This window comes from Staurois parvus, unplaced genomic scaffold (genome assembly GCF_062004578.1).
Source record: "Staurois parvus isolate SC_StPar_1 unplaced genomic scaffold, SC_StPar_1.0 ptg000096l, whole genome shotgun sequence".
Lineage (NCBI taxonomy): Eukaryota > Metazoa > Chordata > Amphibia > Anura > Ranidae > Staurois > Staurois parvus.
In genome coordinates, this window is record NW_028317892.1 from 3380071 (window position 1) to 3514722 (window position 134652).

General features: G+C 42.0%; 1 protein-coding gene across 6 annotated transcripts; it reads left to right on the forward strand.

Annotated features, from left to right (window-relative positions):
• The first annotated feature begins 7302 nt into the window (after positions 1-7302).
• On the forward strand, positions 7303-119659 carry GATAD2A (GATA zinc finger domain containing 2A). 6 transcript variants are annotated; one of them, XM_089670832.1, is made up of 11 exons: positions 7303-7533; positions 93018-93265; positions 107921-108059; positions 108905-109045; positions 109174-109290; positions 111313-111501; positions 113453-113717; positions 115020-115309; positions 115970-116153; positions 116760-116828; positions 118593-119659. In XM_089670832.1, the coding sequence occupies exons 2-11, from the start codon at positions 93027-93029 to the stop codon at positions 118718-118720; spliced, it is 1761 nt and encodes a 586-aa protein (XP_089526958.1). In that variant the 5' UTR covers positions 7303-7533; positions 93018-93026; the 3' UTR covers positions 118721-119659. The 6 variants fall into 6 exon arrangements, with proteins under 6 accessions (XP_089526958.1, XP_089526960.1, XP_089526957.1 ...); XM_089670834.1 differs by lacking the exon at positions 7303-7533 and adding an exon at positions 31823-31893; XM_089670831.1 differs by lacking the exon at positions 7303-7533 and adding an exon at positions 32312-32449.
• Positions 119660-134652: the final 14993 nt, after the last annotated feature.

Below are 134652 nucleotides of genomic sequence, written 5' to 3' on the forward strand. Positions count from 1 at the left end.
GATTTCACGTACTGGTCTGTGCCATCACCATGAGGGTCCTTGACCAGCTGCACTTTACATGGATGGAAATGATCATTTCTAATAATTTGATATCTATTGATCCACACTTTTGGAACACCTGTATATTGTTGGCAGTTTTCGTGCAGTAGTTTACTTACATTGCACCTTTAAGATACGCTGTAAACAAAACCTAAAGCTATGTTCACACTTGTGCATTTTTTTTATGTGTTTTCAGAAGCACAGGAATGTGTAGCAATCAATGAAACATGGTTTCCTATGTGTCCCTCTCACATATATGTAGTTTTCTGCAATGCATTTTGGAAGTGGTGAAGGGACTTTTTCTCCATGCAGGACGGTGTGCTTTTGGGTTCATAAACTTTAATGGAATTGCATCAAAAAAGGCATGTACATGTGTCTATGGGAGGGTTTTGTGTTCACCACTAGAGCTGGGCTTGATATTCAAGTCGAACATAAGTTTGACTCGAACATCAGCCATTCATGTGTTTGGTAAACACATGAACAGTAAGGGTGTTCGCTCACCGCACCCCAAAATGCACTATAACCTAACAGTGCATTGTGAATGGCCAAAGCAATGCACCTGACCAGAGGTCAGGTGAAATGCTTTGGCCAATCACAGCACATAATGACATCACTGGGTGGCCCACTTCCCCTTAAATATTTAAGAACTGTCTTCTGCATGAAAGCTGCGCATGGGACTCTCCTGGACTTTCCAGCATGACAATGACCCTAAGCACAAGGCCAAGTAGACCATCCAGTGGTTACAGCAGAAAATGGTGAAGGTTCTGGAGTGGCCATCACAGTCTCCTGAACTTAATATAATCAAGCCACCCTGGGGAGATGTTTTGCCTCAAAACAAAGTGTTTTTAACACTACTACAATCGCTCACTAATACACAAATTAGGCTTAATATATATTAAAGCAAAACATGATTTATTGAAAAAGTTCTGTTGGTATAATAACATAAGAATTGTCAGAATTGCAAATCATATTTAGATCATAATATAGCAAGAATAAAGTATCAATACATCACCGGATATTGTAGCATCACCCGTTGCCCAACGATTGGGGGACTCAGCAATCAGCAAAGGGGAATCCGGGAAATCACCGCAAGGCACGTCTGCCGCATCTTCAATGAGTCCCGAATTCCCCTAGAATCCCCTGTCTTTTATATACATAATTTGCAGTGTCCTTGTTTACTGCCATGCGCAGTAGACTCTGTGTATACAGTTGTGTTGAAAATAATAGCAGTCAGACATCACTAACCTGATCAATCACTGTTTTTGGTGTAAATGATATTTCTACATGGCAAATAATTTACTAGCAGGTGTAGTAGAGTAATAGAAATCCAACAGACCCAACAGTCATGACATGCATGCTGCTGATTCTGTGTAATTGAATCACTAAATGAAAGGGGCATGTTCAAAATAATAGCAGTGTGGAGTTCTATTAGTGAGGTCATTCATTCTTTGAGAAACAGGTGGCAACTATTGCCCTTATTTAAGGAAGGAAGGCAGCAAATGTTGTACATGCTGGTTACAGTGCATTTCTCTCTGAAATTCTGAGGAAAATTTGGTCGTTCCAGACATTGTTCAGAAGAACAGCGTACCTTGATTAAAAAGTTGATTGGAGAGGGGAAAACATATAAAGAAGTGCAGAAAATGATAGGCTGCTCAGCTAAAATGATCGCAAATGCTTTAAGATGGCAACCAAAACCTAAAAGACATTGAAGAAAGTGGATAGAAGAAAAGCCAAAAAGGCAAGGACTCAGCCAACAATCAGCTCCAGGAAGATCAAAGAAGGTGTAAAGTTACCTGTGAGTGCTGTTACAATTAGAAGACGCCTATGTGAAGCCAAGCTATCTGCAAGAAGCCCCCACAAAGTCCCACTGTTGAAAAAAAAAAAAAAAAAAAAGACGTACTGAAGAGGTTACAATTTGTCAAAGGGCACATTGACTGGCCTAAAGAGAAATGGCGCAACATTTTGTGGACTGATGAAAGTAAGATTGTTCTTTTTGGGTCTAGTGGCCGGAGACAGTTTGTCAGACGACCCCCAAACACTGAATTCAAGCCACAGTACACTGTGAAGACAGTGAAGCATGGTTGCACAAGCATCATGATATGGGGATGTTTCTCATACTACGGTGTTGGGCCTATTTATCGCATACCAGGGATCCTGGATCAGTTTGAATATATCAAAATACTTGAAGAGGTCATGCTGCCTTATACTGAAGAGGAAATGCCCTTGAAATGGGTGTTCCAACAAGACAACGACCCCAAACACACCAGTAAACGTGCAACATCTTGGTTCCAGACTAACAAAATTGACGTTATGGAGTGGCCAGCCCAATCCCCGGATCTTAATCCAATAGAAAACTTGTGGGGCGACATCAAAAATGCAGTTTCTAAGGCAAAACCAAGAAATAGAGAAGAACTGTGGAATGTAGTCTAATCATCCTGGGCTGGAATACCTGTTCACAGGTGCCAGAAGTTGGTTGACTCCATGCAACACAGATGTACAGCAGTTCTCAGAAACAGTGCTTATACAACTAAATATTAATTAAGTGATTCAAAGGAAAGCAAAATCTTCAAACATTTTTCAGTTTATATAGTGAATGTTTGAGTTTGTAAAGAAGAATACAAACTGCTATTTTTTTTGAACAGTCTAATATTCACTTTTCTTCAATTTTTTTTAGAGGAACAACACAAATTTGATCTATTTTTCTTCATGTTTTGATTTGGAATAGAAAGTGTAGTGTTCCCAATGCATTTGTGTATATGGAAATAAAAGCTATTAGAAGGATTTTGAGCTTTATTCACTTTTTTCAACACACTGCTATTATTTTGAACACAACTGTATATCTTACTAAAATTATGACAATTGAGTGTCAATCATCCTTCACACATTCTATACACCCATGTCACATATGTATCACAGGAGATCTCAAACGTGCCGTTCATGCAAGATGACCAAAAACTCTGCATGGCCTGGAGGCATTTTGCCAAGATGAATGGGCAGCTATACCACCTGCAAGAATTTGGGGCCTTATAGACAACTATTACAATAGACTGCACGCTGTCATTCATGCTAAAAGGGGCAATGGGAATGCAGACTTTTGAACAGGGGTCATTTAATTTATTTGTTGCCATGTTTTGTTCTATGAATGCACCATTCTGTATGACCTACAGTTGAATATGAATCTCATAAAAAATAAAAGAAATGTGTCTTGCCTGCTCACTGATGTTTTCTTTAAAAAATGGTACATAATGTATACAATCCTCCAAGGGTATGCAAACATTTGAGCACAACTGTAATATACACTGGTTCGGATTATTTTTTTTACCAAAGAAATGTAGCAGAATACATTATAGCTAAAAGTTATGAAAAAGATTGTTTCTGTTATTTAATTTATTTCAGGTAATTATCTAGCGCTGTCAATTTACGCAGCGCTTTACATACATATATTGTACATTCATATCAGTCCCTAATCCTCAAGGGGTGTAGAATCTAAGGTCCCCAACTCACATTCATACATACACATACTAGGGACAATTTATACAGGATCCAATTAACCTACCAGCATGTCTTTGGAGAGTGGATGGAAACCGGAGTACCCGGAGGAAACCCACAAGGACACAGGGAGAACATGCAAACTCCAGGCAGGTTGTGCCATGGTTGGGAGTTGAACCAGCGACCTTAGTACTGCCAGGCAGAAGTGCTAACCATTTAGCCACTGTGCTGCCCTGTTATAAAATTTTGCAAGTAAATAAAGAAAAATGTTTGTTTATACAGCAAGAAATAAAAAATGCAGCGATGATTAAATACCACCAAAAGAAAGCTCTGTCTAAAAAAATGATAAGAAGTGTTACAGCACTAAAAGCTTGAAATTGGCCTGGGCAAGAAGGAGGTGAAAGTGTATAGTATTGAAGTGGTTAACAAAAAAACAAAACAAAACACAGAAAGCATTAAAATGTATCAACAACATGCTTAAAAGCACAGAAAAATGCATGAAAAGCACATGCACAGGTGTGAATCTAGCCTAATGCAGGCCATAGATGGGTCGAAAACCGGCCGTTAAAAAAAAAAATAAAAGAAAAAAAATGAAAAATCGGTCGTTCAATAAGCTGACGTTACCACCAAGGGTGAAAAAACAAAACGAAAAACAAGCAAAAAAAAAAAAAAAAAACAAAAAAAAAACGGCCGATTTTTGTCCCGTCTACGGCCGGCATTTAATTACTTCTGTCCCTGCAGAGAGCTCCGCTATTATATTTGACATGAAAAAGTATTGCGGTTGCAACATTGTATCTATTTGTATCCATTTCGGATACAGATTTTACAGATGTTTTTATTCGGATACAAATAGATACATTGTTGCAACCGCAATACTTTTTCATGTCAAATATAATAGCGGACTGGAATTCTTCTTTTTCTTGCAGGTCACGGCTCATGCGCAGATTTTTTATCAGTAAAAAGATTGGCCCATCATTGCTGCGAAAATCGGCCGATCGGCAAAATCGGATGATTTCCAACTTTACCGATAAAAAAAATACCAAAATCCAGAAAAACGGCCGACCAATTAACCCACTAACGGTTGCGAAAATCGGCCGATTTTTTTTTCACCCGAAGAATCGGCCGATTTTCGACCCATCTATGGCCTGCATAAGGGCTGCTTCACACCAGATGCTTCCAAGTGTGTTTTTAACCACTTTAATACGAGTAACTTTCAGCCCCTTCCCACCCTGGCAAACTTTCAGCACTGTTGCACTTTGAATGACCATTGCGCAGTTATACAACACTGTACCGATATGAAATTTCTAGAATTTTTTTGAAACAGAACGTTTTTTGGTGGTATGTAGTCACCACTGGGTTTTTTTATTTTTTTGCTAAGCAAACAAAAAATTACCATAAATTTTGAAAAAAAAACCCAAAAAACATTTTCTTCATTTCTATTATAAAATTTTGCAAATACGTAATTTTTCTTCTTCACTGATGTGTGCTTATGAGGCTGCGGAAAGAAGCATAGATAAGGTGCATTGATGGGCACTGATAAGCTGCACTGATGGCCACTGTTTGGGCTGCACTGATCATCAGGGCACTGATGATCATTGCCAATTGGTGTAAATGAACACGGACAACCTTGCCAGGTATCGGCTGTCTCTTCCTCACACAGACACAGAATGAGGAAAAGACTGCTGATAATCTGTTTAACAGTGATCATCTGTGATTGGATACAGTTGATCATATGGTAAAGGGACGCTGTAATAGGCCCTTTACAGCCTGGTCACATCAAGCCTGACTTTGAACTTACAGTGAAGTCGCAGGATTTCAAAGTCGGGGGACATGCTGATTTCAGGTGCGATTTGTCAGAGATCTGACACAGTTGTCTTTACAAATCGCACCAAAAGTAGTACATGTACTACTTTAGAAATCCAAGACCAAGTTGGAACCGCACCGATTTGACCGCTGTAATTGCGGACAATAGGGCATGACTTGGCATACGATTTGTAAGTTGCATGGCATGCAAATCGCATGCCAAGTCGCACCTGATGTGACTGGGGCGGACTGACAACTCATAGGGCACCCGGGCAATAGGGGATCATGGGGCCCGTGTCCTTGCCCAAACTCAAAAAAGCCTAGGAAAAAGGTACCAGGGGAATCTCATGGGGCCCCCTACTGACCCCGGGCCCTCGGGCAGCGCCCAAGTTTCCAAACGGTCAGTCCGCCCCTGGACCGGGGTGTTACTGCGATCTGTGATCAGCTATGTCCAAAGTACACAGCAGTCACAGAGTGTGTCCGATGTGTGTCTCAGGGGGTCCGTTCTGGGAGGATGTCTATAGATGGCCTCCCACAACAAGAGAACCGCACTGTAGCCATCTTTCAGCTATAGAGCAGTATTAAAATGGTTAAACAGCATCCAGACTGCATGCACATTGTTTGCCATGTATTCCATTGGCCCTACTTCACACCAGTGCGGTCAGTTCCAGTGCTTTCAGGAAAAGTACAACCTGTTGCAGTTTTTTTATCCAGAATGTATCTAAATAAGTGTAAATACATTGAAATGCACACTATCCTAATGAAAAGAATTTTTTTACAAGGGTCAAAATAAAGATTGAAAAAAAAAAAACAAAAAACAAAAAAAAAAACGCACTGGAATGCATCAATAACCTAAAAATACATGTACAAATATGAAAAAAAATGCCTCCAGAACACAGACTCTATAATGTGAACAAGCCCATAGGCCTCATTCACACCAATGCAGTTTGCTTTTGATCCATTTCGCTTTGCGTTTTTACACACACGTGTTTTTTTTTTTTTTTTAAATGGAAATGTTTTTGTTGCTGGGCAGAATAAAAACTCATAACGCAACAAAAACGCACATGCATTTCAGCAGCATCTCCATTGTCACAGCGCTGAGCAAACTGTTGGCGCTATATAAATCCTGTATAATAATAATTGTAACAAAAGAACTGCTTTCCAAAAACGCAGGGGCTGAAAAACACATAGATGTGAACGTGTCCCATAGCAAACCATATTAAATGAGCTGTAGTGCATTTCTGCAAAAAAGCAATAAAAAAAAGGATTGGTGTGAACCAGGCCTGAATGCAGAGAATTTCCAAACGTGTCATACTCCATTAATAGCTTCCACAGAAAAGAATGTTGTTGCTCAGCATTATGATGCACTAAACAATATCCCAATTAGGCACCACCTCTGCTGGCTACGTGACGAATACGTCCGTTGTTTTTACTATGCCTTTCCAGCATCGTCCTGATCACGTCACGGCCCTTCGGGGTGCATTATGGGACATCCCCCGTTTGCCACTTTAAGAATCCCTCGCTCATCACAGGCAACTTCAGCCTGACGTCACGGCTGAGGGAAGAGTCGTTATCTTATGATTGTCACCATTCTCTTCACGCCCACTAACCGGAGCATAGGCGAGGTAACAGCACAAACTTCATTGTGATTGGCTAGGGCCGTTTCTTGCTATTTTTCTTATTGGCGGATGCGCAAAGACCGTTGTAGCACCGCCCTCCACATGGTGCCAGAATCCCTTTCTGGAGAGCGCCGGCGAGGCGTGGAGTCTGATGTCTGGGGACGTCACAATGAGACAATTCAGTCAGGAACATTCGAACGTAATCGGAGATGGCGCCGTGTAGGCTGACTAAGCTCCGCCCAGTGTGTTCTCCCGTGTTCCATGTCCTAGCTCCATGGCCTGGAGTGCTCCCAGCTTCCTGTGGTTGGCCTAGTCGTCTGTCCATCACGCAGTAGATACACGGAAGCGTGGCGCCGGTGCGGTTTTCTGCCTAGCAACCGTGAAGCCGGCTTTAAAGCGGTAATTTCGGCTCCGCTGGAGCCTTGCTCTGTGCTCGCCTGCTAAAGTTCCGTTCGAAATTCCGCGCCCCCCGGAGAGGCTGCAGCTGCCGGTTCGTAAGGTGGCTGAGTGGAGCCCGGACACAGGCACGGAGTCGTCCTTGCTGCGGCCGGACTTGGGGGAGGAGTCTGGTCCCCCTGCTGAGGTGAGGGCTCCATCTCGAAGAGGGGTGAGCGGCCTGGCCGAAGGGTTCAGCTGGCCCGTACTGCTCTTCTATCACGGGGAGACCCCGTGTTCGGCCCCCGGGCCACAAGGCTCAGCTGCTGGGCCGTGCACCTAGGTCATTGTTTAATTAATGAACGCTAAGCTATGGCTGTTCGCCTGTAGGTCGTGTGTAGAGCAGTGAACAATGGCTGCTAATAGGCGCCCTGTTATTGTGCTAGGGGCAGGCCTCCACTACTTGGACTGGTAACCTGACACACTTTGTGAAGTCTTCATTGTCCACACACTCCAAGCAGACCTTCACCTTACACTACATCCCCCCACCCCCTCTTCCTTTCTCTATTATCAATGGAACACTTTTTTTTTCTTTAATATACTTTATTTGTTTTGCAAAGCAACACTTCCACTATTCTTGCCTAGGTGAGACGTTCTCTCTGCGTGCACAGGTACTCAGAGTTCAGTGGTACATTTGCGCACACGCAAAGATTGGCAATAAGGAAGTCCAAAACCTTCCCTGTGTCTGCACACGCATGCAAACCCCCCTTACGCATGCGCTGACAGGCTGTGCCAGGACCCCAAGGCCAGGAAGAACCCTGTGGACTCATTTGTGCATGCAGTGCCAGAGCTGACTGAAGTCAGGGTCAGTTCACACTGGATGCAGTCCAATGTGGTTTTTTTTTTCTGCATCAAAAATGCATGGATAGTAGACTTTTATTATTATTATACAGGAATTATATAGCACCAACAGTTTGCTCAGCGCTTTACAATATAACAGGAGACAATACAGTTCAATACAAGAGGGATAGGAGGGCCCTGCTCCTTGGAGCTTACAATTTAAGAGGGAGGGGCTAGTGGTACAAAAGGTAGTAACTGTGGGGGATGGACTGGTAAGAGTAGAAGTTTCCATTATTAGCTGAGGGCAGGATAGGCTTCCCTGAAGATATGTTTTCAGAGATCACCTAAAAGTGAGCAGAGTAGGCGATAGTTTGATAAATTGGGGTAGAGCGTTTCAGAGGACGGGGGAAGCTCTGGAGAAGTCCTGGAGACGAGCATGGGAGGAGTAGGCGATAGTTTGATAAATTGGGGTAGAGAGTTCCAGAGGATGGGGGAAGTTCTGGAGAAGTCCTGGAGACGAGCATGGGAGGAGGAGACGACAAGGAAGCTAGATAGCAGGAGGTCGTGCGAGGAGTGGAGAGTAAGGTTTGGGTGATATCTGGAAAAAAGATTGGTGATGTAATTTGGGGCAGTTTATAAATGGCTTTTGGATTCACCCCGGTGTGGTCAGTTCCAGTGTAGAAAAACACATAGCACATGCTGCATTTTTTTCTATTTATTTCACGTACTTCTATAGCGCCGTCAATTTACGCGGTGTTTTACATATATATTGTACATTCACATCAGTCCCTAACCCTCAAGGGGTGTACAATCTAAGGTCCCTAACTTACATTCATACTTATACTAGGGCCAATTTAGACAGGAGCCAATTACCTACCATGTTTTTGGAGTGTGGGAGGAAACCGGAGTACCCGGAGGAAACCCACACAGGCCCAGGGAGAACATGCAAACTCTAAGCAGGTGGAGCTGTGTTTGGGATTCGAACCAACAACCCTTGTACTGCCAGGCAGAAGTGCTAACTATTTAGCCACTGTGCGTTTCTGCACTGAAATGTACTGGAACGTGGCAAAACACATAAAAAAATGCACCGGAATGCACATGTCCCTATTTAGGGCCGGTTCACATCACATGCAGTCCAGTGCCTCTTTTTATGCATCAAAAACGCATGGACAGTAGATTAGATGGGTTCCAACGGCCTAGTTCACACTAGTGCAGTCAGTTCCAGTGCGGGAAAAAAAGTAGAACACGCTGCATTTTTTTTTCTGTACTGAACTGTACTGCAAAACACATTAAAAAACATGCTGGGACACACCAGAAAGCACATGTCCCAATTTAGGGCTGGCTCACACCACATGCAGTCCACTGTGTTTTCTTTCTGCATCAAAAACACACAGAAGGTAGGTTATATGGTTTTCAATGGCATAGTTCACACCAGTGCAGTCAGTTCCTGTGTGTTCCAGAAAATAAAAGAACATGTTGCATTTTTTCTGCACTGGAACATACATGTCCTTATTTAAGGTGAAGAAAGCGAGGGGGGAAATGCATCAGCATGCATTAAAAAAACGCACATGCAGAAAAACATCCAGAATTCATCTGGACAGCTTTTCTATGGTGTGGCCCCTTGAATGAAGAAAAAAAGGGGGGGGGGAATGTACCAGAATGCATCAAAAACACATCTGGACTGCGTTTCTATGGTGTGAACTGGGCCTCAATGGCCATTTCACACAGTTTCTGCTTGTGTTTTTATGCATTCTGAGTGTTTTTTCCCCAAACTCAATTTAGGACGTGAACTCCAGTGCTTTTTCCATGTGTTTTTATGGGTTCAGGCTGCAAACCATAGAGTCTACTTTTGACTGCATAGGAACACACTGCACTTGTGTGAACTTAGGCCATTAAAATACATGGAAACACTGCATGTGTTTTTGATGCAGATTAAAAACACACTGGACTTCATCTGGTGGGAACCAACTCTAAATTATATCTAAAGACCATTTTAAAATGGAGTGGTAAATGGTTAAACCTCTTTTTTTTTTTTTTTTTTGTCTGTGTTACATTAACCACTTGCCTAATAAATAAATAAAGTTTCTTTGTTTCTATTATAAAATTTTTCAAACAGGTAATTTTTCTCCTTCACTGATGTGCGTTGATGAGGCAGCACTGATGGGCACTGATAGGCGGCACTGATAGGCAGCACTAAAGGGCACTGATAGGCAGTACTAATGAGGTGTCACGGATAGGCGGCACTAATATGCAGCATTGATAGGCGGCACTGATAGGTGACACTGATGATGGGTACTGATAGACGGCACTGACTAGCATCACTGCTGGGCACTGACTGGCACAACCGCTGGGCACTGACTGGCAGCACTGGTGGGTGGGCACTGCTGGGCACAGGTGGGTGGCAATGCTGGGCACAGGTGTGTGACACTGCAGAGTGGCACAGGTGGGTGCACTGCTGGGCACAGGTGGGCGGAGTTAGTGGGTGCACTGCAGAGTGGCACAGGTGGGTGCACTGCAGAGTGGCACAGGTGGGTGCACTGCAGAGTGGCACAGGTGGGTGCACTGCAGAGTGGCACAGGTGGGTGGAGCTAGTGGGCGCACTGCTGGGCACAGGTGGGCGGAACTTGCGGGTGGCACTGCTGGGCACTGATCATCAGGGCACTGATCATCAATCGGTGCCGATCCCCGCTCTGACAACTGCCGGTTCTCGGCAGTACTTTCCTCACGATCTGACAGCGTGAGGAAAGTGCAGCCGAGAACCGGCACTTGCATTTCCCTCTGATCAGCGTGTCATTGGACACCGCTGATCACGTGGTAAAAGGCCACTGTGATTGGCCTTTTACCACATCACGTGATCAGCTGTGTCCGTAGGACACAGCGATCACGGAGATCGCCGGGTGCGCGCCCCCTGTGGCGCGCAGGAGAGCGCGTTCTGGGAGGACGTCATATGACGTCCACTCAGAACTGGCCGGCCGCAGTGCAGCCGTCATTCGGCTATCTGCGGTCGGCAACTAGTTAAGGACTGTTTTCTTTACTTCCTGTGCCATATACGCAACAAGAAGTCAGGACAGCATTTTGATGGGCATCATTGGAGAGAATTTGCTATTCTTGCCAGCTGAGAAACTAGCCCCAGCACACCGTATGTGTGAACAGGTGAAAGGTGATTGTACAGTCAGATTTTATCATGTACTGCCATCTCTGGTTGTCCTCACTGAAAGATTTTTACATTTTTAACAATATTGAATTCCTCTCACTTTCCCTAATGGTCACCAGCATAAACTAAGTGTCAAAATCTACCTAATGGGGACACAAAAATAACAAAATGGACAGAGGGTCTTAACCCTTCCATAAAAAAACATATCAAAAACTAAAAAATGTTTTGCTTACAGATACAATTAGCTTTTTTTGCATACAGTTAGCTTCCTAAATGGATTATTTTACTTGAATGAAACTGTTCAGTGGGTCTAGTTTTGCCTATACATTTTTCCTGCTCTGTCAGGTAAGTGAATAAGTACCTAGATGTTTATAAGCTGATGATAGAAAATCAAGTGTTTTCATTTTGGGCGGAGTGGTATTTTTGGCTGTGTTCCACGGGGGGGGGGGGGGGGGGGGGGGATTTTTCCTCACTTTCTGACCCCTTGGGAAGATTTCCACTTACCTCACGTTTGGGTGACAACGGTAACATTTTGAATTTCACATCACTTTTTGTCTCAGTAGTAATATTCACTAATGCAAATAGACTGACTCTTTCCAGCAGGGATTCAGACAGCAAAAAGAAAAGGGTGCTCACCTACTATATTCAAAATTTAAAAAAAATTTTTTGTACATACACTTTAGGATATGCATGCACTAGTACTGGCCTTAGTTTACATTAAAACAAAAATGAGTTATGATTGTTCTTAGACTTGGCTATACATACACTGTAGGTACAGTAGTATTACCTCTGGCAATAGTAAGTAATCCACTATCCAACAACAACAAAAAATTATATCTATCTAGTAAACATGAAGGTAATGGTCCTCAATGGTATTTGAAAAAATATAAATAATCCAAGGATTTTTTCAGCAACATTTTAGTGGGTCAAAGTCCATCCTTATCGAGGCTAAAATTTACATTCACAATATGTATGGACCTTTAGGTCCTGTCATTGTAAGACATGGTTTTCTATTAGGTGTAAATGGTTTGGTAACAAGCAGACAAGAAAGTTTTGTCCCTAAAGACCAGCCTATTGGGATATAATGTTTGGTCACACAGTCCTACATGTTAGTCTAATCATAACTTATTCTGTTGCTATAAATTGTTCTATTTGACCATTAGGTAATCTTAAAATGGTTCCCTGCATTAAGCTAAATAAAAAATGTTTAGGTATCAGTATTGCCCTCTTACCCCCCCCCCCAGTTCATACTTACCTGAGTCCTCACTTGTTCCAGTGCTGTGCCCGCCTGTAGCAGCTCTATTTTCTCTCCCTGCTTTCACATGCTTTCCTGAGTCGTTGGGAGTCATTGGCCCCTACTGCTGTTGGTCAGATTCTGTGATGAGGAAGCGGAGGGCAGGGCCGCACTGTCTGTGTCTATGGATGCCAGCAGTGTGGCTCAGGATTGACCATTGCCCCAATATGAAGTGGCTTGCTATGGGGGCATTCTCAGAAGAGGAGGAGCCAGGACGCTGGTAGGGGACCCAAGAGGAGGAGGTTGAGGGCCGCTCTGTTGCAAAGAGCAGGTAAGTATACAATGTTTGCTATTTAAAGAAAAAAAATCCTTTACAAGCTGCCTTTTGATTTGATGCACACAGCCCCATCAAGTGGAGTAGTGATAGGATGAAATGGAAAGTTTCTTGGTTTAGCTGACTGAATACAGGGTATACTACTGAAATTTTTCATTCAGTATATTTTTAAAAATATATTGTCAAAAAGCTTCATATGTGGTGGTATAATCGTGTGAGAAAATTACAATCGTTTGGAGGAAAAGAAATTTAATCTCCAAACAAGGAAAGGTTTCTTCACAGTAAGAGCTGAAAATGTGGAATACACTACCTTAGGAGTTGGTTCTGGCCAGCTCAGTGGATTGCTTTAAAAAAAGGCCTGGATTCTTTCCTAGATACACAGAATATAACTGGTTATTATTTATAGGTAAAGTTGATCCAGGGAATATCCAATTGCCTCTCGGTGGAATTTTGTCCCCTGCAGGAGCAAATTGGATCATGCTTTGCTGTTTTTTTGCCTTCCTCTGGATCAACTGTGGGTGTAGGATTATAACTTTTTTTTTTTTTTTTTTCGTTATGGTTGAACTGGATGGACTTTTGTCTTTTTCAGCCATAGTCAGAAAAATTGTGGCTAGTTTAAGTAGTTATGGGATACAGATAACAAATTATTAGGAGCAAAAAAAACCTTTTTTTTTCTAAAGAGCAGGACACTTCTGGACTAATGTCCATTTTTCTTTTTTTTTTTTTTTTTTTTTTTTTTGTGAGCAGAGAGATAAGCCCATCACCATGATTAAGTCTATTGGGTGTTTGTGAACTGTATAAAATGGTTGCAATGCACATTAAAGCAGAACTATAGGCAAAACCTTTTTTTCATTTTGGATATAGTAAGGGAGGGTTACAACCCCTGTCAGTTTATTTTTTTGCCATCTGTGTCCCATTGGGGAGATTTACCTTACTTACAGTCCCATTGCCAACACAGGAAATTCCTTCAAATTAGGGGGATTCCTTGGGGACCCTTAGGTCACTAGAACTAGTGTCTCTATTGGAGGATCTCTTCTATTATTTTCTGGGGACAACCCAAAATTTGTGATTTTTTTTTTTTTTTTTTTTTTTTTTACTTTCAATGACAGTGGTAAACAGGACAACTAGAGAGGGTGAATCTCTAACGGACACAGACAACAATAAATATGGACAGGTATTATAATCCATCTCCACTGTCCAAAACTTAAAAAAAAATGTTTTGCCTTTTAGTTATACTTTGATGGGTGGAAGAAAAGAAAATCGCTCGAGTTCCCCCCCCCCCCCCCCTAATCACCACAGTCAGAGTTGATGGAATGCTGCCCGCAGCACTATTTTGTTCTGCTGGTTAGGAGCCTTTTCAGCCTGCAGAATACGATTACTGCTAGCGGATATAGCCAGTAATTGCATGTAAAACAAAATCCATCACGCTGGTTGTGCCCAAGTCGACCGATGGAACAACTTGGGTACAATCAGCCTGACTATAGATGAATCAAATCTTGGCCAGTTCCTGCTGAACCATCTGAATTTCAATCCATGTTTAGATTAGAACTCTGTACAGAAGGCAAGTATCCCAGGGAACAGATATAAACACCCTGGTGTAATTTCCTAGTAGTTGCATGGCTGGATAGTTTTTTGTTGTCCCGCCGCCCTCCCCCTCCCCACCGCAAACAGAAATTCACCTTTCATAAAGTAATGTGTTTTTTTTTTTTTTTCTGATTATGCTGTTCTGTAATTATTTTTATAGCAGACTATCCTGGGTGTGTTATTTGTTGTAATTCAAGGGCCTGGAGTCACACCCTTTGTTGCAGGCTCTGATCTTCAGAACGAGGTCCTATGAATAATGTGTAACTTGACCTGTTTGTTACTAGTTGAGAGGTACCCTCAGACTTTTTTTCTCTTGTTTTCTCTAAGAGCTCTGGAGTGCCTTAGAACTGACACTGGTTCTCTATGTATGATCGTAATCTTTTTAGATTATCTAATTTAACAAAATGTGTTATTCGGGTTGCAGGTACCCTAAATAGTTGCATATTATCGTGCAATTACTTTTCTTGGATAGTGTACATAAGAGTTAAACCCATTGTCATGGTTTTTATTGCTGTGTTTTTCTGCTGTGGAAATTCACCATCCTTGTCAAATTGGGGGAGAATCCAAAAATTTTGAATTGTCACCAATCTAAGAGGTGAGGGAAAATCCTCAAGTGGACGTACCTGCTTCATTATAACAATGTCCAAGGAGTGGTTCTAAAGTCTGGACATTTTTTACTTCCCTGCGCATTAAAGGGTTAGTTCACCTTTACTAAAAAAACTACCATCACAGGAGTGAGTCTTCAAACGCTGTACGCAGAGCTGTTTCATCAGGGGAGAGAGCGCATGTGAAGGGGTTTGAATCAGAGAAAAGCGCACACCCGTGAAGGTGAACAGTAACACTGGGCTTTACTTAACATCCTGGGAGTTTTCAATCAGGCTTCATGAGGTACAGAAATGGCCTACACCTATAGCAAGGGCATTGTTTAAGTTTAGTCAGAGCTGCACAGTTTGTTTTTATCCATAAACAACCCTCTAGACCAGGTTCAATTACATACGATGTCTGTGTGGTGCAATTTGAGCCATACTTTTTGTATGGCTCAAATTGCATCACATTCACACCAAAAAGGTGCAGTTCCCTCACTTTTTTTATTTTTTTATTTTCTTCCTGCACCGGAATCACAATGCTTTTGTGGTTTCACCCATGCGGTACGATTTCTGGTAATCACACTGTTTTGCAATATGTTTCAGGGTGTCATTAATTTAACATTGACACCTGCACCAGATTGCATGAACGCCATGTGATTGCAATGAGGTGCCAGAAACTCACAGGATTTATAGTGTTTCTTGCACCGCATCAGTGTGAACCAGGTTTTATGGTAAAAAATGTCAGTGTTTGTATTGCTCCCTCATACTTCGTTGAGTCCTATCTAAATCCAGCACTGTGCCCGTCTGCAGCAGCTCTCTCCTCTCTTTGCTCATGAAGGCAGAGAATGGATGGAGTGGGGCTGTTCTGAGTTGTGCTGTGTGCGTCAGTAGATGCACACAGCCTGGCTCGGGATTGTGTTGCTTGCTATGGGGGCACACACAGAAGAGGAGCCAAGAGCGCTAGCAGGGGACAAGTTAACAATAACTGCCATCCATTACAGAGACCACAATTGTTCCTTAGCAGTGGTAAAGTTTTGTAATTATAGTGATCAATCAAGAAATTTCCCTTACAGTATAGCCCTTATAACGAAAATTTCAGTTGTTTATTAATGTATCAAAATGTATGTGTAAAATAATGTCATGCTAAAGTAAGTCAAAAAAATGAAACTCCCTTACTTGAGAGTAAAGATGTACCAAGCAAGTCGAGTGCAATAATAAAAAAAAAAAAACATGCTTTAAAGGAAGAGGCTGTGATTAAACATTTTGTAGTATCAAGGTCCATCCTTCAAGGTGAGTGTTTCCACTGGGGAATGGTGACAGCTACACTGAAATAATTATTGTATGTATAAGCTACAAAGTAACCAAAGGGATCAGATAATGTTATTTCAACACAAACTGGGGACTTGTACGTATGTACTTTGTTGTTTTTTTTTTTTTTATTTAAATGTTTATAACTAGAGACAACTTTTTGTGGAGAGAGCTTAGAACCCAAGTAGATTGTCCTGTTTACTGTTATCAAAAGTAAACGGAAATCCCAAATTTTGGGTTGACAGAAGAAAAATAATAGAGGGGAAATCTTCCAATGGTGATATACTCTAGAATTCCTCACTTTCTGTTTTGGTTATTGGACAGGACATGAAGGGAAATCTCCCAAATGGGCCAAAAACTGACAGGTTATAACCCTCTATACAAAATGGTTTGCTTCAGTTCTACTTTAAGCCTAGGTTCATACTAATGCCGTAATCCTTGTGCGTTTCCCGCACTGCCCTTGTGATCTGCAGCGAGTGTCAGTACAAAGTTAAACACCCCAAATGCAAGTCATAAACGCAATGCGTTTGCCTGCAGCAGATCGCATGGTAGAAAAAGACCATGCAATACAAGTGCGGTATGGCTCCAAAAAACGTGCATGCACGTCTTTGGCACAATGCATACGTTGTGATTTGAGCCCATTCAAAATGCATGGGCTCAAATCGCACCGTACTTAATTCTATATAAATTGCATAGAAATGTGGTGCAGTTCCTGTGCAATTTCACATGCAGTGTACAGTGAACTGAGGCTTAGTTTACCACAGGTTTGGTTTCATGAGCCGTGTATTATACACTTTTGCATTACGACATGAATTTATCAGTTTTGGATGCATATTCACCATGCACTATTAATTTAATGTAGTTATTTTAATTTATATTTTCATGTTTATTTAGAAGCATATTTTGTTCGATTTGAGTTATGTTTGGTAAATATTCACTATGAACTAAGGGAGTCTCAATTTTTCATTTGATTCAGCATGGTATGTTATTTTGCACATATACATTCTGATTATTTATATAATTGAGGTGCTAGCAGCTTAATTTTATCTAAGTAGAATTACTGCAAAGTAACGCATTTAAGTTTTTATTACACTTGTGTTGCCCTTTTCAGAAGGCTTTTCACAGGCAGTAAGGAGATTGTTTTAACCCCTTAAACCCTGCACCAGCGTGCCACCACTGGGTGCATTGCATGTGGTAGTGAGGAGCCCCCCCCCCCCCCCCTTTTTTTTTTTTTTTTTTTCTTTTCTTTTTTGTTTTGAATGGGTTGTGTTTAGCGGGTGGTACTGCCTGCTGAACATGGCTGCGGGAATAATTTTTGCATCAGTGCAATTCTTGTGACTTCAGCATATGTACATCTCCCCCACCACCTTTGTATGTTAAGGGGAGCAGGTGGGGGTGGTTAAAAATGCAGCTGAACTGCGTGTTTTTTCCACCCCCAGACCAAAAGTGTGAACAAGACCTGAGAAAATCTACTAAATTGCATCATCTACATGTGAACGTTTGGTAGAATATAGTATTTGGTGTAAAGTTGATTGCTTATTACTGTGGGTGCTGTCCATCTCTTTGCTCTGTATCATATATACATTATTTCCCTTCTATTCCTGCTATGGTGGCAGTTTTTAAATTTTGGATTTACCCTTACTTTCATTTCCTGTGACAATCGTGATCAGCACAGTTGGAGAGAGTGAATCTCCCTAACAGGGACACAGACGGCAATAAAAACAAGACAATGGTTCTAACTGCTCATCTCTTTATCCAAATCTAAAAAAAAAGTTTTTGCCTTTAGTTTTCCTTTAAGAAGGTGCCTTAAACTTCTAAGGTATTGTTGCCTAAAAAGCAAGCATGTACAACCTTAAACAACAGTTTCTGTTTTATTTGCATTCAGCTTGATTCAACCAATGAAGTTTCATTCATGGTTTCTCATTTAAGTTTGAGTTATGTATAGTTCCTCTTTAACTGGCATTGAAGATGTTAAATGGTGTTTGTCACTGCCGGATACTCTCAAAATGGCTGCAGTCTGTGACGTCTGTCAGAAGGGTTAATGTGCTTACTGTACAGCTAGGTGGCTTCTGCACAAATAGTCACAGAGGATGTTCCCTGGCAGCTGAGAGGCAGACTGGGAAAGAAAACAGTGCTTCCTGTAAAATCTAGCTCAGCATGGCCTCTTGTTTCATACAAAGAATGGGAAGCTCCTACTTTTAAATCTTGGAGACCCAGGATTTGTAAAATGTTGAATATTCTTTAAATACCCTTCAGCCTCTTTTATAAAATAACAAAACAAAATTGAGTTCCTTTTATAAATGAGGCATACCATTTTGTATTGGTATACTATTTGTGTCTACTTTTCAAAGCGATTTAAAAAATATATACAGTGTGTGTGTCTATATATTATACTATTTTTTTGTATCTTTATTGATTTCATAGATTAGAGTTTGGGGTGTTTTTAGTGGTCATCAGAATTTTTTTCTTTTACCAAACATAGTAATTCAGTATGTTTTTGTTTTAAATATAGTAGCTTATAGTATCTGTATATTTTATTTAGAAGATTTTCAGATGTTGATGCCAATTCACCAAACTAGAACAACTTGGTTATTTGCCATAAAAATTGGTATTTTCATCCAAGTGACTATTGTTTTGAGCCCTCCTTGAAAATTAATCATTATGACATCTGTGTTTGTTGAAGTGAGGCTTCGGTATATACAGTTGTCATAAAACAGTCAATCCCAGTTTCTTTGACTGTTCAGGCCCATTCACCCTAGTCAGGTCCTGTGCATTGTGGTATGTTTAAAGTAGAATAACTTCCCAGAAATTATGCCATAGCACTTTAAGTTTATTTAAACTGCAGAACATAATTTAAATGTATTGCAGCTTACCTTTACTTAGATGTGATAGCTGATTATCCTGCCATGAACACACTTCCTGTTCTAACGGTCATATAATTCTGACAGCATTACCTAAGCCTCCTGTGCATAGTCCCCTCAGATTTAGTCTCTGCAACAGGTGCCGATCCCCCAAAGGAAAACGTTCTAGTCCATGCATACAATACTATACCTTGCCTGGACCACACACTGTTGAAAGTCAATCATTGTCCCATGGAACATGAGACAATGGCTGACTTTCAGCAGTGTGTGGCCGAAGCGTGGTATAGCATGACCTGTCTTAATTGGTCACAAATTGACTACATTGTTGATGTAGCCCCTCTTATATTGTTTTAATAATTAAGGAGATTCACATGCTGTAACAGAACAACTAAAGTTTTAGGTTGTGAGGAGAGGAACACCAGCTATGATGGTTGCAGGGCTGTGCACTTATTTGTTTGGTAACTTTGTACCAACTGACTCCTTTTTTCTAAATATGACAGATCAGAGGATGGGGACATTTAATGATACCAGTGTTAATTACAGGATTGCTTTTCCACTTGTCCCTAGTTCAGGGTTCTCAAGCATTTCCTCATTTGCCATTAAAACTAGGTACTCTGAATGCTTTGGTAAGCCTTCAGCTTGTAGCTCACCAGCCTGCCAACTAATGAGAGCAAGACTTCAGTACAAACAAATGGAACATTACACATTCAGGTGGTTCAAGTGGTTGTAAAGGCTCAAGGTTTTTTACCTTTGTGCATTCTATGCATGAAGGTGAAAAAACCTTTTCTGGGCAGCATCTCCCTTAGCCCCCCCCCCCCAATACTCACCTAAGTCCCCTCTCAATCCAGCAGCTATCGCAGGACTCCCTCTCCTCATTGGCTGGGACAGCAGCGGAAGCCATTGGCTCCCGCTGCTGTCATTCACAGCCAGTGAGCCAATGAGAAGGGGCGGGGCCTAGCTATGGCTCTGTGTGAATGCGCACACGGAGCAGCGGCTTGGGAACGTGCCTGCTCAGGTGCCCCCATAGCAAGTTGCTTGCTATGGGAGCACCCAATAGGAGGGAGAAGCCAGGAGCAGCGACGGGGGACCCAAGAGGAGAAGGATCGGGGCTGCTCTGTGCAAAACCACTGCACAGAGCAGGTAAGTATAACATTTTTTTTGTTTTTTTTAATTTAAGCCTTTAGTATCACTGTAGCCTCCCTGGCGGTATTCCTGAGTGTAGCTCGGGGTTAAGTTTCAGTACCAAAAGTGGTAACCCTGAGCTACACTCAGTCTTACCATGTGGCGCTGCTCCGGGATCTGTTCTTCACTTACCTTGTCCTGCACTCCCGCGATGTCCCTTCTGCAGTGTCCCCGGCAATGTCCTCCGGCAGATGCCGGCATCTGTCATCTGGGTTCCGTCCCCTGCGACGTCGGGACGTATGGGGACAGAACGGTGGGAAATTTGAAAATGACAAAAAGTGACATTCACTAAAATCACATAGTAAAACATTACTGTATCAAAGCATTTCACATACATTTTGTCCCGAGTGCTTTGTCCTGTGCCCTGCCTGCATTTTTACTGTTCTTTCTTCCTGGAAACTGAGAAATGTCCATGGCGTCCAAAAAGCGTCCCTTTTGGTCAAAAGCGGTTTTAGACCAGCTAGAGAACAGCGATAGTAAATTAGAACCACTTGCAGAATTGAGTGATGATTCGCGGGGAAGTTCGTCATCAGACACTAAAAACGATTTTGCGACAGTGATGTGCGAACTTGGCGCTATATTTCAAATTTCAGTATTTTGGTTTGATTATATTATTGAATTAAATTTATTATAATTTTTTATGATTATTAAATTATAATTTATGATTTCATGTTTCAAATTGTAACATACCCGCGATGTTTACTAGACTCTTGTTCGGACAGATTTCAGTGAGTTATTCCTAAAAATTACAATAAAAAAAATACATATTTCATCCAAAAAAGTACCGCTTTGAGCACAGAAATATGGACATATTCAGACCGCTAGGGAGGTTAACCAAGTGGGTTGTTTGCTGGAATTTTCTGTAGCATGGCCACAACTATAACTGCTGGTTAGTTCAACCATATATGAGGTAAATACCGTATAAAAAAGGAGATAAATCCATTAAAGTCAGTTCACTAAAGAACACACACATTCCTTATTTATCACCTGCCAGCTGGCTGTCTGTATTGTAGCAATGAACAAAATAACAATGAGGGGAACTCTGCACTGACCAGTAAGTTAAAATGTATACAAAGTATCCATGTGGAAATGTTCTGCCCTGAGCTCAGGAATGAAAATAAATTGTAACATTTCACCAGAGGGAGATCATTCTGTGAATGAAAGCATGCTAGAATGTTTTCAGTTTCAGGATATTTCTGTGCATTTATTGAAAGAACTATCTTCCTCTGGTGCAGTGTTGGCATATAAAAAAAAAAAACTGCGAAAAACCAATGCCAAAAATAATGCTAAATATTGCAAAGCATAGATCTTTAACACATTTCATTAATAAAACATGCTGTTTCTTGTGAATTGGCTACTTTTGAGATAAATACTGCATTGGTTATTTTAACTAAAAAAATGTGTGTTATTTATCTTTTTAGTGAATTGACCCCATAGTGCTCTAAATGTGAATACCATTTAGTACAGCGTTCAGTCTCTTCTAGCATGTCTGCCTGCTGTAGACTTTTGCAGGCCATACATGGATCGAATGCCAAACAAATTTTCTTTAGATAATCATAAATTTTGTGTGTTTTGTAATCCGATGGTGCCACCATTGATTTCGAAATTCAACCAAACAAGCCTTCTCATGTTACTACAGAAAAGAATTTTCATGACCAAGAATTTTCTTTTCTTTCCAGGTCACAGATTTATATTTCTCGCACTATTCTCCCATCATTAATTCGAAGTTTGTTTTAAAATAAAATTTCAACTTGCCCATTCGATGGTCACACAAAAATCGTCCATTTCTGTGACCCACTAATGATGCGAAATTCAAACGAAAATTCTTAGAATTTTATTTAAAAATTCTTTTCTATCAGAATTTGACCCATGTATGGCTGGCTTTAGACAGGCGAAGGTATCAGGACTAGATGCTACACCTGTGCTTCATTGGTGTATGCTGGGATTTCACATGCAGTGGCTACATGCCCCTTGTGCAAGGGGCCCTTACAATAATTCACCAACTAATGAAACTAGGATCAGCGCAGCCCTGAAGCTATTAGTTTTATAAATAAATTGCTTAAGCTAGCTTCTATATTTTTGTCTCTGTAAGTTACTAATAATGGAGACAAATAGTACCTTTAGTTCAAATGCAGACAGTCCACTGTTTTAGTCCTCTTGGGGAAACCCAAAATCCTCGGTATGGGAATCACTGGTTAATTCCCACTAACATATCACAAGTTAATTCCCTTACATATACCCTGTAGAAGACCGTAAGTCAACACTACACACTGCTCTTTTCAGTAGATGTCTTCCCCTGAGGTTCACTGGAAAAACAAAACTTTTGGGAGTGTCAATCTCCTGCTTCTTTTGCAGCTTCCCCAGTTTCTCTTGCTGACCTTCACATCATTACAGGCTATAGTAGTGATGTTAAGGTCAGCAGGTGCAACCATTGATAGCTGTGGGCGATGAAGGTCATCGACACTCCCAGAAGTCGTTATTTTTTTTTTTTTTTTATTATTATTATTCCTTTTGAGGAATTTAAAGGGAGATTTCTACTGAACCAAGTGGTGCTCAGTGGTGTGAGCAGCAGGAAAGATGAGTATTTACATTCTTCTTTACAGTGTAATTGTTAGTGAAAGATTTAAATTTAATAACAAGGTTGCTTTTAATACAAGAATCCATAGAGTTGTGCAACTGCAGTACCTATCCAAATGACCTTGGCTTTTGTTCAATAAACAGTTGAGCTTAAAGAGACTGTATAGTGTTTGTAGGGGTTTTGTAACAGTTTAATACATATATATGTAGATATAGATTTATGCATTGGTGGTTTTTTTTTATACTTTATCTATGGGGCAGCTATTTTTGGATATTACATGTAGGTAAGGTATGCCTTATTCTGATGACACAAAGGTGTGTAATATAGTTATTATTCATTGAGATGTTTGTAATATGAAACATTTAGCATTGCTGAAGGATTGGTCAAAGCACTGAAAACTACAGCTTAATGTTTCCACATGCAAAATAAGCACTTGGGGGCAAAAAGAATCCTCGAGTACAGTATTGGGGGTACAGTGTGGTCGATGGCTACAGAAGAGAACTGTTTTGAGAGTACTCATTTAGATGATTGCAAAATGAGCAGTGTGGCCAAGCAGTGGGAAAAGCAAATAGAATTCTGGAGTGCATCACTAGATGGATCATTAGCAAAAGGAAGCAGGATCTAATCCCCCTATACAGATCTTTAGTTAGACCTCATTTAGAACACTGTGTCCCATTTTGGAGACTTCACTTAAAGTGTAATTAAAGGCAAACATTTCTTTTTCCCCCAGCTATTATATAAAAGCAGCACAGTGGTAAAAAAAAGTTCTGCCTATAGTTTTACTTTACTAAAAAGATAATAGAATGAATCCAGAACTTGATATTTATGGCCTCCATGCAAATAGGGACATGCACTGTGGTAATGCACAATTGTTAATTGTTCTCTCCCCCCCCCCCCCCCCCCCCCCCAAGTACATTAAAGGTGTGAATAAGTTTCAGGAGGGCAGTATAGTTTTTTTTTTTTCCAACATATTGAATATGTAACTTTTTTTGATACATTCTTTTATGAAAAAAGCAAGTAGGGATAACATGGCAAAGTACAAAATCTGTACATGTATGTATGGCAGGAGGGTTTCTTCAGTTGGGTAATGCACACTGGGAAAACTCCTCTTTGGCCAGGCTGTGAATAGGAAACAGAATACAGTTCTAAAGTCAGAAAACTCCTATTTACCAAAGTGCTGCTTTTATATAATAGCTGAAAAAAAATCACAAGTGCTAGGTACCCTGTGTGCTTGAAGTAGAATAAGCAAAACTTTTTTTTATCATTTTTGGATAGAGTAAGGGAGGGTTATAACTCCTCCCAGTTTTTGCCATCTGTATCCTATATGGGAGATTTCCCTTCACTTCCTGTCCCATAGTCAAACAGGAAGTGAGAGGAAATCCCTACAAATTAGGGGAATTCCTTGGGGACCCCAGATCACTAAAAATAGTGTCCCTGAAGGAAGATTTCCTCTCCATTACTTTTCTGGGGTCAAGCCAAATTTTGGGATTTTCTTTAACTTTCAATGATGGTAAACGGGACAAATAAGGAGGGGAAATCTCCCTAATGGGAGTACAGACAGCAATAAAAACAGGACAGCTGTTCCAATCCATCCCCACTCTATCCAAAAAAAAAAAAAAAAAGTTTTGCCTGTTAAGTTATACCATAAAAAAACGAGCTCAGGAATATATAAATATCCTCCTCTTGAGCTCCCTTAACCACTTGCCCTCCAGAGGATTTACCCCTTTCCTGACCAGGCCATTTTTTGCGATACGGCGCTGTTACTTTAACTCACAATTGCGCGATTCTGCAACGCTGCACCCAAATGACCGGGGTGTCGGTGAAAGCCTCGAGTCCTGTTCTTTCTGAGAGAACAAAAAGTGTGTTAAAAATATATAAATAAATCCCTAGATCAAGGTTTGATCTAGGTCAGTGCCAGGGTTAGTGTTTGGGTCAAGGTTGGTGTCAAAGGTCATGGTCAGTATTTTAAATTTTTTTTTTAATGTTTAAATTTTATCAGTGTCAGTGGCAGGATTTAAAAAAAAAAAAGCGCAAAATGTGCACTATTGATTCTAGGCTGTACTACGGGTACAAACAACAACTAACATACACACACGTGGTATTGCTGCGATCGTCAGGAGCAGGAGAAATTATTTTGGGTTGCTCTCTGGTGGTTGGTTATGGTAGTTTTTCCTTTTGATGATGATGAAAAAAATCTGGAGATGTCCATTACCATTTACCACCAAATAAAAGCCCAGTTTGTCCTAACAAAAAAAATACAAGGTATAATCCACCTGCATGCACAAAGTAGTTGGGATGATATGTATTAATTTTGCTAACACATCTCAAAGTTGCAAAATTATGCTTAGGCTTTAAGATTTGTTTTACCCTTAGGTGTGAAGGGGTTAAAATAACAAACATGTCTATACTTACCTGCTGTGTGCAGTGGTTTTGCACAGAGCTGCCTAGATCCTCCTCTTCTCAGGTCCCCTGCTGCTGGCTCTCCCTCCTGTCGGGTGCCCCCACAGCAAGCAACTTGCTATGGTGGCACCCGAGCATGCACACTCCCCAGCCGCTGCGCCGTGTGTCCATTCACACAAGGAGCTGCAACTCGGCCCCATTCCCTCTCTTCTCTTTTGGCTCACTGGCTGTGATTGAAAACAGCGGGAACTAATGAGGAGAGGGAGTCCCGGGACAGCTGAGACTCTAGTTCACATCACTGGATCAAGAGGGGGCTTACATGAGTATTGGGAGGGTCTGCTGCACAGTGAAGGTTTTCTACCGTCATGCATAGAATGCATGACGGTAAAAAACTTGGGCCTTTACAACCACTTTAAATGGGACATTGTTGAAGCGGTACAGGTACATCTCAATCAAATCTTTGGTCTGTTGATGAGCAAGCACAGGCAGTCCAGGGTACATTTTTACTGGTTGGGCTGTAAACCGCATGACAGGCTGCATCCATCACAGGAGGTAAAGAACTGAAGAAGGGGGTGGCATAGTTTACTGTATCGAGGTGGCAAGGCAGCAGCTTGTTTAAAGTGAAATTTGCCCTTAACTGGAATTTGTAAAGGTGTGGTTTTTTTTTTTTTCCAAAGGCCTCTACAAAACTGCCTGAAGCTTGCTTAAATGCCTTACAAATGCTTGCTGCAAAGGCAAAAACATTTTGCTTATACAAATTAGCAAAGCTTGGGTGAATAAGACTTTTAGCGCTGGTTTACACCAATAAACAATTGTTAACTATATGCCTTGTTCACACTACACATGTGCAGTGTGTAAAAATGCAGTACAATACATACAAATGTTTCAATAAGTTGTTTGCACAGAGGTGAATAAAGTGTCCATGCAAAATAAAAAAAGAGTGCACAGTTCTGAATGGACCCTAGAGTAGTCGATCCCTTGATGGCACAGAATGCTATACAATATTGCTCTATAGTGAAGAGAATTACATTTTACAGGTCCATAGAAAATGGTAAAGTCTATTGCCAGCAACAGAACTCACCTGTCTGATATTGCCTTTAGTTGCAGGTCAGGTAATTGACAGGACAGCAACTTTCAGGGCCAATTCACACTGACTTGTGCTAAAATGCATGTACATTTCCGTCCATTTTAGGCTACGTTCAAATATGCGCGGGTGGTGCCGCTGCGGATCCACACAAAAATCTGTGCAGCCGCACCACCCACACAGCAGAATGCGGACCCATGGGCGGGTGCTATTAATTCTAATGGCACGCCACCCGCACTGGAAATCACAATCGCACTGGGAACCGAGGTTTCCGTGTGGGCTGCATTTTCAGAAGAAGTGCAGGGACTTGCATGTTCCGGGGCAAGGGAGTCCATTCAAATGAATGGGCTCTCGTGTCCACGCAAAACGCGGCCCGCAGGAACGTGGATATGTGAACCAGGGGTTAGTCACGTTTTAACACACAATAACGTCTGTTGACATACATTTTTGCATTTTGGCACAACACAAAGTGACGTTATGGTGTGAATAGGACACATTGGAAATTGTTTTTCAGATGTCCTTCTGCTGATCTGCATTTACAGCTGCACTAAAATGCACTGATGTGAATTGGCCCTTACCCTAGGTTCACACCTAAGCATTTTCTGCAGCATTTTGCAGAAATGCACTTTAGTCCATTTAACATGATTTCCTATATTTTCACCTGGTGCGTTTTTTGGAAAGGGTCAGGACTTTAATTGCAAAAAGTTGTGTTTTTGGTTCTATAGACTTCAATGAAAACACTGCAGAAAATTATGTAGTGCATTTTTGCCACGTTTTGCATTTTGTGTTTTAAATCTGCCTAGCTACAAGGAAAAAAACAAATACAGCGCATGTGCAAAAACACAACACAACGCAATGCAGAAAAAAATCAAATGCAAACTGCATAGGTGTGATCCTAGCCTTTGACATTAGGTTGCCTTTGAGTCAGATTCTTCAGTTTGAGAGACAGGGGACAAAGTACATAAAACTAAATAAAGGAGCAAATATAAATTGTTCCCATATAAGCCTACACCGTTTTATTTAATAGAATATTCAGTCTCAAATTACTGCTAACGGTCTTTCGCTCATCCAGGAAAAAAAAAATTTTCTTTAACCACTTTCCCTCTTGAAGATTTACCCCCCTTCCTGACCAGGCCATTTTTTGCGTTACGGCGCTGCTTTACTTTAACTGACAATTGCGCGGTCATGCAACGCTGCACCCAAATGAAATTTACGTCCTTTTTTCCCACAAACTGGGCTTTCTTTCGGTGAATTTGACCTGTGCGTTTTTTTTTTTTTTTTTTGTGATATTAAAAAAAAAAAAAACTGACAATTTTGAGAAACTATATTTTTGGCTTTTTGCTATGTCCAGTAAAATTTTTAAAAAAAAAATCAAATTTCGTCATAAATTTACACCAAAATGTTTTTTGCTACATGTCTGCGCAAAAAAAAAAATCCCAATACGTGTAAATTAATTGGTTTACATGAAAGTTATAGCATTTTCAAATGGCGGTATAGATTACTGCAATTTATTTTTTCACTAGTAATGGCGGTGATCAGCAACTTATAGCAGGACTGCGGCGGGCATTCTGACACTGGTGGGAACTGACTGTGTCACTGGGGATGTCAGTGACACCAATACAGTGATCAGTGCTAAAAAAAAAAAGCACGGACACTGTACTAATGGCACTGGGCAGGAAGGCATTTAACATGAAGGGCGATCAAAGGGTTAACTTTGTGCTGGAAGTGTTTTACTTGGGGAGTGGTGTTGGTGCTTCACTGTAAGCACACTACTCTGGATGGCTGTGCTGTGCACAGCCATCCAGAGCAGTTTGCCCGAGCCGACAGGGAGGAGAACTGTTAGTAAACAAAGCAGTCCTCCTCCTTGTTGGAGATGCTCGGTGATCATCGGCCGGGACCTGGTGATTTGCGGCCGCGAATGGCGGCGCGGGTAGGGCATGCGTGCCCCCTACCCAGAAATACAAAATCACGTGTTTATATACGTGATTTTTTTGCACCCCTGCCGCCCTGTAGCAGTATATCTGCTATAGGGCAGTCGGGATGTGGTTAAAATACTTGGATGCTGCACTGGGCTTTATTTTATCATTACAGGTACTTGTATAGCACTGGCCATTTATGCAGCGCTTTACATATATATTTTGAAAATTCACATCAGTCCCTGTCGTCAAGGAGCTTACAGTTTAAGGTCCCTATCTCGCATGCATACTAGGGTCAATTAACCCACCAGCATATATGTCTTAGGAGTGTGGGAGGAAACCAGAGTAGCCGAAGGAAACCCACCAAGGTACATGGAGAACATGCAAACTCCAGGCAGGTAGTTTAGTGGTTAGGATTTGAACTGACAACCCTATTGCTGCCAGATAGAAGTGCTAACCACTTAGCCACTATTGCACTTTGTTACTTGCGTGAAGGTAATCTGAAGGCTACCATTGGTAACCTGCTTCCTTAAATACTAGTTGCCTGATTATTACCCTGATCCTCTGAATTCAATATATACTAACCTGGAATAGTCATGCAGCAAATGAAGTGGTGTGATGTCAGAACTCCTAACCTGCATGCTTGTTTTGGGTCAGTGGCACAGAAATACCAAGATATCAGATCAACGTGACGGTCGGGCAACTAGCATTTTCACAAGACAAGTTACTCATGGTAGTCCCTAGGCTTCTTTCAGCAAAAGTTTTTTTTTTTTTTGTTTTTTTTTTTATGGGAGTAAAGGTTTTCTTTACACTGAGAATATACATGTTTCAGTAATGTGTGATGAAAAGTTAATAACTGAAATGCATATGTGCACTGCTTTTCGTTTTGATTTGGCACCCCACACACAAATCCAGTAAGTGAAAATGCACCTGAGCTGTAATGCAGCACAGCATACAGATGTGAATAATTTGAGGATTGTGGTGAATTGGGTTGCCCAGCCATGCAATGTCTTTTCTGAGATAAAAAATAAATTATAAGCTGTGCATGCACAGTACCTGTGTACATGGATACATGAACTCCTGCACATTTGCAGGAGTTATGGCATCCTGCACCAGCCATTGAAAACAGCCAAAGACCCAGCACCAAGAAAAAGTCAGGGAGAAGATGCCCACAGACATCAAATTGTTGGTGAGGAGGTATTTGTGGCTTTAAGGCCTCATTCGCATGGGTGGCAGAGGGACATTTAAAACAGGCAGTTTATTAGATGACAATGAATTTTTAGCTATCTGTAAGGGCGTGATTCTTTACAATGACCAAAAATATAAGAAGCATTCTTCCCACTGGCCATCAGAATAATGTTCTGTGAGCTGTAGATGTATTAGCAGGTCTTCCCTGAGACTGAAAAGTTGTTAAGGGTTTTTAAAAGGTTGAGAAACTGATCTAATTGTTTTTTGCCTTTATTTTGTGAAAGGTGGTGTAGGGGGAAGGTGGTGATTATTGAATGAGAGGAAGTCATTAAAGTGGAACTTTAGTCAGAAAATTCGGTCTTGCTAGATCACTTCAGGCTAGTCCGTTTTGCAGGTATAGCTAATGTAAACCATGAAAAATAAGTGCCTCTACTGTTTAAAACCAGTAAAACACTCTCTCACCCTGCTCTGCACATGCTCCGTTGCTCTCCATTTTTAGGCTCTGTGCTGAATTTGTAGAGGCCAATGTGCTGACAGCCTAAAGATTAAAGAGGAACTAAACCTATTCATTTTAAATTTCAAAAAGCAGTTACATTACCAGCACATGCCAGGAATGCGAACTGTCACATTTGCTTCTGTTCTCAACCAAACTGTCAAACCATCAAATGGCTGGTGTTATAACTAATCACAAGTGCAGCACCTTAGCAGTTACAGATCAAACAATGGCAGCCTCCAGTAAGAAGAAACAGGAGCAATGTTGGAAGCAATTTTTACAGCACACATTGATTTTGGTAGGATATTTATTAGTTTGTAATGTATGTTCCTTGCTAAAGAACATTATTTTTTTTTATTAATTTAGGAGTAGATTCGCTTTAAATGGTTTATTAAAACCACCTTTTAGAGGATTTGTAAATTCTTAAAAATCTTGTTGATAAAAAGTGTCGAAGCATCAGTAGGTGTGTGGCCTAGCATTAGGTATCTTCTCAAACAGGTTGATCAGTTATAAAATTCAAAGGCAAGGCTATGGACCCGATAGCTGCCATTGACAATAAGTGCCTGTCACTTGATTTCAGGAGGACTTAATGGGATGGTCCATTCACCCCTATGGATCAGTGGGTGTGACTGGACAGCTGCCTACCTACGGGTCCCATCAGATCCCCCCCCCCCCCCCCAAAAAAAAAAAAAAAAAATGGACCGCATTCTCTTCCATTTGGGTGGACCAGATTGGAGGCAGGTGTAAATGAACAGTGGAGTCTGTTTACTCCCAGCCGCCCATAGGCTATGTCTGTGTCCACTGCAGAAGTGGACAGGGATCTGTCATCCATTTGCTCTGCTCCAATCGGCATAGCAGCTGGCAGCATAGCAATGTACCAGTGTGTAATCAGAAGTGATGTCATGGACGTATGATCCCTCTGTTTTGCCATGCCTTTGGCTATACCCATTTGGAGTGTTGTGGCATGTTTGTTCATTGGTCTCTGCAAATAGATTTCTTCTCTCCAGGTCCTAAAAACCATGTTTTTTTTCATATGTAGGAGCATTTTCATTGTATAGGAAGATTGTTTTCGTTGCCCTTTTTCCTTCAGGGTTGTTTTCATGTTTGCAGTCTGTCACTTGTGTTTTTTTTTTTTTTTCTTCTATATGGACAAATACTATACTGAATAAACATTGCTTGTTCTGTTCTCTTGTGAGAATTTTTTCACACTTGTCCCTTTGGATAATTTTGCATGAACTGTCATGATTGAAAGCTGTGTACTGACGATTAGATTATTGAACACTTTTTTTTGTGTGATTTTCTCAGTGTATGTACCTGGTATAAGGAAGGCTTAAAGATGACTAGTAGCTGTAACTTTTTTAGGGGCATGAACTCCTAGACTCTGTCCAATATCTTTCCAACAAAAGTTAGTTTGTGTAGATGAGGTTTTCCCCAGATAGTTGATATGGTGACGTCCTAGTTGTTTTGAAAGGTGATGATTGTGTGCTTGGACTCCAGTGATTAGTATGTGGGTATTTCTTTATCTTCTACTGTGTTGCATTAGCACCTGATGTACATGTGTGTTATTCCTTCTCTGTAATGACACAGGAGGGGGAGCGACGATTTGCCAGCCATGTTCTCACACAGACAACTTGGGTCCAGATTATGTGGAACAGGCCAGGCCAGTCTTATAAATTACAGCAGATGTCACTTCCTTGTGGAAACGCCTTGTTGGATCATTAACCATAGAGGTGCCGAGTGTCGTCCAGGTCACGTGCTAGGGAAGCCATTAATGGCAGCAAGTGTAAAGAGCATAGTGATGGGCTGATGGTGAAAGGTCATCGGGGTAGGGATTTTCTCCTTCTTGTTGGTTTGATGACACGTGTCGTGCTTCCATGTGACTTTAGGATGTAGTTGTAAGTTGTCAGATCGCTGCAGTGAACATACCGAATCTTGTAGAATATAGAAATAAATGCAGTGTGTGTGTGTGGCTCCAATGACAGGGGCGCCTGGCAGGAATGTACGCGTGCTCCCATTGCCCTGTCCAGTGTTCCTGTATGGGCTTGTTCCGGTGAGTGGGAGGAGGAGGACCTGCAGTCTGTGCTCTGCCCCCATGCTGTTTTCCCGGGCACAGTTGGCCTGAACTTCCATACACACACACGGATTGTACAGACTCTTGGTGTTTCCTTTAAGAGCCCGCTCCCCTCACCCTGTTTGGGGTATAGAGGATTAAAGAGCCGGCTGCGCATGCGCGGACAGGAGGCGGCTGGAGCCTCCATGTGTAAGAGGCGCATTATTTGGCAACGTGAGCAGAGGCCAGGACTACCGGGGATCCGTGTGTGCAGGACCCGGCGTAAGAGGCCTCCTCCCGGCCTGGCTCATCCCGCCCCGCCGGCTACACTGTAAGTTGGGGTGTACGGGGAGGGGAGCGGGAAGTTTGTCCTCCGGCTGGCTGTTGTGAAATCCTATGGAAAAAGTTGTAGTATTATTTTATTTAATGAGTCACAGATTCTCCTCCTCGTAGGTGGGGGAGGGGCGCCGAGAATTCATTAGCTGCCACTTAGTAATTAGCCCCCTCTTTCCCCCACCATTTCACTCGGGGTTGGGGGGAAGGAATGCGGGTGCCCTACTACATCATTTGTAGGAACAATCTTGGAAGTTGATCGCCGATTAGGTGATGATTATATGTCGCTGGAATTGTTGGGTCTCTTCCGGTTATCCTATTAGGAGTGGGGGTGGGGAGCAGGTCAGCTGTCTCCCCCCCCCCCCCCACCACCCTTAATCTCGCTTCAACTCTGTCGCTGAAAGAATCGCCCCACGTTACTCTTTACGAGGCCCTCGGCCGGGAAGGGGTTAAAGGTGGTGGGTGGCGCTGGTGGCGGCGGCAGCAGATGATGATGCCTCCGGGGAGGTGGTGGTGGGAAACGTCCAGGGACTTTGTAGCTTCACAACGTCTCCTCTCCATCAGCCGTCTCGTTGTGGTCCTCCTCTAGTGTACAGAAGTTTTGTTTCCCGGCCTGTAATGAAAGGGTTAATGTGACCCCTTTTCTGTCACAGAGGGTGGCTGATGGTGGGAAAGGTTATTCAGGGTCTGGACACATCCAGCCCTTCGGTATTCTTCCCTCTGTGATTTGTGGCAGCAATAGGAGTGGTCATCTCTGCTAAACGGTCTGAGCATGGCTTTATCTGACATTGTAAAATGTGCTGATCAATATTAGGTGTATTACTGCTATAGGTGGAGTTATGAGGGGGAGGGGGGTGATCTATGTATCTTGAAAGATCCTCATCCCCGCCTGTTAACCCTCTTCTCAGACAGGGTTCACTGTCATAATAAGAGTCCCTCCTCCTCCTTTTTCTTTTTTTTTTCCCTTGCTGTCCTTCCTGCTGTGAAAGGTGCATCAGGCCCAAGGGTAGCTTCAGTCCTATCTTTCTCTCTCGCCATTAATGTTGGCACACTCAATTCTTACTGTGTAAAATGTTTATCCTTCTATGCCCCTTAGCCAACAAAAGCCAGTTGTACATAACTTCCTAAATAGACTTTGGTACCCTTTTGGGATAGTTTACCTAGGCTGTAACTTTTCCAAACCCTAAGCATGAATTTTTTTTTCATTTTTCCTGTTTTATAAGTTCTTAGTAATTTAACACTTTTTTTTGTATTGGATTGTGAAGTTGCATTCCCCCCCTTTCAGTCATGAAATGTTGTCTTGATCATATACCAGTGTTCCAAAAAGTGGGGTAATAGCTCAGTTGTTTAAAGGAAATTTTTTTTTTTCAGGAACAATATTGTTCAAGCAGTAAATCTTTAGAAGTTTAACTGTCCACATTTGGACATTGTTTTGGAGCTGTCAACAACATTTGATGTCCAAAGGGCCACATGGTTTAAAAAAAAAAAAGGGAAAACAGTTGACATTTTATAATTGCTATTAATAACATTTTATGGAAACTTGCATGCATCGACCAAATGTGAGTTTTGCATTGTATTTACATAAGCTGGGTCCTTGCCATTTGACACAAAACAAGGTGATTGCAGTGTCCTTCAGTTTACTCATACAGGAAGTCAGCAACACATAGATAAGCAATTTGCTACAAAAGAACTTCATGAAATATTATTTTAATTTTGAATTAAGAAACTTTTACTCATTCTTTCCGTGTAGGCTATCCAAGCACTGCATCATATTCCCTTTCAATGGACATGATGCATTAAAGTGGTTGTGAAGGTTTTTATGTATTTATTTTTTTTATTACATGTTCATACCTACCTGCTCTGCACAATGGATTTGCACAGAACAGCCCCGAATTCTCGGGTCCTCTACCGGAACTCCTGGCTCTTCCTCTGTACAATGACCTCATAAGAAGCTGCTTCCAAGGGGGGCACTTGTGTGTGCTTGCTCTCGAGCCCTGCTGCTGCGTCTATTGAGACAGTGGGACTCCGCTCCTCTCCCTCATCACTGGCTTTGGTTGACAGCAGCAGGAGCGAATGGCAAAGCCAGTGAGACCCGTAAAAGAGGGGAGAGAAGAGCTGGAGACTTGCACAGTGCCAGATCAAAGGAGGGCTCAGGTAAGTAGAATGAGCAGGGATTCTGACCTTCTTAACCGCTTGTCCTCCAGAAGATTTACCCCCCCCCCCCCCTTCATGACCAGGCCATTTTTTGCTGTTCGTCACTGCACTATTTCAACTGGTAATTTATGCAGTCGTGCAATGCTGTACCCAAATAAAATTTGTGTCCTTTTGTTTTCACACAAATAGAGCTGTTGTTTGGTGGTATTTGGTCACCTCTGCGGTTTTTACTTTGTGCTATAAACAAGACTGAAAATTTTGAAGAAAAACAATATTTTTCACTTTTGGTTATAGAAAAAAAATTTCCAATAAATGCAAAGTTAGTTATAACTTTAGACCAAAATGCATTCTACCATTTTTTTGGCAAAAAAAAAAATTTCAATACATGTATATTGGTTTGTATAAAAGTTAGTCTACAAACTATGGTATATATGTATATATATATTGGAATTTACGCAGCTTTTACTTTGACTGCCTATCACATTTCTTGAGGTGCTAAAATGCCAGGGCAGCACAACGCCCCCCCCCCCCCCCAAAAAAAGACCCCTTTTTGGAAAGTAGACACCCCAAGGATTTTGCAGAGAGGTATGTTGAGTCCATCATGGAACTTTTTTTTTGCCACAATTATTTTTACTACCTTTCCTGAGTATGGGGATACCACATGTGAGAGACCTTTTGGCAGGTAAGCTACCTACAGGCCCCCAAAATCCAACAACCACCTCCAGGCTTTCAAAGGGCATATTTCCTCATATCACTTTCCCCACTACCTATCACAGTTTCGGAGGCTCTACAATGCCAGGATAGTACAAACACTCCCCCAAATTACCCCTTTTTGGAAAGTAGACCGCCCAAGGAATTTGATAAGAGGTGTGGTGAGTATTTTACAGATATTTTTGTCACAGGGTTTTGAAAAAGGAAAGAAAAATACATTTTTGTTTTCTTTTTTTGTTTACCAAAAACGTGGCAATAAATGAGATCTGCAAATTAATCACCATGCCTCTTAGCAAATACCTTGGAGTGTCTACTTTCCAAAAAGGGGTCATTCGGAGATACCAAACATGACATGCTTTAAAATTGTGCATGCTGGTGCAATGACAACAAAGTACATACATTTTTATTATCGACTGGCAATGCTTTAACCGCCTCCCGCCCGCCATATAGTACAATGACGGGCGCAAGGCGGTTCTCTTGTTCTGGGAGGACGTCATATGACGTTCCCCCATTCTAACCGCACATGCGCAGCGATCAGTGGTGCGTTGTGTCCCTCAGACACAGCGGATCACCGATCAATGGAAAGAGCCGAAGATGTTGGCTCGGTCATGTGATCAGTTGTGTCCAATCACAGCTGATCTAGTGTAAATAGGGAAATGCGGGTTATCGGCATTTCTCTCCTTACGAGCTGTTGCGCTGACAGCTCGAGAGGAGAGCTGGTAATCTGCATCCCTCAGAGGGGACATGTACACTGATCATCAGGGCACTGATGATCAGTGTGCCCTGATGATCTGTGTAGCCCCATCAGTGCCAGCTGTCAGTGCTCATCCATGCCACCTGCCTATGCCCATGAGTGCCACATCAATGCCACATTAGTGCCTACCAGTGCACATCAATGCAACATATCGGTGCCCATCTGAGCTGCCTTTCAGTGTCACCCATCAGTGCCAGTCAGTGCCGCCTATCAGTGCCATATGAGTGATGCCTGTTAATGCCCATCAGGGCCACCTATCAGTGTCCATCACTGCAGCCTCATTGGCGCACATCAGTGAAGGAGAAAAATCACTTATTTACAAAGTTTAACAAAAACTAAAACTTTTTTTTTTTCAAAATTTTCAGTGGTTTTTGGTTTGTTTAAGAAAAAATAAAAAATCCAGAGGTGAATACATACCACCAAAATATGCTCTGTCACAAAAGTGATACAAATTTCATATGGGTACAGTGTTGCATGACCGCGCAATTGTCGCTCAAAGTGCAACAGCACTGAAAGCTGGAAATTGGCCTCGGCAGGAAAGGGGTATAAGTGCCCTGTAGGCTAGTGGTTAAAAGCCTTTACAGGTCACCAATTTATATTTACAGGTATTCATTTTTTTTTTTTTTTTTGGAGAAAACTGGGGTCTACTAGACTTTAGATATCTCCTCTGCCCTTACATCATCTGATCTCACCAAGATCAGTGTGATCAGATGCTTTCCCAGTTTACAAATGGTTCTGTTTATATCCTGCGAAACTGAAGTGATGAACTGCTTGTAGCTTCTGATTTCTATAGAGATGATTGGAGTCATTTTGGTCTCTGATCAGCTCTATAGTCAGCCAGTGGATTTTCCGGCTGCATTCTTGGATTCCCCTCTAGGGCAGGAGAGCCCAAGAAAACTGTGGAAGGCAGCAGGAGGAAGGGGGGGGGGGGATGTCCTAGTTAATTGGCCACTAGGATTGCTTTTGAATGAAAGTTGTCTGCAAACTGAAAAAAAAAAACGATAGGATGATTCCTGTAGCTGCAGGCATCATCGCACTATAACCACTCAAAATCCAGCGATGTACCAGTACATTGCTGGTCCTTGTTGGGCATATATGAAACAGCAGAGAATATGGACATATGATGAATCGGGGCTGTGGACCAATATGACCGCAATTCATTCTTTTATGTAATGCCCATGTTGAATGTAAGACCCAAAAAATGTTTAAATTCAGAAACTGTGATAGGTTTCCATGCAAATTGTCTGGCAGGAGCTGAATTTTGGTGGGCGGCGATGTATTGTGTGTATAAATTGCCTTGGCCCACAATCATTTGGTATAAATCTTCCGTGAAAAACAGCAAAAGGGCTAAACAGTAGTCCTGGCAGCGAACGGGGCCGATCCTTCTAACACTGTTTTTGGGGACACTATACAAAGGCATTAGTATAATTCTGTTCGTGATCATTATATTGATCTGTACAAACGCTATACTAGTAATGGCAGTGATCAGTGACCTATAGTGTACGAGCAATCTAATACTAGCTGACCCTGGCTTGGAGGGGTGCTTACTGACCCTGACGTTATCTGATGTTGCTAGTGGCAGGAATGCAGTGATCAGTGAAAAATGTTATATACTGACACTGTACTATTGGCATTGGCTGGGTGACGGGACGATCAAAGGGTTTAATGTGCTAATGTAACGTGTGTGTGTGTGTGTGTAAAATGTAGTGCTTTTACTCAGTGCCGTGTTCTTTTTTTTTTTTTTTTTTCTCTCCCTGGGCCGACCGTGGGGGGCGCAGGCGTGCTCACATCCCAAAACAGGAAGCGACACAAGATTACGATGCTTTGTCAAAAGCTGCTGCCCACCTGCAAAATTGCGGGTTAGCGGTTGGCAAGTAGTTAAAAAAAAAAAAAAAAAATGTGGGCAGCACAGTGGCTAAATAGTTAGCACTTTCACCTGGCAGTACTAATGTTGTTGGTTCGAATCCCACCCACGGCACCACCTGCCTGGAGTTTGCATGTTCTCCCTGTGCCTGCGTGAGATTTCTCTGGGTACCCTGGTTTCCTCCCACACTCCAAAGACATGCTGGTTGGCTAATTGGCTCCTGTCTAAATTGGTACTAGTATGTGTATGTATGAATGTAAATTAGGGACCTTAGATTGTACACCCCTTGAGGGTTAGGGACTGTGGTGAATGTACAATATATATGTAAAGTGCTGCGTAAAATTGTCGGAGCTATATAAGTACCTGTAATAAATAAAAAAAAACCCTTACATTTTTTATAATGTCTTAAGATGGTATTTTTTATTTTAACTTTTTATTTATTTATGTTTTTAATACTTTTATCAGAGTAGTACAATGTTACTATAGGTATTTTGTTATGTTTTTTTTTATTTATTTTTACACTTTGCTTTGCAGGAGAAATAAGGATAAATTCTTCTGTAATGCAAAGTTTGCTGTCATGAATCTAACTCATTCATGAACTGTCATAAATGAGTTTGACAGCTTAAGATGATCTGTGATTGGCTGGAGCTGGTTACATGTTACAGGGTGCTGTGATTGGCCCCACGTATCATGTGACAGCTGTGGGCCAATCACAGCTCACTAGGAAGAGAAGCAGAGCTGTTATGAATGAGATTGATTCATAACAACTTTGCTTACATTGTGATCATGTGATTGCATAGCAATCCCATGATCCCCGGGATCTTCGTTCCGCTGTGTCCGCAGGACACCGTCGCGGTGGGGGAGTGCTGCGCGGTGCCCCCTCGTGTGAGTAAAGCCAGAGCGATGTACGGGTATGTCGCTTTGTCTATAGCTTCCGCCTGGCCGCAGTACATTGCGGGCGGGAAGCGGTTAAAGAATAACTGTACTAATAAAAATTGTAAGTTGCCATTGCTGACATCTTTGGACATATTTTGTTTTCTTGATGGTTTTTAAAGTAGAACTAAAGGCAAATTCTTTCTTCCATTTGGATAGAGTAAGGGAGGGTTATAACCCCTGTCGGGTTTTGTTCTGCTGTCTTTGTCCCGTTAGGCAGATTTCAAAGCCAAAACAGGAAATAAGAGAAATATCTCCAAACTGAAAGAAAGTCTGATGACTTCTCTATTACCAATATGGAGACAACCCAAAAATGTGGTATTTTCTTTTACTTTCACTTTTGGTAGCAACAGTAAACAGGACAAATACGGTGAATCTCCCTAAAAAAGGGTACAGACCACAATAAAAACCTGACAGGTGTTCTAATCTCTCTCCACACTATTCAAAACATAAAAAAAGTTTTGCTTTAATTCAGCTATTTCTAAATCACTGACCCACACCAAATATATAATGCATTTAGGGCTCATGCACATAGGTGGTTTGGCTTATGCAATGTATAAGCCTGGCTTTTTTTTTTGTTTATGTGCAGTGTACAGCCAGCAGCATGCTGATTTCAATGACCAGCTGAAAAATGTGTTGGCTGGATGTTGTCCCGAGTGGTACTCACATTTTAGGGCCAGATGCATTCAGGAACAAATGCCCTGCATGTGGAATCCTTGTTTTCAGAGCATACAGTCCTAAGTGTGGGTATTGCTCATAACTGCATCCAACCACCTAATATTTCAGCCTGTCATTGATTTACGCCGAGTAAATAGATACCAAACATAACATGCTTTAAAATTGTGCATGCCGGTGCAATGGCAACAAAGTACATACCTTTTTATTATTGATAGGCGGCACTTTAAAAGCTTTTACAGGGCACCAATTTATATTTACGCAGGAGGTCTAGTGCTAGAATTCCTGCCCTTGATCTGACATTCACGGTGATACCTCACATGCATGGTGCAATCGCTGTTTACATACTGTCACGGGGTTAATGCTTGCGTGCGCAGGGGGGCAAGGGTGCTTTTTTTTTTTTTTTTTTTATCACTTTTATTGCAATCACATGGAATGTAAATATCCCCTCTGACTGCAATAGGCATTGACAGTAGTGCTGCACCGAAATGAAAAATTCTGGTGCCGAAACCAATAATGAAAATTCAAAATGCACTTGGCCGAAAACCGAAATGCGCAGTTTTTTAAAAATGAATATATTTTTTAGAAAAAAAATACACTTAGATTAAAAGAAAAAAAAAAAAAAAAAAAAAAAAAAAATATATATATATATATATATATATATATATATATATATATATATATATATATATATATATATATATATATATATATATATATATATATACACACACAAATTTTTGTATAATATGAAAGAGGATGTTACAGTGAGTAGATACCCAACATGTCACGCTTTAAAATTGCGCACGCTTGTGGAATGGCAGTACTTAGAAATCTCCATGGGTGATGCTTTAAAAATGTCTGCAGGTTAGCAGTGTAACGTTACAGAGGAGGTCTAGTGCTAGAATTATTTCTCTTGCTCTTGACGCTCGTGGCGATACGTCACATGTGTAGTTTGAACACCATTTACATATGTGGGCATGACCTACGTATGCGGTCACCACTACGTACAAACTTTTTATTTTTAAAATGTATTTAATTGTTTTTTTTTTTTTTTTTTTTTTTTTTTTTTGCACTGTCCCTTTTTAAAGAAAACATTTTAATCACTTTTATTCTTATCACAAGAAATGCATGCATCCCTTGTGATAAAAATAGTCCTCTTTATGGAGAGATATGGGGTCAATAAGACCCCACATCTTTCCTCTGCAATGTAAAGCAGTGGAGAAAAATAACATTGATCTAGTGCTTTAAAAAAAAAAAAAAGTCCGGAAATGGAAGTGGCAACGCTCTGGTTCTCCAAGGGCATAGAGATGAGTGGGGCCATCTTTCCTTCACTTATTTCTGTGCCCAGCACTGGGATCATTTGATGGTTTCTCAGGTACGGCTGAGAACTACCGAGGGGCGGCGACGAGGGGTGGGATTTTTTAGGCACCTGTATTGGTCCTTTTTTTCCATCACGGCCGAAAGGAGTTATTTTGGCCGAAACGTTTCGGCCACCGAAATTTCGGTGCATCCCTCGTTGACAGTAATTCTTTTTTGAGAAAGTTGGGGCCTATTAGACTCTAGATATCTCCTCTGCCCTTACATCATATGATCTCACCAAGATCAGTGTGATCAGATGCTTTCCCAATTTACAAATGGCGCTGTTTATATCCTGCATAACTAAAGTGATTAAATGCTCGTAGCTTTCGATTTCTTAGACTATAGAGGAGATTGGAGTCATTCTGGTCTCTGATCAGCTCTATAGGAAGTCAGTGGATCTGCCGGCTGCATTCTCGGATTCCCCTCTGGGGTAGGAGAGCCCAAGAAAACTGTGGAAGGCAGCAGGAGGGAGGGGATGTCCCTTCCCACTGCTTGTAGAAACAAAAATGCCACTTTTTTTTTTTTGCAGGCTGCTGGCAGCAGGCTGTGTGCTGTATATGTGCCTCCTAGTCACTCAGAAAAGCCAGGCTTTTTATGTTGTACAAGCCTAACTGCCTGTATGCGTAAGCAATGGGTGCTTAGCCTGTGGCCCTCAAGCTGTTGTGGAACTACGAGTGCCATAATGCATTGCAAGGCTGGCTGTTAAAAGCATGACTCCCAAAAAGCAGAGGCATGATGGGACTTGTAGTTCTGCGACAGCTGGAGTGGCACAGGCTGAGCACCCAGGTGTAAGTACCTGATCTATATGGGTGGTTTAGGGAAGAACTTTGGTAGTTAATGGATCTATGGGCTTGGAGAAAAAAAAAAACAAACCTACACACTTGCCCAGGTGGATGCATCCTCGATCTGATGCGGCATCTTTCCCCTGCTGCTTCATAAACCGCTGATCGCTCAGTTCTCAGACTTGCTCCTCCAAGCCTTTCTCCTCCAGTGCTTACTGGAGCATTTGGGTGTGGAGGGGATGGGAGTTGCTGGCTTAGGTTCCCAGTGGCCCAATGAGAAGCTGAGCCAGCTGCCGGTCCTGGACTGACTCTGTAATGCTGATGGTGGGCTTCAGCCTGCTGGCTGTTCTGCACTCCAGTGAAACTTTCTCAGCAAACTGCACTCCTGTGTTCCATAGAAGTATAGCTAAAAGAGCTTTGTCTATACTTCTCCTTTAAGCCAACAGTTAGTTTAATTGGGCAACTAGCATCTTCAGGTGGAGAGATCAACAATGACTTTGCCATTTTTGAGGTACTATTGTGCTCCTGTTTTTTCCTTTCTTACTTTTTTCTGTTTTTGTCAAGTTTGTTGGTTTACCAATTAATCAGTGAATGTTTCCCATTTAACTTCAGTGTGGTGGGTTTTTTTTTTTTTTTTTTTAACTGTCGTTTATTGAAGTTTTTGGTCACTTCAATGCTTATTGTGAAGACCATTTTCCACACAGTGATTGCACTGCAGACCAAGTGGTTGGTGTACAACTTTCAAGTAAGCAACACAGTCACCACTATAGAGAGCACTGTATGTGGCCTTGTGCAGTGTTTAGAACTAAAAGGGTTTCCTTGTTAGCTGATGACAATAATCAGAAATAAGTGTGTGTGGGTTTTTTTTTTTTTTTTTTTTTACAGTGGGGTCTATCCATGAAATACTAACATGGTGTTTCTGCGCAGTAGTGTATTTAGGTTTTGTGCTGCCCTAGGCAACACAAAAATCAGGCGCACCCCACGTAGAGAGCCTGACATTGACCAGCTGACCAACAACACCCCTGCCCAACCCCCTGAGAGAGCCTTCCACTAATACCTACCCCCCCACGGCGAGAGAGAGACATCTTCACAGCTCTGGCCATCCCCCGGATGAAGAGACACTCTCACTTGGTCCCCATGCCACATGTGACCCTTCTTCCATCCCTTCTTTCGGGGGGACACTGCTGCCCCTCTGAGAAATGCCGCCCTAGGCAAATGCCTTGTGGTAAATATGTCCCTGCTTCTGCATACATACTTAGTCACGCCTTCAGTTATGTGCACAGGTGTATATTGTTTCTAAAGGATGAAATTGAGGCATACTATGGTAGGCATTACCGTACATTCAGACATTTTGGGCCACCATTTTTACTTTTAGAATTTCTAGAGGATGGGGTCATATCAGAACAGTCATGAATATAGATTTCTGAGCATGGACTGAAATGTGTGTACTTTAATTTCCTCGCTGTGAAAGGGAACATGAAATAAGAATAGTTAAATATAGCATGATCACTATTCTCCAGCTTGAACACACAAGGTGTGGGTGTTGTGAGAAAGTCATACTTGTGAAACAGGTGGTGTTGTCATGGGATGCTCTTCCAATACAGACAATAGTTATATCACTTGTCTGTTTTTGTGCTTCTACAAAAAAAAAAAAGGAATGTGGGAAAAGCCAAGGGAAGTGGTGTAGTTTTAACTCCATATTTGAGTGACTAGGTCCTGGTATAAAAGTGTTCTGGTCCAGTTGCTTACCTGAGGGATTTTTCCCTTTTTGTAACCCTTTCACACCTAAGGGTAAAACGAATGCCTGAGCACAATTTTGCAACGTTGACGTGTTAATAAAACCGTACATATTATCACAACAAATTTGTACATCCAGGAGAATTATACCTTGATTTTTTTCAGGCCAAATTGGGCTTTCATTTGGTGGTAAATGGTAATGGATATCTCCTGATATTTTTTTTTTTTTTATCTTCAAAGGAAAACTGGCCCAAAACGGTAAACAAAAATCTTTTTTTTTTTTTTAAAGTTTCTTGTTACTACCATAACATACCACCAAAGAACAACCTGTAGTACAGCCCAGGAACAAATCAACAAATAACATACACATATATGGTATTGCTGCGATCATCAAGTGCTGGAAAATTTATTTTGGGTTGTTCTTTGGTGGTATGTTATGGTAGTAACAAGAAACCGTTAAATAAAAAAATTAAAAAAAAAAAGATTTTTGTTTACCGGTTTTGGGCCAGTTTTCCTTTGATAATTAAAAAAAACACAAAATGCGCTCTATTGTTCCTGTGCTGTACTACAGGTACATAGAACGCATTTTGTGTCTTTTTTTTTTTTTAACCTAAAACACACTGACGCTAACTGACACTGATGCCAATTTTAAAAAAAATCCTGACCTTGACCCAAATACCCTGGCACGGAACTAGATCAAACATTGATCTATGTAATTTGTCTTTTTGATTTTTTTTTTTTTTTAATGATTTTTAAACAAACTTTTTTTTCTCTATGCCAGGATTTGGAGAGATACAATATATCTCCCTCTTCCATTCATAGAGAAAAAAAAAGGGAGTGGGGGGGTGGGCTATAGAGTGACTGATCACTGTGATAGCCAATCAGAGGCTGTCACAGCGATCATGTGACCTGGAATCGGGAGTCCCAGATCCCAATTGTTAGGAACCCGGAGCTCTCAGTGACACCCCCGGTCTTTGTGCTGGGAGCGTGCTGTGCGGCACGCTCCCAGCACAAAGACAGGTAAGCAAATATGCAGCCTTTTCAGAAAAAAGCCTAGTTCTGTGAGGCTTCATATTTGTGTGATGTCGGTGCGAAGGGGTTAAGATGTGCTGGACCCATTTGCTTTACTGATGGAGGCAACTCCAGCAGCCTGATGATGCTTTTAATAGAATAACTTTCTGAAGGTTTGAATTTTCGTGACTAATGCCAACATGTTAACGCTGGCTCCTTTGCAGAACAAAGCCAACTAGAATTTTTGAGAAATTTCCCTTGACAAGTATATCATTTTTGCTAGGGTATGCTCTATATCTAGCAATGGATGCAAGGAAGCGTTTGCTAAGATTAGTGTTAGCATAAATAATGTAGTTGGTGAAAAGTTACTTTTGTAATAAAGATACAAATGCTTTATTCCTATTCATACATTAAGGAACATGGGATGATGTAAATCTGGTACGTTGAATTATGCTTCTTCCTTGAGGAGATTATACACTGGCAAACAAAGCTGCGAGATGGCCTAGTATAGCCCCTCCTGCTCTCATCATACTTTATTTTTTATTTTTCTAGTTTTCTAGAACAGGTGTTTTCTCTAATTTGAGACAAGCAAACCCTTTTCTACTCTTACGGCTCATTTACATTTGCGGTTGGGGGGTGGTAAAAACACATGCTGCAACCGGATACTTAGCTTCGTGGCTGTGGCAGGTATTAATCCCCTTGTTGTATTTGGCGGCCACTCAATGTGACCCATTATTGTGAAAAGGGCTGTGCTGTAACTCCCCCACCACTGCCTGCAATACACACAGTTGCAGAGTGGTAGTGCTGCATTTAGTGGATTAAAACAGGCGGTGAGGAGGTGACCTCTCACTACCTTTCAAACACCTCTGAAAAGTGATTTGATGCTTTTCTGATGAACAGCAGCTCTTGTCACATGTGTACACAAGCCCCTACTCGCAAGGTTACCTTCCTTGTGACCACCACTTCTGCAAGTTGAGTCTGAGCTGGCAGATTTAACCAGTATTAAAAAAAACTTGTGCTTCACAGACACATTTGTGTTGAGTCCTAAAGCCTCTTTCCTTAAAGCGGAGTTCCACCCAAAAGGGGAAGTTCCGCTTTAATGCTTTGTCCCCTGCTCCCCATTAAGGATTGGCACCTTTTGAGGAGCAGGTACCTGAATTTGACAGGTACCTGCTTCCACTGCGATTGCCTAGACGATTGGAAGCGGAAGTTGTCCTCCGTCCCTCCCCGTAGTCTTCTGGGACACGTGACAGGTCCTAGAAGACTACGGGGCCATTCACAAAGCGCAGCGCTTCTCGCGCATGCGCAGTTGACATCTGGCTGTGAAGCCGCAAGCTGTCACAGCCGGGTGCCCACACTAAAGATGCCGACGGCCGGTGAAACCAGAGGTGGTGAGGACACCGCTGGACCGAGGGACAGGTAAGTGGCTGTATTTTAAAAGTCGGCAGCAGATTTTTTTTTTTTTTGTTTCCAGCTTGAACTCCGCTTTAACAGAGTGTTTTTTTTTTTTTTTTTGTCATTCCTGAAGGTCCCTGTAAGGGACAACCTGCTTCTTGTTCCACTATCTCCAGGTGCATTTGGCAGCTCATCAGTCTAGCCTATGTTTTGGAGGCTTGTTAATATCAAGCCTGTTGAGCTGTGTCTTTTTGTGTTTTTCTTGCAAGCCTTTGCACATGTATGGTGTGAACAGGGCACATAGAAAACGGTTGTTCTTTGTGCCCTTTTCACACCATACATGTGCAGTGGTATGCAGAAATACTCAGTCACCATGGTGTGAACAAGCCCTTAAACACACAGTTCTACCTTTTCCTGTCAAGGCATACTCCCCTAAGATCAGTTTAGTGTTTCAATGGCTTTCAGCATCTAGCATCTGTTTCTTAGATTTAAAATACTGCCACCTGGTCTTCTATTCACATATTAGCTAAGCTTTACCAGATGGGATGTTTGGGCCCCATCTGATGCCAGCTTCAGGTGTAAGAGTCTGCAGGTGACTCTGTTTAAGCCTCTTTCTGTTAACCTGTTTAGTACTTGTTTGCCCTTACCCCATCATAGAGTCCTGAATTCTTCTTTTTTCTCTCTAAATTCCCAGAGGATTTTTTTTTCCACGTTTCAGCATGCTTTGGGGGACACAAGCATTCAGCACCTTTCGAAGTGTCAAATGCAGAAGAGACTGAAGGAGGCTGCAGTGGTTGAACAGGGTAGATGTAATGTGCTATCACAGTAGTGAGTAATACTACCTCTCCCCTTGCTGAAAACTGTTCTGTGAGAACAGACCGGGGCTCTTTAATGCAAGCCTGTGCTTTACAACCCCCTTTACAGCCTTCCCTGGTTACCCCCTGTTCTTCTAGCAAGCCTTACATGACTGCTGTTGGGAAATCTGGGAAATCTTGGGCCTCATGCACATGGACATTTCCCATGCCAGGGGTGCTTCTGGTAATGTGTGCAGCTGCCTGTACATGTGAATTGTATGGGTTCAGACACCTGTAAACACTGATTTTTTTTTTTTTTCTGCGTTAACATTTACCCATGTATGCAGCGCACTTCCACTTTCGCATTTGGGAAAATAACACCGTTAAATGCTGATGCAACAGAGATGTCGTTTACACGAGTATAGCTGCGTACATGACACTAGCGGTTGGCCTGGTACAGGAAAGCATCAGGGTCTTTTTTGCTTGAGGGCTTTGAAGCTGATAAACATCTGTACACAGGAGGCCCAGGTTTTTCAAGACTTGCTCAGATTGATTTAGTTGTGCACTCTGCAATTGGCTGCACATTAAATTGGTCTGAAAAAGTTGTATTCTTGACTTCTAGCTGTTTGCAGTTCTCTATTGCAGGGTTGTCTGCATGGTGCTAGACACTTAAATAAGATCAAAAGTTGTCATGAATGGGAGTTTTGCTGCTCAGCAACTTGCTGGAACCCCCTGGAATCATAACCTCACACCTGTAGTGCTGAAAACTTTAGTAATATGTACTTGACATCCAGGCTGCAGAGAAAGAAAGAGGCTGCGTAATGATGAACGTTTGCCAGTTGGAAGTGTGCAGCAGACTATTAAAGCTGAGAATAGCTCAGGACCCTGCATTGAGGCAAGGCTAGGTATGTGGCCAGGGCGGACTGACAACTCATGGGGCCCCAGGGCAATAGGGGATCATGGGGCCCCTGTGTCCTCGTCCACACCCAAAAAAGCTTATGTAAAAGCCAATGAAAGGTACCAGGGGCATCTCATGGGGCCCCCTACTGACCCCGGGCCCTCGGGCAGTGCTTGAATGGTCAGTCCGCCCCTGTATGTAGCTGTGTTTATAGGAGAAATTGCATAGGTTGGAATAGTTAATCTACTTTCTGGGTAACCTGTCTATACCTTGAAAACTAGGTATCTAATATTTTTGTCTATACAGCAGCAGTTGTTGTGCAGGCTATCATATTGCATATTATATATTTGGGCATATCTGTTTGCGGGATCTGTAGGTTTATAAAACGGACTCTCAAAAGCTTTATCCAGTGCTTTCTTTTACATCTTACCTCTTGTTCCCAACCACTTATATAGGAACCTGGGCTTCAAGCTATCAAAGGCTCTGTAGCTCTGAGCTACTGCATATGGGTACCGACCTAGTATATTAAGTACTGCATGGAAAGTTCAGAGACTGAATTAACTGAAGAACAACCAAATAGACGTTCGCTTCCTCTAAAAAGAGTCAGTGGAACCAAGCAATGTCCTGAAGAACACGGATCTTTTTGTCAGATGTTAGCGTGGTATACTGAAGTATACTTAAAGGATTTCAGAGTGTCAAAGGCTTTTATTGATAATTACATTAAGTAATTCATTTTCCCTGGCATGCTGTCAATCAATTCTGGGCCACATTCTTGCATAATCAATGCTTGGAGTTTGTCAGAATTTGTGGGGTTTTTTATTCACCCACCTCTTGAGGATTGACTACAAGTTCTAAATGGGATTAAGGTCTGGACAGTGTCCTGGCCATGGACCCAAAATTTCGATGTTTTGTTCCCCAAGCCACTTGGTTATCACTTTTGCCATATGGCAAGGTACTCCATCATGCTGGAAAAGGCATTGTTCTCAATGGGAGAAGTTGCTGTCGGAGGATGGTTATTGTACCATTCATCATGGCTGTGTTCTTATTCAAAATTGTAAGTGATCACATTCCCTTGGCTTAGAAGAAACCCCACACTTGACTGGTCTCAGGATGCTTTACTATTGGCATGATACAGGACTGATGGTAGCGCTCACCTTTTCTTCTTCGGACAAGGTTTTCTTCAGATGCTCCAAACAATCGGAAAGGGAATTCATGAGAGATAATGACTTTACCCAGTCCTCAGCAGTTCAATTCCTGTACATTTTTTTCAGAATATCAGTCTGTCCCTGATGTTTTTTTTGCTGGAGAGAAGTGACTTCTTTGCTGTCCTTGTCACCAGGCCATCCTCCAAAAGTCTTCGCCTTGCTGTGTGCAGATGCACCTGCCTGCTGCCATTCCTGAGCAAGCTCTGCACTGGTGGTGCCTCGATCCTGCAGCTGAATCCGCATTAGGAGACAGTCCTGCTGCTTGCTGGATTTTCTTGGGTGCCCCAAAGCCTTCACAACAATTGACCCTCTTTCCTTGATGATCTGACAAATGGTTGATTTACGTCTAATCTTAGTAGAAGCAATATCCTTGCCTGTGACCCTTTTTGTGCAAAGCAATGACTGCACAAGTTTCCTTGCAGGTAAATGAATATTTGTGTAACTCACAAAACATTTGGCCAGGGCTGTATATACCTAAAATGGGCATGCCTTTCAGGAGTTCAGGCTTTTTCTTGTTTTTGCTCAGCCAATGTGTTGATACCAGGGACAGCACGGGAAACTGTATGGCAGGGAAGCTGACATGTTGCCAGTGATGGACACAACCTTTTTTTTTTTTTTTTTTTTTTTTTTTTTTGTATTTTGGAACCTGCTGTTTTGGCTAGTTCTGGAGAATATAGTTGGAGAGCAGAGGATCAGTTCTTACATCGCTGAAAAAATTTTGGCGATACGAATGTGGAGGTTCCCACCAAGGCACAAGGAGATAAGCAAGACTTATCCGTATCTCTATGTATGGATTAAATTTGAGTAAAGCTGCAAAAAGGGTGCATGTGTTATCTAAATCTACCCTAACAGTATTAAATTACCAAAATGACGTGTCTAAATATCCCTTTCCTCTGAAGCCCTATCCATGTTTGGATACACTGCAGAGGCTGATAGGCGCTGAGGAAGCAATATGACGCATCCACCGCCGGTTTTAACCCCGTCTTTGCGGACGAAGGCAGCACACCTGCGTGCATCGCGCGGTTGTTTGGCATATGCAGCGCTTTTGCTAGAGTGTGTAGCTTCCAGCGGTCTTGCTGTCCACCATTGCTACATGTTAGGTAAACTTTGCAGTGGCTTGGAGCGAAGCAGCATGACTGTGGTATTTAAACACACCTGTCTGCTGTTTATTGCAGCTTAAGGGGGAGTGGTTGGGTGGCAAAAACACTGCCCAACTGGGCATTTTTGCACTTCAAACTGCTCAGAGGACGACTGGTTAAAAAAAAGATTGAACCTGTACTGAAAGGTACAATTGTGCTTAAGTTTGCACGTCCTGGCAGAAATTGTGAAATTGTGGCATACATATTGAAAAAAATGACTGGTCGTGCAAAAAAACTCTCCTTTTATTGAAGGATATTGATCATATGAAGCCATATTTATTATCACACAGTTGTTTTAGGTCCTTTTTAACTCCTAACAAATCACCCAAATAGCCCTGATCAAAAGTTTACATACCCTGGAGTGTCTGTCCTTTGTACAGATACACAAGGTGACACACATGGGTTAAAATAGCAATTAAAGGTTATTTTCCCACATCTGTGGCTTTTTAAATTGCCATTTCCGTCCTGTATGTAAATAGTCAGTGAGTATGTTAGCCTTTCACATGGATGCACTGAGCAGGCTTGACACTGAGCCACGGGGAGCAGAAGAGAACTGTCAAAAGGCCTGCTAACAAGGTAATGGATCATTATAAAGATAGAAAAGGATGAAAAAACATATCCAAAGCCTTGAATATGCCAGGCAGTACTGTCCAGTGACTTAAGAAGTAGAAAATTCAGGGATCTCTTGATACCAAGCTAAGTACAAGTAGAGCAAGAAAGATTGCAGCTACAACTGCCAGAAGAATTGTTGGGATACAAAGAGAAACCCACAGGTAAACTCAGGAGAAATATAGGCTGCGCTGAAAAAGACGTGGTGGTTCTGAAGGAGGACAGTACGACGATACTTGAACAAAAATGAGGTACATGGTTGAGTCGCCAGAAAGAAGCATTTACTGCACCAGTGCCACACAAATGCCTGGTTACAATATGTCCGACAACACCTTGACATGCCTCATGGGGCTTTTTTGTGGTGTTGGCACAGTAAAGGCTTCTTACTGGCAACTTGACCATGCAGCTCATTTTTGTGCAAATTTTGTCGTATTGTGCTCCTTCAAAACAACCACACTGCCTTATTCCGGAGCAGCCTGTATTTCTCCTGAGGTTACCTGTGGGTTTTTCTTTAACAATTCTTCTGGGCTTGGTGTCGAGATCCCCAAAATTTACTCTTAAGTGATTTAACAGTAATGACTGGCATTGTTTGAAGCTTTGGATAACTTCCTATATCATTTTCCATCGTTTAAAGTTCCACTACCTTTTGTTACGCAGGCCTTTTGACAGTTCTTTCTGCCAGGGTATACAGACTTTTTTGAGCACAAACGTATGCAGAGGCTGCCATTATGGATCACCTCTATAAATGCTAGTTGCCTGAGTGTTTTTTACTTCACTTTGAGGAGTCGCTGACCTAGGATAGGCATTTGGATTAATGACGTCCGAATGGAGTCACCTCTTGGTTTGCATAGGTGTGTGGGTCAGGAACTTGGGGAAATACTGAAACCAATCATTTAAAATGCCAGGCAGGCAACTTGCATTTTCAGAAAAAAGTAAGAAATGGCATTTTCTATACAACTGACAGGTTGTCTTTTAATGTTGACTTCTGGAATTAGTCTTGTGTTGTGTGTGGATTTTTTATATTTTCCGGAACTCCTGGTAAATGGCTAAACAGTTTACACTCATATGTTTATTGCTTTATCTCTCAAAGGATTTGTAATTTTAGTTACCTGGGTTGATATGTACCTCTCCTAGTCTTTAACACCACTCTGCTACTTCATGGTTTGGTATTAGTGCTTCCTTGGTTTGCTCCCTGATTGAACACTGGACAAGGGGTGTTGAGGTTGACTCACTGTCTAGTAAGGTGGCATGGGATTTGTTGAGCATGGACAATGAATTGCTCTGTCAAAACTACTTTGTGTAATTTGTCTAGCTGTTCAGTATGAAAAATCTGTGCTTACAAGGCCTCTGCATTTTGTGCAATTTTCCTTTCCCAATTGAAAGTATTATATATGTTAAATTAGTGCTGCTACATTGAAAACCAAGTAGTGTTGTTGGCTCTATCCAGTTCATCTCCCATTATGTTGTGGAGATGAGGAGAGGGGATGTGTTCTGTAGTCCAAATCAGGACTGAGCAGCCTAGATTGGCAGTGCTGCTCTTTCATGGTTGCAGTACATTGAGCTTTATCAACCTGCGAGAACAAGTGTTAACTAACTAGTAGGATCACTAGGAGAGAATAAAGGAGTAAAAACTAATGTAGCTGCAATATCCAAAGACTGGTAAGCTGCATGATATTATTATTATTATACAGTATAAAGCGCCAACAGTTTGCTCAGCGCTGTACATTACAATGGGAGACAGTACATGCGACAGTACAAAACAATACAATGTGATACACGAGGGGTTCGAGGGTCCTGCTCTTTCGAGCTTACAATCTAGGAGGGAGGGGATATTGGTACAGGAGGGAATGGCTGTGGGGGATGGAGTGGTAGGAAGAGTGGAGTGGAGGAGGTCGGCAATTAGCAGGGGTTGGGGTAGGCTTCTTTGAAGAGGTGGGTTTTCAGGGTGCGCCTAAAGGAGAGGAGAGTAGGTGATAGTCTGATGGATTGGGGTCGGGAGTTCCAGAGGATGGGTGACACCCTGGAGAAGTCCTGGAGGCGGGCATGGGAGGAGGAGACCAGGGAACTAGAGAGGAGGTCTTGTCAGGAGCGGAGTGTGCGTGCTGGGCGGTACTTGGATATTAGGTCAGTGATGTAGTTTGGGGTAGTATGGTGGACGGCTTTGTACGTCAGTGTTAGCAGTTTGAATTTGGTCCGTTGGGCAATCGGGAGCCAGTGGAGGGATTGGCAGAGGGGGGTGGTGGAAACGGAGCAGTTGGTGAGGTGGATGAGTCTGGCAGCCGTATTCAGGATCGACTGAAGCGGGGATAGCCAGCGGCGAGGCAGGCCAGTGAAGAGGGAGTTGCAGTAGTCGAGTTGTGATATGATGAGGGAGTGGATGAGCTGTTTAGTGGTTTCCGGGGTTAGGAACGTGCAGATTTTGGCGATGTTGCGGAGGTGGAGTCTGCAAGAGTTTTAGTGATTGGACTTGGGGCTGGAAGGATAGGTTGGAGTCCAGAATGACACAAAGTACTCTGGCTTGTGGGTGGGCCTGATGGTGGCATTGTTGGACGTGATGGAGAAGTCAATGGGGGGTGGTGTGCAGGCTGGGGGGAAGACGAGGAGCTCCGTTTTGGAGAGGTTCAGTTTAAGGAAGTGGAGCGACATCCAGTCTGTCATTCAGTAGGCTTGTGATTCGGGCGGAGACTGAGGGGGTGAGTTGTGTTCTTGGGTTTAGATCATTTAAAGGCATATGCCATCTTTTGGAAAAATTTAGTAAATGCAACAACACTGATGGAATAAAAAAGTGCATTAAATATTTAAAATGAGGCAAGCAGAGCATTGTAACCACTAATTGCATTGCGCAGGTGCCTGCAAAGCTTTTCATCCAGCCTCCGGTCTGGACAGAGGTACGGACCTGGCAGGAAAAAGTGCCTGAACCAAAGTGGTGAGGGTTGCCGACGTGCTGTCTAAAACTCCCATTTGCCATAGCAGATGGTAAAATAAAGTAAACCATGACAAACCTGAATGTTGTATGAGCAAAACCATGCATAGCTACGTGAAATTCAAAAAGAAACCTGATTCTTTTGTAGGATGCACCGAGCCATTCCGGTAAGAGGTGGTAAGGTGTCGTTTGCCTCAGGTTGTGATGCCATGTTGGAGGAAGGCATAATCTTGAAAGGATAAGTTCACCTTAAAATAAATAAATAATGCACATGTATTTTGCAGGTTAAAAAAATGGTCATTTACCCTTTTTTTGAGTCTGGAAAGCATTGCACCAGCAGTCAGCAGGACTCCTGCAGACTGTCTGCCTGTGCACAGAAGCGAACTACCAGAGCACTCAACAGTGCCCTGGTAGTTCATTAAGAAATACAAGCTGATATTGCAAAGGATGTCGGTACTTGTAGTTGATTCATTCACAGAATTCTCTGAATGATGCGGCCGCACTTTTTCAAAAAGTGACAGCTGGTACGGGGAACTTCTTCCCATATTGCTGTTGCACAGAGGGCTTGGATCGGTGAGCTGCTATAGGAGCGGAAACATATTCTTCCCATTTTTTTTTTTCGGGTGGAACATGTTCCCGAAGGTGAACTTATCCTTTAACCCTTTTGCTGACAAGTCCGTACGTCGTACAGATCTGACAGTGAGGGGTTTCACACACCATCCTATGGCTGCAGCCACCTGATTTGTGTGTAAAATTGACAAGCTGACTCCTGCCTGTTGCTTCCACACTCCCCCGGTAACTGTATTTTGGACTCTGCTTGCCCATCTGGGAGCCCGGGACAGACATGGTGAATTGACCCAGAAAGCGTCAATGACGTCATGCTAACTAAGCCGGGAAGGAATGTATTGCAATGCGATCTGCGTTGCAATATATTTAGAGGAGACATGCAGGGTCTTTTAGTCCCTGCGTGTCTCATTAAAAAAACCAAAAAAATCATTACATGGGGGAATTTTGTTCCCTATGTGATTTGGGTGAAAAAAAGTTTAAGCAAAAAAAACCCAAAAAATTAACGCCCCCCCCCCCCCACTCCACCTACACATGTAAATGCGCTCGTGGGAGCGCCTACACATGCAGTCGATTGCATTACACATTGTTGTGTGTCGCTGTGTACGCCAGAGTGAGAGCAATAATTGTAGCTCCTCCATAACGGTAAACTGATGAATTTTATACGGGGCTGTTGAAGTGTCGCTTATAGAAAATATAGGGTACTGGAGTTTGTCTCCATTTCACGGGTGCACACAAATTTTAAGGTTTGACATGTTGGGTATCTATTTACTCTTTTTGTTATTTTTTACCAAAATTTGGATAATTTATTGTGTTTGCTTGCCTTAAAATGAACTTTTGTTTTTACTTGATCGTTGCGGTAATATCGTGTGACCGAAAAAATTGGAACTACCACTATTTTATTCTCTAGGGTTTCTGCTTTCAGAAAATATATAATGTTTGAGGGTTTTCTGTAATTTTCAGGCCTAAAATCATTTTTTTAAACGCGTGCAAAAAAATGGCTGTGGCAGCGAAAGGACTTGTCCAGTGGAAAGTGCCAGAGAGGAGGTAGAATGCACATTGGTGATATTGTTTTGGTAGGTGATGTGTACTGCTATACTATGTTTATATGTGTAGGAAGGAGAGGGGTGGGCTGGTGCATACAGAGCTTTAACCTGGCCATTCACTGGTGGATTTAAACATGTAAAAACTAGAACAGATTCCTCCATATATGCTATACAGTGCAGATGGACTAATCTGCAGGACCAGCTATGGTATTACAGCCAGCTGCAGTCAAAATACCCGCACGGGCTGCATGGGATGCTGCCTCTATTTGTCCGACTTAATTTCCACCTGACTCCTTTTTGATCAAAAGATGTTTGGCACAAAGGTGCACAGGAATTAGTTGAAATTCCAGCAGTGTTAGGACATCTTAAAGCTTGTGAAGAGCTTATTTTTCTTTTATAGAGACTTTAGGCAGTGAACGTCACTTGTAATGGTAAAGGAGAACTTAGGAAATAAGTGAATGTAATCTGCAAACTATATAAGATAGGTATGTAATGAAATAAGAGTAAATAAAAAATTTCCTTGGAATGTGTTTTTGAGAACAAAGGAAATCAGTGCTGACATTGATTTTCATATTTTTAAGGAAACCCTTTGATTTAAAATCTCCTTTTTGTTTCTTACCAGTTGGCCTTCTTTTGAAGTGGGCATTGCAGTCCACAGCAAATAAATCTGACCAAACTCTGTTTGAATTTTGGCTCAGTTCCTGATGAACTGGCCAAAATTCGATGGCTCTGACAGCACTCTCCTGTCATCACCGAAAAATTGAAGGAGCCAGGTGGAAAATTGTTGGCCAAACAGCATGTATATCCAATCAGCTGCATTCACTGTTTGGGTATTCTTGACAGCTGCCCGCACATGGATGGAGGAATCTGTTTACAATTTTTCATTTAGCTTGCAGGCTGAATGGGAAAAAAAAATCTAGTACATTTATATCCTAAAGTTTGACTCTACTAACCTTCACTTCAGTGCTGCTGTGCTCCCACAGCTCCCTGTCAGCCGCTGACCTCTTCAGCAGGTCTGCTTCCAGGTACCGATCTTTGACCATTGTCTGGGCTGAGATGACACACACATGGGAGTTCATTCATATCATCATCTTTGAAACTACACTGAGCTGCGTGTGTGCACCTTGGTGTATAAGGCATACAGGTAGGTAAAGAACTTTAATGCAAGAAGAGACCTAGTTTGTCCTTTTTCTGCGTTTTAAAAATCCTGTTTGCAATTTTCTTTTTTTTTTCACCTAAAAGTTTCACTTTAAGGACTAATTGAATTGTGCAGATTATAGGACAAAGAATTTTCAACATTCTGTTAAAGGATAAAGTCACCTTTTGACAAAACTAATAAATGCAGTTTTTTTTTTTTTTGCAAACCTGTCTATATCTGCTTGCCTGTACATCCCATTTAGTCAAGCTGAAGCACTCTGACAGGAAGACTCAATGAACTACCACAGTGCACCACAGCGCCGTGGTAGTTCATTGAGTACTATAAGCAGACAGCTGCTAAGGCTGTCGGGGACTTGTAGTTTTCTCATTCCCAAAGGACTGTGAATGAGCTATGTGGCTGGGCAGACGAAGCCCTGCTTGGCTGCAGTTTTTAAAAAAAGTTTGACAGCTAGGGTGGGTAAAAGATCCCCTGCTAGCTGTCAAAGCGTGGGAGGGGGGGCCGTTTCTTTCATAACATGCTACACCCTGAATATGGGAGTAACTTGTTATGAAAGGTGAATTTATCTTTTAAGTAGAGATGGCCACACACTGACTGTCACCTGATCCTTGCTGAACTGGCCGAATTTCAATCAGTGTATGGCAAGCTTTAGGCACATTTTTTGAAACAGGTATTGCAGAAATGTCAAATTCACAAACCTGAAATAGCTAAAAAAAGAATATTTTAGATTTTTTTTTTGTTTCACAGTATTTGAAAATTATTCCCATGACTAAAAGATACATAAAGTGGTAGGCAAGGCTAATAAAATGCTTCCCCCCTCCTACCTATGCTGTATGCTGCTGATAAAAGAGAGTAATGTTTTTTTTTTTTTTCTTCTCAGTGATCTAGAAGCAACGGCTCCCCTGAGTGCTGGACAATAGAGCTGAATTCATGGAGCTGTGCTTCTGTAGGCTTCCTTTGCCCTGCTCACTGACACAGGGAAGCCACTTTTGCATCCCATGACTCTACCCAAACTGAATAAAAAACAGGTCTTTACACTGTTGTCTATTATAAATGCTGTGCAGCATAGGTAGGAGGATGGGGGAAGCAACTTGCCTACCAGGCACTTTCACCCCCTTCCTGCCCAGGCCAGTTTTCAGCTCTCAGTGCTGTTGCAATTTGAATGACTATTGCACAGTTATGCAACACTGTACCCAAAAATTATTATTTTTTTTTTTTTGACACATAGAGCTGTTTGGTATTTAATCGCCGCTGGGTTTTTAATTTTTTGCTAAACAAACTAAAACATTTTTTTTTCTTAGTTTTGGTTATAAAATTTTGCAAACCGTTTTTCTCTGGCACTAATATGCGGCGCTGCAGTGATGTCCTGGTGTGTAAATATAGTTGCCGATTACCAGCTATCCTCACGCTGTGACAGCATGAGGACCGTGCAGCCGATAACCAGCAACTGTATTTGCATTGTGATCAGCTGTGTCATTGGACACAGCTGATCGCATGGTAAAAGGGCACTGTGATTGGCCCTTTTACCATGTCATCCACAGGACACAGAGCACACCGGGGGTGCACGGGATGTGCAGTTCTGGAGTACGCCATATGACACCCTCCCGGAACAAGACGATCATGCTGTAGCAGTCATTTCGGCTATAGCCCAGTTATCAAGTGGTTAAGCAGCCTTTTATTGGCCTTTAACTGCACTTGAACCTTGTGTTTAAATGTTTTTTGTGAACTTGAGCTGAAATCTGGTATTGGGGTTCCTCTACGCTGCAAGGCTGTATTTGCTGTGCATCAAATTCCAGCTGGCATTGGCACTGTCTTCTTCCTGGCTCTCTGGCTGGTCGGCAGTGCCTCAGCATCATTGCTTACAATGTAGGGCTATTGACCCTGCATTGTATGTGTAGGTGGCACACCTGAAACCGTAGCTTACAGCGCTTTAGAGCGGCAACAGCGCTGGACCAGTTGCTTGGATAGAGGAAGTCTGCTGGAACCAGAAAAAGGACAAGTACTACTCTTTAATCCTCTACTCCTTAGACGTGAACCATAACTATACTCTCCTCAACTAACAGCAATCCAAATTTTTCTTTAGCAAAGACATGTAGCAGAGTACATTTTGGCCTAAATTTATGACTAAATTTAGATTTTTTTTATTTTTATACTGAACATGTTTAATAGCAAAAAGTCAAAAATATTTTTTTTCCCTCAAAATTGTCAGTCTTTTTTGTTTATAGCGCAAAAAATAAACGCGCAGACAATCAAATACCACCGAAAGAAAGCTCCATTTTATAGGGGGAAAAAAAGAACATAACTGTAATTTGAGTGTGGTGCTGCATTACTGCACAATTGTAAGTTAAAGTAACGCAGTGCCGTATCACAAAGAATGGCTTGGTCAGGAAAAATCCTCTGGAGGGCAAGTGGTTGACAAGCATTAAACCTTTGCAGTGTGGGTATTTAACCTTTGCAGCTTTATGGGGGCTAACTGTGCAGGATTTTGGTTGCAGGATGTAAATGAGCAGCTCGGAGATTGGTAGTTTAAGGGGAACCAGGCAACATGGATATGAGCAAGGTCTGAGCATTTGTTTGTGTAGTACTTGCGGGTGTGCACGTCAGTGCTATTAAAGTTCTAGAATGTAGGGGTGTGAAATTTTTTTTTTTTTTTTTAAAAACTACTTGTCCAAGGAACTAAATCGGGATCCCAGTCAACTTGTCCCTTTATGTCAATCCACTTTTTCTGATTAAAAAAAAAAAATTGCCAGAATTTTTTTTTTTTTTTTATGGCAGACGTGCTTTTAGGCATGTCTGTGGCTTTATGACAACTTAAATTCTAATGTTTTTAAATTTTTGCTGGAAAATGTCTTAGAACCCACAAACAATATCTATATTTATTTTTTTTAAAGTGAAGGCCCTAGAGACTAAATTGGTGAGTGTTGCAATTGTTATGTCACTAGATATTTGCGCAGCAGTTTTTCAATGCAATTTTTTTTTTTCATTTTACTACACTTTTGATTTTTAATGCAAAAAAACACAATACACAACCCAATGTTTTTGGTAAAATATAGGATGATGATTACACCGAGTAAATAGATACTAAATATGTTTCACTTTAAAATGGCACAAGGCCGTGCAGCGACAACAAACAATGTAAATTTTACTATCCATAGGTGCCACTAAAAGCCTTTACAGGTTACCATTTTGGATTTACACAGGGGGTCTTGTACTAGAATTACTGGCCATCTGACTTTTGCGGTGATACATGTATGTCCCATCACTGTTTGCGTGCACGCAGAACCAACTTGTTCATTCGACTTTGTGTATTAGAATGGGGGTGCTTAGAGTGTGTGTGTATGTATATATGTATGTATGTATATGTGTATATATATATATATATATCTCACACACACACATACTGTCGCTTTCATTTTTTTTTCACTTTTATTGCTGTCACACGGCAAGTAAACATCCCTTGTGACAGCAATAGACAGTGACAGGCACTCTTTATGGAGATATCTGTGGCCAAAAAGACCCCCAAATCCCTTCTTTGCCTTAAAAGCATTTGATCACAACAAAATTGGTGTGATCAAATGCTTTCCATTTTTAAAAATGTCGCCGTTTACATCCGGGGAAACCGGAAGTGATGCATGCCCATCAGTTCCGGTTTCCAATATTAGAGGTAGACAGTGGTTTTGGCCTCTATGGTCAGCCAGCAGAAGCGCCAGCTGGTTGATTGGGTGGGACAGGACTAGGGTTGTCACCTTTTATTCAAGCCAAACTTGACTACTTTAGTGGCAAAGGGGATTTTTTTTTTTTTTTGTACGCACTTTAAAGCTGTAAAATAGCCGGGACACCTTTTGGATTCTCCAAGGAGGGAGTGCCAGTAGGGCGGTAGCCGGTGCCAGTAGAACATTAAAATAGCCCATTCAAGTGAATGGGGGCTTCCAGCACTCATGTGCAAATGCATGCAGTTGGCTGTGCTGTTGTGGGGATTAAACAAGTGGTGAGGAGGTGACAGAACACCTCCTCACTGCCTGTCAAGTGCCCTGTGAAGAGCAATCTGAATGTGGATTGCTCTTCAGGGGGAACCATGTGTAAATGTGTCCTAAGGCTGTTCAGCTATTCCAGTATTTTCTGTGCAATCAGCAGGGAACTGGGGACAGGAACAGGACTACTGCTGAGTAACCTCTTGTCTGCTGCAATTACAAAAGCCAGGGGAAGGTACAGGACTATTTAACCCCTGGGCTCAAGTGCATACCTCTTGTAGTTCTCTGCACTGTTGAAGGTTTATGCAGTGGTTCCTGACCTCCACTAACCCTTTTGCAGCAATTCAGACAATTTAATTAATCTTGACTGTCCATTCACTGCTATACCACTCTGCCGGGGTATGGAATTGCCTTGAGCTGCAGCACAAGGATTACTCAGCCGGCGCCCGAAGTGTAGAAGTGAAGGTTGGGGACTGCTGCACAAGGATTAGACCGCTGTGTCTGACAAACATTAGTCCTGTTCTTCCTCTGGCCCCCAGCTGAGCAGATGGAGCCGAGATCCACTGTCCCTAGATGGGACGGCCCACAGATGGTGGTGGGAGGGGGGTTATCTGCCTCTCTAGACCCTTCTGTTTACCCATTGCAGGGCTAATTGTGGGAAAGAAACCTCTTGCCCAACGCCCGGAACTACATGTCCCGGGCGTCGGGCGATAGGGATGAAACATCCCTGAGAATGTGTGTCTTTCTCACTTTAATCCATTGATGTAGAACACTTGCAGGTTAACCTGCCCTCAGTTGTTTCAGGTAAGGGATTAACAGTATTTCAGCCTAGTGGGAAAACTTGATTGCCAGGCAGTTAGCATTTTTAAGACTTTAGAAATGGATGTTTTGTGTTGGGTATGACTACTGCACTGCTCTCTCATGAAGTAGATTTGTAATAGAATCACTTTTTAATATAAAATGTTGCTGTGTATTGAATGTTATCTGAATTTCAAGCTCTTTGGATGTTCATCTGTTTTGTCTAATATAAGTGGTATCTCTTGTCTGTCGTCAGCTCTAAGGTCTGAGCACAAATGTTGATCGTAACGTTATATATTAGAGAATTTTTGTCTTCCCACAGCTTTCAGGTCTTACAGAAGTGGTTCATTTTGTGTCCTTCATGTTGTGAGTTCTGCCTCTCTGCTGGTCATCTTTCCACAATTTCCTGTATTTGCTGAATTCTTTGCAGCTTCTCCTCTGCTGTTTATTTTCAACGTCTAAGAACTACATATCCCATGGTACCTTGTTGCCTGCAAACAGTGATTCCTGTACTAACTCCACCTTCTGAAACTCCTCCTCTCAGCACCTTTTGTACGTCAGAAGGCAGACTCTGTGAATGCTGCAACGCAGCAGTTCTTATTGACAAGACATGGTGATTGTGTCACAGAATTCAAGGAAGTAAATGTTTGAGATTCTTCAGAGTAATTTCCTAAAACTTCAAGATAAATTAGGAATAGCCTAGTAGTAATTGAAATGAAATACAAGACAAAATATGTATAAACTATTAAAAACCTGTCTATTAATTTAAAAAGTCCGGTAAACTTTTCTTGTTTGTAATAGTATTCTGAATACCTGATGGGAGCTGCCATGTCGCATACAGTCATGGCCAAAAATATTGGCACCCCTGCATTTCTGTCAGATAATGCACTACTTCACCCAGAAAAATTGTTGCAATTACAAATGTTTCGGCATTCTCCTGTTTTTCTTTTGTTTGCATTGGTATGACACAAAATAGCGGACAAAAGGCCAAATCTGGCACGTTCCGTGCAAACCCCCCCCCCAATTAGACTGGACAAAATTGGCACCCTCAATTTAATATTTGGTAGCACACTCCTTGGAAAAAATAACAAATCAATCGCGCTTCCTGTAGCCACCAATTAGTTTTTTTTACACCTCTCTATTGGAATTTAGGACAACTTTTTTTTTTTTTTTCCCCCCCCCACTTACTGCTCCAGGTCTCTCAGATTGGATGGGTTCCTTTTCCCAACTGCTTTTTTGAGATTTCTCCACAGGTGCTCTATGGAATTGAGATCTGGGTGCTTTTTTGCTTTTTTTTTTTTCTTTCACCCATGTCCAGGGAGATTAGCTACAGTGCCATAGGCTGTAAACGTCTTGACAATGTTGTGCACAGTGAACACAGGAACATTAAGATCTCTGGAGATGGGACTTGTAAACTTGAGATTGTCCATGTTTTCCACAATTTTTGTACTCAAATCATCTGACAATTCTTTGTTGCTCTTTCTCTTCTCCATGCTCCATGTGGCACACAGAGACACGTAGCAGAAAGGTTGAGTCAATTTTTCACCATTTTAACTGGATGTAATTTCTATATTGTCAGCACCTGTTAATTGATACAGGTGAGTTTTAATTACAAATTACAGGAGCATCGCAAACATGGAATGCAGTTACTTCTTACAAGTTTGAAAAAAATGGCAATAACTTTGTCCAGTCCATTTTTAGAGTGTTGTGTGAAATGTCAGATTTAGCTTTTTGTTTCTCCACTGTTTTGCTTCATACCAACACAAACAAAAGAAATACAAGTGAGAATGTCTAAACATTTGTAATTGCAACTATTTTCTGAGTGAAGTGATGCATCAACCTGACAGAAATGCATGGATGCAAATATTTTTGGCCATGACTGTATTTGTCACGATAGCATTTCATCTTGACTTTGTGTATTATATTTTTTTAGTTTTGGACAATGCAGGGATATGTTAGTACCCCTTTGATGTTTTATGGCTGTCCTGGGGCTTGATTAGAGATCTCCCTTAAAGCTGGCCATACATGGATCGAAATTTTGGCCTGTTCAGCAGGTACTGGCAAATGTAGGTCATCCCTGTTTGACAGCTCGATTGATATCTGTCGAACAGGAATGTTGGAAAACTTCTCGATCAGTGGCTGCATATAAAATGTTCTCTCTATCGATTGCTGAGACCAGGTGGGGCCAAAGACAAGGGGGTACCTGAAGGAGAGGTGCAAGGGCCAGATGAAATGGCCTGGAGGGTCAGATTCGGCCTACAGGCCTTGTTTGACACCTATGACCTATTTCCTCCTTTTATTCATCCTTGGGGGAGAGGGGCGGGCATTTTTTTTTTTTTTACCAGAGTGGAGGTAGAAGGTATTTTCCAACATAAGTAGAAACCCTCCTGATTCTAAACCTTTCTCATACTATCCAAATTTTAGAAAAAGGTTTGGCCATCATGACTGGGATGCTTAAAACTATTGGTACTATACAAAACTTGTACAATAATATTTTAACAGCCTATGTGCAGTGGTGAGCCATCTAATTCATCAGGAAGTCACAGTCCTCTCCCGATTCCAAGATGGGGGCATCAGGGAACCGCAGCGCTGAGAAGACTTTGCTGCAGGGAGCACGTGCTGGATTCCTTGGACTGGTCAACCAATTTTTAAGTCAGCAGTTAGTGCTGATAGCTACTGATTTATTTATATATATATATATATATATATTTTTTTTTTTTTTTTTTGACTCTTGCATTCGGCACTCCTGTCACCCGTTTTCTAACGACTGCGGGCTAAAGTTCGCTGTTGTCATAAGCCGGTTCAGAATGGAGAAAGATCACAACTTTAATGTGTTACTAAACCACAACGGTAAAATCCATCTGTATATGCAGTAAAGCATACTTGTTATCATGCTTGTGGAATTTGAGAAGGTAATTCTCTGCATTGTGTAAAATAGATGTTTAATCCTGTCTTCTCTGATCCTCCACTTCTTCCACTAGGGGGCAGAGTAGAGATTGGTGACTGATCATCACCAGCTCTCTGCTCACAGAGCACTGAGAACTGAACTATCCTCGATGTTTGATTGCTCAGTTCTCAGTCTTTGAGCCAGGGGGGGGAGACAGACAGACGCAGCATCTGCTCAATGCTGCATCCACCTAGATAAGTATGATTTCCAAAAAAAAATAAATAAAAACTCTTGAGGGCTAGTTCATACCAGCTGCAGTCCAGTGCATGTTTTTGCATCAAAAATGCATGCACCATGTTTTCCATGTATTCCAATGGCCCTAGTTCACGCCAGGGTAGTCAATTCCAATCAGTTTCCGGTGCAGGAAAAAAAAAAAGTAGAACATGCTTCACTTTCTACACAGAACTGTACAGGAACATGGCAAATTGCACCGGAACGGAGTGTGGTGTGAACTGTAAGTAAAAACGCATCCGGTGTGCATTTTTGTGGTGTGAACTGTCCCTTAATACTGTGGTATAGTTTGAAAGAGTACAGTGTGTGGTTTAGTACATGGCTTCATAATGATGGGAACAACAAACTGTCTTGTCCTGTTTCAGCATGACTTTTTTTTTTTTTTTCCTTCAGTTTAATTCACATCAAAATATAGCACATTCTTCTTAAGGCAAGTTTTTCTGGTGATGGAGATTAAAAAAAAAAAAAAAGATCCATTTGTTAAAACGCCTTTAAACAAGCTTCAGGTACATTAACCCTTTTTCTGAGTAATCAGCTGTTGTAAAGGGTAAGATGAATGTCTTTTCTATGTACTCCTGGGAAGATTTTGCTTTTAAGACAGGTCAGGGGGAGGGAGGTGGGTATTTAACTCCTCTCCTGCCAGGTACACATTGTAGCAGTGCAGTCCCTTGTGTCACTTGTCAACCTTCAACAAACTCCCCCCAAATCCAGCTGCTGCTGGGTGCATTTAGTACCCCACCCCCTGCTTCTGCCCATCCCCCACACCCACCCTGGCCCGTCTGTCTGCACTGTCACTTCCTGGACACGCTGCGCCCAGCCTGTATAAAGACAGAGGATGCTGGGTAACTTAAACTATGTGTTGGTGAGGATCACATGAGCATTTCACTCTGCGTTTCTTTTGTTATCCACACTACATAGAGCAGGTTTATTACCTTTCCTTTTTCACTTGCATCACTGTGATCACATTGAAGACAATTGATGCAGTTGGTACTAAGTGTCTGTGAGGTATGTTTTAACCTACTGAGTACAAAACGTCAACGTTGCACTGCATCAGTGTTTAGGCTGTAAATAGGTCATATTCTTGTGCATTTATGTCGTACAACAAGCACATTCCTACCAAGTATCCTTTAAAATGTGACTTTCAGCTCAGGTTTTTTGTGGACTTTTGTGATCTAAAATAATTTGCCATAGCCAAGCAAACACAAATACAAACTTTTTAAACTGTATGTGGAGTGGGATCTAAAAATATATTTTTTTTTCCTTCCTAAAAATTTTCTGGTATTCAGTGAATTTTAAATTGCTGAAAGCGATTTTTAAACCTGCTGCATTAGTTTTCTTTTTTTTAGGCTTTTTTGCATCTGTTTCGCCCTGGTGATCTGGCGAGCAACATACCTCATGTATTGGAGTGCCCCCACTTTGGATGAATAAGCACAGGGACACCTTTGGACAGCAGCATTGTCAGTCTGCAGGGAGGGGAGTCTTGGTTTGGCTTCAATTTGCGAGTTATCTAAATCTGCTAATGTCCAACTCACACTTTTAAGCAGTTACAGGAAGCTTTTTTTTTTTTTTGGGTTAAAGATTTTACAAAAGTAAAAGATCATTTCCAGCACCCTTGTCAGTGGTAAATAGTGTCTCATCTCTGTAATTGGTTTGATACATCTGCAAGAAAGCTTGTTCTTTTGAAAAATCGACTTACTGGCCTGATCATCAGATGAAAATAGAAGAAAGGAAGCCTAAAGAGAAACAGAAACCAAAACAATCATGCAGCCATCTCCTCTAAGAAAAGTAACCTGCAACATAATGTTTGCTTTTGGCTTTAATCCCACTATAAAGTGATATCAAAGGCGTTTTTTAAAATAACGTCATATTTGCATGCTCTGTGTAATAGTTTTGCGCAGAGTAGCCCCGATCCTCCTCTTCTTGGGTCAATGGCTCCCACTTCTGTCTCCGCCAATGAGGGAGAGTCCTGGGAGTGCCGAGACTCTTGTGCACATCGCTGGATTTAATTTAACTAACCATTTCTTGGGAAACCTCAAACAGCCAAGTGTGATTACTATGGTATCCAAATTCTTGAAAACCATATCGCTGTAATGTATATGCAGTTTATTCAAAATTAGTGTAGGTAAAGTCTCCAGAAGAAAGAGTCACATTATGACACTTTGCTGCAAATCGAGCCCTCCAGTGCAGCACTGTCATGGCTTCCTTGGCATTTCCATCTTTGTTCGGTCATGTTCCGAGGTGAATATCTGACTGCTTAAATGACTGGGCTGCGGTGATGTCGCATCCATGCATAGACACAGGACTCTCATCGCCATGGCACACCGAAAGGACCATGTCCTGAGTTGTGCAAGACAAGGTGGGCATTTATGACAGAGACCTCCAGGGTCTCTTCTGTTTTAAAAACTGCTGATAGGCAGGGTTTTTATCAGTTTAACATCACTAAAGCTTTTCTTTTTTTTTTTTTTTTTTAAGTTATTTTTCCCTATTAGGGAAATAACCCTCCCTATTTGTCCCGTTTACTATTATCCGTGAAAGTAAGAAAAAACTAATTTTGGGTTGTCCCCAGAAAAGTTAGAGGGGGAAATCTTCACAATGGGGGCACTAGTGCCTGATGACCAGGGAGTCCCTGAGGAATTCCCTTAATTTGCAATGATTTCCTCTCACTTCCTGTTTTGCTATGGTACAGGAAGTGAAGGAAAATCTCCTCAATGGGACACAGATTGTGGGAAAAAAAATTCTGACAGAGGTTATGACCTTCCCTTGCTCTATGCAAAATTTAAAAAAAAAGCTTTGCCTATAGCTCTACTTTTTAAGCAGAGTCTGTTTCTGTATCTGATCTTTTTAATATTGACTTCTTTTACAAACATCTTGTACTAGCATATATTGCTTCAAAATGTTACACAATGCAGTTTTAAATCTTGTGCTGGAATCTGTAGCACAGTTAGTACTTTCTTGCAGCTGCAGTTCAGCTTCTTCTGTATATTGTAAATTTGTAGCAGGTTACAGGCAACATGTGAGGTTTAGGTCTTGTTCACCTGGCATACTACAACGTACACCCATGCCAGGGCCAAGTACATCCACTTTAACCTGAGGAAGTACAGGTCCTGAAGTGGTTAAAAAAAACAACTTTGTGAACCTTTTAGGGATTTCATTGCTTTTGAGTGAGAAATACCTTCTCAACTGTGATCTGATCAACTGACACAATGCGGTTTTCTTATGAAAATATGGCATGTTTGCTAGAATACCTAGTTTGAACAGAGCGTAATAGATAAAGGAAATGTGAACCCTGATTGGCAGCCTCAGCTAAAACATTTCTGTAGGCTGGTGATCAAACCTGCCAGAGGTAAGGAGGTACTGAACTACCTGCTTTTCTATCAGATTATAGTGTTTTTTGGTCAGGCTGAAGTTGAAACTTTGACTTTTGCCATTCTAAAATGTTTTATGAGGTTTAAAAACCTTTTGGTTTACTCCTATGTATTCTATTGCTGCCAGGTTGCTGGTTTCAACTTTTTAGATCAGACATCTGCTCAAAGACAATAAATAATCAGCAGAAAATAATTCCCCAAATCAGGTGCCAGAGAACAAGTAAATGCACATATTAAAGTTCAATGTATGCAAGTCCACATAGCACTAGGGCATGCTCTTGAAGCTGTAGCAGGCTCTGGATGAAATGCAATAAGAAAGACAAAAGCGCCTCTAAGTGCAGTATAAGGACATTTAATGCGGACCAATAAAAAATCACTCCCATGGTGGAAGAATTAAAAAGGCTCATCAATATTGGAGTATCAAGAGAAGTCCTCGACGGGTAAGCTGCGATCTGCACCTGGGAAGAGTGTGTGTGTCTCAGCAGATGGACGGTGGAATGCACCTTGGAGGGCAACGTTGGTGTCAGTGTGATGACGCGAAGAAGACCAGCATGCAATGCGGTGCGTTTTGGAGCCATTACCATATCAGCCTATGCTTGAGAAGGGAGCGAGCTTGCCATCCATAGGCTTTGCTCATGCACAGAAAAATGTTGCATTGCATGCTGGTTCTCGTCACGTCATCACGCTGACACCAATGTTGCGCTCCAAGGTGCAGTCCATCGCCCATCTGCTGAGTGACACAAGCCGGCCGGCTCTTTCCATCTAGAGTCTCCCCAGATGCAGATCGCAGCTTACCCAGCGAGGACTTCTCTTGACACTCCATATTGATGAGTCTTAATTCTTTCACTATCTGAGTGATTTTTTTATTGTTTCGCATTAAATGTCCTTATACTGCACTTAGAGGCGCTTTTTTCTTTCTTACACTGACATCTGCTGTAGAATTTCCTGATACACACCAGCAGCACATCTTTATTGCAATGACTACAGGTCTTTTAGGCAGCAAGGCATCCCCATCACACAATTCCCTTTTCACCATGCTACACAGGTGGGATGAGTCTTTGTGTCAAGTAAGCAGTGTTTTATCAAAACAGAATGCAAGTCTTCAACAATCCTTTTGTGGTTTACAATCTGGAGAGCTTTATAAGCCTTTTTTTTTTTTTTTTTTTTCTAAAATATTTAATTGGATCATGTTGCATGTTTAGCAAAATCCTGCTATAAAGAGCTGTCATTTTTTCCCTAAACAGGCAGTCAAACCCAAACTTTAAACTGGATAAGACAGTTGAACCCAGTTGCCTTTTATACACGATGTCCTTACTTTGGGGTTTGCATATATTTTTGCCTGAATGACCCTGACTGTTTTAAAGCGATTCTGTCAACCATTTCAAGAGCACTGGTAACTACTGCCTGACAAGAGGTCCTTCGTGGCCTTGAAAGATCGCTACTTTTGTGTGACTAATGTTGCTGGTAATATATAACTTTTTGGACTTTTACTTTGATGGCACCATCTGTTATTTCACCTAAGCACCTGTTTATTTTACGGTCTGTAGTTATATAAAGTGTGCTGGATCCTCCAGGTTTTTGGACCGACACAAGGTGCCAGAATCCAGTGTCCATCTTTAATGACTTGCATGAAGATCAGAACTAACAAACTTATTTGTAAGCATTTACATTATGGTGGTTTCAATAAATTAACTGGTGTGTTTTTTTTGTGAGTGTAGATTAACTAGTTCATTTGTGGCTATCACTAAATTTTAATCTCTTCATGTGTGTAGTTGGAAGAGTTGCTAAGCTATGGGACCTTATCTGCCTCTACCCCCCCCCCCCCCCCCCCGCAGTGCCGTTTCAAACATTTGCAAATTCTTCTCCCTAGTTTTCCTGACCTCAAAATAATTGCTACACTTAGCCCATGTTTGGCTTTACCTGCAGTTTTTTCCTTTTTGAGAACTTTGATGAATTACTTTGATGAGCAGCTGTACCTTGTGTCCTGGTCCATTGCGCTAATATCTGCTCCATCTTGCAAGAAAATTAAATTTATGACCACTTAAATATACTGTGTTTCCCTGAAAATAAGGCCATGTCTTATATTTTTTTGGGCTTAAAAAAAACACACTAGGTCTTATTTTCGGGGTAGGTCTTATTTTTTTTAATGTACAGGCGTGGACAGGGGGTGCAGAGGTGAGCTGCAGGCAGTTGTGGTGAGGGTTACTATAGAGAGGGTCGGCTGATGCCAGATAACAGTTGTGAGCTGTAGTCAGGTGTTGCAGAGGTGATTTGACAGGTGAGTTTCAGACAGGGTGCAGAGATGAGCCACAGACAGGGTTCAGGGGTGAGTTGCAGACAGGGGATGCAGAAGTGAGCTTCGGGTCCTATCTTCCCACACAGTGCACCAAGCTCACTCACCACTCTGCCTCTTCCCCACTAGCCAGTGATCACCCCTGGGGCATTGGCTTCCATGCATTAGGCTGCAGGGTGAGATGCCCCGCCGTAAATACACTGATACTGTTCCTTCCCTGTCCCACAGTGAGTACAGAGGTAGGGGGTTCTGTGGGAGCAGATAGTGCTGTTACAAGAGGGGTTGTCACTTGGAAACACACAAGCGGTGTTTCTGTGCTTATAGGAGACAGTAGATATTGGTGTATACAGGGCCAGTGCCAGAGGTGGTGGAACAGCTGATCACAACTAGATCTTATTTTCAGGGTAGATCTTATACTTCAGCAATTCCCAAAAACAGTAATAAGTCTTTTATTTTTGGGGAGACAGGGTAGTTGCATAGTTTTAACCTGCTGCTTTCTTTCTAGGTAGAATTGAGCCAGGCCTGTAACGGGATTTGTGTGATTGGTATGTAGGTGTTACATGGAGAACAGGAAAATTGATTTTATAAAGATTTTATTGTTGGACACCATCTCCCTTTTCTCTCCCCCCTTCATGTAAATTGTGTGTGTATGTACAGGTGAAACTCGAAAAATTAGACTATCGTGCAAAAGTTCATTTATTTCAGTAATGCAACTTAAAAGGTGAAACTAATATATGAGACTCATTACATGCAAAGCAAGATTGTTCAAGTTGTGATTTGTCATAATTGTGATGATTATGGCTTACAGCTCATGAAAACCCCAAATCCACAATCTCAGAAAATTAGAATATTACATGCAATCAATAAAACAAGGATTGTATATAGAACAATATCGGACCTCCGAAAAGTATAAGCATGCATATGTACTCAGTACTTGGTTTGGGCCACTTTTGCAGCAATTACTGTCTCAGTGAGGCGTGGCATGGAAGCTATCAGCCTGTGGCACTGCTGAGGTGTTATGGAAGACCAGGATGCTTCAATAGCGGCCTTCAGCTCTTCTGCATTGTTTAGTCTCATGTCTCATCATCTTTCTCTTGTCAGTGCCCCATAGATTCTCTATGGGGTTCAGGTCAGGCGAGTTTGCTGGCCAATCAAGCACAGTTATATCACGGTCATTGAATCTGGTTTTGGTGCATTTGGCAGTGTGGGCAGGTGCCAAGTCCTGCTGGAAAATGAAGTCAGCATCCCCATAAAGCTCGTCTGTGGAAGGAAGCATGAAGTGCTCCAAAATCTCCTGGTAGACAGCTGCGTTGACCCTGGACTTAATGAAGCACAGTGGACCAACACCAGCAGATGACATGGCTCCCCAAATCAACACAGACTGTGGAAACTTCACACTGGACTTCAAGCATCTTGCAGTGTGTGCCTCTCCATTCTTCCTCCATACTCTGGGTCCTTGGTTTCCAAATGAGATGCAAAAGTTGCTCTCATCAGAAAAGAGGACTTTGGACCACTGAGCAACAGACAAGGTCTGTTTTTCTTTAGCCCAGGTAAGACGCTTCTGACGTTGTTTGTTGTTCAGGAGCGGCCTGACAAGAGGAATACGACATTTGAAGCCCATATTCAGGTCCGTCTGTGTGTGGTGGCTCTTGATGCACTGACTCCAGCCTCAGTCCACTCCTTGTGAAAGTCCCCAACACTTTTGAATGGCCTTTCCTGACAATCCTCTCCAGGCTGCGGTCATCCCTGCTGCTTGTGCACCTTTTTCTTCCACACTTTTCCCTTCCACATAACTTTCTATTAATGTGCTTTGATACAGCACTTTGGGAACATCCAACTTCTTTTGCAATTACCTTTTGAGACTTTCCCTCCTTATGGAGGGTGTCAATGATGGTTTTCTGCACAACTGTCAGGTCAGCAGTCTTTCCCATGATTGTGATTCCTACTGAACCAGACTGAGAGACCATTTAAAGGCTCAGGAACCCTTTGAGGTGTTATGGCTTAATTAGCTGATTAGAGTGGGACACTTTGAGCCTAGAATGTTGCACCTTTTCACAATATTCTCATTTTCTGAGATTGTGGATTTGGGGTTTTCATGAGCTGTAAGCCATAATCATCACAATTATGACAAATCACGGCTTGAACTATCTTGCTTTGCATGTAATGAGTCTATCTCATATATTAGTTTCACCTTTTAAGTTGCATTACTGAAATAAATTAACTTTTGCACGATATTCAAATTTTTCAAATTTCGTGTGTGTGTGTGTGTGTGTGTGTGTGTGTGTGTGTATGTATATATGTGTGTGTGTGTGTGTGTGTGTGTGTGTGTGTGTATGTATATATGTGTGTGTGTGTGTGTGTGTGTATCTATATTCACGGCTCACCTATTCCAATGTTTAAATGTTACACCCAGAAAATATCTGTTAAGTGCAGCATGTTTTCTGTGTGCATTTGTCATGGTAAGATGCATCTCAAGCCTTAGCAATAATGTCCATCCAAAACAACCCTACCCCCCCTTACCTAACCCTGGGGCTGCATTATATGTAAGCATTCTCCTGGACATTAACTTCTTATGTATTGTGTGCTGCAGTTTTGGCATATTTGTACTCGTTCAAATGTTTGACCACTTTCCCAGTCATAATTTAAAGTTTATGTAAGCCCCAACCATGCACTTATTTCCTCTTTTGATCTGTTAACTGAAATCTTGAAATGGATATATTTTATCTTAAATGCAAGACCATACCTGTTAATCATGTCAAATCCAAATCTGCCCCTTTTGTGATCGCAAGGAAATGACTTTGCCCTCCCAGTTCTTATTTTGGAACTACAGGATGATTTGTCTTTTTTGTTGTGTAGATGGAAGTGTGGAAATGGTTGTGTAGTTTAGCAAAAGAAAACTGAGCAGGGCTGACACCACTGTCAGCAAAAATGTTTTGTGTTCTCAGCCCACAACAAGAAATTAGTAGCCAAGTGCATTTCTGGTAGATGACTGGGTATTTTTCTGTACTCTCCAGGTCTTTAAAGCATGTTGGGGCAAAATTAAAAAAAAAAAAAAGAGAGCAAACAAGGCACACACCCCTAGTGCATTATTCAAGGTTTATTATAGTATAAAAAGGGATGGAAAATACTCACAAACATAGCATAAATGTACAGCTTAGTAGAATGGTGGAGATGGCCACAACAATGGTGGGGTGTCCGACTGTCAGTGTGGTCGGCTAGCTGACGCATTTCTGGGACGAGTCCCTTTCCTCAGCTCTGAGTAGTGTTGCGCTTTAATGGTCCCATGGTCTTCTGGGACATGTGACAGGTCCCAGAAGACTATGGGGAGGGAGGACAGCTTCTGATCACCTAGACGAATGCAGCGGAAGTGAGAACCTGTCAAAATCAGGTTGGGTGTGGCCAGGTTCTGATTAAAAAGCTGCAGGCTTATGAATCTGAAGTGACCAGGCTGTTGGCCACAACCTGGACCAATTTTCTCATCCTAGTGTAGTGCAAGCAGGTTTGATCGGCAGGTATTTGTGGGACAGTGCGTTTAACACACATTGACATGTATTTTGTTTGAGGCAGCACATTTATTGGAATGGGCTATAATCACAACTGGGCAAAAGGCAGACCTGCTGCATTTTTGCTAACTTCTCAAAAAGCTCATTGCCTGGATCTAAGGTTCTGACTTTTCTCCTTTATGGATGTGTGTATTTGAATTTGAAGTTCTCTATTTGCATACTTGTTTCACATCAGTGGCTCAAAGGATTGAAGCAAGAGGGTTAGGATAATGGGTGGAGAAAACATTCTGCACACCACTCCACTATCGGCTATCATAAGACCAGATAGATCTGATGAGTGTGTTTTTCACCAAATTCTCTCATCTGTGTCACAACAGAAACTAAAGTGGTTCTAAAGTAAAGACATTTTTTTACCTTTTAATGTGTTTTCTGCATTAAAGGGTAACTCCACTGTTGTGGTGGAAATAAAATGGCAAATTTTAAAAAATATAGTGCATGCAATTGCTAAACAAGTCTTATTATAATTGACTTATTAAAAATCTTTCCTTTTCAATCTGCACTTTAATTTTCTGTAAAATGCAATGTTATATGGCAACCTGGAGCATTCTGTAAAAAGATGGTGTACAGAACACCCCCGATAAATGTCATTTCCTGCTAATTTGGTTCACTGATTTCACAGAAGTCTGAACTAAGATGCAAGTCAGATTTTGGGCATCTCCTGCAACAAGGAATAACATGTCTAAAGGGATGCAGACCCTGTAATCTTCCTTCTTTTAGAGCCCTGCAGGTGCAGCAGCTGATTGATAATTATAAAATCACTGCCACACAGATTCACTCAGAACATGGGCACAAACTGCTATTTCTTCAGAATTGCAAAAGGTAGGAATTTGCAACAGTTTAAAATCCCTGCTGTCGGTCAACTCCTGTGAGGGAGCAGGGACCGTAACCAAACCAGTCGTTCTGTGTGTATCTATGGACACACACAGCCTGGCTCAGGAATGTGCCTGCACAAGTACTCCCTTAGCACATGGCTTGCTGAGGGGCCACTCAGAAGAGGAAGAGCAGATGGCACTCGAGGGTGACCAGTAAAAATAACCTTTCAAGCCACTTTAAGATTCTTTAGAATGGGCATTGTTTGGAGCAATGTTGGGGTTTTTTGTTTTTTTTGGTTATCCCATGCTCACTGTATCTTTATTCTTGTTCTTGGTTGGGAGTAGTGCTTTTAGATGAGGTCTTTGCTCCTGCTATAACTTATCCACTTCAAATTTTGGGCTTGATGTGTTATCTTCAGAGATGTTCTGCATACCTTGTGTGATCTGTAACTTTAGAATCCAGCAATCTAGGCTGTGCCGAATTCCCAGTCCTCTGTGCACTTTGGTTTTCTCCCAGTAGTCACTATGGGACACAGTGTGACATAAGTGCTACCAAACCACAACAGAAGTGCGACAGGAGGACCATAAATTTGGTGGTCAGTAACAACTAGAAGTATTGAATATCATCTTTGCAAGGGTTCTTTAGAATAGAGTAGAGAATTGTGAAAACACCTGCCAATTTTTTTTCCTGTGTGTGTACAGTTGGGGAAATTTCCCTCCCTTCCTCTCCCAGAGACACAATGGAAAGTTAGAAGAAATCTCCCAAAGTAAAGGGAATTCCACTCTTTCACAGTTCTTGGAGCAGGTTTTACAGTAGGAAGATTTCCCCTTACCCTGAGAATAATTGAAACAATTTGGATTTACCGTCACATTCATTCTGGGTGACAATGGTCACCACTAAAATAAGAGAAGTGAATCTCACTAATGGAGAAACAAATGGCAATAAAAACTTTACAAAGGGGCTGACCCTTCCCCACCCTGTTCTAAATAAATTTAAATATATAGCAATTTGCCTAGAGATACCCAAGTGTTAAGGTAGGGGTGTGGAAAGTTAAATAAACTTGTTTTGGATAGAGCAGTAAGGGGTTAGAATTTCAGTTGGATTTATTGCCCACTTTGTCCCCAGTAGTGATATGCCCCCTTTTTTGTTTGTCATGGTGACCATTGTGATTATTGGAGGAGGGAATATTTCTAAGAATAGATATAATACCCACATTCTAAAATGTATTTCCTAGCTGCTCAATTTCAGCAGCTGGCTGGGGACTTATAAGTAATATGGATCCCATAGTTTAATCTTCCCAACTTTGGCTTATTTCATACTTGGAGATGGCTTTGCTGACTCTTCACGTCTCATGCCCTACTGTAGACCTCCTGCGCAGTGTCTGGGGTGCTTTGAAATCATTGTTGAATGTTACAGGTTTCCTAGAGTTTACTCCCTTTATGGCATAACCCTATATATCGTGAATTGGGTAAACTGCAGGGGTTTCATGAGTGGAGGAGAAAGGGTGTCCTTTATTTTTGCTCAATTATTCTCAGGAGACTCATTTAAATCCTATGACCAGTTGTGCTCCCAGTTCTCGCTGTCTCATAAGCAATTCTATCAATAGTTAAAACTTCAGCACGATCCAAATTCAAAAACGCAAGAAACCGAGAAGGTGCCAGCTTTGCGAGCATCAGACCGTTTAAAGTGACGATAAGTATTTCAGACTTTAGTTCTGCATTAACACTGGCATGGGTGCTTACTGTGGTCATCTTTTATTCTGTAGTTAAAACTTTTACAGATAAGTTTGTTTTGATTGAGAATGCTTAAGAGAACATAAAATAAATCCAGCATACAATGTTCATAGACATGAGTATTGGGAATGGTTAAAACCTTTAGGGCTCTTGCTCACAAGTGCCTGAGCTCTTACACCGTAAATTCTGGTTTTCCCTGCCTGGGGAAGCCCTGGTCCTGCGTATAGCTGCCCATGGACATGATTGGCTGTGTACAGCTTTATTTGTGGGAATACATCTATGTGCAATATCAGTGTTTAGGCGAGTACCCAAATACAGCCTAAACATTTGGCCTATTCATGAAAATTGAACAAAATTTGTGTGACCTTGTGACACCATCTGGCTCAACAAAGGTCGACTAATAAATTATTAAAAGAGCCGAGCAGAAACAAAGCCCATCCGCTGCAATCACTGTGGGTACATTGATTGCTGTGGGTGCCAGCAGTGCGATTCGTCCATCCATGTGGTTTAGCTCCGATGGGGAAATCAAGTGTATGTGACCTTAATAGTGGTCTTAATTGGTGCTTTTTGGTTTGTTAAAGTGGAAGAAAAGCCTAACTACATCTAAAAATGTTCCCCTCTTCTTCAACCTATCTTGCCTAAAAAAGATCTGTATACTTGCCTTTAATCTGCTCTGGTCACATGACCTTGCAGCACTGTGGAAGTGCTCAACGACTCTGAATTCTGGGAGCCATCATGTGACCCATAGTCGCCCATGACCCAGCTGTTGTTGGCACTCCCTTCTCTCCCCTGAAACAGCCACTCACTGACACAGGTAAGTCAGGCCTGTGGGATAACTTAATCAGACCAGAGTGGATTAAGTTCTTTTTTTTTTTTTTTTGTATTGGGTTTACTTAAAAGCACACTTTCACCCTAAATTAACTTTAGTTTTGCTTTGCTGCCTCCTCCTCTCCCCTCACATTTTTGGATTTTTTTTTTCTATTTAATGGATGTTTTTTTCTTCTGCTGCAAAACCTAGGTGAAAATTATGTTCTTGCCTCCCTCCCAGATTCTGCATCTGTAGATATCCCGCAGGGCTTCTGGTTTAAGGAGAGCCTTGCGGCACGCATGTTTGTGCATGCATGGGTTTCCCTGAGCATGTGCAAAGAAGGGCCTTTATGGAAGTGTCAGAACTGCTAAGTTTGTGCATGTGCAGAAAATTCCCCACATTCTCAATGAATATGAAAATGGCGACACCGGGGAGTGGGGAAAGCCAAACAAAATGACTGAAGTTCCTTTCTAAATCTGAAAGTAATATTCTGGACAGCCAGCTAGCAGATTTAAAAATTTTGTCTTCAGTGGTACCCTACCTGCTCATTTTAATTTAGTTTTTTATAGTAAGGGGGTTACTAATGCTGATATTTCATAGTTCCCTGGCTGCAATGGTTATTCAACAGCATCAGTATTTTAGTCCCAAGCCCTAAAATAGGCATACAGATCAGGAATCCTGACTTTTCCTGTCAGCAAGTGACAGCCACCTAACTTGTTGAAGCCTCCATATCCCTCACTACAGGATTCCATTAATATTTCTGTGTAGATATGTTTTGCGGTGTGTATGTATGTGTGTTTATAATATATAACTTATGTACAGCGTTTCGGTGGTTCCTGATAAAATACAAAATTTTACAGTGTGCTCTAATATACAATTGTTGTGCAGATTAGCAAAAAGTTTGTTGTAAACGTACATCATAATGTTGTAAATAAAGCATTATGTACATCTTTTACTTTGTTTCAGTTTTAATGCTTGGTAATCGGCATATGGTATTGCACTGATTTATTATGTTTTCTTAAACAGATGCAGAATTTAATGCCTCAATTAACCTTTTTTTTTTTTTTTTTTTCTGTGAGACATTTAGATTTTTATGCAGGAGAATTTTAGGTGAGAAAATGCAGGAACTTTTTAAGTACAGCAGTTTACTTCCCTTGTAGCAATTAGGACTACCAGGAAGGGTTAATGACTTCCATTTTACTCTGTAACACCGTTAATGGACATATCAGTGAATGACACCAAAATGGCAGAGCTTAACCCATTGTATTCCTGCAGACAGCTGTAAACTGGCCGATCCTCAAGAGCTGGTGTGTTGCTGCGTCCTTTCGTCTCACTGCTCCCGCTGCTGGCTTCACACTGCAAATTCTTCCTTACAGTTTTATTTATTCATCCCTTCTGCTGTCTGAGCGAGGAATGCTCCTACATTCCTTATTTACGTTGTAAGCATTTGATGTGCATTGATATGCATGTTTTTTGCTAAATTAGTATTAGACGTTTAGAAGTAATATACTGTCCTCAAGGATACCACTTAAAAACCCCCTTTGCTTTACAGTTTGATTTTAGAATTGCATGATTGTATCATTGTTTATCCTAGTTGCTCATTAGAGTTGAGACAGTGCAGACATGCACAGGTTTTCCTGATTTAAGATGTTTTTAGATTTTTTTTTTTTTTTGCTCTTTTACAAATTGTTTATTACCGTACTTGACAAGACTTGCAGTCATGTCAGGCTCCAGTCTTCACTTTGTATTTCCTGCATCTTTTCTTCATTGTGGTCACCATGGGCACATCCACCACCACTTACTGTGTTTTGGTATTAGAAAAGCCAAAGTTTTGTGTTAGGGATGCATCAAGCATTCTATAGTTTTTGTGTGTGTGTGTGTGTGTGTGTGTGTGTGTGTATGTGTGTATATATATATATATGTGTGTGTGTGTGTGTGTGTGTGTGTGTGTGTGTGTATCTCGGCAAGACATACTTTTGCAATGCAAAGTTTTACTACTTTCTGCACGTTTTATATTTATTTATGAATATAAATATATATGGGGCAGCACAGTGGCTAAATGGTTAGCACTTCCGCCTGGCAGTACTAGGGTCGTTGGTTCGAATCCCAGCCACGGCACCACCTGCCTGGAGTTTGCATGTTCTCCCTGTGCCTGCGTGGGTTTCCTCCGGGTACTCTGGTTTCCTCTCACACTCCAAAGACATGCTGGTAGGTGAATTGGATCCTGTCTAAATTGGCCCTAGTACGTGTATGTATGAATGAATGTGAGTTTAGGGACCTTAGATTATACACTCCTTGAGGGTTAGGGACTGATGTGAATGTACAATATATATGTAAAAAGCGCTGTGTAAATTGACTATATAAGTACCTGAAATAAATATATATATCTGCTCCTAAACTTTGACGTTCTGAAATATTTTAGGATATTTTACCTTGCACAATTGTAGAAGGAAAAAAAACTGTTTAGAGTAACGTCTATGAAGATTTGGTGATGCTTAGATTTGTCTGATGAGGGTGCCATGGAAGGTTTACTCTGGTGTATTTGAAGTCCCTTTTGATCTCTAGCAGTGTTTTTAACTGCTTGCTGCCCAAGCCTATTCTGACACTTCTCACATAAATTTATTATTATTTTTTTTTAATCTTTAACCTCCAAACACGGGTGGGTAGAGGGGTGGTGCAGAGGTGCTTATATTTTTTCTTTTTTTTTTTTTTTTTCTTTTTTACACTAAGATTTTTTTTTTCAATCACTTTTATTACCATTGCAATAGATTAACAAAGTCCCTTGTGATAGCACGGGATGTGACAGGTTCTCTTTACTGTGACCCCAGATCTCTCCTCTGCCTTAATAGCATCTGGTCAAACCAAGATCAGTCAGATACTGACCAAAACCGAAAGTGATAAAATCCTTGTCGCTTCTGTTCTCTTAGACCATAGAGATGATCAGGGACACGCCGATCCTCAGTCTAGTCAGCCGGTGGAACCAATGGCTTTCAGTCATGGGTTCCCTGGTGGGACAGGAGAGCCTAGAAAGGTGGTAGGAGGGAAGGACAATCCCCTTCCACCACATGTAAAAGCGATCCAGTGGCAAATTAGACGCTCAGATCGCTTTTACTTGATTCAGCCTTGCCAGCTAAAAAAAAAGGTGCCAGGATCCAAGTCTGCGGCTATAGCCCTGGTATAAACACTTCAACCAGAGAACGTACAGGTATGTCCTTGTGGGGAAAGTGGTTAAAACTGTGAAGGCAAGCTTTATAACCTGCTAACCTCAGGGACTCTATAATTAATCAAGTAGGTGACACTTATTTCCTGGTTCATTAACTTAGCTTCCTGTATCACTACCTCCAGCTTGTTCATTGGACAATGAATCCTCATCGTGACTTATGTCCAGTTGGCACGAAGCTGATGCAAGAAGCAGTAAATGTGAATTAGGCGGTCGGTAATAAAATGATCTTCCTGGCCCTACAGAATTACAAATCCCTTGTTACATAAAATGGTGAATGTGTCATTCAGGGAAGGGGGTGGGGCAAAGGGTAGTTGGTGCTAAGATGTTTCTTGTAGCCACCAGTCACTTACCTGTTGACTGGAATAATCTATTTAAACTTAATTTTTCTTAAGTGGAACAAAAATTCCTAGTTTTCAAAAATCCACCATAGTGTTATGAATTTTATACATAGTATATAAGTTTATTATTTGCCATTTCTGGTTCATTTAGCTGCTATTTGGGAATGCTAAATGTTACAATGATTGTTTTGGCCATCAGTGGTCATATTTTGTTACTTTTTGGATTTTTTGGATAATGGTCATAAATGTTGAAAAATTTCTGTTTCTGCTCTGAAGGAATAACTGTTTGACCAAGTCTTTTGCGCTTTTGCATACTGGTTCTAAATAGGAATGACTGGATCATATTATAATCACGAAGTTCCTTGGTCTTTACTGAGCAGAGAGTAGTGACTGTCCGTTACCGCTGGATATATTGTATAGCAGAAAATACAATTTTTTTTTTTTCTTTTTTCAAAATCATCCTTTCTTTTTGTTTTATAATGCAAAAAGTAAAACATGCAGAGGTGATTAAATACTACCAAAAGAAAGCTCTTTGTGGGGAAAAAAATTACACGAATTTCATTTATGTACAGCGTTGACTGTACAATTGTCAGTTACAATAATGCAGCTCCGTATTGCAAAAAATGACCTGGTCAGGAAGGGGAGGATTAAGTGGTTAAATGAAAATCGTACGATCTATCGTTCGAGAAAAAATTTCGTGCTTGTCCTTTTCAAATAGTTTTGAGTGAAAGCTGTGTACTAACAATCAGATTATTGTATGATCGCTTCACAAGCGGTATTTTTCGTATGATGATCGTGTGTACTAGGCTTTACTTCCAGAAAATTTTCTAAGAGCTCATGTAATTAGGTCACAGAGATTTCTCTGTGCTATGCATTCTGGCCTTCCTGAAAACAGGTCTTGACCAGAACTTGGCTCTAAAAAGCAGGTATTGGCCTTTATCCACTTAGCTTAACTTTTAAAAACCTTTATATTCAAGACGTTTGTGGTGATACCTCACGTATGTGGTTTGTACACAGTTTACATATGTGGGCATGGCCTACATATGCGATCACCACTATGTGCAAGCACGGGGAGACAGGAGCACTTTAAACTTTTTATTTATTTATTTTTTTGCACTGTCCCTTAAAAAAAATTTTTAAGTCACTTTTATTCTTATCACAAGAAATGCATACATACCTTGTGATATAAATAATTAGTGACAGATCCTCTTTATGGAGAGATATGGGGTCAATAAGACCCCACATCTCTCCTCTACAATGTAAAACATTGGATCAAAAAAAAAGCATTGATCTAGTGCTTTAAAAAAAAAAAAAATGGCTGGAACGAGAAGTGACATCGCTCCGATCCTCCAAGGGCATAGAGATGAGTGGTGGCCATCTTTCCTTCACTCATCTCTATGCCTAGCGCCGGGATCAATGGTTTCTCAGGTAAGGCTGAGAATTACCGAGGGGCGGGGTTTTTTCCGCACCTGTATCGGTGCTTTTTTCATTTTTGGCCAATGGGCGAAAGGGGTGTTTTCGGCCGAAACGTGTCGGCAACCGAAATTTTGATGCATCCTTACTTGCATCTCTTTCCTGTACAGCCTTTCTTCGTAATTCACAACAAGGTTGTTTTGTGCCCAGGACCATCCTTTCTTATAAGGTAATTTTGGCGTTCTACCTCCAATGAGGACATTGTACTGCCATCCTTATGCCCTGCTCCAAAGATATTGTCCTTCTATTACCTGGATATAGTCTGAGCCATTAGAGTATACCTCCAAGCTACTGCTTCCATGAGACAAATTGAATACCCTGTTTGTTCTCTGCTTGGGACATCACCCTGCTTCAAAATCCACCTTTCCACAGCGGATAAGGCACCTGATTGCAAGAGCTTACACTCCTAAAGTGGTTGGGGGGGTTAGGATGCTGGCAAACTACCCCGGCAGAGGAAGTCTGGGGCTACTCTAAAACACCACAGAGTAGGTAAGTATGAGATGTTGTTTTAATAACCACTTTTAAAGCTTTGCAATCACTTTTATGCAAAAACATCCTCCTGCGCGGTTAATGCACCCATTTCACCAGATCGATGGGAGTATTGATTGCTTGGGGTAGTCACATGCCATATCAACGTGTCCTGTATGCTATGTTTAAGGTAAAAAGTGACTTTGACTTGTTTGTAAATTCCAGATCTTGGCGTACAGGACACTAGCACAAAACCGATGATTCACAGAGTGGGGTAGTATTATAGGGAAGGTGCCATGGGGGGGGGGGGGGGGGGTGTCCTCAAATGCTTGCCAGTGTCCAGGCACTTGGAGGTACACGCCTATATCCCATGGTGTTTGAATATATTGCCTGTGTCCTGTACTGTACTCCCAACAATCAAAGATTTGGAACGTATGGGTAAGTCAAAATTCCTGTTATTAAATTTGTTCTTGGGCTGCAGGGAGTGTCTTGACCCTGGAGTCTACATATCTTGAAAGAAAACTGTCAGATAAACATTTTAGCTGCTAATGCTGACCTCTTCCTCTGAAAATCTGTTGTGGTGAACCATTGTGTTAGTACTGTGAGTGACAGACCTAGAACTGTTATCCGATACTGAAGTCTGCCATGGCATAGATGTAGAGAGCCTCACATACAGCTCCTGACACTTACAGAGGACCACACAATAGCAGTTTTATGGGCTGTAATGCACCTCAGAGCCTGAAACTTTTAATCCTGCTGTACTTTTTTAAAAAAAAATTTTTATCACAGCACATAGTGAAGAAATAAAGGGAGTAAAACGAGCACAGTCAGTGTCATTGGCAATTAACAACTTACTAGCTCACGCCCTCTTTCTGCCTGATGACTTTGGGCCGGAACTATGTTTCTGCTCTCGGGTGGAGATCACTTCGCCTGATGGTATTTGCTTCATTTCAGTGGATGTGAGAGCCCAGAAGAGTTTTCCTGCTACTGTTTGTTGGACTAAACCCCACCCTTTTTTGAGAGCGCCTCTGTGACAGGGTGCTTTCAATAGAAAAGAGCAACGGTAGTAGGAAGCCCAGTCCAAAAGTTAGGCAAATAAAGTCCTTTGTGCAACTGGTTTCAGACTGTAACTAACAGTTATCAGGTAATATAATAGCAGGCATTTTGAGGTTCCTGCTGTTACAGCGTTGAAAGAATATGGCCCACATTCACATTAAGCGTATTGCACCATTCATATTCAATTTCTGTATATTAAAAATAACTGGATTAAAGTAAAGTCTATTATGTGATGAAGATATTTTTTTTTGTCAAAAGTAAATCATTTCCGGAAAATATATTTTTTTTGATTTACGCTTTTTTTTTTTATGGATGTTGTCTTCAAAATCTTTCTGAAATTGGTACCTGAGGTAACCCATGACTCAGATCTGCTATAGATCTGTATACACAGATCTGCAAGCTGTACCTTTTTCTTTGAGTCCACTGCAGTGCTTCATAATAGGCAAGAAAATTGACAACCTTTGCCAAGATGCACTGCTGCCCCCAGGGATGGGTGTGGTAGTGATTGTGAATACAAGTCTTCCAACAATCACATGACCCATGTTGGTTAACCCCTTCATTAGTAGGCATGTCAATGTCTTATATATTTTGCCACACACAAATGAAAACGGTGTAACAGATTGTGGCACTCTTTTTCAAAATGATTTGGTCATTCAGGATTACTTAATGTGATAAGTGCTTCTAAGAAAATTTCAGGGCTAGATATGTGCCAGTCTATGGGACCCTGTAATAGTATTTTCTAAATCTGTGTGTCGGTTAAGGCCCCATTCACACTTCATGATTTGGAATTGTGGACAGAATCACCGTAATTTCTGTCCGTGATTCCAAATCGTGGCAGTCACCGCAAAGCACGCAATGCTTCTCAAACGCGATGTAATGCTGCAATTGTCACGTGACAGGATCATGCAGCAAACTGTGCCTTTTTGAAAATCGCTAGAAGCTTGTCATTCAAAGAGGAGCACGATATTCTTTTTGGGTGACAAATGTGCATCGGGCAGCCCATTCAAGTGAATAAGCCAGCCCTATGTGACATGCAGAATTCCATGAAAATTGCGGAACACTCATTCCTACTATATGATATATGAATGTGGAAAGGCAGTTATGCATAACGAATAAGATTCTCTGACATTGTAATGATAGGTAATGGGAAAAATTGGATTTCTTTATCATACATCACGAGACACAGCAGGCTATTCATGAGTGTGGGTTATAGGCCACCTATAGGTGAATGGACACTGGCCGACCAATCGGAGAGGAGGTCCTCCCCTATATATCCCCTCCTATACAGGAAATACCTAAGTTTTCTCGCCAGTGTCTGTAAGGTGGAAGGTCACTGAAAGTGTTGCTGTGCTCTTGGAGCATACCTGAAAATCCAGAACAGTTTCATTAGAGAATCAAGGACTTTAATTGGATCCATTCAGAAGCTTATGAGCTAAAATGGATGGTACTGGAGCCTGGATAAGGAGAAAAATTCTCAGTTTTGCCTGCAATGCAGCCTTACGGCGCTGGACTCCGCACTGATGGAACCCTGCGCAACTTTAAATCTGACCAAGGCACTTCCAGCGGGGTGCTATACGGGTCCAAGGCAGTAGCCCCTCAGCATAGTGACTTGACGGTCTGTATGACAATGCCCGCCGTGATGGGTGAAGGTTGTTGCCTGACGGACGTCTGGGACCTGTGGCAGGAATAGTAAAACTTTTTTGTTTGTTTTTTTTTTTGTTTTGTTATTTTTCTCTCTATAAGAGAAACAAAGCTCTAAATTGGAGGGAAAAGGAGAGGTGTTGTGACTGTGAGTTTCCACCAGGGGGAGTACTCACTGTTCCCGGGATGTGCTTGCTCTTTTTGTTTCGGCCACTAGAAGTGCAGCCAGAAATGGAAGTCGGCAATATTGGTCTATCTGGAGGCCAGGACACTTGTGTGCTGCTAAGAAATATCTTGTGGTCAGGACACAGAGTGGGCTATTCAGTAGGGGCATGTGAGTACTTCCCTCAGGGTAAAGCGTGGACCAGTCAGTCAGGAGCCGCCCTTGGTGGCTCATAAGGCAGCCTTTGCATTGAGTGTTTTTTCAGCACACTACTTGCATAGCTGTATCATTGTGATCTGTGTTGCTAGTTGAGTTGCACAATTTTGCGTTATCTGACGTAATGTCTTCCAGAAAGCGGAGTGGGGGGATATGCAGCAGGAAAGGCACTAATGTACCACCGCCAGGTCCTGAGGAACCTAGCCGAAGGTCCGCTGTAATATTCTCTCCCAACAGGCCAGAAGCAACTGGGCAGTATGAGCCACTGCATCTGTCTGGCATTGTGGCTACTACTGGGGCTTCTGCCTCAGTAACCAAGGATGATCTTGCTTCAGCCTTAGCGGGTTTAGAAGATGAGATCACTGGGATGATTACATCAGTTTCTCAGGGGACTAAGAAGCAGGATAGATCCCCATCACTAGAACCACCAATCCTGGAGCATGAATGGGTGGAGCCTGAGGAAGAGTTAGAGGATGGTCAGGCAGTATAATTTCTGTCTGAGAAGTCACAGCCTGAGGAGACGCAGGAGGTCTCTGCCTCCCAGTTTCACAGATTTTTAGTCCAGGACCTCACTGATATGGTATGGTCTGGATTCAGGCTACCACCGATTAAAAAAAAAAACAAAAAAAAAACAAAAAAAACCTCTGTGGTTTCTTATTCTTTCCTGTGCTCTTTGTAGCCTTCACAGAGTACACATACCTTTCCGGTGCATCCTCTTCTGGAGCAAATTATGTATGCTGACTGGGATCACCCAGACAGGGTTTTTGTTCCACCATAGAAGTTTGTTTTATACCCCATAAAACAAAATTTAGGAAATGGGGGTTGCCTGTAGTGGATGCAGCTGTTTCATCCCTGAATAAATCTTTCTTGTCCTGTGGATAATGTACAGGTTTTCAAGGACCCATCAGATAAGAGGCTGGAGTCTCTTCTTAAGGCCTTCTTCTCCCTGGCAGGTTCTACCACCCACCAGCTGTGGCAGCTATTGGCATTTGCCAGAGTCTTTCTGACCATGTCAAGTATTGGATTGGAAGACCAGTGCAGGGGGAATGCTTGGCCAAAGATTTGGAGGATGCTTCGTGTGCTTTTTGTTTTGTGGTTGATGCTCTTAAAGATTCAATTCAGCAAATTTCTCACTTGGCCCCCTTATCAGTGCACATGCGCAAGGTTTTGTGGGTGAAGAGTTGGTCAGCAGTCTAAGAGGAAATCCAAACGCCCTTCTTTTAAGTTGTCAGGTGTTTCAGGCCCTCCACTACAAGGCAGTCATTTCGCCACACACAGGTCCCAGCCTTCAGGGGCAGATCTCAGAATCAAAACCCAAGGAGGCCCTGGGTGCAAAAGTGATCTAAGACAGATCCAAAGTTCACCTCCTTTATGAAGGGGCACCCCCACTTGTTCAGGTGGGGGGAAGGCTTTTGAATTTTGTGGCCGCATGGAGGGCTCTAATCAAAGACAAATGGGTCATTTCCACGATTTCCCTGGGGTACAGACTAAAATTTCAGGCATCTTCCTTTCCCCAGTTTCTAAGATCAATTGAACCAACGAATCCAGAAAAAAGAAGAGCTTTTTTCAGGCACTCGATTGCCTATTGGCTCAAGGGGTAATCATGGCGGTTCCAGCGGAAGAAAAGTTTCAGGGGTTTATTCAAAGCTGTTTACAGTGCCAAAACCAAATGGGGATGTAAGGCCCATTTTGGACCTCAAGGGGCTAAATCAGTTCCTATATGACCGTTCCTTTCGTATGAAATGGGTTCGGTCAGTAGTGGCCTCCCTACAGGAGGGAGATTTTTTTTTTTGTCATCCATAGACATCAAGGACGCATACCTGCATGTATCGATTGTCATTCCTCACCAAAGATTTCTGCGGTTTGCTGCAGGAGCTCAGCATTTCCAGTTCATAGCACTACCGTTTGGGCTGGCCATGGCTCCCAAAGTTTTCAAAAAAATCTTGCTCTGGTGTTGGGGCTTCTCAGAACTCTGGGAGTATCGGTCACAAGTTATCTAGACTATCTCTTACTCAGAAATCGGTCTGTGCCAGATCTGAAGCAGGATGTGGTTCTTATGATGCAGATCCTGGAACAGCTGGGCTGGGTGCCTAACCTGCAGAAGTTGGCCCTGGAACCAGTGCAAAGCCTGGAGTTTTTGGGGATTGTCCTAGACCCTGTTCAGGGAAATGTTGTGCCCTAAGGAACAAGGTTTGCAGTTTGAAGGCCAGGAGGGTATCCTTCAATTCGCCTCTGTATGAGGTTACTGGGGTAGATAGTATCCTCATTCGAGTCTATTCCCTATGCTCAATTCCACTCCAGACCGCTCCAAAGGTATATTCTGTTTGGAAAAGAGATTCCGGCCCTGGGGTACTGCATATCTCTGTCTCCAGAGGTGCAGCAGAGCCTGAATTGGTGGTTGATAACTCTGTTTGGAAAAGGGAAGATCCTTTCGGCCAGTGTTGTGGAAGTTGGTATCCACTGATGCAAGCCTTTCAGATTGGGGGGCCGTTCTGGAGGAGGCCACAGTTCAGGGAACATGGCTTCGGGAGGGAGCGTTCGATTCTGTCATCTCCATCATGTTGGGTGATAGGAAGTTTCTAGGAACATTTTTTTACAGAACCTGGAAGGCTTACATTGCCTGGTTTGAGGTTCACAAAAGGCACCCATGAAAATATGTGTTAAGATTCTGTCGTTTCTTGAAACAGGGTTGCAGAAGAATTTGGCTGTTGGTACCATTTAAGGGCTGCGGTAAATGACCAACAGTCTCTGAGGCGTATAGTACACCCTGTGTAGGAATATATTTCTGTAGGCCCTCGGTCCAGTCCTCAGATAAATTGGGGACATCTCTCTTCCAGGCAAGGCAGGTCCGCAACATGGTAACGGTGCCCCTACAGGTCAACCTTAGATAGAAAATAGAGGTCTATCCATAGTATGCGTCTTCAGGAGCTTCTCAACCAAGTGGGAAGCCAGGGTTATGGGAGCAGGGAACTGTGCGCTTACCTCGTGTCTCAGTTGTAGATATCTGAAGTAAATCCAGGGAGGAAGGCAAAAACAACGTAGCATTAGCTATTTTTTTTTCTAGAGACCCATTGCATCTCACTCTTTGAGCCGCACTTCTTCTTCTTTTTTTTTTTTTTTTTTTTTTAACAAGGAGTGGTGTGTATGGCCTCCTGTCAGGTTGCCTTTGTGTCCTTGGGTCCTGAACTTGGTTTTGGAGGTTTTGCAAAAGCCACCATTTGAACCTATTGGAGAGATTCCACTGGTCCTGTTGACTTGTAAGGTGTTGTTTCTAGTGGCAATCACTTCTGCGAGAAGGGTGTCTGAGCTGGCAGCTCTATTTTGCAGAGAGCCGTTTCTGGTTTTGCATATTAAGGCGGTGTTGCGACCTCATCTGTGCTTTTTACCAAAGGTGGTTTCTAGTTTTCATCTCAATCAGGACATTGTTCTGCCTTCATTCTTTCCTAGGCCTCAGTAAGAGACATCTCTGCGTACCTTCGATGTGGTTCGTGCTGTAAGGGTCTTCTTGAAGGTGACAGCCCAGGTCAGGAGGTCAGATGCTCTATTTGTGCTGCCAGAGGGGCCTAGGAAGGGGCAAGCAGCATCCAAGGTGACTGTTTCTCATTGGATCCACCAACTTACCTTTCAAGCCATTACCAATTTACCAATCAAGTCCCACCCTTTCGGGTGAAGGCACACTCCAGCAGGAGTGTGGGGGCATCTTGTGCAATCAGGCGTCAGTGGCTCAGGTTTGCAAGGTCTCTACATGGTTTTCGGTTCACACATTCACAAGATTCTACCAGGTGGATGTCAGAGCCGCAGAGGATTCTGCCTTTGACCGCAGTGTTTACGGACAGCTGAGTAGGTCCTGAGGGATTATCGACCATGGCTATCATGGTATTGCCCTCCCCTCAAATTTCTTATTGCTTTGGGGCATCCAACATAGTTATGAGTAGCATGCTCTGTGATGTACGGTAAAGAAAATTTTGATTTTTTTTTTTTCTACATACTTACCTGTAAAATCCATTTCCTGGAGTAAATCACAGGAGACTAAGGTCTCACCGCTCTTATTGGAATGTCATTGCTTGCTACAAAAACTGAGGTACTTCCTGAATAGGAGGGGTTATATAGGGGAGGACTTCCCCTCTGATTGGTCGGGCAGTGTCCATTCACCTCTAGGTGGCTTATACCCCACATAGTCATGAATAGCCTGCTCTATGTCCCGAGATGTACTCCAAGAAATGGATTTTACAGGTAAGTATGTAGAAAAAAAAAAGTTGTTTCAGGTTTGATTTGCTTAAGGTCAAAGCTGACCTTACACAGGGGATCTTTTTTTGATGGCAAGTAACAATATATGTACACTTGACTGTTCCTAAAATAGATGCACAGGATCTCCATAATAGTGTTGTATATCTCTTGGAAGTTCCCTGGGGCGTCCTATATGCTTAAGCACACTAGTGTGGCTTTGAAATTGCTCTACTTCAGTGCGATTTCTGCCTCTGATTTCACTGTGGCTTGCGACTTCATTTAACAGGTCAATGTAAGTTATTATTATACAGGGCTTATATAGCGCCGATAGTTTGCTCAGCGCTTTACATTATAGAGGGAGACAGTACAGTAACAATACAGTTCAATACAAGTGGCATTAGAGGGCCTTGCTCCTTGAAGCTTACAATCTAGGAGGGAGGGGATAGTGGTACAAGAGGTAATTAGCTGTGGGGGATGGAGTGGTAGGAAGAGTAAAGGATTCCAGTATTAGCTGGGGTCTGGGTAGGCTTCCCTGAAGAGATGGGTTTTCAGAATGCGCCTAAAAGTGAGCAGAGTAGGTGATAGCCTTATAGATTGGGGTAGGGAGTTCCAGAGGATGGGTGAAGACCTTGAGAAATCCTGGAGACTGGCATGGGAGGAGGAGACAAGGGAGCTAGAGAGTAGGAGGTCTTGCGAGGAGCGGAGAGTACGGTTTGGGTGTATTTAGAGACAAGGTTGGTGATGTAATTTGGGGCAGTGTTATGAACGGCTTTGTACGTCAGTGTAAGTGTTTTAAATTTTATCCGTTGGGCAATTGGGAGCCAGTGGAGGGATTGGCAGAGAGGGGTGGCAGATACAGAGCAGTTAGTAAAGTGAATGAGTCTGGCAGCAGCATTCATGATGGACTGGAGTGGGGATAGCCTGCGATGAGGTAGGCCAGTGAGGAGGGAGTTACAGTAGTCAAGGCATGATTATAATAAGGGAGTGAATGAGTTGCTTAGTTGCAAGTTTGCATAGTTTCCTTGCAAGTTGCAATGAAATCAGAAAAAAGTAGTGCAAGAATCTTTTTCAAAGATGCTGCGACAAATGTCATGGCGATTTGGAAGGTTCCATTGCCGGCAATGGGGTTGTGACCTGTCATGTGTTTTTTGGAACTTTTAAATCGCATGACAAATCGCACAGTGTGAACCAGGGCTAGAAGCTGGGTAGACCCATTTGCAGAACTCACTGCCAATGCTCTAAGGATTTCCTCATGAGGTCTCCCTAAATCCCCCCCCCCCCCCCCCATTATGTTTCAATTCTGAGAGCAGCAAAGAAGGAAATTGGTACTGACTTTTGCTGCTGGGACCACTGATATCGGACTGGTGGTATGCTAGTAATGGAGACAGATTGTCAAACAAATCTGCTAAGATCACTCCTCTCTTCTCAATTGAACCCTCAGATACTGCTAGTTTCAGAAGTCAATATATTGAAAAACCTGCTGGATGAATGACATACTGGAAAAGCTGAATTCCTTTTGGAATTTTACAATATCAATGTCTTGAACATCCTAAAAACTCCTGTCTTACATGCAGAACCAATAACTTGTTAAAATTGGGTCACAGACCTGTATCCAGATTAGGACTTCAACTCTTTGTAAATCTACTATTTAGCTTTTTGATTTCGAAAGTATTGATGCAAGAGACAGCCAGGCAGCTAGCATTTTTTTCAGCAGTAGGTTAGCAACAAAACCTTCAGGATTTCAGTGCAGGTCTACTTAAAAAAAAAAAAAAAAAAAAAAAAAAACTCCACCTGCCTTTTGCTTGTGATGTAATTTTTTTTTCCTTTTACGAGATTCAAATGAGATGCCTATCTATGCAAAAAATATTACAGAAATGTTTATGTATATCTGTTTTTTTTTTTTTTTTTTTTTTTTTTTTTTTTTTGTAGGTTGTCCTTTAGTTGTGTTGGTGTAATATAAAACTGTCATTGGCAACTTATTGTCCCTCTTTAAGAGTGATGCTCTCTTGGACTCTGTACAGGAATGCTAGAAGCAGCAGGCCAGCCTTGTAGGGAAGGGGGGGGGGGGTTGGAGGGAGGCTGGTGTCAGTGTCACTGCAAGGGGTTAACGCCACTTGCAGTTCTCTTGTCTGGAACCAGTTCAGGCTGGTTTTCCAGAAAGTGCTTTTGTGTCTCCAGCAGCATCCTGGGAAAATGAGGTCACGTGGGGACTTGATGTCACAACGTAATACCACCTGGGGTCTGTTATCCCCTTTTCAAAACTGCAGTTCAAATCTGGTCTGGAATGAAGTGTAAAACCCAGATCTGGGAAGAAGGGTAGATTCTGTAAACAAGATGTCTGTATCAGTCTGTGACAAACTTTGGTCCTGAAGGTAAATGTGACTAGTGAGATATGTGAAACAACCACAAATTACTAGATCGGCAGCTCATGTACCTTAAAATCCCTGCTATACACGCTGTGACTTTATTACCTGCTTAATCGTTGTGCAACTCAGTCTAAACAAACCGGCAGGCAATCGGATATGCATGATTTCCCTTCTGATAGATTTGGACTCTATTTTGGTTGAATTTGATTAAACCGAGTCATTCAGCCCGGAGAGAAATTGTTAATCCTCGCTTCTGACCTATCTGTTCTTGATGTTATACTCCTACCTGCACAAACCACAGCGGTTACAATTGTATCTTCTAAAAACAAACTTTTTCAATAAAAGTATCAAAAGGAAATTTGTTAATCCTTTTGCATCAGTCAGCAGCATTGAGATGCTTTTTGTTTGTGAATTTTATGTTTTGATCAAATAATGAGATTGCATAGGGAAAATAGAGATGTGTTCATTATATGATTGTATCTTTCAGTCACTGACCAAATATATTTCCTTGCTTGTGTGTCTCAACTGAATGGGTTGTCTACTATAGCTCAATTATTCCTATGGGAAGAGATAATTTGTGTGTGGCCAAAATTATGTAACCCCAATTCTGCAAATTATTAATATAATTATTTTTTAATTCTTAAATATAATCCTTTTTGATTTCTTTTTAACTCCGTGTGTGTGTGTATGTGTGTATGTGTGTATGTGTGTATGTGTGTGTGTGTGTGTGTGTGTGTGTGTGTGTGTGTGTGTGTATGTATGTATGTATGTATGTATGTATATATATATATATATATATATGTGTGTGTAAAACGCATTTTAATTTGTTATTGAAAGGACACTCACCGATCCATCCTTGCTTTATTTTGTTGAGAAAGCACCCTCGAGCATTTCTAGCTATGGCCATCTTGCGTAAGGGCAGATGATTCATGTAACATTTACTTCCTGGAATCCATCTGCCATTAGCTCAGGCGTGCAGGCAAGATTGAATGCTTGGCTGAGAGTACCCCTCCTCTAGATGAAAATAAAAAAGCCCTGGGATGTATGACGTGTTTTTGCCCTAGGCCAGAAACCAGCAACGTATGAATGATTTTTGCCAAAAATGATCTCATAATGTAAGTCTGTATTGTAGTAATTCATATGTATGGTATTTATTTGCAGACCATCACTATGGCAGATGAAACATGCCGGACACGTAGCCAGAAAAGGGCTTTGGAACGAGAGGTGACACAAAATGACATAGACAATAAGAAAATAAAACTGGAGAAAGGACTTATAGATGGGGATCTTATGATGAAGACGGACTCTGGCAAAGTTCCTGGCCTTCTGAAAAGTGGGGAGGTGAAAGCAACTATAAAAGTGGAGGTACCAACGGGCGATGAACCAATGGATATGAGCACCTCAAAAAGGTATTTTCAGAACACTATAGAGATCAGTTTATGTAGTCTACTGTGACCAAAGTGACCTGTTGAAGGATAAGTTCACTTTTGGGATCATGTTAACATGTTCCTGCTCCTGCAGCTGCCGCCCGTGCCCCCCTCCCTGTGACAGAAGTAGAAGTACGGGGAGACGTTCCCTGTACTAGCTGTCCGTTTTCAAAAACAGCGTAGCTATGCTCGACTCCGCCCATACGGCCACTTCATTCATTCATTCCCATCGTTCTGTGAATGAATGGACTACCAGAACGCTGTGAGTGCTGTGGTAGATCATGAAGTCTTCCTATCACTAAGTATCGGCTTGCCCGTACAGGATGTACGGGCAAGCAGATACTCTGACAGATCTGCAGGCGACCTGCATGACACCAGCGATCTCATTACTGGTGTAATGCTTTACAGGCTCCTGACACACAAAAATAATAAATGCACATTTTTTTACCTGCAAAAAAGTGTGCATTTATTTTTTTGTGAAGAGGTGAACTTATCATTTAACATGTTCTGGAAACTGTTTTTCAGTTCTGTTCAGTTGTGTACTTTGTGGTAAGCTGTGAAGACAACCTTTTAGGTGTTATAGGTCTGTTCCTTTTGATGTATACACTCTTTTCTAAGTAGTTTGAAGGATGTACAGATTATTTTAGCAGACAGAGGTAGCGTGCTCTTTCACATATATGTGGATTGGATGTGGTTTGAACTGCATCCAGTCTGCATGAGGTGATAAAACATTGCTTCCTATGGTGCCTGTTCATATATGTCCGGTCCACTGGCGGTGCGGATTCAGTGCCGTTTTAAAGAGTCATGTCCGATTTCTGTGCTGGGCGGTCCGATTCAGCTGCGGATTACAGGCTATTGACATCTATGGGAACCTTTTTCTAAACTGGATATTTGTGAACAGGATAACCCTGAGCGCTAATCCTGTCCTGAACCTGATATAAACCTGATGTGAACCTGTGAACAACTACTGTATTGATTGGCTGTGAAACCTGAGCTTCAGTCTACACCAGGGGTGGGCAAACTTTTTGACTTGAGGGCCGCAATGGGTTCATATATTGGACCCGGGGGCCAGACCAAGAGTAGATGAATGATGTGTATGTGTCATCCATAGTAAGTATAGTAATATTCCCCCATAGTAAGCATAGTAATTCATCCCCCATATAGTAATTTATCCCCCCATATAGTAATTTATCCCCCCATATAGTAATTCATCCCCCCTATAGTAATTCATCCCCCCTATAGTAATTCATCCCCCCTATAGTAATTCATCCCCCCTATAGTAATTCATTCCCCCTATAGTAATTCATCCCCCCTATAGTAATTCATCCCCCCTATAGTAATTCATTCCCCCATATAGTAATTCATTCCCCATATTAAGTCCCCAAGTCCCCCCTGTGTCAATTCACTTACCTTTCCTCTCGCCGTGTCCCGCGCCGTTCCGTTGTAGCATGAAAACCTGTCTCCTGAGGATCTGTCCCCCTCGACGCATCTGCGCATGTGCCAGTTTCAGGCATTAGGAGCCGATCGGCGATCTCCGGCACATGCGCAGATACGTTGAGGGGGACAGATCCTCATAGGAGACAGATTTCATGCTACACCGGTCTTCAGGGCGGACTGTGAGAGGAGCCTAGCTCCGCGGGCCGGATTAAAAGGTCCGCCGGGCCGTAGTTTGCCCATTGCTGGTCTACACCATACGTGTGAATCTGCTCTAAACACTGTTTACAGCAAGCCAAAAGACTTGTGGCTTGCACATGGTTAGAGTAATGGTGTGTGTGTGCGTGTGTGTGTGTGTGTATATACAGTCATGGCCGAAATTGTTGGCACCCTTGATATTTCTCCAGGAAATCATGTATTTCTCACGAAACGTATTGCATTAACACATGTTTTGCTATACACATGTTTATTCCCTTTGTGTGTATTGGGACAAAACAAAAAAAGGGAGGAAAGAAAGCAAATTCGACATAATGTCACACAAACCTCCAAAAATGGGCTGGACAAAAGTATTGGCACCCTTTCACAACTGCGGATAAATAAGAATGTTACAAGCATGTGATGCTCCTGTAAACTCACCTGGGGCAAGTAACAGGTGTGGGCAATATAGAAATCACACCTGAAAGCAGATAAAAAGGAGAGACGTTCACTTAACCTTTGCATTGTGTGTCTGTCTGTGCCACACTAAGCATGGACAACAGAAAGAGGAGACGAGAACTGTCTGAGGACCTGAGAACCAAAATTGTGGCAAAATATCAACAATCTCAAGGTTACAAGTCCATCTCCAGAGAACTAGATTTGCCTTTGTCCACAGTGCGCAACATTATCAAGAAGTTTGCAACCCATGGCACTGTAGCTAATCTCCCTGGTCGTGGACGGATGAGGAAAATTGATGAAAGATTGCAACGCAGAATAGTCCGGATGGTGGATAAGCAGCCCCAAACATGTTCCAAAGACATTCAAGCTGTCCTGCAGGCTCAGGGAGCATCAGTGTCAGCGCGAACTATCCGTCGACATTTAAATGAAATGAAACGCTATGGCAGGAGACCCAGGAGGACCCCACTGCTGACACAGAGACATAAAAAAGCAAGACTACAGTTTGCCAAAATGTACTTGAGTAAGCCAAAAGCCTTCTGGGAAAACGTCTTGTGGACAGATGAGACCAAGATAGAGCTTTTCGGTAAAGCACATCATTCTACTGTTTACCGAAAACGGAATGAGGCCTACAAAGAACAAAACACAGTACCTACGGTAAAATATGGTGGAGGTTCAATGATGTTTTGGGGTTGTTTTGCTGCCTCTGGCACTGGGTGCCTTGACTGTGTGCAAGGCATCATGAAATCTGAGGATTACCAAAGGATTTTGGGTCGCACTGTAGGGCCCAGTGTCAGAAAGCTGGGTTTGCGTCCAAGATCCTGGGTCTTCCAGCAGGACAATGACCCCAAACATACGTCAAAAAGCACTCAGAAATGGATGGCAAAGAAGCGCTGGAGAGTTCTGAAGTGGCCAGCAATGAGCCCAGATCTAAATCCCATTGAACACCTGTGGAGAGATCTTAAAATTGCTGTTGGGAAAAGGTGTCCTTCCAATAAGAGAGACCTGGAGCTGTTTGCAAAGGAAGAGTGGTCCAAAATTCCGGGTGAGAGGTGTCAGAAGCTTATTGATGGTTATAGGAAGCGACTGATTTCAGTTATGTTTTCCAAAGGGTGTGCAACCAAATATTAAGTTAAGGGTGCCAATACTTTTGTCCAGCCCATTTTTGGGGTTTTGTGTGACATTATGTCATATTTGCTTTTCTGCCTCTGTTTTATATTTGTTCCAATACATACAAAGGGAATAAACATGTGTATAGCAAAACATGTGTTAATGCAATACCTTTTTTGTGTGAAATACTTGATTTTCAGGAAAAATATCAAGGGTGCCAACAATTTCGGCCATGACTGTATGTATGTGTGTATATATGTATGTGTGTATGTATGTATGTATATATATATATATATATATATATATATATATATATATGTATATATATGTATGTATATATATATATATATATATATATATATATATATACTGTGTATATTAAATTACTTTATGTAACTATGCTTGATTCAGCAATTAAGTTTTGAAGCTCCAGAGCAAAATTTTGACATAATCGTACCTTACATAACTTATCTTTTCTGTGCTAACCTAACCTGGAAGCATTGGGCACTTTCTGGTTGAGCATTTTTGGAGCACTAACTGGATATGGGGATCAGGGACTCTGTCCCGGATCTGCATTAGCCTAAGGCAAAGTGGACATCAGGGTGTTATTTAAATCCCTACTACCTCTTTGAAGAGTACTTGTAACCACATTCCAGCCTGACTGGTCACAGCTCTGATGTCAACCCATACAATGCAAGATTAGCAGGTGGCTGTAGATGGTCCGCTCACATTACAAAGCGTCAAATGACAGAGGAGAGTGTCGACCCTTGAAAGAGTGGAGAAAAAGATAAATATCTCCTTATTCATCATCCCCTAGGCAAAACTGTGTTCCCTCTCCCCAGAATGCAGTTTTAATGATTGTTGGCTATGCTACTTTCCATACTTTTACAGCCAAGCTTTTGATATAGAAAATTTGTGATTGCTCCATGCAAGTGGGGGTGCGATTTAGCTGGGAGAGTTAGCAGCCTCCCATTGCTTTCATTTTGCTGCCTATGTCGCAGCTAGTTGTGGAAACCCCCCGTTGGATTTCTTGCATATAATTTTGGGCAGGGTGCATTCACAAGTGTGAATGTACCCTGACTGACTTTGTCATGAATAGCTAGTTTTTTTTGGGTTTTTTTCTATTTGCGGAGGGGAATGAAATGAATTGGAACTCTGCAAACTTTTCATTTAGTGCCCATTCAGACTTTGATGCCCTGGTGCATTGTCAATGCTCATTTTTTACGTGTTGTAACATGCATTGTGTTAAAGTAGCCCATTCACATAGGCTGGTGGTACACCAAAACATCCACTAAAATTGACATGCACCATTTTTGGCAGGACAGTGCAGTGCATGTCAATTTTAGTGGATGTTTTGGTGCACCACCAGCCTATGTGAATGGGCTACTTTAACACAATGCATGTTACAACACGTAAAAAATGAGCATTGACAATGCACCAGGGCATCAAAGTCTGAATACAGTGCACTGCAACACATTTTAAAGCTGCATTTTCTTGGAGTGTTGTGATTCAATTCAAAATGAATTGGACTGGACTGCAGTGCACTAATCCACGTAACGTGCATTGTGGTAATGCATGGCACACTGCAGTAGACTGGTGTGAATAGAGCCCAAGTCTTCTGGTTAGCCACTTCCAAAGCAATTCATGTGCTGTCAGGCGTTTTGGCTCCTGTCATTGGAAAATCTGAGTGGTAAAATAGGATACTATCAAGTTTTTGGTGTGGTTTTTTTTTTTTTTTTTCCCAGTAATGCTTGGCAGCTGGCTCATAGAACGTGGTTATCTCCATACCAGCATGCAGGATTAAAGCCATGTTACCTGAGATATTAAACAGCCTCCTCATTTCTCATGTCAGACTGAAGAGCTGTTGGTTACTATGGTCCCTAGGCAAGGTGCTTATAATTAAATGATCTCTTCACTGCAGTAGAAATGGATTCTGTGGCAGGTGAATCCATGTAAAAATGCTGCATTTTTTTTTGTGTATGTCATCTTTGGGTTTCTTCATGCTTTACAAAGTAACTTTTTTTTTTTTTTTTTTTTCTTCATGGTTTTTGATGCGGAACTGCAGCTATTTTTTCACTTTAGGGAAGAGTGGAAAAATGTTATAACTCAGTTGGTTTTACAGATGACACGTGTACATTACAACCTGACAAATTGGACCACAGCAGTAAATGTATGTGCATTAACCACTTGCCCTCGGGAAGATTTACCCCCTTTAATAACCAGGCCATTTTTCTTCTGTTCTGCACTGCGCTAGTTCAACTTTTAATTGCATGGTCATGCAAGGCTGTACCTAAATGAAATTTTTGTCTTTTTCACACAAAGAGCTTTCTTTTGGTGATTTTATTTCACAAAAAATAAAAAAAAACAGTGGAGATCAACTGAAAAAAGACTGGAAAATTTTCTTCTTTTGGTTATAACAAATATCCAGTAAACTACGTTTCATACATTTGGTCCAAAATGTAATCTGCTACATGTCTTTGGTAAAAAAAAAAAAAAAAAATCCCAATACACGTATATTAATTGGTTTGTGTGAAAGTTATAGCGTCTACAAACTATGGTGCGTGTGTATATACAGGTGAAATTCAAAAAATTAGAATATTGTGCAAAAGTTGAAACTAATATATGAGATAGACTCATTACATGCAAAGCAAGATAGTTCAAGCCATGATTTGTCATAATTGTGATGATTATGGCTTACAGCTCATGAAAACCCCAAATCCACAATCTCAGAAAATTAGAATATTGTGAAAAAATGCAATATTCTAGGCTCCGTGTCCCACTCTAATCAGCTAATTAAGCCATAACACCTACAAAGGGTTCCTGAGCCTTTAAATCAGTGGTTCTCAACCTTTCTAATGCCGCGACCCCTTAATACAGTTCCTCATGTTGTGGTGACCCCCAACCATAAAAATATTTTCATTGCTACTTCATAACTGTAATTTTGCAGTGGGAGGAGTAGTGCCATGTCATTGGTGTCAGTGGAAGGAGTAGTGCCCCATCACTGATGTCAGTGGGATGAATAGTGCCCCATCGTTGGTGTCAGTGGGAGGAGTAGTGCCCCATCGTTGGTGTCAGTGGGAGGAGTAGTGCCCCATCGTTGGTGTCAGTGGGGGGAGTAGTGCCCCATCGTTGGTGTCAGTGGGAGGAGTAGTGCTCCATCACTGGTGTCAGTGGGAGGAATAGTGCCACATCATTGGTGTCAGTGGGAGGAATAGTGCCCCATCATTGGTGTCAGTGGGCGGAGTAGTGCCCCATCATTGGTGTCAGTGGGGGGAGTAGTGCCCCATCATTGGTGTCAGTGGGGGGAGTAGTGCCCCATCATTGGTGTCAGTGGGGGAGTAGTGCCCCATCACTGGTGTCAGTGGGGGGAGTAGTGCCCCATCACTGGTGTCAGTGGGGGGAGTAGTGCCCCATCACTGGTGTCAGTGGGGGGAGTAGTGCCCCATCACTGGTGTCAGTGGGGGGAGTAGTGCCCCATCACTGGTGTCAGTGGGGGGAGTAGTGCCCCATCACTGGTGTCAGTGGGAGGAATAGTCCCACATCATTGGTGTCAGTGGGAGGAATAGTGCCCCATCATTGGTGTCAGTGGGAGGAATAGTGCCCCATCATTGGTGTCAGTGTGGTGGAGGGGAGAATAGTGCCCCATCATTGGGGTCAGGGGGGGGGGGGGAAATAGTGTCCCATCGTTGGTGTCAGTGGGGGGAGGAATAGTGCCCCATCATTGGTGTCAGTGGGAGGAATAGTGCCCCATCATTGATGTCAGTGTGGTGGAGGGGAGAATAGTGCCCCATCATTGGGGTCAGGGGAGGGGGGGGGGAATAGTGCCCCATCGTTGGTGTCAGTGGGGGGAAGAATAGTGCCCCATCGTTGGTGTCAGTGGGGGGAGGAATACTGCCCCATCGTTGGTGTCAGTGGGGGGAGGAATACTGCCCCATCGTTGGTGTCAGTGGGGGGAGGAATACTGCCCCATCGTTGGTGTCAGTGGGGGGAGGAATACTGCCCCATCGTTGGTGTCAGTGGGGGGAGGAATACTGCCCCATCGTTGGTGTCAGTGGGGGGAGGAATACTGCCCCATCGTTGGTGTCAGTGGGGGGAGGAATACTGCCCCATCGTTGGTGTCAGTGGGGGGAGGAATACTGCCCCATCGTTGGTGTCAGTGGGGGGAGGAATACTGCCCCATCGTTGGTGTCAGTGGGGGGAGGAATAGTGCCCCATCGTTGGTGTCAGTGGGGGGAGGAATAGTGCCCCATCGTTGGTGTCAGTGGGGGGAGGAATAGTGCCCCATCGTTGGTGTCAGTGGGGGGAGGAATAGTGCCCCATCGTTGGTGTCAGTGGGGGGAGTAGTGCCCCATCACTGTTGTCAGTGGGGGGAGTAGTGCCCCATCACTGTTGTCAGTGGGGGGAGTAGTGCCCCATCACTGTTGTCAGTGGGGGGAGTAGTGCCCCATCACTGGTGTCAGTGGGGGGGAGGAATAGTGCCACATCGTTGGTGTCAGTGGGGGGAGGAATAGTGCCACATCGTTGGTGTCAGTGGGGGGAGGAATAGTGCCCCATCGTTGGTGTCAGTGGGGGGAGGAATAGTGCCCCATCGTTGGTGTCAGTGGGGGGAGGAATAGTGCCCCATCGTTGGTGTCAGTGGGGGGAGGAATAGTGCCCCATCGTTGGTGTCAGTGGGGGGAGGAATAGTGCCCCATCGTTGGTGTCAGTGGGGGGAGGAATAGTGCCCCATCGTTGGTATTAGTGACACAAATGATGGGGCACTATTCCTCCCACTGACACCAATGATACTTACCTTGCTGACCCCTGCTCCAGCCTGGGCTCGCTCTCTCACTTACCTGTCAGCTGTCTTCCTTCTCTGGCCGCTCTCCTCTTCACTCGCTCCCTCGGTCTTCTTTGATGTCCGCGCGCTGCCGCTTGGCTCCTCCTCTCCAAGCTCCACCTCCTCGCCGGTGATTGGCCGCCTGTGTGCCTCTCCTGAGCTACAGTTCCGGTGGCCAATCAGCGGCGAGGAGGCGGAGCTGCTGAGCGATCTTGGAGGTGTGGCCGGGTGACAGCAGCGTATCATCCCGCCCACACATCGCCGGAGACTGCAGCGGTGTCTCGGTTCCTAAGACCATCGGAAATATGTGTTTTCCGATGGTCTTAGGCGACCCCTGGGAAATGGTCGTTCGACCCCCAAAGGGGTCGCGACCCCCAGGTTGAGAACCGCTGCTTTAAATGGTCTCTCAGTCTGGTTCAGTTGGAATCACAATCATGGGAAAGACTGCTGACCTGACAGTTGTGCAGAAAACCATCATTGACACCCTCCATGAGGAGGAAAAGCCTCAAAAGGTAATTGCAAAAGAAGTTGGATGTTCCCAAAGTGCTGTATCAAAGCACATCAATAGAAAGTTATGTGGAAGGGAAAAGTGTGGAAGAAAAAGGTGCCCAAGCAGCAGGGATGACCGCAGCCTGGAGAAGATTGTCAGGAAAGGCCATTCAAAAGTGTTGGGGACTTTCACAAGGAGTGGACTGAGGCTGGAGTCAGTGTATCAAGAGCCACCACACACAGACGGATCCTGGACATGGGCTTCAAATGTCGTATTCCTCTTGTCAAGCCGCTACTGAACAACAAACGTCAGATGCATCTTATCTGGCCTTCCCTTCCTTGTGCAGACGAGCTTTATGGGGATGCTGACTTCATATTCCAGCAGGACTTGTCACCTGTCCACACTGCCAAAAGCACCAAAACCAGGTTCAATGACCGTGGGATTACTGTGCTTGATTGGCCAGAAAACTCGTCTGACCTGAACCCCATAGAGAATCTATGGGGCATTGCCAAGAGAAAGATGAGACATGAGACCGAACAATGCAGAAAAGCTGAAGGCCGCTATTGAAGCATCCTGGTCTTCCAGAACACCTCAGCAGTGCCACAGGCTGATAGCTTCCATGTCACGCCGCATTGAGGCAGTAATTGCTGCAAAAGGGGCCCAAACCAAGTACTGAGTACATATGCATGCTTATACTTTTCAGAGGTCTGATATTGTTCTATGTACAATCCTTGTTTTATTGATTGCATGTAACATTCTAGTTTTCTGAGATTGTGGATTTGGGGTTTTCATGAGCTGTAAGCCATAATCATCACAATTATGACAAATCACGGCTTGAACTATCTTACTTTGCATGTAATGAGTCTATCTCATATATTAGTTTCACCTTTTAAGTTGCATTACTGAAATAAATCTTTTCATCCCTTCGTCCCTTACTACTGCTTGTAAAAGCGATCCAGTGGCTAATTCGCTTTTGTTTTTACATGAAAGCCAACCTCCAGCTGAAAAAAAAACTATACCAGGATGATGCCTGCAGCTGCAGACATTATCCTGGTTTTAGCAGTACATTGTTGGGCATGTATGTAACGGCAGAGAACACGGCATATGATGAATCTGGTCAGTGGACCAATATGACCACATTCTTTTTTGTAACAGCCATGTTGAGGGTTAGACCCCCCAAAACATTTTAAATTTGCAAACCGTGATAGGTTTCCATGTGAATTGCCTGGCAGGAGCGTGTGTGTGTGTGTGTGTGTGTGTGTGTTGCTTTGGCCCACAATCAAAGCATACAAATCTTCCATGAAAACCAGTGGAGCGGCTAAATGCTAGTGCTGACAGCAAATGGGGCTGATCCCACTAACACTACGTTTTTGGGGATACTATACGAAGGAAGCACTATTATAGTTCGGTTTGATCAATATATTGATCCATACAAACTTTATAATAGTAGTGGTATGCTAGCTGACCCTGGCTGGGAGAGGATCTTCAAGACCCTGACATTATCTAATGTTGGTAGTGATCAGTGAAAAATTCTATATGCTGATACTGTACTAATGAGACTGGCTGGGGGATGGCGTGATCAAAGGGGTAAATGTGCTAATCTAACATGTGTGTGTGTGTAAAATGTAGTTAGTGCTTTTACTTAGTGCTGTGTTCTTTTCTCTCCCTGGACTGGCGTAGGGGGGCACAAATAGAAAGTGGCGCACATGGTGGGAGCGGGTAGTTGAAAAACGCTGAAAATTCTCAATTTTGTATTTTAGCATTCCCCCCCCCCCCCCCAATACTTTCATCAGAGTAGTACAATGTTGCCATAGTGAACTTATCCTTTTAACATGTTCTGGAAGCTGTTTTTCAGTTCTGTTCAGTTGTATACTTTTGTTGTAAGCTGTGAAAACAACCTTTTAGGTTTTAGAGGTCTGTTCCTATGATGTTTACATGCTTTTACAAGTATTTTGAAGGGTGTACAGGTTATTTTTTATTTTAGCAGACGAAAGTTAAACACTACATTTACATCAAGCCAAAAGACTTGTTGCTTGCACATGGGAAGAGTAACTTTTTAAATGGTTTGTGTATATATTAAAATACTTGATGGAACTATGCTTGATTCAGCAATAAGTTTTGAAGCTCCAGAGCAAAATTTGGCCATAATCTTACCTTGAATAACTTAAATGTTTCCTGCTTTCCAGTACACAATTTTTTTCTGCACTAACCATCCTGGAAGCGCTCAGCACTTCCTGGTTGAGCATTTTTGGAGAATCAACTGGATGATATGTGGATCACTACTCTGGAGGTTGTGATCAGGGATTTTTTTTTTCTTTTCACACTTTGCATTGCTGGAGCAACATAATTATTGCTCCTGCAATGCAGTGTTTGCTTTGAAATGTCCTGAATGGGTTAAGTTCACAACAGTTCAAAACGGTGATCTGTGATTGACTCCAGCTTGTCACATGGTACAGGGTGCTGTGATTGGCCCCATGTATCATGTGAGAGCTGTGGGCCAATCACAGCTCTCCAGGAACAGACGCAAAGCTGTTATGAATCAGATTGATTCATATTTTTTTTTTTTTTTGTCGTGATCATGTGATTGCATAGCAATCACATGATCACCGGGTCCCAATTACCAGGACCCACATTCCATCAAATGTGGGATACAGCACCAATGACGTACATGTTGGTTCAGCACAAATGTTGGTACAGCACCAATGATGTATGGGTACATCGCTGGTCCTGTAGCTGCCACCCGTTTGCAGTACATTGCCTACGGAAAGTGGTTAAGAAGCCTTTACTAGCACTTGGGGAGACCTGAAATCCAAAACATATATTGTATGCAATTGTCAATGCTTCTTGCCTTGTCAGGTGGACACTTGTTGCCTTCCATACTTTTTCTCCAGTAATGGTACACTTCATAACATTGCAGGGATGTGTTGAAATTGACACCCAGGGATATGGCATTTAACCACATGCCGCCCAGCCACTGTAGAAATACGGCGGCAGGGCAGCACGGCTGGGCAAATGCGCTTTTGCAAAACAGGTAGGAGGCGCGCCGCCACCCTACCTGCACCGCTGATCCCAGCCGCAGGTGTCAGTCGCCAGGTCACAACTGGTCATTACCGGCTGTGTCCCGCCGATTAGCGGCAATCACTGACAGAGAGAAGAGCTACTGCAGCTCTGCTCTCTGTCAGTTCCCTGACAGCTCCTGACAGGCTGATCGGGAGAGAAGAGTTTCTCTCCCGATCAGAGTTTCTCTGTGCAGTACACACCCCCGCCCCCTAGTAAAACACTCCCCTCACACAGTTAACCCTTTCAATGAATAAAAAAGTTAACCCCTTCCTCCCCAGTGCCATTAGTACAGTGTCATTTTTGTTTTTTTTGTACTGATCACTGTATTGGTGTCACTGGGGATGTCAGTGACCCCAAGTCAGTTCCTCCCCAGTGTCAGAATGTCTGCCGCAGTCCTGCCATAAGTCACTGATCGCCGCCATAAGTCGGTGATCGGCACCAATATTAGTATAAAAAAAAAATTAAAAATCCGAGTATCTTTCCCGCCATTTGTAAACGCTATAACTTTCACGTAAACCAATTAATTTACACGTATTGGGTTTTTTTTTTTAGCAAAGACGTCGCAGAATGCATTTTGGCCGAAATTTATGACAAAATTAGATTTTTAAGTTTTTTTTACTGAACATGTTTTATAGCAAAGTCCAAAATATTGTTTTTTTTTTTCTCAATTGTCATCCTTTTTTTTTTTTTTTTTTTTTATAGTGCAAAAAATTAAAAACACGCGATCAAATACCACCAAAAGAAAGCTCTATTTGTGTGAAAAAAAGGACATAAATTTAATTTATGTACCGTATTGCATGACCGTGCAATTGTCCTTTAAACTAGCGCAGCACTGTATAGCAATAAAATGGCGTAAATTGTAGTATCTATACCAGGGGTGGGCAAACTTTTTGACTTGAGGGCCGCAATGGGTTCATATATTGGACCCGGGGGCCGGACCAAGAGTAGATGAATGATGTGTATGTGTCTTCCATAGTAAGTATAGTAATATTCCCCCATAGTAAGCATTGTAATTCATCCCCCATATAGTAATTCATCCCCCATATAGTAAATCATCCCCCATATAGTAAATCATCCCCCATATAGTAAATCATCCCCCATATAGTAAATCATCCCCCATATTAAGTCCCCAAGTCCCCCCTGTGTCAATTCACTTACCTTTCCTCCGCGCGTTCCTCTCGCCGTGTTCCCGCGCCGTTCCGGTGTAGCATGAAAATCTGTCTCCTATGAGGATCTGTCCCCCTCGACGTATCTGCGCATGTGCCAGTTTCAGGCATTAGCAGCCGATTGGCGATCTCCGGCACATGCGCAGATACGTCGAGGGGGACAGATCCTCATAGGAGACAGATTTTCATGCTACACCGGTCTTCAGGGCGGACTGTGAGAGGAGCCTAGCTCCCCTCACGTTCGTCACGCTGCCCCGCCTACACACATCCTGACAGCATCACGCTCCGCGGGCCGGATTAAAAGGTCCGCCGGGCCGTAGTTTGCCCATTGCTGATCTATACCATAGTTTGTAGACGCTATAAATTTCACACAAAGCAATCAATATACACTTATTGGGATTTTTTTTTACCAAAAACATGTAGCAGAATACATTTTGGCCTGAATTTATAACCAAATTTGAGTTTACTATATATTTTTTATAGCTGAAATTAAAAAATATTGGTTTTTTTTTTTCAAAATTTTTGGTCTTTTTTTTGTTTATAGCGTGAAAAATAAAAAGCGCACAGGTGATCAAATACCACCAAAAGAAAGCTCTATTTGTGTGAAAAAAAGGACGTAAATTTAGTTTGGGTACAGCATTGCATGACGGCGCAATTATCAGTTGAATTAGTGCAGCGCCGAGTAGCAAAAAGAGGCCTGGTCATTAAGGGGGGTAAATCCTCAGGAGCTCGTGGTTAAAGGTTGTATGCATTTCATTGTTAGGTGTCTTTAAAAGTGACATTTGTTCCACTGCTGTCTTTCTGGTGGGGAAATGCCCCATCGTGATTTGTGTGGTCATTGCTACAGAAGTAAGGGAGCAGTAAAATCCCTGATAAAAATTTTCAACCTCCAGCGTGGTTATCAAAAAATCAGACTTCACAAAAACCTTTGTTTCAGTTTGAAGCCTCTGTAATTCCTGCCCAGGTGTCCACACCAGAACGGAGAGGCAATATTCCCAATAGGTACACAGATGACTATAAAGGCTTGACTAACACACAAGCACAAGTTTGATGCACGTTCTTTTTCCTTTTGTTTTGATTTTCATTCATCCTTTGCATGGTCCTGCTGCCACCTAGTGGTTTTTGATAAATATTTCCCTTTTGCCAGTTTACCTATGGGTAAAAGTGCTAATCCTTAAGTTATTGGGCAGGTGTATTCTGGTATATTGCCAGTTAAGTTTTAGCTTTCTTTTTTTTCTTTTTTTTTTCTGTCATTGAAAATATCCAGTACATTTTAATAAGAGGTCACGCAGCTTAGCGAATATGGTAAAGCAGTGTTCACTTTCAAACCCATCTGCAAGAGAAATAAATGCTTGCACATGATTGGCTTATTATAGTGAGCACAGCTTTATTTACGAAGTGCAGGGAACATACACTTCCAAAGTTCACATTCTCTACTCCACTGGTAAATTAACCCCATAGTATATGCTAATTATTGTGGGGGGAAAAAATATATATATATTTTTTTTTTCTAGGCTCTAGAAGTCATCTAGATTTGCAAGTATTTTGTGTGGATTTTGGTAAATGCAGATCTTCAATAATCCTGCTTGTTTATAACCTTGGACTACATTTTGTCAGTTTCATTGTGTTGTACAAGATCTGAAATGTAGTGTGCTGATTTCGTGGGTCAGTGTATGCAAACAAGCACATGACTTTTTTTTTCTTTTTTCTAAGGGTGTATCCTAAGTGTAACAATTTCAAGGGCCCCCATTTTTGTTTTCCACAATTGAATTTACAAGTTTTCTTATAGTACCTGTATTATTTTTACCAACCCTTCTCCAGTAAATTGTACAGGGCAGATAACAGGTTTTTGATGCGTTGGTGAATTAAATGCTTGGATTTAAATTGAATGTGTTTTCTTGATTCAGTGACATGAAGAGTGACATGAAGAGGGAAAAGAGAGTTCCTTCCCCTGATGTTATTGTGTTATCTGATAATGAACCTTCCAGTCCACGGATGAATGGTTTATCTAGGCAAACAAAGGAGCCACATTCTGAAACCTTTTTGGTGAGTAGGATGCATCTTTCTATTTTGCAAACCTCCATTTTCACATTGCAGGTTTTTTTTCTTCCTGATGCACCTGGTTTCTCTACGCCTTAGATTATATGGCTATGTGCTTTCAAAAAATGCTTTATGCACATTGGGTGTTTTTTCAGCTGCTCATAGGATTCTAAAGGAGTTTAGAGGCAGAAAAAACACTGCTGGCGCATTCAGGAACAGCAGCAGCGTGTTTGGCAGAAAAACGGCTTCACTTGTTTAAATGTGAGTAAACGCTAGACGTGTTTAGCTCTCAAGTGTGAATTCATTCAGTGGCCAAAATAAACTATTTATTTGTTCAATGAAATTAACACCCAAACTCTTGAACTAAATGTACCTAAATGTGTGTACGATTTTTTTTCTGCCAAAATGCTGCTGCCAGGAGGGAAGGAGTCTAGTGTGCTTGAGGCCTTAATATGTGTTTGGTGCATTTTCTGCTTGCCTGACTTCCAGCATGGACATGTGACTTAAAACGCAGGTCAAAAACACAACTTTGGTTCATATTTGTTGCATTTCCCATTGATTTCAATGAGAGCTGCACCTCTGAAACAGGGCATCAAAGATGCACCATGCGGGACTTCTCAAAACACACTGCACTCGCAGCGCACAGATGTGAAGAGTTCTATAGGATTTAAAGGGAAATATTTTCACTGTTTTTGGTGCATTTTAAGCTGTGGGTTTTTTTTTTTTGTTTTTTTTTTTGTTTAACTATTAAAACTGGATAAGATTTGTTGATTTAGCCCATTTAAATAGGTCTTGGCTGTCTCTCTGATATGCATCTTTAACTTGTGTGATCTTTTGCTGTCTCTCTGTAGCTTTTGCAGAAAAGCAGCCCTGAAGAAAGAGAACGTATTATAAAGCAGCTAAAAGAAGAATTACGGTTAGAAGAAGCAAAACTGGTGCTACTTAAAAAGCTCCGTCAGAGTCAGATCCAGAAGGAGACTGCCCCACAGAAGGTAAAACATCTGCTTATTCACTGATTCCTATATTTGAGTATGCTTTTGTTTTGCCTAACTTCTGTTTATTTTATGAAATTAGTACTTGTCAATGGAGCAAAGGACGTTCAATTAGTGTTCTCTTGCAGGTGACATCGCGCATCTCTGGCACCGTCATACCTCCTCCTCTGGTACGAGGTGGACAACAAACGTCGGCCAAGCAATCAAACCAGATAGTTATGCCACCTCTTGTTAGAGGTGCACAGGTGAGCATATTTGAAATTTTGCTGTTTTTTCTGTTGAACAGACTGAATCTGCAATATACAGGGGTTAGACAAGAAAACTGAAACACAGCATGGTTTGAAAGTGATATGTGTTGCATTGGAAGCAGTAGTGATGTAACACTCTTGCTTCCGCTGTGTGATGAGACATCTAGATAACAGGTAGGAAGCCTCACTTTCGTCATTCACTGTGTGCCCTGCTAGTAATACAGAGCCATGTCAGAGCTTATTGGGCTTCAAAGAGGACAAATTGTTGGTGGCTGCTTAGCTGGTGAATCTGTGACTGAATTTTTTTGCCATGTTGTGAGGTAAAATATCAAAAGTTTTGACAGCGTATACAGTTTCCGGGAAAACGTCTGATAAGCATAAGCGCGGTTGACATGGTCAACTGACCGAAAGAGACAAAAGGACATTGCACAGAATTGTGGCTCGGAATAAGAAAACTGCTGCAAAAGTGACTGCAGAACTCAATTTCCATTTCGTGAAGATTGAGATTGAGCTCTGAATGACGAAAGTGAGGCTTCCCACCTGTTAGCTAGGTGTATCATCACACAGTAGAAGCAAAAGAATGTTACATCATTTCTGCTTTCAATGAGAAATGTCATTCCTTTCACACCTGCAAATCATGTAGTGTTTCCATTTTTTTTGTTTAAGCCCTCTAACTACGTTAGGAAAAAGATGATGAAAGTATCAGTTGCGTAGAATATGGCTTTATGAAGAAGATAATTTACAACAGCAGGTCTTATCCGTTCAGCCTAGAGCTCTATCAATTTAATGACAAAAAAAAAATAAAATCGAACTGCAGCTCTGACTAAAGTTGAATAATGCCCTTTGCAAGGGATTAGACCATGTACGTTCCTCATAAAGCCTGAATTGAATACTCCCAGGATGTTGCTAAAAGAGACCTAGTCATTACTGAACACCTCCAGTGAGCTGTCAAGCTCTGAGCTCAGAGCTACTGCATCAGGGAGAAATACAGTGCCTTGAAAAAGTATTCGTACCCCTTGAAATTTTCTACATTTTGTCATGTTATAACCAAAAAGGTAATAGGATTTTACTGGGATTTTATGTGATAGACCAACACAAAGTGGCACATAATTGTGAAGTGGAAGGTAAATGATAAATGTATTTCAATTTTTATTTTCTTTTACAAATATGTGAAAAGTGTGGCGTGCATTTGTATTCAGCCCCCTTTACTCTGATACCCCTAACTAAAATCTAGTGGAACCAATGGCCTTCAGAAGTTGCCTAATTAGTAAACAGAGTCCACCTGTGTGTTAATTTAATCTCAGTATAAATACAGCTGTTCTGTAAAACTACCCCTTTTATATAGAATACAGTGCTGTGTGTCCATGGGACAAAATACCTTCATGGCTGTTCAACACTTTTTCACTCTCCGCCTTCCCCAGTTCACCTGCATTACTAAGGTTGTTTAATTTTTAGACAAGGTTCCCAACCTAACTAGACCACCTGGCCTAAACTATGTGTACCGTACCTTTTCTAAGAGTCCATTTACCCTGTAAACAAAGCGGCCAATCTGAAGTGAGGTGTTTAAACTGCTGTGAAATGATAACCTATTGTACATTAGTAGGCAAAATATGAAGTATCTCAGGATAGCTTTTGTTCTTTACTGTAAGCTATAAATACTTCGGTGTACAGGTCAGGAAAGTTTCAGTTAGAGGTACCAGATCCAAAAATAAATTCTTGTGTTTATTGAAGGAATTAGCAATTTGCTTGACCGTAGGATTATAGCACCATCCTTTAAAAGTAGGACACTATTCTGAAAATTACAGAGCACTGCCCATGGGCAATCCTTACTGGAGGTTAATGTACAGAACATGACCACGCTAGCATATGTGTGAACGGGTACTTGGAACGGTTAGAAACTGTAGTAACATAAATATATTCGTCTTTCCAAAATACTAGTTTTCCTTTTTCACAACTCATCTTCTTTATTCTCATTCACCTCTCCCATTGCCTCTTTTGTTCCCTCCCTCCCACCATCAGCCCATTTCTGTCTCTCCTCAGCAGATGCACAACATCAGGCAACATCCAAGCACAGGCCCACCTCCGTTACTGCTAGCTCCTCGTGCTTCAGTTCCTAGTGTGCAGATGCAAGGTCAAAGGATCATCCAGCAGGGTCTGATACGGGTGGCCAATGTGGCAAACACAAGCTTACTGGTCAACATACCACAGGTTGGTATTAAATATGAAATCTGTATCATCTTATGTCCAAGCTGCACTTGAAGCATATTCTGTATCATGAATAAGTCTTATTGTTGACATTTTGGAATTTGTTGCAGTTATTGAAATACTCTCTTGCTGCTAATCCTTTTAAGGGGGGATCTTGCTTTTAGAATTACCCATAATTATGTACTAAGTAAATGAAGTGTGCAGTACATTTAGTTTTGGAATGCTTAAAGGATAAGTTTACCTTTTTAGTAACATGTTGCAGGATGTAACATGTTACTAAAGTACCTGCCTGCACCTCAACCTGATCCTCCATTGTGACAGTTAGCCAGGGATCCTCTTCCTGCACCTGCTGTCACTATTCAAAAACAGCATGGCTATGCAGGGCCCCATCCACACAGTCCATTCATTCACACTGTGAATGAATGAACTAGAAGTCCAATCTGCACCACAGCAGTTGGCTTGTAGTTCTCAATGGACTGTGAGGGCGCCGGTGAGCACTTTAGTAGTTCTTTGAGTCTTCTGGACTTCAGTAACTGCCCGTATGGAGGTATGAGCAGACAGCTGACAGTCTGCAGGAGCCTGACATTGTACCCGCTGATTGCAGGTGCAATGTGCTGCAGGCTTCTCAGTAAAAAATTTGCAAACAAAGGTGCATTTATTTATTTTTAAAGTGAGCTTATCTTTTCACTTTTGACTACTTGCATATTTCAGTTAAAGAAGTATTTGTGCATAAACATTGTTTAACCACTTGCCGCCTGGCCTATGGTCAAATGATGGCTGGGCGAACACTTCGTCCCTCCGGGAGGGCGTCATATGACGTCCTTCCTGGATTGCGCTTTGCGCATCCCTGCAGGGCTGCGCTGTGGCGAGATCTGTCGCTGGCTGTGTAGCTCGGACACGGCCGATTGCAGATCTGTGTACCGGCCCTGTTGCCAGTACCATGTGACCAATCACAGCAGTTGTATACAATGGATGGCTTCCTTTCATGTCATCCATTGTATGCAACTGTGTCTAGCTGTGAATGGTCACAGCGATCACATGCACAGGCTGGGCCAATCACAGCTCAGCTGTGTCATGTGATAGCTGTGGCTAATCACAACAACAAAAAAAACCTGAATTAATCGATTTCATTCATGTAAAATGCTTGCTTGTAGCAAAGAAATAATTTTCTATAAGCAAGCAAATTGTGTAAAAAAAAAAAAAAAAAAAAAAAAAAAAAAAGTATATATTTTTTCGTACTGTTACCAGTCAGTGTCCCTGATCACCGCCACACCAGTTATATGCTGACGCTGTACTGCACTGGTGACAGTATGTAAAAAAAAAAAAAAAATTGTGACAATTTAATTTCTTCATTTTCCGAAAAATTGACAAAACAATTACAACTTAAAAAAACTCGCCATGCCTCTTATGAAATACGTTGGACTGTCTACTTTGCAAAAAGGGGTAATTTTGTATTTATCTGTACTGTTCTGACATTTTTTGGCGTCAAGAAATTAGATTGGCTGTCAGTACTTCAGGATTGATCAATTTTCAGCTATATCCCAGTTTGTGAACTGTATAACGTTTTTTATAACTCTATAACTGATACATTCAAGGCATGCTGTGAATAACTGCCACAGTTGCTTTTGCTGCTAACCGAACTGTCAAGCCATCAAATGGCTAGTGTCATAGCCGATCACATGTGCAGGACCACGGTAACTGACGCTAAGATTGCAGCTTCCTTGACTGTAAAGGATATGAGGATTTAGTTCAGCTTTAACCTTTGTGTGGTTGCAAAGCCCAAGGAGATTGCTCAACATGTTCCCATACCAACCGAATGTTAAAATCTTAGTCACCAGTCCTATTAGGTAGTAGTGTACCCTCTGTTAAGAACCCCGGATTTTACAAATACGGTTAGCTTTTTTCATCCTCTGGAGCATTTTCCCTGTATAATTTTGTGAACCTTTCCTTTCAGGCATCTCCAACTACATTAAAAGGTTCAGCTGGAGCAGCAAGCGGCATTACTAGCCTCTCATCCTCCAATGCAAATGACTCTCCTGCTAGTCGACAAGCAGCTGCCAAGCTTGCCTTACGGAAGCAGTTGGAAAAGACATTGCTGGAGATTCCCCCACCCAAACCACCTACCCCAGAACTCAATTTCCTACCAAGTGCAGCCAATAATGAGTTTATATATCTGGTGGGACTTGAGGAAGTAGTGCAGAATCTTTTGGAGTCGCAAGGTGAGCTTGACTTTATAGGTTGCACAATATAAAGACACATTTGTCTATCCTAATACTATAATATTGAGCTTTTGGGAACTTGTCGCCAAAAGCGACCTGTTGGAGAGGTTCAATTTGCCTTAATTTGTTTAGGTAGACTCCCAGAAAAAAAGTTCATTTTTAATGACTTTAGGAAAGAATTTCAGTCCTGGAATCTTTTTTTTAAAAAGGGGTGTTGAATACTTTAATATTTACAGCCAAAATGTTTGTAGTTTTAGATAGTGAGCCAATAGATCCTCCTGCTGCTGCCCAAGTCCTGTGTGAAAAGGATGAGAGGAGAGAAGAAAGGCAGCCATGCACAGCAATAAAACAGACCACAATAAAACGTTTTTTATCTTAATGCAGGGAATGGATTAAGGTAAGAAAAATAAGAGTTTTGCCTTTAAAACCACTTTAACCTGTAAAGAAGCGATTCCTGTGCTACACAAGGCCAAGGTTGTCTTGAGACACAGGGCCTTTCTTACCAAGGTTTTTTTCCCCCCTTTTACCTTAACCAGGAAATTTTTCTACAATCTGTTTTGTTTCTAGATATACTAAGATATTTCCCTTATGTGTCTGGTTGTGGTATGAGCTGTTTGAAGTGTATCTCTCTCAGCTACAGTGCCTCATGGATTTTTTCAGCATTAGACATCTGTTTCTCAGACTTGTAAGGCTGCCACCTTGGTTTTCGGTTCACAGGTTCGTTAAATTTTACCATGTGGATGGCCAAGCCTCAGCTGATGTTGGCTTCGGTCCTGAGGAGTTCAGGTAGCTTTGTAGGCTCTATTGAGCAACAACTCTCTTAACCTTTTGGGTTTTCATGAGCCTGTTAGCCTTTGATTGCTCTAGTCCACCACCCTCAGTTGGACCACATTTTGGTGAATGTCTTCTGAATACGCCTTCTGATTCACTTTTTTATTTTTTTTTTTGAAGTGGAGAGGAAATAGAACACTTGTCAGGGTTTAATATGTCTGTGCCCCCATTATGGAGATTTACTTTTTTCTTGAAGAATATTACAGGGCACAGGTCCCTCCCCTCTGTTTTTATGATAGACTCCTATTACTGCTTGCTAACAAAACTGAGGCATAGCAGTGGGAGGAGTTCTATAGTGCTGTACTTCCGCCTCTTTTGTCAGTGTCTGTCATTAAGGCAACATAACACAATGTACCCAAATACTCACCCTGTGTCCTGTAATGTACTCCAATAAAGGGAATTTACAGCAAGTCATATATTCTGTTTTTATTACTGTGCAACTCAAGTTTTTCTATTGTCATCTCCATTCAGGTAAGACTGTTTCGCAGCCACCCTCTCATGAGCCTTATAGTTGTGCCCAATGCAAGACTGACTTCACCAGCCGCTGGAGGCAGGAGAAGAATGGGACCATCATGTGTGACGTGTGCATGACCTCTAACCAAAAGAAGGCACTGAAAGCTGAGCATACCAACCGACTGAAAGCTGCCTTTGTCAAAGCTCTGCAGCAGGAGCAAGAGATTGAGCAAAGGATACTACAGCAGAGCTCTTCCCCTGCACAGATCAAAACAGAGCATTCTGTACAGCATCACACTCTGAAACAAGTAAGAAAGCTTGCACTGGTAAAGATGTTGTGAAATGTGTACAGTATTTATAAATACATCTCTTTAAAGTGTTCCTAAACCCACAACAGTAACATCAGTCTGGATATGCTGTAAATCATACTTGTTATACTGTGAAACCAAAGGGGTTAATTCTCTGCATTGTGTAAAAAAGCTGTTTGATCCTGACTTCTCTGATCCTCCCCTTCTTCCAGTGTCCCTCTCATCTCCTGATGAGACATATCGTGTGGAGTCACTCTGCACATGCTCAGTTTGGAGTGTATTGCTAGAAAGGTGTTTTTTTTTATTTTTCTTGGGAGAGTGCATGTGATCAGCACAGGGCCAATCGGCACTGTCCAGGCACAGGTCAGGGGTTCTGCGTCCTCCTAGAGCAGAATGAAAACTCCTATAAGCTTTAACCAGTGCTCTGCTGGACACTGATAGAAGTCACAAGACTGCTAACTGCTGATGAGAAAAGGTATTTAGCAATTTATATTTACTAAAATAATTGCATTTCCATGTTGTGTGTACTGTGAGAGACCAGATATATTGAATACAGGGTCCTGGGTTTAGTAACACTTTAAAGCATTTGTAAGTAGATGACTGATACTTGGTTTGCATAACATTGAGTGATGTATGTTTGCTTCTAACACCTTTTCAAAGAGCCCTACACCAATATCCCGTGGATTGTCGGGGACCACACGAGGTGTCCTGCATACGTTCCCAACTACGACCAAGCTGCCCAATGCAGCCACTCTTGCCAACAGACCGGTTAAACCCGGAGAACGTTCTCTGAACAAAACCAATCTGGCACCTGGAAACTGGAAAAAGACCCCGATGAATGCAGGTGAGAAATCCTGTATGGCCCCTTTATGCTTATTACTGCTTATGTAGAAGTGTAGCGAACATATTTTGGTAATTCACTTGACAGATTCATGCTTTAAGTTATGATTGTAGCATTTTCTTTTTCTACTAGCCAACCTAAGCTCTTTTCTCTTCATGCTGCTTGTCTCCTTTTCCTTGGTGAAGCACATATATAGTATCTAAATTTTCTCTCAATCTCTCATATACTTAGATTAATGCCTTTTCTTGATACATCTACCAGTTTGGGAGATACTTAACAACTCTTGGTCTCCTGTATAATTGTGTCTGAGTAAAGAACATTTTTGTACATAGTTTGGTCACTGTTGACAAGAATGGTTCTTTATTCAGACATTACTATGCATGAGGTCTGTAATGCATAAAAATGTTTTTATACAATTTCTCCCATTGTCCTGTGGACAGATTCATTTTCCTGGAAAGGAATAGTGGTGAAGGGATACAGATTATACATGCAGGTCGACTTCTGTCATATTTCTGCAAAATAAGTTAACTTTTTTATTTATAGCTTTACTCCTCAGTTCTGAGGATTTTTTTTATAACTGCATCAAATGGCTATAATTGTCTTCTATAGGGCAAACTACTAGTCAGAGAGTCATAGCGACACAACAATCAAAGAAACAAACAGTGGAGATGCACAGGGGTAAGCAAACAAGCAACTTTGTTGCTGCAACAAAGTTGCCTAAACATGTCGTGCAGCATTGTGTTTTGTTTTTTTTTTTTTTTTTAATAAAAGAGCATTTTGTTATTTTTTTTTGTTCAAATATCATCACTGAAAACAGGCCTACCCAAGGATCTGTTTGCAGTATGGGACAGGTAGGTTTTCAGGACATGCATAAGGACTGCTTTTATGGTAATTGTACAGTATTTTAAGATTTGATAAACATGATCAAAGGTATGGATGCTATGACATTTTCAGGACTGATGATCTGAAAACTTCCAGTGACCTCTGCATAAGTAGATTTTGTAACTTGCAGTCTGCGGGCGTATGAATAATTGAATAATGGCAGTTTTTCTTCTTTTGATTAAGCTCTACTAGAGAGCCTTTGCAAGTCATGTTTAAAAGCCATCTTGTACATAACCCTGCAATTATCCTTTTTTAGTAGATTGATAATGATATGCAAGTTTCATCAAGGAACTACAAATTCATTGCCTCAGTGTTAACACAAATAAAGTTGCCTTAACTTTTTTGATTTTTTTTCTTTTCTAAATATATCAATGTCACAAGGCATATGATGTAAACTTTAATAACATTAAGGGGGTTATAAACCGTTGTGTCCAAGTTTGTGGTCATACAAATTTAGCCTCCTAACATAAAATGCAAACAAAGATTAATTTCATACAAATAATACCCTGGAATGTAATTCTGTTCTTTTAAGAATATGGCTTGGATTAAATTGAATTTCATGATCTTGTTTTAACTTATGGGAACCCAAGTAACATAAGTTTGAAGAGCTGCTTTCACGATAATGCATACATTAGCAGCTTATTTCTAAAATATGTATTTATTATGCATTTTATTTAGAATGGAGCTTGATCTTGCTTGCATCATATTCTAAAACCTTGTGCAAAACATACACAAGCAGAAGGCTGGATCAGCATTCAGGCAGTCAGTGTGGCCAGCCACACTCTTAAGATTGTAGCCTTTTCAATATTTAGCAACTTAATGTTTCTTACATGCTTGCATAAAAATGTTAAATGTTTTCAAAAGCAATGCACCAGTATGTTTGTCTTGTTTGAAGAAAACGTAGCATCTGAAACTCATGAAGATGGAGAGTGCATAGTCTTGCATGGGGATTTGTACCCAAAGGCAAGAAATAATTACTTTGCAAAATCAGATGATACTAGGTTTGCTTTCCAAAATGTGGTACATTATCAGAAGAGAGATAGCTGCTTTCTAAGTTGGCCTACAGACATGACCGCTTTGTCTGACAGACAATAACATGCATAAGGTGTTTACAGACGGCTGAGAATGTTTGGCCATATGTGTCTGGATTAGGGAACCATTATATGTAGATCATCCCCAATGGGAAGATTTCCCTGCCCAAGCTTTTTTTTTAGGGGGGAAGGTTTATTGGTCAGGATGGATTATTCTCAGCCAATTTGTTTCCATTGGGAGTGTTTTTAAAACGCACTTCCTCTGCTCTCTATAGGAGCAGGTATGCACCCTCATGCAGTCTAATGGGAGAGCTTATGTATGCATGGATGGTCATTATTGAATATCTCTACTCGCCTAGACATTATTTAATTCTTCCTTCACAAATCTTCTATTGTTCCCTAATGCTGCAGTGCAAGATATGTTTTTGAAAAATGTATGACATAGTTAAAAAGTGTAACCAAATCGTGTGGGGTGTAATTGTAAATATGGTGATTGATTTACTAAGTGTCTGTTTTTGTTACATTTTAGGAGGAACGTTAGCCTTTGTTAACCCTGGCCTTGCTGTGCATAAGTCTACAGCTGTGGATCGCCAACGGGAATACCTCCTAGATATGATTCCTTCCCGTTCCATCACCCAGTCCTCTACGTGGAAATAATGAATCCATCCTCCAGGAGTGACAAAAATAAAGACAAAGAACATAAATTTAGTGAACATGAGACCAGAAAGGACTGTTTACCCATACTGTCCTTTCCCTCCATCCCACGCACAGAAGGATGACCTTGTCCCAACGCCTTTCCTTTACATTTTTACTACATATAAAAACATTAATAGCAACCTGCAAGTAAGGTGTTGGGTGTGCTTTGGTCTAGAAAGGGGAGTTCACAGGAAAAAGAAAAGCCACTTTGTTTTTGTTAATTTTTAGGCTGGCTGGCAAGTATCATGGATTTTCATAACCTCCATCATGCTCCCAGATTTATTTTCTTCGTTTTAATTTCCATGAATAAAAAAAAAAACTGCTTCCCTGTCTGACTTAAAAGAAGGCATCAGAGAGTTCTCCACAGTGCAGTTGGAAGATTATAACTGGATTTTTTTTTTCCCTGTAAATTTAAGGAGGCAGTATTTTTTTTTTTTTTTTCCCTCTTTTCGCTTGGCTAAATTGATCAGGTCCACTTCTGATTCTGGAGCACAGGTCCAGACAGAACAAAAGCATTTGTTAAATCCATCAAATATAGTTCTATTTAAATAGCTCTATGAAAAGAAGTTTATGCCTCACAGAGTGTGTTGCTGTGGATGGCCCATTTGTATGACATTCATTATCTGAAGAAGGATATTTGAATACAACTCTTTTTGCTCTAATCCAGTTTGCTTAGTTTTCACTGGACTTAAGCTTGTGAAGGGTTAGAGGACATTTTGTGGGGTTGATTCAGGCCTCTGTTTTAGGTAAACTGCTGCATTATTCTAGAATTAATTTTCAGGCTGTTTCAATGGCTGTCCTTTATTCCTGTCTACTGACTTTGCAAAAAAACAAAAAAACAAAAAAAACAAACAAAAAACAAAATAGATAAAAGTTGCAACAATAAAATGGAAAGCTGAATGGGACAGTCTTATGTTTTTCCCTGTGTTCAGTTTCAATGTAATCAAGGAATGACCCCAGTTTTGCTGGTAAACCAGGTTTTATTTAAGGCCATTGGAAGTGTCGGATTGGCAAAAAAGTAGTTTGTCAAATGCTAAATCCTCTCTTCCCTTTACAATAATGTTTATTTTAATCCTCTGTTGTGTGGATATCTGTTTAGATACCTTTTTGATATATGCAGTTGTTTAGGACTTTTTTTTTTTTTTTTGGGGGGGGGGGGTGGGGAGGGAATGGAAATTTTTTATTTTTTTTCCTTTTATTTGTATAAATGATAAACCATAGAATATAAACTTGACTTTGTGTGTATGATGGATTAGTATGAGAGACTGATATTTGTTTTTTTTTTTTTTTTTTTTCATTCCACAATGTAGGACTGTTTTCAGGGGAACTTCTCATTTTATCATGCTCCCTCTCCCCTCCATGTTTGCTCCCACATAAAATCTAGGTAAAGAATAGGACACTCAGGTGTATTTGGACAAACTTTTTGTTAATATTTCAATAAACTGCAACTCCTGGGTGTTTTTTTTTTTTTTTTTTTGTTTTGTTTTGTTTTGTTTTTTTGAGAGAGGGGGCACTTATTTAATTGCAAATGCACAAACCTTGGAAATATTGCTTGTAAACAGATTTACTTATCCTTAAAATGTTTCATGTTCAACTGTTTGATGGTTAAAGGCAAAGGAGAGAATCTTTTACACCACTTAGAGATCATCTGTTCTCCAAGCCTCCGCTCCTGATTTGAGGAGTACAAATGGTTTAGGAAACAGTTACTTCCAATTTCTTGAATCCGTCAAATTAACTACCCCTCTTTTCTTTTGCAATTTATTTTTATTATATATATATATATATATATATTATAATACTTCTAACCAAAACTATTTAAATTTGGGTGTTGTGTAATGAAGACAGGTAACATGTGAACTTATACTTGCCTTTGCAGCTCCAATGTAAATTTCATCGTCAGCAAGGTTTTCAGGTGATCAGCATTGCTGCATTCACACACTGCAGCTGCCTGCCAGCTGGCTTTATTGGCAATCATGTACCACCAGCATAGGCATTTGCTTTTGCAGCTGGGAGAGATGGCTGGAAGAATTTTGTGGCACTTGATTTTCACAGTAGGGCTACAAAATGCAGTATAACTTTACATACAGGATGCCTGCATCACCCTCCACCCAAGAAGGGATAGTTTTGGATGGAGGTTTTTGTTAAAAGAACACTGTTCTCCTGATATTAGGAGTGCAGGTTTTTTGACTTGTGGGGAAAAGCATAGTGCGTGTGTGAGCCTGCTAGAGTGTGTGGGATTTGGGGATGCCCCATCACTGATAGAACTAGCCGTTTCTATTTAATCACACTGGCCAGAACCGCATTTCTGAATAATATTAATAAATAACTAAGCCAAGTTATTTTCTTTCTGTGTGTTTTTTTTACATCATTTTATGGTCTCAATTTCTGAGTTAATTCCACAAAATTGGTATTTTATTTTTGGAAATGTTGAAAGGTTATAGCCACAAGAGAAAATTAGGATTTTTCTCAGCACACAGTTAATTTTAAATCACTGCGTTATGATCCACCTCCAGGTGATTGTACATATAGCAAAACGTGACCCACCCCTGCATGTGTGCACCCCCAGCTGAATGTGTGGATTAATGCTGTTCACTGCCTTCGGGCTGTATGTGTAACTTACTGATGTTCGCTGCCTTTAACATGTATGTGGGACTCTCTGTGGGTGCAGTCTACAATTTTTTCCCATCGTGCCTGTGAGCTGTGGTGTACAGACCCATTGGCGTTACTGGTTTACCTAGATCTAGTGAGATAGCACTAGATATGCCATTCCAGTGTACAAACACAGCCTGCTGCTCCTCAACATGGTAAGTTATCTAAGATTCTGCCCTTTTTGCAACTGGACACCGCTCCGAGAGGCCAAGGACATCAAACTTCCAGATTGTGCAACACTAGATCCCCCTCATCTGGTACTGTAAGTAGTGCTCCATGGGTATGGTGGATTTTACATTAAAAATGCCATTCTAGTTGGACAGTCTTCAAGAGCTCCTTCCTTGGGTACCTTGTGGGACTGTGGACCCTTCGGTGTCTTTTCTCAATAAGATCCTTACAGTGCTGGTGGACTGTGTTTTAAGGACCATTGCATTGCCATTGCATCTATGAGGGTTTGTCAGGCTCCCTTGCAATAAACAGCTGCACCCTAGGCCTTTTTGGGGTGAACACCTTTTTGGCAATGCCCTTCATATGTATATAAAGAAGATTACAGAAGAGAGGAGCGTGGCAGACTCCTTCTGAGTCCTGGTCTTCTGAGACCAAAATAGTTTCTCAGTGCTCATTTCTGAACTCTTGAGCCTGAGCCAAAGGGGGCGGGAAATCGATCCTCAAGCTTACCAAGGCAGGCAACAAGCCCACTTTCCAGTGAAGGGACCTGTGCAAATGGAGGGACATCTGTTTTTTGGCCATCACTGATGCAGTGCACACCATCTTAAAACTAGAAGATCAGCCTACATCTTCTGCCACTGCTGTTCCCAGCCTTTGCTCTTTTTAGGGCTTTCAAGACTGTTAAGACTTTGGCTGTGATATTAATCTGCCAAACTCCAGCTGATTGGACCAAGACCATTAGAGGTCTGATCACTATGGAAGTTGATACCTTGATCATAGAGCATTTTGAAGCTCATGTCTGCAGCTTTGAACAACAGTTTACAAAAGGACTGCTGTCTCACCTCTGAATTGGCCTCCTGTCTGTGGACAAGAGAAGGACTCTTTGGCTGGAGTGCTGGATTGCAGAACCCATCTTTGATTGGAGTGCTGGACTGCAGAACCCACATTCAAGAAGTGCTTGCGTGACATGTTCTTTGAGGGAAAGCATCTTTGAAGCTGTCCTTTGAGAGGGAGGAGGATTCTGCATATGCTGGACTTACAAGTTGGGAGGCATCTGTTAGGCCTTGTGAACACTAGAGCAAACAGCATTGGTGCAGATAGTGGTTTGCACCCATTCCTTCCATGATTTACTACTTCCTACCCACCCATGTCACCTCACAGGTTAGCAGATTTTAATGTGGCTCTAGCAGGTCTTCTTGTGCAGGGTGTCGTTGCCCTAGTCTCTGCAGGAATGCAGGAATAGTTCTATGAGTTCTACTCCATCCAATTCACTGTTCCCAAACCCATATGAGACATCCACCATAGCTTGGAGTCCCAGGCCCTATATGTCTTTATTCATCTCATAAGTTGCAGATGGAATCCACCAAGTCTTGTATAGCCTACTTTCATCTGGGAGACTTTCTGGCCTCTGCAGCCATCAAGGACACATAACTTGCATGTCCCCAGATTTCCAGCATGTTGGGGTTTCCCTTGCTTTGTTGTGGGCCCCTTGCACTTCCTCTTTGTGGCCCTGCCATTTCAGCTTTTCTTTTGCACCTTGGTATTCACAAAGTCAAAGCATATATCGCCAGCACACCGTGGATCTTCAAAATAACATCCAAATGTGTATTAAAGCAATCACAGCAGTAAAAGAGCAGTATTTCAGAGCCACTCAGGACCCCTTCAGTAAACATGATTTAAGGGGTCCTGCATGGCTCTGGAAACGTACTTTTACCACCATGATATGCTTTAAATACCGTATGTTCTGTTTTGTGTTGACGCTTGATTTCTGCTGGTAGTTGCTACAGCACCCATTTTGCTTAAGGGTCTGTTCAGGAATGTGTGTGACTGGAATATTCTATGTGATCAGGTATTTTTTAAGGTGCTGGATCCTGTTCTAGACTTGCTCTGCTCCCTAGGCATCCCTTTTGTGGGTTACCTAGATAACTGTCTGTTGAGGAACCAGTCAAACTAAGATCTAGAGGGCAGTGTATCCTTGACTGGTCCTGACCTTGCAGAGATTTGTCCTGAACCTTCAGAAGTTAATGCTGCAACAGGCTGGGATATCTGGCTCTACTCCTAAACACTGCACAAGCAGTTTTCTTCTCCAGGAGAAATGTCAAACTCTGCTCCCAGATGCAAACCCTTTGATCCAGGAGTTTGCCCACCTCTTCACTTCTGAGAGTTCTGGAGTTCATGGCAGTCTCATTTACCCAGTTCCACTCCAGACCCTTGCAATAGCTGCTCTTCAGAAAAGTCAGTCCAGTCCTTGGACACGCTGATTCAACTGGCCTTGAAGCCCAGGTTGTCCTTGGCTTGGTGGCTCAGAAATCTGAACTCCTAGAGGATCCTCACAATGTTTGCCACCCTGTTGTGCTTGGAAGGAGTCAACATCTTGTTGGTGCAGGACATTGAAGGAGTCTTGGTTCCTAATCAGCATCTTGGAGCTTTTGGTAATTTAGTTGTCCCTGCAATGCTGGCTAGCCCAACTGCATGCTTCGCTACGTATGAGATGGTCAAAAGGGACACCTGTTAGCAAAAAGTATGCACAGTGCACACCAGTTCCACATGCTGTTACACGGAGAATTCCTGCACAAAAAAAGATTTGTTAAACCTTCAAGTGTGTTTTTGTTTTTTCTCCTCCTCACGACTAATTTTCCTTTTATACAGGCTCCTGAAATTTACAAATTCTGCAATTTAGAAACTGGATGAGAGGTTTAACAATGTAAGGCCTCATGCACACGGAGTTTTCCTGCTGCTTTTAGGAGAATCTGACTTTTTTTTTTTTTCTCCTTTAACCACTCCTTCCAAGTGCCCTTCCATGTTTTTCTATGTGTTCATGCACAGTATGGCTTTTCTAAGCTTTTATTGGCAAAGGTGTTTAGAGGCAGTTAAAAAAAAAACAAAAAAAAACGGGCCGGTGCATCCTGAAGCAGTTGTGTTTTTGGCAGAAAAAACACTTGATATGCTAGACACATTTAGAGCTTGAGCTTTTATTTAAATATGCAGAATAAATCCTTTATTGTGGCTAATTAAATTAATGCCCAAATGCTTGGTGTGTGTAAGTGCGGTACACACTTTAACAAGTGTCGTGTCTTTTTTGGCCATAACGCTGCTGCCACGTGGAGGCTTTAAAAAGTCATTGTGCATGATGCCAAAAACTTTTTAATTAAAAGAGAAAAATTGTGCATTTGCCCCAAAATGAGGAGGATGAAGGGAATTTATTACAAAGCAAGGATGGTCCATCCAAATCGGGGACACTTGTAAGCTATGTAACTGGAAGGTCATCTGATCCAGTGTGACCTGTCCTAAAGCAGAAATTCACATTTCCACTATGAACATTCTAGGAGTGCATAGCTGGCAGGCAGACTTCCTTAGCATTGCCTGGACCAGGAAGAATTGTCTCTACACTGTGAAATGTTCCAGGACCTGTGTCACAGATGGGGAATGCCCTGGAGCACAATAGTCAAAATCCAAGGAATCAACAGCACCACCACAGCTGCGCTCCAGAATCGTGATCGATAAGGGTACCAGTCTAGTGTTAAACCCAAGCAGGGGAGAGTTATAGCAGGTGAGAAGAAGGTTCCCATGTTACAAATAACCATTGGAAATTATAGTACTACTAATAAAAGATATGAAAAACACAAGAGCAAAATGTGATAATCAGTTGGCAGACTTCTGGCATTGGTGAATACTTCAAACAAAATAGGCAAGTTGGAAGCTTTGGTACACAAATTGGTATTGCTTAGCCTCCCTAGCGGTCTGATTATGTCCATATTTCTGTGCTCAAAGCGGTACATTTTTTTGCATGGAAATACGTAGTTTTTTTATTGTAGGCCTGTAATTTTTAGGAATAACTCACTGAAATCTGTCCGAACAAGAGTCTAGTAAACATCCCGGGTATGTTAAAATTTGTAACACTAAATCATCAATTATAATTTAATAAATAATCATAAAAAAATATACATTTAATTAAATAATATCAAACCAAAAACACTGACGTTTGAAATTGAGCGCCAGTTCGCACATCACTGAGCAAAGTCGCAAAATCGGTTTCAGTGTTTGACGAATTTCCCCACGAATCATCACTCAGTTCTGCAAGTGCCGTATTTTTCGCTCCAGAAGACGCACCTCACCATAAGACGCACCTAGGTTTTAGAGGCAGAAAACAAGATAAATATTCTGAACCAATGGACTGCAGACATAGTGCAGGAGATGACCAGAGACTGCGGACACAGTGCAGGAGATGACCAGAGACTGCGGACACAGTGCAGGAGATGACCAGAGACTACGGACACAGTACAGGAGATGACCAGAGACTACGGACACAGTGCAGGAGATGACCAGAGACTACGGACACAGTACAGGAGATGACCAGAGACTACGGACACAGTACAGGAGATGACCAGAGACTGCGGACCCAGTACAGGAGATGACCAGAGACTGCGGACCCAGTACAGGAGATGACCAGAGACTGCGGACCCAGTACAGGAGATGACCAGAGACTGCGGACCCAGTACAGGAGATGACCAGAGACTGCGGACCCAGTACAGGGGATGACCAGAGACTGCGGACCCAGTACAGGGGATGACCCAGAGACTGCGGAGACAGTACAGGGGATGACCCAGAGACTGCGGACCGTGCAGGGGATGACTGCTGACCTTTGGGGAGGGAGAGGGAGCGGGTACCTGAATTTGACAGGTACCCACTCCCACTTCCACGGAGTTGTCCTTCCTTTAGTGTGGGCACCCGGCTGACAGCCGGGTGCCCAGTGTGCATGCGCGAGAAGCGCTGCGCTTTGTGATTGGTCCGCCATCTTCTGGGACACTTGACAGAGATAATTCACAAAGTGCAGCGCTACTCGCGCATGCGCACTGGGCACCCGCCTGTCAAGCCGAGAGCCCACACTAAAGAAGCCGGTGCGGGAAGACTGCGCAGCGATGGACCGAGGAACAGGTAAGGTCCTGCTGCAGAGCTGAGCGGCTGGCCCAGTATTCTGACGCGGTGGTGGAAATACCGGACCGGCCGCTCCATATTCGCTCAATAAGACGCACTGACATTTCCCCCCCTTTTTTTGGGGGAAAAAAAGTTGTCATATGGAGCGAAAAATACGGTAGTTATTTGCTATCGCTGTTCTCTAGCTGGTCTAAAACTGCTTTTGACCTAAAGGGACGCTTTTTGGACGCCATGGACGTTTCTCAGTTTCCAGGCAGAAAAAACAGTAAAAATGCAGGCAGGGCACAGGACAAAGCAGTAGGGACAAAATGTATGTGAAATGGTTTGATACAGTAATGTTTTACTATGTGATTTTAGTGAATGTCACTTTCAAAATTTTCAAATTTCCCGCCAGTTCCGTCCCCGTATGTCCTGACGTCACAGGGAATGGAAGACAGATGCCGGCATCGGCCGGAGGACATTGCCGGGGACACTGCAGGAGGGACATCGCGGGAGCACAGGACAAGGTAAGTGCAGAAGAGATCCTGGAGCAACGCTGCAGGGTATTCCAGAGTGTAGTTGGGGGTTACCGCTTGTGGTACTGAAACTTTACCCCGAGCTACACTTGGGAATACCGCCAGGGAGGTTAAGCTTGGCTTCATTCCTCACATAACTGGGCTATTAATACTTCTGGATATGCTCTGAGTGACAAGGTAAACATAAAGGTGGTGGTGTCTATCTGAGAAGTGATCTGATAGCGAGTGGGAAAGAGGACCTAGTTGGAGTGTGATGAAGCCGAAGCATTATGAGTTGAAATGCATATGGATGTGTGTAGTTCAAAGTTAATCATTGGCGTTTGTTACATTCCAATGAGTGTTAATGAGAAAGTGGAGACTCTACTCCTTGCACAGATGGCAAGAGCCAGGATAGTGATAATAATGTGCATTTTAATTACCCTCATATTAATGGAGTATTAGCACTGCTGGAACAGTTAAATAGAAAAAAATGTATAAACCTATTACAAGGCAAATTTATGGTATAGTTCATAGTGACCCTAACTAGAAATGATGCTCTGTTGGACCTGGCAATCTCAAACATGCCGAGCTTCTTACTAATGTTCATATAAAAACATCTGGCTAGCAGTGACCATACGATGGTTTCATTTAGGGCTAGTTCACACTAGATGCAGTTAAGTGTGCTTTATTTTTCTGCTTCAAAAATGCATGCACAGTGTTTTCCATGTTTTCCAATGGCCCTAGTTCACAACAGTGCAGTCAGTTCCAATCAGTTTCCAGTGCAGAAAAAAAAGTAGAATGTGTTGCAATTTTTTCTGCACACAACCATACTGGAACATGGCAAACTGCACTGCAACTGTAAGCAAAAATGTATATGGAATGCATCCGGAGTGTGTTTTTGTAGTGTGAACTGGCCCTTAGTGCTAGTTCACACTAAATGCAGTCCAGTATGTTTTTTCCTGCATCAAAAATGCATGCACAGTGTTTTCCATGTATTCCAGTGACCTAGTTCACACTAGTGCAGTGAGTTTCTGGTGCATGAAAAAAAAAAGCTGCATTATAGTTAAATGTTAACGACACACCAATGCAGATTGTAAACACATTGAGTTTGCCTGCATTGGCCCGCACCAAACTGCATTGTAGAAATTACCATGTGATGTGGTTGCCATGTGTTTCAAAACGTAGTGCATGTACTACTTTTTGGTGCGCCGCGACTTCAGCCCATTAGAATGACTGGGCTTGAAATTGAACCGCACAGCGCTACACGAGTTGCACAGCGTGTCCCTGTGCAATTCAGCTCAGGGTATGGTGTAAACTGGCCCTTTTAAAGAGAAAATTATTCCAAGGATGAGGGCTGTTTTCCAAGACTTAGATTGGGATGGAATATTGGCATCGAAGAACAGAAATGGCAATTCGTCAAAAAGACTGTGAATATGCTGCAAAATATATTCCCATGGGCAATAAGTATAAAAGGTTTAAAAATAAAGCAGATTTGGCTCATGTCTTAAGTTAAAGCTAAAAATATAAAAATTAAGGAACACTATCATCCTTTAAATGTTACAAAAAAATATAACCTAATATGCTAAAAGGAAATAAAGGACGCAAAAATTCAAAACGAAAAAAGAAAGAACAAACCCAACCAAAATTTTTCAAATATATTAATAGTAAAAAAGTCAGGGCTGAGCATGTAGACCCTTTACAAAATAATCTAGAGTGGATGACTGGGGACAAAGAGAAGGCAAATTTATTAAATATCTCCTTCAGCTCTGTGTATACAAGGCAGCATGGGGGGTGCTTATGTCCATAATGGGGTTAATAATGATACAGCCCCAAATGATCCACAATGGCTCAAAATTGATATGGTCCAGAAATATTTAGACTGCATAAAGCACCTGGACCAGATGGCATACACCCACATGTCCTAAAAGAATTGAGCTCTGTCTTTTCAAAGCCATTGTTTCTAATATTTAGAGACTCTTTAATGACTGGCATAGTACCACTGGACTGGCGTAAGGCCAATGTGGTGCCTATATTTAAAAAGGGGTCAAAGTCTTTACCAAGTAACTACAGACCTGTTAGTTTAACTTCTATAGTAGGGAAGATGGTGGAGAGTTTTATAAAAGACCACATAGATGTTTTTTTGCTTCATAAACAGACAGGTTTATTTACTAAAGCTGGAGAGTGCAAAATCAGGCTCACTTCTGCAAGGAAACCAATCAGTTTCCAGTTTTTATTGCCAAAGCTTAATTGAACAAGCTGAGGTTAGAAGCTGATTGGTTTCTATGCAGAAGTGAGACTGATTTTGTGCACTCCAGTTTTAGTAAATAAACCCCACATTGTCAAACAAATCTGGTTTCTTTTTATGAGGTAAGCAAAACCTTAGACAAAAGTGCTTGAACGTAGTATACTTGGATTTTGAAAAAGCGTTTGACACAGTTCCCCACACATGGCTATCCTGTGAGGTAAAGTCTACAGGCCTGGAAACATCAGTTTTTAAATGGACTGTACTTAGAGAGTAGCGGTTAATGATTTATGCTCTGAATGATCTAGGGTTGTTAGTGGTGTACCCCAAGGTTCAGTGTTGAGACCCTTCCGTTTTATTATATTGAAAATGATATAGGGTCTGGGATTAAAAATACCATTTCAGAGTTTTCAGATGACACAAAGCTATGCAATGGAATAACATCCTTTATAGGATGTCTCCAACTCACATGCCAATTTTAATGTACTGTTTAATTGGACAACCATATGGCAAATGAGGTTGAATGTTGAGAAATGTAAAATTATGCATTTGGGTGCTAAAAACATGCATGCATCGTACATACTAGGGAAAGTTCAACTGAGGGAATCTGGTGGAGAACGACCTGGGTGTTCTGGTAGATGATAAGCTTAAGAAAAGCATGCACTGCCAAACTGCTATTTCCAAAATGAACAAAATCATCATCTGGAATATGCAGTTCAGTTTTGAGCACCATGTCACAAAAAGGATATCAAGGAACTGTAGACAGTGTAGAGATGGGAAACCAAACTTATAAGAAGCATGGAGGAGCTCAGTCATGAGGAAAGATTAGAGGAACTGAATTATCTCTTGAGAAGAGATTAAGGGGGGGGGGGGGTGAATATGATCAAAATGTATAAATACGTACACTATATTGTCAAAAGTATTGGGAAATCCCTCTAAATCATTGTATTCAGGTGTTCCAATCACCTCCATGGCCACAGGTGTATAAAATCAAGTTTCTACAAACATTTGTGAAAGAATGGGTTGCTCTCAGGAGCTCAGTGAGTTCATGTGTGGTAACGTGATAGGTTGCCACCTGTACAATAAGTCCATCTGTAAAATTTCCTTGCTACTAAATATTCCACGGTTGACTGTTAGTGGTATTATAACAAAGTGGAAGCAACTGGGAACAACAGCAACTCAGCCACAAAGTGGTAGGCCATGTAAAATAACAGCGGGGTCGGTGCATGCTGGAGCGTACAGTGTGCAGAAGTTGCCAACTGTCTGCAGAGTCCATAGATAAAGACCACCAAACTTTGTGTGGCCTTCAGATTAGCACAACAGTGCGTAGAGAGCTTCATGAAATGGGTTTCCATGGCTGAGCAGCTGCATCCAAGCCTTACATCGCAATTGCAGTGTAAAGTGTCGGATGCAGTGGTATAAAGCATGCCACCACTGGACTCTAAAGCAGTGGAGATGTGTTCTCTGGAGTGTGGACCTATCACAATTCTCTGGCAAAGCGATGGGCTTGTCTGGGTTTGGCGGTTGGCAGGAGAACGGTGCTTGCCCAACTGCATTGTGCCAAGTTGAAAGGTTGATGGAGGGGGGATTATGGTGTGCGGTTGCTTTTCAGGGATTGTGCTTGGCCCCTTAATTTCAGTGAAGGGATCTCTTAAGGTGTCAGCATACCAAGACATTTTGGACAATTTCATGCTCCCAAATTTGTGAGAACAGTTTGGGGATGGCCCCTTCCTGTTCCAACATGACTGCGCAACACTGCACAAAGCAAGGTCCATAAAGACATGGATGAGTGAGTTTGGGGTGGATGAACTTGACTGGCCTGCACAGAATCCTGACCTTAACCCGATAGAACACCTTTGAGATTAGAGCGGAGACTGCGAGCCAGGCCTTCATCCGACATCAGTGCCTGACCTCATAAATGCTCTTCTGGAAGAATGGTCAAACATTCCCATAGACACACTCCTAAACCTTATGGACAGCTTTCCCAGAAAAGGTGAAGCTGCTATAGCTGCAAAGGGTGGGCCAACTCAATATTGAGACCTGCGGACTAAGACTGGGATGCCATTAAAGTTCATGTGCATGTAAAAGCAGGTGTCCCAATACTTTTGGCAATATAGTGTAGGTGGTCCATATAGCGAACTTGGTGTAGAGTTATTCACTTTAAGGTCATCACAGAGGATAAGGGGGCACTCTTTAGGTCTGGAGGAAAAGAGATTTAATCTCCAAATACGGAAACGCTTCTTCACATTAAGAGTGATGAAAATGTGGAATAGACTCCCTCAAGAGCTGGTTCTGGCCAGCTCAGTAGATAATTTTTTTTCCTAAATGTACACAATATAGCTGGATACTAATATTTATAAGTAAAGTTGATCCAGGAAATATCTGATTGCCTCTTGGGGGATCTAGAAGGAATTTTCCCCCCTGCTAGAGCAAATTGGATCATGCTTTATTGGGTTGTTTTTCCTTCCTCTGGATCAGCTGTGAGTATAGGATTATATAATTTGTTTTTTACTTTATTGGTTGAATTAGATGGACTTGTATCTTTTTTTTCAGCCAGACTAACTATGTAACTCTAGAGACTAGAATAGCAGTAGTTCCACTTTGTCCTACAATGGTAGCACAATGGTGTAGGTAAAAATGCACTAAAGTTCATTTTAGGGCAAACAAAATGCAGTAAATGTACCCAATTTTTCATTTTTACATCCTTTACGATGAAGTTGCGCAAATGCATGAATAGATACTCAACATGTCAAACCTTAAAATTGCATGCACCTGTGAAACGGCAACAACTTCAGTAGCCTGTATTTTTCATAGGTGATGCTTTAAAAGCCCCTATAGGTCAACAGTTTAGAGTTAACTGTGAAAAATGGGCCTAGAATTTTGGTTCTCATTCCAGCATGCACAGTGATATGTAACGTGTAGTGTGATCGTCACATGCATTAACGTTTGTATGTGGAGGACTTTTTTTATTTTTTTTTATTTTAAGTGCTTGGGTGGAACACTAATTTTATATAATTAAAACATTTTTTTTTTTAATCACACAGGGAGCAAAAAGTCTTATTATGTGATGATTTTATGGTGACAGGTTCTCTTTAACGAGACACCAGCTGTCTAAAAGACTCCTGATGTCTCACCTGTCCTCCAATGAAGCTGATGGAACGCAGGTTACATTTAATCAGCTTCTTTCCCATACAAGTGAAACACGGCCCTGAAGGTTATGTTGTTTATATGTCACTTCCTGGTCAGTAAGAGGAAGGGCAATTCAGCAAAAAGATGTTTGGTAGGCTGCTCCCTTCCACCCGCCATGCCAATTCCAGGCACACTGGTGGGTGCACACCGCCTGGGATATATGGCGAGGCGGTGCGTAGTAATGGGAGCGGTGGTGTGGAAGCAATGCGGTGGCTGCACAGGTGCAGTCAACTTTTCTGATATACACACACTCTTGGTGGCTGCAGCTGCCAGGAGTGTGTGTAAACTCCCCTGCCACGAACTGTCCCCTCTGTATGCTTCCTCCCAGATGCAGGAATATAGGAGGGTAAATCTCTTCCTGGCTTTGCCCTCCTGGATGGGCATACCCCTGCAGAGGTCTTCAGAGTCTGGGCTCTGGAGCACAGCTCTGACCCTATGGCTAACGCATACGGAGTTATATCGGAGCTTACTGCGCTTCAAAGAGTGCAAATTGTTGGTGCCTCTGTGACGGAAGTTGACAATTTGCCATGTTGTGAGGTGCAGTATCAAAGGTTATGTTGGCATTCAAAGTTTATGGGAAAGAGTCTGATAAGCATAAACATGGTCAACCGCCCCAAAAGAGACAGGACGGTTTTTTTTTTTTTTGTTTTTTTTAATCCCTGTACATGCCCTGGGGAGCAGGATCCAGTGCATAGAGCAGCATTATAGGCCTCCCTGTGTCTTCATTGCAACAGGGTTTGGGTACGGTCTCCCGAGGCGCTGATGGTGTAAACTAGTCCAGAAGTTGCAGTAAACAGCCACAGTATCTTTAGTGCAGCAAACTTAATAGAAGGTTCAGCCGAGAAGTAAAAAATACAGAAAAATTTAAAGTCCCTATAAGAGTAGGCAAGCCCCTCTGAGGAGAGAAAAGGTCCATTGCCCACGGACACTAGCAAAAAAACTTAGCTGAAAAAAAAAGCTGAGAGCTGGGGGTTTTTTTTGCCTTCCTCTGGATCAACTATGGGTATAGGATTATAACTTTTTTTTTTTTTTTTTCCCCTATGGTTGAACTGGATGGACTTTTTTTTTCTTTTTTCATCCAGACTAACTATGTAGCAGGAGAGGTTATATGGGGGATGTCCTGCAGCTTTTTTTTCCTTTGATCACCTGATAAAAATCTGCATCTATCCTAGTTATAAAAATAAAGAAGCCTGTCTCCTGTGCTCCACGATCAGGAAATCCTTCCAGGATAGCCTCTTGAATTATACCTTGTCCACCCTCTACAAGAAACGCGATACTATTAGCCCCTCCCCCTCATCAGTTGTTGTGTTTTTGACCCTTCAGGTGAACACATCGTTCCTACTTGTTGTTTTCCTAAGTGGGGGATTGTGGTTACCTTTTTCTCTGTCAGCGTTACTGACCTGCTTGCGGGTAAGGTCTAGTAGGGTCTCATGCTGAAGACCTATCCTACTGTTGATTGCCTGGATCGCGCTCCTCCATTTGCTGGTTGGACTGACTCTAGAAGTCTCTTTGGCCTTCTCGCTGATGAGTCTTCATGTGCTGAACTAGGTGGGGGTTTGGTGCCGGCTGAAGAGAGGGAGGAGTGTTGGGTGCCTGGCTTTTATTCTCTTTGGCGGCAGTTTTCCCCCTCGTTGCCTGGGTGGACCAAGATGGTTTCACTTCAGGTGGCCAGACAGGGCGGCAGTGTAGCGTTTTCCTGAATGTTCAGGAACTGGGTATACCAAGATGGTACTGCTGCCACTTCCGGCACGGGCTATGGCACACTTCCAGTCACCGAGAAGACACGGAGGTGCAGTTTTTAATATAAGAGGAGTTGCAGATCGGGCTGTGGTGGAATAAGCCCAGGCTTTTAATTTGGCAAAAGACCTGAACAGTGGCTTCTTGGTGGCTCTTCTGTACCTTAACTCAGAAATGTGTGACACTACTCGTCCCAGCATGCAGGAGGGGGACGTGGTGGAGGATAAGTCGAGCATCTCTAAATCAAGCCAGGTGCTTCGACAGTTGGGTATAAGCACTTACACGGGGGTGTGGCTTAGCGCTCGATGGTGATGGCTGCCTGAACAAGGAGCTCTGACATGGCGGGAGGAAACACCCTGACTAAAGCTGTTATGAGACGAACCATGAGAAAGATAGGGCGCTCCCTAACTTTTACAAAGTCACCCCACTATCAGCCCGGGTGGAACCTCCTGGAAATCTTCAGAACACACCCTGCAGCG

Coding starts and splice junctions, on each gene's coding strand:
- GATAD2A (XM_089670832.1), top strand. CDS start 93,027: ATGGCAGATGAAACATGCCGGACACGTAGCCAGAAAAGGGCTTTGGAA. Junction 116,154..116,759: donor AAAGACCCCGATGAATGCAG/GTGAGAAATCCT, acceptor TGTCTTCTATAG/GGCAAACTACTAGTCAGAGA. Junction 116,829..118,592: donor AACAGTGGAGATGCACAGGG/GTAAGCAAACAA, acceptor GTTACATTTTAG/GAGGAACGTTAGCCTTTGTT.